At 40.0% G+C, this 144,179-nt stretch overlaps 3 protein-coding genes and 2 long non-coding RNA genes across 9 annotated transcripts in view; 3 read left to right on the top strand and 2 right to left on the bottom strand.

Moving 5' to 3' along the window:
* LOC148116746 (uncharacterized) overlaps positions 1-3,319 on the top strand; it is a 4,391-nt gene extending 1,072 nt beyond the window's left edge. The window contains exon 2 of the long non-coding RNA XR_015731290.1: positions 801-3,319. This is a non-coding gene — a long non-coding RNA (uncharacterized LOC148116746). The remainder of the gene's footprint in view (positions 1-800) is intronic.
* A 23,487-nt stretch (positions 3,320-26,806) lies between these two features.
* LOC117674265 (uncharacterized) lies at positions 26,807-51,197 on the top strand. 2 transcript variants are annotated; one of them, XM_087882357.1, is made up of 24 exons: positions 26,807-29,148; positions 30,023-30,149; positions 30,296-30,363; positions 30,785-30,877; positions 32,118-32,245; positions 33,860-34,006; positions 34,275-34,337; positions 36,271-36,438; positions 36,535-36,631; positions 36,938-37,155; positions 37,292-37,445; positions 38,238-38,446; positions 39,321-39,438; positions 39,990-40,195; positions 41,590-41,707; positions 41,789-41,955; positions 42,045-42,145; positions 42,215-42,339; positions 42,417-42,467; positions 42,559-42,742; positions 42,827-42,947; positions 48,949-49,042; positions 49,189-49,295; positions 51,102-51,197. In XM_087882357.1, exons 2-24 carry the CDS (start codon positions 30,121-30,123, stop codon positions 51,105-51,107), a joined length of 2,772 nt encoding a protein of 923 aa, XP_087738483.1. In that variant the 5' UTR covers positions 26,807-29,148; positions 30,023-30,120; the 3' UTR covers positions 51,108-51,197. The 2 variants fall into 2 exon arrangements, with proteins under 2 accessions (XP_087738483.1, XP_087738484.1); XM_087882358.1 differs by lacking the exons at positions 48,949-49,042; positions 49,189-49,295; positions 51,102-51,197 and having other exon boundaries at positions 29,002-29,148; positions 30,056-30,149; positions 42,559-42,862.
* TTC32 (tetratricopeptide repeat domain 32) lies at positions 38,098-56,199 on the bottom strand. Of its 3 annotated transcripts, none has more exons than XM_034432167.2 (4): positions 55,938-56,199; positions 53,608-53,774; positions 51,848-52,019; positions 38,098-38,437 (listed from the first exon to the last, which is right to left on the bottom strand). In XM_034432167.2, exons 1-3 carry the CDS (start codon positions 56,072-56,074, stop codon positions 51,892-51,894), a joined length of 432 nt encoding a protein of 143 aa, XP_034288058.2. In that variant the 5' UTR covers positions 56,075-56,199; the 3' UTR covers positions 38,098-38,437; positions 51,848-51,891. The 3 variants fall into 3 exon arrangements, with proteins under 3 accessions (XP_034288058.2, XP_034288059.2, XP_087738485.1); XM_034432168.2 differs by having other exon boundaries at positions 51,869-52,019; positions 55,938-56,193; XM_087882359.1 differs by lacking the exon at positions 38,098-38,437 and adding an exon at positions 49,215-49,308.
* Positions 56,200-61,459: 5,260 nt separating this feature from the next.
* LAPTM4A (lysosomal protein transmembrane 4 alpha) lies at positions 61,460-74,410 on the bottom strand. 2 transcript variants are annotated; one of them, XM_034432169.2, is made up of 7 exons: positions 74,244-74,410; positions 66,889-67,009; positions 66,243-66,319; positions 65,982-66,149; positions 65,028-65,123; positions 64,407-64,505; positions 61,460-62,209 (listed from the first exon to the last, which is right to left on the bottom strand). In XM_034432169.2, the coding sequence occupies exons 1-7, from the start codon at positions 74,340-74,342 to the stop codon at positions 62,135-62,137; spliced, it is 735 nt and encodes a 244-aa protein (XP_034288060.1). In that variant the 5' UTR covers positions 74,343-74,410; the 3' UTR covers positions 61,460-62,134. The 2 variants fall into 2 exon arrangements, with proteins under 2 accessions (XP_034288060.1, XP_034288061.1); XM_034432170.2 differs by having other exon boundaries at positions 66,027-66,149.
* Positions 74,411-77,832: 3,422 nt separating this feature from the next.
* LOC117674137 (uncharacterized) lies at positions 77,833-101,679 on the top strand. The gene is made up of 4 exons (XR_004593701.2): positions 77,833-77,914; positions 100,440-100,537; positions 100,730-100,914; positions 101,353-101,679. It is a non-coding gene; the product is annotated as an uncharacterized LOC117674137 (long non-coding RNA).
* The last annotated feature ends 42,500 nt before the right edge of the window (positions 101,680-144,179 follow it).

Raw genomic sequence — 144,179 nt, 5'->3', positions numbered from 1 at the left:
GCAAAGTCAATTGGGAATCCAGATTCACTTAACAACTGTGTTAATAACTTAACTAATGTTTCACTTAGCAACATAAATATTGGGCTCAATTGTGGTCATACCTCGAGGACTACCTGTATATTGGTGGGGGGGGAGACAAATTGTTTTTTTTCTTATTTTCAAGCAAAGATAGAGAAGCTCTATTCACACACCAAAAATAAGAGACCGGCCCTCAGACCACAAATTCCTATTTCCCAAGTTATAATTTAAGGTAAAGAAAATAATTATCAGACACACAATCTCAGCAATATTTCATACAAAGATTTGGTAAAGGGAAATAAAATGTTTAATAGATTATATTAGATTTAATCTAACAGATTTGATAAAGAGTGCCTGAAGAACTCTTGGCTGAAATTCATAACATTATTAAAGAAGAAGCAACTCCCTCCCAAAAATCATAGCCAAAGATCAAGTTGGCCAAAGGAAGGCAGAGAGCACAGAGGGAAAAGAAGGAAATTTGCCTAACTAAACACTGAGTTCCAAAGAAGAGAAGAACCAGAGAAGGAAAGACAATAACAAGCAAATTGGAGCCTAGAAAATATTGCTAACGATAAAACTGGAGAATTATTAAAATCTTACAAACAATGCAGCTGAAATGCTACAAGTGGTTTGTAAGCAGGTATGGAAAATAAAGCAGTATTTTGCTGAACTGCAGATCAATTTATTTTCCATTGCCAAAACAGCAGTACTAGGGAATGCTTAAACTACTGAAAATTGTGTTTATCTCACATGTTAGTTAAGATATGCTCATGTTTTTACAGTCCAGAGTTCAATAATAGGAGGAATAAGAACTGCCAGATGTACAAACTGGATTCAGAAGAGGCACAAGCACCAAGAATCACATTGGTAACATCTGGTGGTTAATGGAAAAAGCAAAGACGTTCCAAAAATATGTCTATTTATGCTTTATTAATTATACAAAGGCTCTTGACTATGTAAACCATAACAAACTGTGGATAACTCTTAAAAACATAGCTATATTTGGCACTTCATCTATCTATTGATGACCAGTAAGGAAAAATTAGGAAAGGTGGAGCAGCTAAATAATTCAAAACTGAGAAAAGATGATACTATGGTTATACTGTATACGCCATCTTATTCCATTAATTTATCTGCAGAATATATTGTGATAAATACTAGACTAGGAGAAGTTGGAATTAAAATTATTAGGAGAATCATTAACAATGTTAAAAATACTGATTGTACCATTTTGGGTAAGGAAGTAATATGGAATCTTAAAGCAAATAGTCAGGGTAGTTAGAGTAAGGGGTCCCTGGTGCTATGTGAGCTTGATTGTTTTCTTGCAGACATTTCATTATCCAAATTAAGTAACATCATCAGTGCTAACATATTACTAGATGTTACCTAGTTTGAGTAATGAAACATCTGCAAAAAAAACCAACCAAGCTCACAGAGCAAGCTCATTTCAACCCTGAGCTACAAATATTCTCCTTTATAAATTGGAGTAAAAACAGATCTTATCTTCATGGTGTAAAAATTCACAAGGGAGGTGATTGTTAAAATAAAGACTACAATTTCTTGAACGACTAGACTGATTTATACAAAGTATTAAAAAGCAGAGACAACTTATTAACAAAATATATACACATTTTCAAGGCTATAATTTTCCCACTTGTAAAATATGGCTTAGAAAGATGGAGGATCAGAAGACTGAACAGAAAACTTTTGATATTTTGGAATTATAGTGCCAAAGAATATTGTGGAGAATATCTTGAACTGTCAGAACCATCCTTCAATGCTAAATGTAGCAAAACCAAATTGCTCACTAAAATGAACATAAATCTTAATTATTTGTAGAGCAAAAGTCATTGGAGGAAACCATAATACATAGAAATATTGAAGGCAATTGAAAGAGGCTAATAGAAGATAAGGTGGTTAAATATGATCTCTAGGACAATAGCAGAAACTAATTACAAGAACTCCATGAAGTAATTACTATTAGAGTATCCTAGTAAAATTGTATGCATTAAGACACAGAGTCAGAAGCAAATGAATGACTGAACAACAATTTCAATACTGTAGAAGGTAATAGTATTCTGTGTACCTCAATATTATATATTCATGCCAGCCATATGACTACAGAAACTTCTTCAGATAACACTGGCTCCCTCAGCTAGGAACACTGCTCTCTAGAGTTGGACACAACCGGGCAGGGGAAACCTTTACCTTTTTACGAGATTTAAATGTATGTTTAATCCTCGACTATTGAAATCTTTAATCCTTAAAATGCTGGATCATGCTTTATAAGATTTGAAAAACTGATTTAGGAGGAGATCTTCCTTCACACTGAATTTTTGGATTCTACCCCCCCCCCCCAAATTATAACTAGAAAAAAGTGTAATGTTTTAACAGAAAAACACTGCTGCAAAGGTTGTTGAAATAAAGGCACTAAGCAGACTTTTAATGCCAGCCCAGGTTCATCACATCCTAATGTTCTTCATGATATACATAACTTTGTATGGAATTATTATATGTAGTGAAATGCAACTATGAGAAAAATGTTCTGTTATTTAAAAGTCCAATATGGCTTCATGATAATATTCTATATATGATATTTATCTGAATAATTTACCTGTACAGTCCAATTTTGTAGTCTCCATATATTTCCTATGCTTCATTTGTAAGGTTTTGCACATCCAAATTAAGACTCAAGCCTTTTCATTTTACAGCTGTTTATTCCTGTTGAAAGAGTTGCACATTAGGTTAAGTCTTCACACATTTATCTTGAAGAGATATTATACTGAGAAATAAATTGATCTAAAATATATTTTAACAAGCACTTTGTTAAAAAAGTTAGGCAATAACTTCCAAAGAGAGTATTCTCCAATGCCCAATATCTTTTCTTAATTTTTATATCTGTATTTTGAAGTATATTTATACTATTGTCAAACAACGATAATGTGTGTGTGTCTGTGTGTGTATTTTTGTTGAAGTGGTGTATTCATTTCATTATGTTCAGATATGCATCTCTTAATCACAATATGGGGAAAACTGCCTCTATCTGAGGCAAAACAGAATATTCTGGCATGGGAAATAAAGAAAAGAGAGATAAGCTTGTCCAATGTTTCTATAAATCAACATTATTCCCACTTGAGGAGGCTTTTGCAGTATTTGGGGGAAATTCCAACCATTGTAGACTTGGTCAATGGTAAACTATTAGTGTTTATATCATTTTATTATGGTGTTGTAAACCACCTAAAGTTGGGTGAGATGAGCGCTATAGAAATTTAATAATTAATAAATGAAATAATAAAATAAATCTGTGTGTCTTGTGACACTTATTAAAAAGATTCATATATGGCCTTTCTTATAAGACCTCAGTATGTTAAAGAGTCAATCCAATGATCATGTTTTCCCATATTTTTCAGATTGGCTAAGGAGTTTTTCATCTTTCCTGAGCTACTGAGATGTACACATCTTATGATAGCAACAAATCTGAGTAGAAGAGAAGAAAAATGGAATTAAGGTCCATATCAAATGATATCAAGAGAGCTAGTTTGGTATAGTGGTTAAGGCACCAGGTTAGAAACTGGGAGATGGTGAGTTGTAGTCCATCCTTAAGTACAGTGCCAGCTGGGTGATCTTGGGCCAGTCACTGAACCCTAAGGAGGAGGCAATAGCAAACCATTTATTGGCAAAAAATCTGCAAGTGCCAGGAGTCAGCACTAATTTAAAGGCACACACACACACACACACACACACACACACACACACATGAAATAAATGGAAGCCATGAAAAGTTGTTAGCAAATGAGATTCACATTATACTAGCAACATCTAGTATAATCCAGCCCAGAGCTCAATCAAAATAGGGCATTCAGTCTTCAGCCAGGCTATGAAGAAATGTATTATGGACAACTACAGGTGAGTAAGATAAAGCAATAATGGGATAATTGACACAAACATGCCCTTGCTAAGACTAGGGAAATTACATATTTAGAAAAGTGTCCAATTTGTAACTGTTCTTTCTCCATGATTGCAAGTATTCTTTCTGTTTGAAGCCAAAGCAAGCTGTGCGTTACAAATGAAATGTCAGGGGACCACTTCCCATTTCTAATCAAGAGCTATTTGTTGACTTCTAAAAAAAAAAAAAACTGAAATGAATGTTCAATTGAATTAGCACAAAGTTCTCCCACCCCAGCAACTGTTCCATTTGCTACAATAATTTCAATACATTTGAAAAACGCAGACACTTCTCCATACTGTCCTTGGCAGACTGGAAATGTATTCAACATGATCTTGCCTATATGCTTGCAAATCTATAGCTCTCAAACAGCATCTTCAGCCAACCATTGCTGAGCCTGAGCTAACCTAGCTGAGCACCAAGAATGCCATCTAATCATCACTCATTTTCTCTGAACCAAAGTTGGCTGTTTCAACATTTACAGTCCCCCACAGAATTCTAGAATTCCTTGATTTAAGAGTCATTGCCTCCTTTTTCACAAAGAGAAAAAAGAAATTTTCTAGCATTTCTCTAATGCATGCATATGCACATAAAGAGTCAGACATAATCCATGAATTTAAGATACTTTTCATGACAAGCAGCAAAATATTCTTCTTTTCTTTTTAGGATGATATGTTGGTTCTTACAAGGGATGATTGATTTTTGCAACTATTAGCAAATGGACTAAGGTTTCTTTAAAAGGCCTTCTGCGATCTATGATACTAGATGAGAACTACAGTGAAATGCATTATCCTAATTAATCCTGGAAATATTGCATGCAAGCAACTCAGAGAAAATGACATGTTATCAAACCTGTATTCAAAAGCTTTTCCCATGACACAGACTGACTGAAACATGCAATGGAAAGGAGAAGGTTTGGCAAGCACTCTTTCCATCAATAAGAAAATAGACATCACAACAAAGGATGAATTTGCTGAAAAATGAGTTTCCAGTTTTGTTGACACACAGAATGAAACAACCAAGCACCATTTTAAAAGTGATAGGGAAGCATTTTTAGGGGTATTTGCTATACCTTCACAAAGAAAAGAAAAGTGTTCTCCTTAGAAGCACGATCACCATACTTTTATTCAAATGTGTGACTATATTAGACTTGCATGGCAATTGGCACCATATAATTGTTGAAGATCATAAATATCTATGGAGATTCTCAATCATCCAGTTCATGGTTTGCCCCAAAGGTGCTTTTCCAAAAGGCAACTGGACTTTCTTGGTTTCTTCTCTGAAAACGTTTTGTTTCTCATCCAAGAAGCTTCTTCAGTTCTGACTGACTGGTTGTGATTGGAAGGATTTATGTTCTTTGCAGTCATTTGGTTGTTAGCATTCTTAAGATCAGTCATTAGCACTCTGAGAATCGTTGAGGCCACTTGGGGGTTTGCCTCAAAATCACCTGAATCAGAGTGCAAATAGGTGTGGAACCTTCTTGGGATTGCTGAAAAGACTGCTTTGTAAACAGGAGATAGGTGGTGTTATATCCCTCTCCCTTTGTTGAGGGAGGGCTATTTAGTTTTAACCTAGATGGCCTCTTTCAAACCAGTGGTCCTCTGTGTCCAGAATGTTGAAGACAGCAAAGTTCACATTCTGGACAGAGGGACAAAACAAAAGTCAGTACAAATGAGGGATACGACAAAGAATATAAATCCTTCCATTCCCCACTAGTCAGGTAGAACTGAAGAAGCTTCTTGGATGAGAAGCTAAACTTTTTCAAAGAGGAACCTAAGAAAGTCCAATTACCTTTTGAAAAAGCATCTTTGGGTTGAAGATGCATACTATAACATGACTAAGGAAAAATCACTCTACTATACATTCACAGATGCACTTTGAAAAATTATAAAGTGGTACCCCATCTGAAGTCCAGACAGGACTAGATAGTAATCTTTGATTCCTTGATTGGTACATCTGTATCACCCTCTGATTCCAGGAAGGACATAAATCAGGATAATAAAAATCATTCAAAAAGTGTTTTCAATGCTTTAACAATTTATCATTGTAATACACTTCTTTCAAATCCTTTGAAAACAGGCACTGCAGCCATAATTTCTCATGTGCATTCACCCAAGTTTCGTTGTAATCTTTAGCTTTAAAAAAAAATCTAGTAGAAAAACCACTTTGCAGCATGTAGTTATTTGAAATAACATGGTCATCCAAGTGTGCACTTTTGAGAATTGTTGGCATTATCAAAATATCCATTTTCCAGAAAGAAATAAAATGGGAAAATAGGCTCCAGTTGTCCATTTTCTTAGCCATTGATAGCAACTTATTTGAAGAAAATAAAATGAAAACGCGTTACTTCCAGAATCCTGGCTTTGTTAATGGACATTTTCAATGAATTGCCTTGATAGCTCTGCCTGTCAAGATAATTAGATAAATTATTCCTTCAATCTACATTTACAGACTCACTCTAACAGGTATAGAAAATTACCCCAGCTAAAAAGCTAAAAATCAACAATGGCATTAGTGTTCCAATCTCACATTTTTTTTCATCGACAAGATGGATAACATATTGAATAAGCTTCTGTTTCACTGTCCTTTCTATTTTGCTTTTAAATTCCCATTTCAGTTCTGTTTAAACGTAAGAGGCTGAGAATGACAGATACTATGGTTTGTTAAGATTGTGAAGTATTTCCAGATCTTAGACCTGCTTTTAGGGCAAAACTCAACTAAGTAAATAAATTGATGTTCTTAAGAAAGGATTTAATGAATCTGTTTAAACATATTAATACATCTAACAACAATCACTGTATTATTTCTAATTGTTTATTTCTAATAAACTGGAGATATATTCAGCAGCCTTAAAAAGATTAATGAAGGATACATCCTAAACAAAATGAAATAGTTTCCCCACTGTTTCAGTGGAAGATCTCTTCAACTAAAATCACTGAAAGATACAAATGCTTATTTTTTTTTCCAAAATTCTGTCTTTATTATACATCTGCATTTCATCCAAAGAACATTTGTAGCCATGTCATTCAAATGGGATTTTTGTTTCCAATTCCACAGAATGCTTGTTCTTTGTATATTGATTTTGCATCAGTTAAAAGTGGAAGAATTAATGAAGCAATACTATACTTGAGACTGACCAACTGAGGGGGCCATATGATTTGGCAGAAATTCTACTGCTCCAGCAGAATAACAGATGTATCATTATTACTACAAATGTTATCTAAGTATTATAGTCTGCCAGGAGGGATATAGTAGAAGAAAAAAACTTGCTAAAGAGCTAAAATGGTGTATGGTTATGAGTGTGGCAATTGGAAATCCTTATAACCTTTCAATCTACAGACATACCTCAATCAGCGATGCATCTTTACATTATGCATAGGGACAAATTATTTATTTTATAGATTTTAATGGAGGTGGTAAGAATAGCCACATGGATGACTGGTCTACTGATATTGATATGAACAGTATGACATAAGACATCCAACCATAGTCTATATCTCTATTAGTATATAACGCACAAAGAGAAATCCTTGCATATCCAATGTGTATTTGAAAAGCAGTTGATCAGGATATATAAGGGAAGGAAGGGAGAACCTGGGGATGGATTTAAAAGAGAGATTAGCCTGGAATCCCTACACAGCCATAAGTGAGTTAGATCTAAACCCCATCCTCCACTTGAATTCTGTGGGGTTTTATCTCATTTGAAATAGGTGCTAACCTTAGTTGAGAATATTCCTGTGCATAGGCATTTGGTCTTCTCCCAATTGTCATTCATATTCTGCAAATCCAAGATATAAGTACAGCAATTCTTTCTATTTCACTATATAAATACATCCCAGGTGAGAGAAGCAATAAGATAGAAACCTTCTTGCCATTTATTTTCCCAAATGCACCGTTGATAAAAGTTCAAGGCCACTGAGTTATGTATAGAGTAGCATATTATTTCAGTAAATGCGAGATAAACATTGCTGAATATTTTTTGTGTTTTTATTTTCAGGCATAAAATAGCAGCAGAAAGTTCTGTGGGACCCATTAACTTCTGGCATTCCAAATTGTTTGCTGGGGCTCAAAATTCCAGTATATGCCTTTTGCATCAGTGCAAAAAACAAACAAACCTAGTGGTTCTTAAAACTGTTTGACCCAGTTATCCATTTTCCTGGTCTCAAATATTGTCATTATTGTCCCCCCTCCAAAAAACAGACTCTGTTGGTTTATAGAAGCATCTCAGCAGCGAGAATCCCAAACTGGATCTTTGACTCGCAAAGACATTAAAAATTGCTCCATTACTCACAGGATATGCCAGACTACTCCCTTGGGTATAATTATTCTGAATTTAAGAACCACTGCTTCAACCAGTGGAACTTGGTATTCCATAAGAAAACAATGTAGATCTCAAGAGCCTAAAGTTTGCCTAATCTTGATTAGGAATGGAAATATTTTGGGAAGGAGAGATTACTTAGCCCTGGGAAGCTACATCAAACCTACACCCTCATTTGGTATAAGATTTATGATCAAATCTGTTACCAGGTAACATATTCATCAAGAAAAAATCAGATTAGTACTTCACTGCTCAAGCAGTGCTCTTTATCAAATCTGGTTCAGATGCAATGTGACTTCATTTGTGGCAGAACCTGCACTATTGCAAGCACTATAAAAGATCAGACTGTTTCAATTTTCAGCTGCTCTCTATTATATGGATTATCTGAAGACAAGCTTTGGTTATGAACTTCACATCTATAATTGCAGATTTATTTGTAGGACTTAAGATCCAGTATGTGTAAGTGCCATGGTTTTTCCAGTAACAATTTATGGATGTGAACGATGTACATGAAAGAAACAGGATAGAAAGAATCTCAACACAATTGAACTGTGGTGCAGGAAAAGACTTTTAAGGAAGCCATAGATAGGCAGGAAAATAAACAAATGGATTAGAATAGATAAAATAAATTAAACCATAATTTTGAATCAAAACACCAATGACTAGAGACCAACTGTCACATTGTAGATACATCATGTAAAGATCTGGTTCACTTGGGAAGTCCATAATATTTGGAAAAGGTGAAGGAAAAAGAGGAAAATGATAGCAAAGAATCCACAATTGAAGAATCTAAAAATCCAAGTTAAAGACAGGTAATTCTAGAATGAATCTATCTATCCCTATGTTGGTTAACAACTGACACTGGCTTGATGACACTTTTTTTTTTTTAATTTGATTTATATGCCGCCCTTCTCCGGAGACTCAGGGTGGTTTACAATGCGTTAAGCAATAGCCTTCATACTTTTGTATATTTATACAAAGTCAGTTTATTTCCCCCACAAACTGGGTCCTCAATTTACCTACCTTAGAAAGGATGGAAGGCTGAGTCAACCTTGAGCTAGGTGATATTCGAACTTACAGTAATTGCAGACAGCTGGTGTTAATCACAATGCTATCAGTCTGCTGAGCCACCAGGCCCTTTTTTTAGATGAAATTATACACTTAAGAATTAGTGAAATTATACACTTAAGAATTAGTGAATAATTTCAATATATATAGTTGAGGCCATTGGAGTAATTTCATTTTTATGATTTACTTTTGAGAGGGGGTGATTTTTTTTCTCTACTTTTGGGTAGCTTTAGTGTAAATTATATGTACAGTTAAATATATGCTGTTTAGTACGGGTATGTCATTAATTCCTTGGGGTATATTTTGCATGATTTGTTTTATTTGTGTTTCACTTGCAGTATATTTTGAGAGAAATGGTGTTTCTTTCCTCTGAAGTAAACAGTGTGAAATGGCTTATTCAGACAAACTACCAGACAAACATATGAAAAACTACAGAAAATAAAAAATTTTCTCTTTCTGGCAGCCAGGCCATAGATGAAAGACTTAGGCAACAGTCTGAGACTAGCTCATATCACACATAATTGTGATAGTATTATCCAAGCCTTCCAGTATTTTTCAAGATTTGAAAAACAGATTTTAATTTTCTGTGTTGCCGTTTGTCATAATATCTCATAACACTAGCAAACCAAAATAAATCACAGGCAATGAAGAAAATTCAGACATTTGCCCAAGAGAATGATTTAACTAAGAGGAAAAATATCTTTTCTTAGCCAAATCTGGATGGCATAAATATGTAATTTAAACTGCTTTAATGTCAGAGCTGAATACAGATAGCCCTAGACATGGGTGTTGTGACTAGTGGTTTTGGCTAATGATATCACAAGAATACAAACAGCAATATCCACATGGGGTCAGAGAGGGATGTGAAAGTATTTCTCCAAAGCAGCTGTCCATAGAGGAATTAAATTCGTGAGCCAGGCAACTTTATCCAGTTAGAATTTGCTTTTTAATTTTCACAGGCTCCCTGCAATCACAGATTAATGTGGCTGATAACTCCGTCGTATTCTTACAGTGGATATTTTCAGAAATTTGAAACCCTAAGTACCCATTAGAGGCCACAATGACATCTGAATGAGATGCTGTGCCTCCCGCCCTCATCAAACAGGTAGCAGATGGATGATGGCAGTGGCACTTCTACATTTCTATCCATAGTTGGAAGTTTAAGAGAGATTGAAAGAATGAAATAGGTACAAAAGCCTGAGGCAGCCATTTTGTTTCATAAAACTTCCCAAAGCATGACTGGTTGTCTTCATTCTTTAAGTTGAGGGTTAAGACTCTATGTTATAGTTTGCAAGACTTAGGATATCTATTTTGTCTCTTAAAACCTCCCAAATGACAAACCTAGGCCAAAAACAGAATGCTCCAAAACTGCCATGAAAACCCATGGTTATCCAGAAATTAGCAGGAAAGAGAGAAAAAAATTGTAGCCTACATCTGTGCTGCAGAAGATTTACTTTAAAATAAACTTCAAATAAGGAAAGGACTCTATGACAAGTCTCCAAGAATACTGCATAGCTTTAATATGCATCATGTATCTTTCTATCCAGCAATGCAAAAAACAAAACAAATTCACTGGCTTAAAGTGTGTACTATTGTCACAGAAAAGCAATTCAGCCAGTTCTTTATTTGCTTACGCTCAATAGACAGAATCTTGCCAGACTAAATCTATACTACTTTCAGCTTAACAGATATATCCTCAGAGATTTTAAGGACTGGCTCTCTTTACCCTCTTCCATTGTCTCCTACCCATCTCCCGGCTGTGCTGCTTCTTGTCTAGCTCCCCTTTCTGGAATTTGTTCCCTCCTTTCTGGAAAACTGCTGCTTCACAGTAGTCCATCATACCAGCTCCCCTTCTGCAGGCACCATCTCTCACAACTATGTATGAATGCTTTGGCTATATAACTGAAGATGTCATAAATGAAAATTACACTGATGCTTCTGATAGAAAAACATTAATATTAGGTACCTTGCCCAGTTACTATATAAAAAGGCCAGGATAGACAGGAAATTGAATTTGTATCTCACAAAATCCATGAGGTCCCAAAGGCCATTTTTATTTTGGATAGTTCATGAAATGGAGCTTTTTTTTTTTTTCATCACAGGATCAGGCCTGTGATACTTCCATAGGACACGTACAAAATCTGAGCTAAGGCCAAGTCCACCCATAGGAAGAAAGCAATGTCCAACCACTTCCATCCTCTGCCAAGAAAACTATATGTACTATAATATCACCAGGAGTTGAACTCTACTTAATAAGGTCTTTACCTTTAAAAAATTTTAAATAAGGAAAAAGATAAAAGCATCTATGAAATCACCAGCTCTACATTCCTGTTTAAAACCACTTATGTCAGCCAAAACATAAAATCTCCACCTTTATTTTAAGAACTATGACCCACTCTCACTCCCCTAATTGGAGACCTGTTATCAACAGATAAAAATGATCCAACATGATCCTTATCTCACCACAGTAATGGGGGAAGAATGGAAAGAGGATGAAGAAGTGAAGAGCTAAACTTGGCAAAGGGAAGATCTGGCAGACATAAAGGTGACTCAAGATCACTATCTTTTGGTTTGGACGGATTGCAATTTCTCTTTCTAAGTTAGCTGGACCAGATCCTGTTACATTTTCTCTGTAATCATGGCAAGAAATGGAAGAGAGCAGCTTAAAATGCTTCAAAGTTTTGGAACTCTTTCCGGCCTCTCTCTGCAGCTTGGATCATTATTCTACTCAAAACAGAAAATGACAGGCAGGTTTCCTAACAGAGCCCTGCAAGCTATTTGCCATCATGCTTAATCCACTTTATGTTTCCTTTCATGTACAGCTTCATGCCAAGGACTCACAGTTACGAAAAGGTTTTGTCTCTGAGAACAGAGAGGGTTTTGTCTCTGCACTTAAGCACAAGCCGACTTCAGTTTTTTTCTTTCAGAGGTTTTCCTTTTGTGATGGATGTAGTGATTCTGAAAGGTGCACACTTGGAAAACAATACAGGCTGTTTTAGTCAGCTCAAGTTCCCATGCCAGGAGCCAGATTGACCAAAATACAATGATCTCTTCCCACAATAATTTCTTAAGCAGGCCTTGCCTCACTCTTTCCTTCGATATGACACAGATGTATGCAGTGGCCCAGGAGGGAGGGGTGGGTAAAGAATATAGCCTTGTATTTATTGCTAAAAAAAAAAAAGGTTCTGGTTTCCATCAAGTCACAAATTTGAGGCACTAAGATCAATAGAAAATCAGAAATGGGCCCTCTGCCATGCCCATGGTGGCCAAATACAAAGAAAAATAGACCTCTTGCACTTATTTAAAAAGACAAGTTATATCTGATTGACTTAGGCAGAGCTAGTTAATTCTGTAAGGTCCTGTAATTCTGGGTTATTGCAGAACCCAGCAAGCAGCAGGTTGCTGATTAAGTCAAGGAATTACCCTCAACCCTAGAAGCTTGGGTTCCATTCAATCCTTACATCTGCTAGTGGTCACCCTTTCTGTTTCTGCCCAGGCTAGATGAGGCATGCACTCCAAGTATCCCACTGCCTGCCCACAACACTACAAAGTTCCCCATTCTTTCATTGTTTTTCACATATTTAAGATGCAGTCTAGGAATGATGCTACTTTATGTCTATGAAACTGAACGATCCACTCTTCCTGATTGCAAACATTCCATGAACCAATAGAGAAATAGAAAGAACAACCTGTTCCGTATTAGTTGGATTATTGTGGCATTACACCCACAATGGTACCACAAGAAAAGAGGGGAAAAATAAAGGCTCCATTGCAGAGAGTAAGGAAGATGACCTTGACAGATAGGGCAGATTTATTTTATTTATTATTTATTTATTTATTTATTTATTTATTTATTTATTTATTTATTTCGTCAAGCATGTATTAGATAACAGATATACAGTAAGTATAAACATAATTATGAATACATGAAATGGATACGAATAAAAGCGGACATTAGGACAGGGACGGTAGGCACGCTGGTGCGCTTATGCACGCCCCTTAAAGACCTCTTAGGAATGGAGCAGGGGTGAAATGTTCCCGGTTCGGACTGGATCACCCAATCCAGTAGCGATGGCAGCAGGTGGTTCGGAGAACTGGTAGCAAAAATCCCTGCGCCCTCCCCTCATGCCCAGCTGAGCCGCATGATCATCAGAGGCTGCTTTTTTTACTTTTAAAAGCATTTTTTCTACAACCTCTTCAGCCGAAAATATGCTTTTAAAAATTAAAAAAAAAGCCTCTGATGATTGCGTGGCTCAGCTGGGATCATCAGAGGCTTTTAAAAGCATTTTTTCTACAACCTCTTCGGCCGAAGAGGTTGTAGGAAAAAAAAATGCCTTTAAAAGCCTCTGGCGATCCCAGCTGAATTACCTGATCGTCAGAGGCTTTTAAAAGCATTTTTTTCTGCAACCTCTTCGCCCGAAGAGGTTGTAGAAAAAATGCTTTTAAAAGTAAAAAAAAAAAAGTTGGCCATGCCCACCCAGTCACATTACCCCCCCTCACACACACACACACCAAGCCACGCCCACAGAACCGGTAGTAACAAATGTTAGATTTCACCCGTGGAATGGAGTGAGGTCAACAGTAGACAGTCTAAGGTTAAAGTTTTGGAGGTTTGGGGAAGATATGATATCAAAACAATCAGAAGAAGAAAAAATAGGTTAAGTCCAAAGCCAGCATAAATTGTGCTGAGTAGTTCAGATGCCTCACTAATTCAATGGGTATAAGAAGAGGAGGAGGTACAGCATAACCAACCTTGCAAGATTGTTAGTATACCCACTCTCAATAAAAGTAGTTCTAATCTTCCCGTGGAGTTGATTCTTGGTGTGCTCTATCTGGTGGAGTTGACATCATGTTAGTGTCAAAGGAAACATGTGGAAAGGGGATTAAGACACTTATTTGTGCTAACATCTGGAAAAGCAAAGGAAAGGTAGAAGGTGAAGAAAGAAGGGAATAGTTCCTAAAAGAAAAAATCAGCTACTGATAGACTGGTCCACACAGAAGGGAGCCAACAAATCTTGCCTTCTCTGCACAGATGGGAAGGGCAAGATGGAGGAGAATGACCAACCAGGTTTTGCAGTGACCATAGTCCAGTATGAATACCTGCCTAGCCCTGCTGTCAACCTGTTGAACAGAATATCTGAAGTTGGCTTAAGAAATGACTGGGAGCAGTATAGATACAAGCAGCTTAGGTTACTGTGCAGAATCGAATGTTTATGCAGGCTTGCTGAGGAATAAATCCCACAAAATATCAGAGGACAATTTTTATATAATTCCACTTGGAGCTTTATTTAGAGGCCATGTCTTAATAAAGCAATAATTCACGATGTCATGCTTTCTTGTTTCTAGGAATGGGAAACTGTTGCCCTCCCAGGTTTTCAAGGAAGACTGTGCTGGCCATGCTGGCTGAAGTTACTGAACAATTTAGTAACTGGAAGACCACTGAATATCCCTATTCTAAGACATCATAAAAAGGTAAAGGTAAAGGTTCCCTCGCACATATGTGCTAGTCATTCCTGACCCTAGGGGGCAGTGCTCATCTCCGTTTCAAAGCCAAAGAGCCAGTGCTGTCCAAAGACGTCTCCGTGGTCATGTGGCCGGCATGACAAAATGCCAAAGGCGCACGAAACACTGTTACCTTCCCACCAAAGGTGGTCCCTATTTTTCTACTTGCATTTTTACATGCTTTTAAACTGCTAGGTTGGCAGAAGCTGGGACAAGTAACAGGAGCTCACCCTGATACGCACCACTGGGGATTCGAACTGCTGAACTGCTGACCTTTCGATTGACATGCTCAGCGTCTTAGCCACTGAGCCACCGCATCCCAAGGCAAGACATCATAATACTTATATTAAATTATTGTTTAAGTTTGTTACTTTTTTTCTAAAATTTCAGTATAAAACATGGTTTATTTTACATTCAGGTTTTAGCTTAATGACAAATTCTTGGTAGCTGGAAAAAAAATCTAAGAAAATTAAGCTATCCTAGATTTGCTTTCTAAATATCACTCTTAAGATGCACAGAATGTCTGCTTTTACCTTTAAAAGTTCCACATTCATGCTGCTTCAGAAATGTTCTTCAGAAAGTTAAATTTGACTTCAGCCTTCAACCTTCCTATTTTTTTTAAATTTAAGTATTTTCTTCACATAAGAATAAGTGTCCCTGAGGAAAGTGTTTCCTTCAAAAGTGGAGAAGGGTGACATCTAGTGGAGATTCATGACAAGGCTTGCTAATTATAAAAATGTGAGTAGAATCTCCAGATGTTAAGAAATAAAATGTAATGTAGCTTTCCTGTAGTAAAATTATTTATGACAAATTTTCGGAACCTAGTGCCCCCTCCAGCTGTTCTGTAAGACAGGGCTGTAACTCCCAGGATAAGATATCCAAATAGCATGGACTGTTAGACTGGGGGAGGGAAACTTTATAGTCCTCTTCCTACAACTCTTAGTCACAATGAAGTCCAACATACTTATAGGTCTGGAAATATGAAATTTAAAAAACCCAAACTTTCAATTGTGGAAAAAAGGAATTTCCATCCACTTTCCTCCAAAAATTCTTCATATCTCATTAGCTCTTATCCAGGGAGAGTAGTAATAAGGCTCCATGATATCTTTATCTCTTTTGTCCATCAAGGGAGTAGTGGGAGTGGCTTTGGCACTGTTTAGGATGAATATTTGGTGCTGCCTTATATCCCTTGGTGGAATGTTCTGTAACAAAGAAACTCTCTTAATCTCCAGGATTTCTTTTTCTTGGAGAGTTAGATATTTTATGCAAGGTAAACCCATTTAACTGGGTTTAGGTTTTGCCATGAGAAAACTGACTGGATAGAATTAATTAAACTTTGTGCAAGACTGAATCTGTCTCAGACTAACTGGGAATTGTTTCACTGGGTCAATTAATTTCCCTTTAGTGTTTCCATAACATACAAACCCTTTGATTCTCCCAATTAAGAGAACACAGGCTAACCTTAAATTAGTGCCAAATATTGCTGTTAAAATTTGGATTGGGGTTACTTTGTGGGTTATGCTTACTTATCTGATAGATGAGCTAAAATAATCTATTTTATATCTCCAGATTATTCAAGATAGCAGTTGATGTTGAAAACTTTCAAAGGGTTTATACTTCCTTTAAAACACCTAAAGCTCTCCAACATCACATAAATCAGTATTTTTCAAAATTGGCAACTTTACAATGTGTGGACTCCAATTCTCAGAATCCCCCAGACTACACATTCTGAGATTTGACATCCACATATCCTAAAGTTGCCAAATTTAAAAAACATTGATCTAAAGACTTCTGTTGCTCCTGCTGCTTTCTGAACCCAGTTAGTGCTTCACAGTGAGAGGGCCTTTAGTAGACAATACTCATTCTAAGGATCATATATCACAGTTCCCACAGTTAGGCATTTGCACAATGTGTGCAGCCAACCATTGGAGTTGGGAACAATGGTTTGTGGTTTATTGTTCTGTGGAAACTCTTGCATACTGTAATAAACATAGTTTAGCCTATGCATTCAGTCAATCTGTAGAACTTCCTTCAATGGCTCCCATCCAAATTCCAGAGAATACTTCTCTTTTCTACACTATTTCTCCACTTTAGGGTTTAAATCCACCTTTTCCAATCTAGCAGGAAATATGATGGGAATTTTAATGAAAGTATTCAGAGTTATCTGGCTGCTTGTATCTTATTGTCCCAAAGGTGCTTTTTCTTTCTGGTTTACCAGAAAGTCCGTTGCCTCTTGAAAAATCACCTTTGGGACAACCATGACCTGGATGACTGAGAATCTCCATAGACTTGTATCTTATTCTATTCTATGCCCCATGCTGTCCACAGAGGTCAATGCCACCCTCTTAGGGAGGAACAAACTTCAGCCATTAATCATTGGACAATCCTGACCTGAGATCCTGCAGATTTTCTGTTACGCCAAGACTTGGACCGATGGGATTCAAGGGAAAGATGAACAGCATTTCCACTGTTTTTCTCCTTCCGTAATCCCGGTTTCTGGGTGTCAGGCTTTAAAGTAGCAGAGCTCCAGTGCTCTGTCAGAAAAGCAGATGCCCATGTCCAGAAATACCACCATAGCGGTAACCTGCGGATTTGGGCCACTGACTAAACCAGACCTCCTAAGCTTCTCCTTACCCTCATTCATCTTTCTTCACCACACATTATAGCACTATCTCATTATCTCAATCTTGGCAATATTAAGACGTGAGGACTCCCAGAATTCACCTCAGAGATTTAAAAAAAAAAAAAAACACAACCTCAGGGATTCAATTATTTTAATTTTATTTTTTTTTAGCCCTTTTTCTTGTAAGCCAACCATAGTAACCGTGTTAGTGAGACGGGTGGCATAGAAATTTAATAAATAAAAATAAAGATCTATTTCCCAACTGAAAGATTTTTCCTGCTTAAGTGAAAATGAAAATTGGGTAGGGGGAAATATGAACGATCGAGAGAAGGACTGGATGTTTTCTTTCCTTCCAAGTTTAACTCTTGATATCCATCACCGATGGCACTCCTTGCCTTCTGCAGTGACATCACTTTTGATCATCAGCTTCTGCTCTGAAAATTCTCTTTGCCTTTCTCTCAGAATCTCCGGGTTACCATAGGAACAGTGAGAAACACTTTCAAATGATTCAAGCTCTACTGGCCACTCTTTAATGGTCGCTCATCTAGTTAGGAGGCTAGCATCAGTTTCCCCCAGTTTCTCAAGATATATTTGAAATATATCTTCTTCTCTATCATGGCAGATAGGGATTGCTCTTTGAAGGAATCCCTTGTTTCTCCAGAAGACTCACTCAGAGGCAAATTGGTGCATTGGAGAGGCATCGCTTGGGAAGGGATAAGCTTTGGGGATGGGCTAAAAAAGAGAAAGAAATGATAGAAAGTATGTCAGGTGGGGAAAAAAACCCTAATGAGGTGAGCCACTTCTAAAACCCAATTTTGGGAAAGTATTCTTTTGGTTGGAGGCATTTGTATTTTTGATATTTTATGCAATGAAGTTTTCTATCTGCTGCCAATAGATAGTTCCCAAAGAATTCTTTATAGAAATAGATTTTCAATTCTATTTCATCATCAAATCAAATGTTTAGCAGGGAGAGTGATGGTAGAGAGGGGTGAAAAGAAATACAAGTCACAAAGCAGGAAAACAAATATCCTGCTGAACTGCCTTGCTTTATTTCTCTGTGGCCAAAGGAGATGAGATTTCGGTGGCCTTTTAAAATTTTAGGAGGAATATCAACTTTATGGGGCCTTTACTCTTGCTCAACTGTTTTTATTTGGAAGAAGCCCCCAATCAGCAAGGTGTAGGGATGGGTACATATCTCAAGTGTCTTATGACTGATGGCTAAACTACATTATACATACAGTGCCTCCCTCCCCCATATACTTCCAAGGACATGGTAAAAAGAAAGAAAGTGTTTTCTTACCAACCAAATTTTCTTTCTTTTTCATTCTGCAACATGTATGTTGGGGAGAATGGTTTTTTGCCTAAGGGAGTAATAGGTATTTAGCCTCTCCTAATCCATTTCATGATTAGGACCTAGATCCAATCCTTCTTAAATCTCTTCATCCAGAGTTGTGCAACCTGAGTCCTCTAAAAGTTATAATCAAATGGTAATGCTTTAACATGAGATAAAACATAAGTTTTTTAATTAATATGTGAAGAGTGACTGCATTAGCAGAAAGACCTCCAGACAGAAGATGAACAAGCTGTTGGAGCTTCCAAAATCCTGTTGAGGTCCTCAGGGTGAACCATCTTCTACAGTATGATCAAAGAAGCAAAGTCACCCCTACTGGATTCAGTGAGAAGTTGAGGAAGAAGGGGGAGATCTGGTCTTAATTGTTCAGGTATTCTAGAGATTCATACTTCAGAATGGGAACATTCCAGCAGAAATCTTGAATAATGTAGAAAGTACCTGTCTGAATCTCTACCACTCTCTTCCAGCTTCCAAACAGTTGTCCTGGTTTTCCGTACACAATTTTTGCATGGTGTATTGAAATTCTGAATGCAAATAACACCAACTAAGTATTTTAATAGTATATTAATAGGGCTGATCAGGAGATAAATGATAATGCAGTGGTGAAATTTGAACCGGTTTACTACTGGTTCGCTGGCTGCCCATGCGCAGTGCACACCACGCACCAAATGCTAGGCACGCCAAAAGGAGGCATGTGGTAAGAAGAACCGTGCGAGGGGGGGGTGATCAGCTGTGGCGCGCAATCTTTTTTTTTACTTTTAAAAGCATTGCTCTTTGACCGAAGAGGTTGTAGAAAAAATGCTTTTAAAAGTAAAAAAAAAAAAAACAGCCTCTGATGATTGCACAGCTCAGATGGGTGGGGCGGGGGGGGGGCAGGGATTTTTGCTACCGGTTCTCCGAACCACCCGCTGCCATCGCTACTGGATTGGGTGATCTGGTCCGAACCAGGAGCATTTTACCCCTGGATTAATGGCATTGATTTTTTGCACATGTGTTTTACAGATCTGTGCATAACACACAGACACCAGAAAATCTGATTCTTCAGACTCTATGTTGCCCGATAGTGATAGCCTTATCTGCTCTAAGAGGAAATCCTCATAATGTCTCTCATGAGCATATCATCTCTGGAACACCAGTTCTAAGCAATCTTTGGATCTAGCCTCCTATTATTTGCTCATTTGACTCCAGGCAAATACTAGCATCCAAAGCTACCTGCCTCCAGGAGTTTCACACCTCCAAAATATCCATGATATTTTGCAGCTTCCCAACTTGGCAGTTTATACATGACTGCCACCTCAGTATGGAAAAAAAAAATATTTTTAACAAAGCCTTCTTGGGAACAGAGGCTTTGCAAATATTAAGAAAATTACAGAAGCTGTCAATGTTGCAGTGACTGACCAGGAGAGGGAGCCAGAAAATCATTTCTCTTCCTGCCTTCCTGTGAGCTAGTGTGCAAAAGCAACCTTTGAATTTTGGCAGTTGGAAGCACATCTTTCAATGTCTAAATTAGGATTGGGTGCTAGTTATAGAGAGAGCCAACTGGGGAATTCTGGAAACTGAAATCTGGATGCTGAGGCTATCTGCAGAGGGTCCATTAATCTATTTCAAAATATGCTTGTGTCTGAGGGATTTTGAATGTCCTTTTCAGGGCATCTCAATGGGGAAAGGATGTTTTGGTTTCTCAAGCGATGGGAACCTGATTGTCCACCTTCTCCAAAGTTCTGAAGCTAAATAATGCCCAATGAAACAGATCAGGATCAGTACAGAGTGCTACAAATGGCATAAATTCTGCTTAGATCTTAGAGACAAGCCTATTTAATCTGTGAACTGTATAAATTCTATTCAGTTTACAGCTAAGCATGTTTGGGAAAAAAGGATCTTGGTTGGCCAAGATATTGATGTACAGAAATTTTGATTTTTGATAGCTGATTTTGGCAGTTAGTCAAAACGTCCAGCAATTGTAATGCAGCTAGGCAAAGAGGCAAAAAGTTAATACAGCCTTTGAACATATCCCTTTTATGTCCATTCTCAGGACTCTAGCTTGCTTAAGGAAATGCTTAAAAAGATCCTAATCCTAGGCCTCCATCTTCAGGTCCAGGTCTAAAAGATGTCCAGAGAATGATGTAATCCACTAAAGGGCCCTTCTAACAGGAATGTATGCACTGCAAAATTCTATCCATATTCCATAACACCATCCTTACACAATGAGCCATTTTCCTGGGCAGACAGAGCTGCTTTGATTTCATAATCAAAATGTACCCTTGGGACAGGGATGAAATCCAGCAGGTTCTGACAGGTTCTGGAGAACCAGTAGCAGATATTTTGAGTAGTATGGAGAACCAGTAGCGGAAATTTTAAGTAGTTCAGAGAACTGGCAAATACCACCTCTGGCTGGCCCCAGAGAGGGGTGGGAATGGAGATTTTGCAATATCCTTCCCCTGGAGTGGGGTGGGAATGGAGATTTTGAAGTATCTTTCCCCTGCCATGCCCACCAAGCCACGCCCACAGAACCAATAGTAAAAAAAAATTGAATTTCACCACTGCCTTGGGATCTTGTGGTGGTCTTCCACCCATCCCTCAGGAGCCAGGTCTGGCTCTTTATGCTTCGAGATCAGATCCCGAGTTAAACATGAGCCAGCAGTGTGCTGCCAGTTATTAAAAGCGCAAATACTATCTTGGGATGCATTGCAGGAAAATTTAATTCAGATCATGGGTTAAATGATTGGCTTGCATCTAGGCCAGGGGTTCTATAGAACCGGTGCGAACCGGGGGCAATCCACCACTGGTCTATGCCAATGTTTCTAAACCTTGGTTTTGAGATTTCAGTTCCCAGAATTCCCCAGCTGACTCACTGTTGTGACTCCGACCCCCGAGCCTGTCTAATCGGAGGGAGAAGACTCTGAAAGTGAAGGAGAAGAGTTGGCAAGGCCACCCTCTCCAGGACCCTCCCCTCTGGCAATGCCTCAGGTGTCTTCCGAAGGAGAAGAGATAGGCCAGGAGCCAGGCACTTCCGAGCAGCCGCAGTTAGACAGCGACGGAGATAAGTCTTGGCTGGATCCCTGATAGCGTCGGAAAGACAAGCGCGCACAGCAGAGAAGGAGGCATGCCAGAGATTAAGCTGAGTCACTGGATCACACCCTACAGGGGATAAAAGGGGGTGTGGTGGCCATTCAGGCTTTGTGACGGACAAAACTGTACAGCTAGCAAGTAATACTGCGTTTCTGGAACTTCTATGCTTTCCTTGGATTTATTATGGACTGTTATATGCCTTCCTTGGATTTATTATGGACTGGACTTGAAAATTCTTTGGCTTTGTGAACTTATTTTGGTTTATCTGACGGAGGAGGAAAACCTCCCTTTGTGAGTAAAGTTTTTGGCAGGCAGCTACTGGGTTGCTGTTATCTCAAAGAAATTCCTGACTGCTAGTTTTATTAACTCCTGGCTGACTGTTTGTGTGCGTGTGTGAGACAGGGACAGAACACTCACTCTATAATTCTACAGTGAACCACAATGATACATGTCATGACATTATCACACAAAAGATCTCAGGAGGGCAAAAAAAATCTCATGTGTTTAATAGTGATGGCAGCAAATACATCTTCCTTTCTGGCACTATTACATTTTTCCAAGACAGTGTTTCACAACCTTAGCAACATTCAGACCTCAGCAATGTAGACCTCAACTCCCCAAATTCCCCAACTGGCCATCTTAGAGTTGCTAAGATTGAAAAACGCTCTCCAATGAGTGATAACTTTCATGTCTCTGGGCCTAGATATGAGGCATTTGGAGGAAAACACCAATCATATCCCCTCAATTTAGGGGCTGTCCTTTGAGGGAAAAGTTGGTAGCCATTTTTAAGAATCAGGCACTTTTTCTAAACATTATTAAGCCCACACTTCACTTTGTCTCATTTTCGAAGGCAGAAAGGGAGCCCAGAATCAGTAGTGATATTCAAGAAATGTGAAATGGAAAACATTTCCTTGAAAGAAATGGAAAACCATGTTTTTTTTATATCTTCTGGGTCTAGCTTTGATCCTGGATGCCAGAATTCCTGGATGCCAATCTCTTAGGAGTGGCCAAGAGCCCCAGGATTTAATTAAAAACTAAATACACCCATTCTTGTAGATCTGGCCTAAAGGGAACTTTACCCCAGGCCATAACCCAGTGATGGTGAACCTTTTGGGTTCGTGTCTCAAAAAAATGGAAAAATGCCTAACTTGATTCTGATGGCATGTCACGCCCTCCCCGCTCCCAAACAAAACAGAAACAATTCTCCATCTTCCCCCCCCTCCCCATCTAGGTCACCCTGAACAGTAGCACTAGGCAGTAGCTCTGAGGCTAGCCTGAAATAGAGGCCTTGACTTCAGCCCTAACACCACTGCTGCCATGCAAAGGGCAACCTGGTACCATTAGGGAAAGACATGATTGCCCCCCCATGTCCTAGGGCTCCTCAGGATCTGCCATGTGCCACTTTTCTTCAAGCACTGTTCTTTTTATGTTGATAGGCGTCTGTGGCCTATCCACTACCTTTGCAGTGATGAGCTGTAAGATCTTAAAGACAAGGTTTTGCATATGATGGTTTTACAGTCCTGGGGAAATGTAAATGCAGCTGGTTTCTGTCTCAGTTGAGGAGAGGCAGAACTGACTTTAAAGATAAGCTGCCCTACCTGTGCTCTAAAATCTCACCTTCAGATTTTTCCTTATGGGACACTACATTTTTCTTAAGAATTATCTATGAGCTGGGATTGTTAGATCAAAGCCAAATATAACTCATGTTCTAGTTCATGAGTTTTGCATATTTTAATTTGCATATTCCTGAGTTGCTAAGTGAGTCAGTTTCTTCCAGAAGGAGCCTAGATTAGTATAGAGAGAAAAGGATATTGTAGTAATAACAAATGACAGAACCATTCCAGAAGAGGATTGAAAAAGGTCAAGATGGCAGCATAATGACATGATTGACGCCTCACTCCTTTTAATTTGTGTCCCAGTGGAGTGCATACACTAAATATCATTGTACTGAAATAACATACTTATTGTACTAAAATGGAACAACAGAAGGACTATATAATTAAAGTTATATGTTAAAAGGATTGAGCTAGTTTTATATTAACATTTTATGGATATACTTTTAGTTTCAATAAACATTATTCACTTATTCATTATATATTTTTCTGATTTTCTTAGAGACAGCTTATTCACAAGACTTTCTCACCTGTAGTACCCATACAGAATATCAGTAATCCTTCTTCAGCCCTTAGTCAGAGCAAGGAGGGACATGGGCAAATCCTTCTGGGAAAATGACGCTATACATGAGGGCATGCAAACCTGATGTAGGGTTAAAATATGACATTGTAGGTTGGAGAAGTAGAGAAGAATTATAGGGAAGACCTGGACACCCACTGGAAGAGACTAATCAACTGTGGATCTAGCACAGGATCCATTCCTCTCAATTATAGCATCTGATTCTTTCTCTTCAGCATAAGAACTGCAAGTAGACATTTCCCCACTAGCATGGGAATGTCTTTCTCAGCCATAGGCTGAATCATCTCTGCCTGGAGCAAGATTAGTCCTTCTATTAATTATCTTCTATAGACACAAATATTTCTGTTCCAATGCTGGTTTCAGGACACCTACATTGTGAGACGATCAAATGCCATCCTGGATTTTTGCTGTGAAGTAAAAACCCTCATCTATCAGAGAGATGGAGGATTTGTCCTAGAAATATTGACTCTGGGCTTAAATGTCCCTGTAGGGTCATCTGTTGACTCTGTAGTTTAGCTAAAGTGTCATGGAAGACTGGGACAGCATGTGGGGCATTTACAGGGGAGGTATCAAAAATTCAAGAAGACAATCATAATTATACAATCAAAGCCTTTGACTTTCTTTGAAACTGTCTCATCAGGGGTGAAATGTCACCGGTTTGCTCCGGTTCGGGCGAACCGGTAGCCACCATGGCACGTGGTTTGGCAAACCGGTAGCAGCGGCAGCATGAGGCTCCGCCCACCTGCCCAGATGTCATTACTTCCTGGTTTTAACCAGGTAGTAACCTGTTTTTGACTCTCTGTGCATGCACAGGCTTTGCGCATGCGCAGAGGGTCTAAAATCGGACATCAAGATGATGCACGTGCACTTCCGAACTGGTAGGGAAAGTAAGTAGATTTCATCCCTGTGTCTCACCCTGGCAGATGTCCTAGACAGAATGGTCTGGTTTATATATTCCACTAAACCATGATTTGCTTAACCATAGACACTTTAGGTGCTTCAAAAGCTTTGCTTAAACCCTCATGGCAGGAAAGCATCTATAGTTTGCTTGGAATGTAGGAAATCCCATCTTGTCCTCTAGCATTAGGACCAAAGATTCCAAAGGAGAACCTCTGAAGAATGTTCATCTCTCCCTTCTGGTGAACACTCCTTCCTTTCTTTCTTTCTTTCTTCCTCCCTCTGTCTTTCCCTTCCTTTGATTTATGTGATGCTCCAAAGTGGTCAAGTAGGAAGGGCTGCGATTCAAAAGATATGCTGATCTTGCCTTCTCAAAGCTCCATGGTGACAGAACCTTTCCAGATATCTTAGTAACTTTATATGGTTTTGGGAAGTGACTTTACTTGACCCATATCTAGCTTAGAGAGGAAAACAAGCAAAAGTTTGTGAAATTTGAAGAACTACCTGTCCAAGCTCCACAAGCTTTCCAGTACATTCCAAGACATGAGTGTCCTCCTAGTCCCCAGCTTCAAGAGGAACACACTGGTTTATAAACATATTGTCATAAATCTTAGCTTGTAGGATGGATGGATATTTCCTCCTCACTTCTCCCCAACATGCACCGCACCAGCTTTGCTATTCTGCTGAAAGCACTTGAAGCATTCAATGGCAACTGATCATAGTAATCACTTGAACACAGTTACTTATGCTGGACATGGACCTTACCAACTTGGGCAGATCTTGGAAGACCCCTGGATTGCTTGCTTTTGGATCCATGTAACAGAAAATACATTTCTTCATTGTGGCCCAAATTTAGTTGCCCAACTGTGAGCACCTGCAACAGTTGTAAGTTTAGCCTTCAAAAGACTTAGTATATGATAGCACTTTAAATATCTGAAAGGAAGACACATTGAAGATTAATCCCCTTCCATCTTATTCCAAAATGCATAATATATGACTGTGGATTTAATATACAGAAAGGGAAATTTCACTTGAATGTTAGAACCTTTTTCTCCTAACAATGAGAACATTTTAATGGTAGAAGTAGTTCCCAGAAAAACAATTGGTTCCCATTCACAGAATGTGTTGAAATAGAGGCCAGATAGCCATCTACTAGAAATGCTTTTAAATTCCTGCTCTGAGCAGGAAGTTAGGCCCCAGGGCTAAGATCACTCTTGCAAATCTATAAAATGTTGTAATAGTTATATTCCAGGAAAGGGAAATAGAGTGAGTCCACTTTTTAAACCCCAGATTAACGAAGTTCTTCATCTGAATTTATACAGGTAGTCCTCGATTTATGACCACAATGAAGCCCAACATTTATTTATTTATTATTTATTTATTATTGCGATTTATATGCCGCCTTTCTCCCTTGGGGACTTAAGGTGGCTTACAAAATGACAAATTCCAATACAAATCACAATGAAATAAAATTAAAATCAGCAACTATATTAAAACAGTTTAAAATTATGACAGTGTACCCCCAAACGGATCAGTTGAGCTGACGGAAGAGCCACGTCTTCAGCTCGCGACGGAAGGAAAGAAGGTCACGGGCTGTCCTGAGCTCGCTGGGCAATCCATTCCAGAGGGTCGGGGCTCCCACAGCACCCTGAGGAGGCCGACTCTGTGAGAATGCACAGGACGGTGGGAGAGCGGCTGAAGATGGTCCTGCAAGTACCCCGGGCCTAAGCCATAAAGGGCTTTATGGTAAGCACCAGCACCTTGAAATGTATCCGGAGCACCACCGGCAGCCAGTGCAGCTCACACAGGAGAGATGTTACACGGGAGCATCTAGACCCCCCCGTAACTACCCGTGCGGCTGCGTTCTGGACTAGCTGGAGTCTCCAGACACATCCCAAGGGCAGCCCCATGTAGAGGGTGTTACAGTAGTCCAACCTAGAGGTAACGAGGGCATGAGTGACCGTGGCGAGGGCATCCCGGTCTAGAAAAGGGCGCAACTGGCGCACAAGACGCACCTGTGCGAAGGCCCCCCTGGTTACGGCCGTCAGATGGTCCTCTAAGGACAGCTGAGAATCCAGGAGGACACCTAAGTTGCGGACCCTATCGGAGGGAGCAAGAGTTTCTCCCCCGATCATTAAAGATGGAACCTCCAGATCCCGGGATGCCGGCATCCACAGCCACTCAGTCTTGGAAGGGTTGAGTCTAAGTCTGTTCCTCCCCATCCAAACCCACACCACTTCCAGACAGTGGGACATCACAGAAAGGGCATCCCTAGGGTGGTCAGGGGTGGAGATGTAAAGCTGGGTATCATCAGCATATTGATGATACCTCACCCCAAAACCACGAATGATCCCACCCAGCGGTTTCATGTAGATGTTAAAGAGCAGAGGGGAGAGAACCGATCCCTGAGGCACCCCACAAGTGAGAGGCCTCTGGGAGGATCCCTGACCCCCCACCCAAACAGACTGCAGGCGACCAGAGAGATAGGAGGAGAACTACTGTAAAACAGTGCCTCCTAACCCCATCCCCCTGAGCCGCTGCAGCAGGATACCATGGTCGATGGTATCGAAAGCCGCTGAGAGGTCAAGAAGAACCAGGATGGAGGAACAACCCCCATCCCTGGTCCGCCAGAGATCATTTACTAGGGCAACCAATGCCGTTTCCATGCTGTGGCCACGCCTGAAACCAGATTGGTAAGGATCAAGATAGTCTTGCTAACTGAGAATTTTTTTAACTGAATTATGCCCCCTTTTACAGCTTTTCTCGCCACATTTGTTAATTGAATCATTGCAGTTATTAAATTAGTTATGCGGTTGTTTAGCGAACCAGGTTTCCCCATTGATTTTGCTTGTCAGAAGGTCGCAAAGGGGACCACAAGACACAGGAACACTGCCACCATGATAAATGTGAGTCACTTGTCAAGCATCTGAATGTAAATCACATGACTATGGGCATGCTGCAATGGTCATAAGCGTAAAAAAATGGTCATAACTCACTTTTTTCAGTGCCATTGTAACTTCGAATGGTCACTGAATGAACTGTTAAGCCGAGGACTACCTGTATCATACATAGTTATCCTTCACGTTGGGAGAATATTCTGTACTTCTATAGAAGTAAGCATCGCTATCTGTAGCAATTACTTGGGTGGATTTGCACATTATAGAAGGCTAAATAAACTGGTTGGTCTCAGTTTATTATGTTAAGCAAACACAGCGAGTGGGAAAGAAAGTGCGCCAGCCAAAAACCTAATCTCACTCTTTGTCCCTGTTTAAATACATGTGAAGGATTGTTTCCTCAGAATTTAACAATGTTCCTAAATGACCTATATAAAGTTATTCATCAACTATAAAAGGATGAATTAGTCCCAGGTCATATGTACAGCCAATCTGGTTTCTTGTAGCTATTTTTAGAAACAGTATTTATATTGTAATTCTATAACCTATCAAAACCAAATAGCAAAAGCTGTCTTTAAAAACTAAACTTAATATCTAATTTTAACTGCAAAATAACTTCTAGCTAGTCCAAATGTTTGAAGGAAACATCTACGTGGATATTATTTGCATGATGAATATTGAATATTGTCTTTATAAATCTGATATTTTTATTTGCTGCTTCTAAGCAATTAAATGCATCATCATGCTACTTGTTTGATATTGTTCTAGATTAAAGAAAGCCTTTCCCATATTTAAGAAGTATTGATTATATACATAACACTGTCAGTTCATTGAAAACACCACCTTATTTTTTAATGAAGCAACTCTCCATTTTTTTAAAAAAAAAATGTTTTATTTGAAAATGGATTAATAAAAACGGTATGGTAAGAAAATAAAACATTTTTAAAATGTTTTCATTATCACATAAAGCTTATATTTAGGAGGAAAAAGCATTGTTCAGTGAAATGATTATAAACATTAAAGATCCAAGCAAATAAGAGCACATTTATTTAAAAAAAAAATACCCAGAATTGTATTACTGTACTGTATTTATCTATGGCTTCTTTTCTCTCACTCCTCAAACAGAGGCCTGTAAATAGCATCTTCTCCATCAGGCCAAAGGTCTATGCAACATGTTACCTAACTGCCACGTGTTACCATCCCAAGTAAAGCTTCACTAAAGAGAAAATAAAGTTCTCCCAGGCAGATCTGGATGAAGAAAGGCAGAAGGTATAGGTATTTACATCCCAGTTTTAATACTATGATGCAGATTACAGGGCACTTAATAGGAGATTTACCTCCTTGTATGTGTATTTAGGTTTGCAGAAATACGGTGGAGCTTATTCAAACTCCACATCATTAAATTGAACATCATTAAATTGAAAATAAAATTTCAATCCAAGCCAGAGAACAAGCTTCCTCTGACTAAGATTACTTCAAAATAAATGTTCATAGAAAAGGCTGTAATAGCTGTATTAAAACCTAATCCTTTATATATTTATCAGGGACTAAAGCCTTATAACTCACATTGTTCCTTTCAATATTATCAAATTGCTATTGTGTAGGCCAAGGGGGAACCGCGGTACCTTGTCACATGATCCACCCATATTTAACTCTTACATGACTTTTTATGAAATCTGACCAACAGCCTTTCTTTAGGGCTCAGTGGAAGCACTTGCAACAGCTTATTCAGCTGCTCCTGTTCATTTAAGAGTAGCTTCGGAGTAAACCATTTAACTTATTAAGCTCTTGGGGTTGAGAGGATAATTAATTGATGGATGTTAACTGTTTAATTTTGTTTGTTGGGAGTGTTAAAGGAATAGGAAAGATTATCTTTATGAAAGACAGAAAAGAGAATCATTGTATTAAAATAATAAATCTGTGATCCAAACTACAATTGTGGAGTAGATTATCAATGGGTCTTTCACACTAGGAAGTATTCCAAGACTTTTGGTCGAAAAAGCCCACAGGCGATTCAAGCAAGCAGCCTTTCTTTCTAATGATTAGCAAACGGCTGCAAGAACACCTGTCTCCAATTTACAGATGTGCCAAACCTTTTTTCTTCTTCGTGATAAAAGGGGATGCTTTCTTTATTTCCCTCCAGCTTGTCTCTTTGCCATTGTCTGTTTTGTGCTAGGAAGGAGCTGTGCTGTTAAAAAGAATTTAGAGGTGTCCTTTTCTTGACCGGGATCCTGTGAAAATATGGGGACAGTAGAGAAGGTGTTCTGCAGGTAAAGTGGATTTAGCAGAAAAGTTTTATTTTTTCTCCTTTTTTCCTTTTATTTGATCATAGATTGTGTCTGAATATGCGTGTTGGGCTATAACTATATGTGTGTGTGTGCACACACAAACATGCATTCTTTTTTCCCTCATGTAGAATTTTGCTGACGCTTCTTTTACTGCAGTGTGAAATAGGTTGGATGCAAGAAGCAGTAAATTCTCCAGGTTGGTGAACTCCAAGTAGTGTCTGAGGTTTCCTAATTTAAATCAGGGGCAGGGCTAATACTAGTCAGCATGAGGCACTTGGCAATATTCAGGGACACAAGGGCAAATCTTCATCCCCCCACCCCTATATTTTTCCTGAGACCTTCCCCAGCTATTCTCTTTTGCTAGAGGAGAGAACTATGAGTTGCATGTACAATCATTCATGTCCCTGAACAGTCTGCAGCCCCTAGAATTGGTAAAGAGCACTCTACTCTGTTCCCAATTGAAACCGCATTCAATCCTGTCAAGAATTTGAGACATAGGATGTGGCCTTACGCAACTATATCTTTTAGCCAACTTTTTAGAACTTTAGAAACTGGAGAATTTAACGTTGTGACCAGATTATGACTTTTATAACGAAGTTTCCTCAACCCCTTTCTAGTTTTTATAGAAAGTACCTGTCTCTCCAGCATATTTTGGATGAAGCTAGACAAGTCTTTTCTTCAGGAGAAGTTTTTCACACTAGAAGTAATTGGTGAGCTACCTGAGATGTTAAACAGAATATTGCTTGTGCTTGCAACTTGAGCTTGAACTTAATATTTTCACATTAAAGTTTTATTGCAATGAAGGTTATGGTGAAAATGTGCTTAGCATTCCAATTCAGATAGATCAGTCATGTTAATTTGAGAGGTCTCTTGAGGTCATAAATATGGGAGAAGTGGCTGGAAAAGATTTAATGTAAATACTGTGACTTATGTCCTTGGGTCACATGCTGGGACACTAGTCTAAACCTGGGACTTGTACATTGACATCACTGCATGCTTACTATCATTCTCCATTGCAGGAATTATTAATTATGCCATGAGGTTACAGAGCTCTGGAATTAACATGTTCAAACTCTAAACTGGTAGCGAATAGTGAAACACATAGAAATATAATCTGTGATCTTAAAACATAGATTAATGTTTGCCTTATATGGTGACCAAACAGCAATAAAATAGGAACTAAGGGTGTTTAAAGTAAATCCCCACTTACCATCAATAATTGGGAACAGCAACTCCATTGCTAAACAAAATATCACATGGCTGTGCTGAGCTACAATGGCAGTTGCAGCAGTTCTGATTGCTTGCCGGTTGTTAAGTGAATTCCATGCGGTTAAATACAATATCATATGATTGCCATTTGTGACCTTCTGCCAGCTTTTCCATTGACTTTGCTTGTTGGAAGCACACAACAAGGTTGCAAATGGTGATCGCATGACAACAGGATGTGGCAAACATTGTAATTGCAAGTTGGTTTCCAAGCACACAAAACATGATCACATGACTGTGGGGATGTTGCAATGATTGCAGCTACAAGGACTGGTTGTAAATCTTGTTCAGTAGTAATTTTGACATTTGCTGAATGGGTGGTCATTAAACAAGGACTTACCTATAATACCTTAGGAGAGAAAAATAAAACCAGAGCATATTGATAAGCATTGTATTTTAAACCAGTATTTAAAGAATATCATGAAACTAAGGAATACATAGTTCATCAAGTTCCATAAAGCACCTATAAGAAGACTATAAATCTGAGTGGTGTTCCTGAACGTATATCTCCCAATGAATCATAATGATCAATGGTGGGAGATATTGAGACTTATTGTTCTGTACCATCTGGAGAACTATTTTTTTTCTTCTATCCATTGGGGGGAAAATACTGTTTCTTGTCTTGTTGGTTAAGCTGGCTGCTATTTTAGCTTGACTATAAGATATTCTTTTCTATGCTTCCAGACCCATCTGGTGTTCCATTTTTGGTGGACCAGATGTTGGGAGCACGTTGTGGTTATACTCTGTCAAAGGATGTGTGGGGAAACCCCATCTTCCGGGCTTCTTTCCTTGGATGTCATGTTATAAATGAGGTGAGCTCAGGTAACCCCCAGAATAGAAAAACCTAACACTTTCATATGCATAAAGAAAGCAATGGTCTGTGATCTTAAAACATAGATTTATTTTTTGGAAACTGCTTGCCTTATATGGTAACCAAAACAGAGAATAGCAACTCTTTTGATTGTTTTTTATACAAAATTATTTTAAAAATAATCTCTTACTTTAAACTGAGATATCTGCTTTTGACATGGACAATGTCAGGATCTCTAGCACTGAAGGGAGCTAGAAAAGGAAACATAGAGGCTGAATTTAATTTAATACAGTTAAATGGAGCAGAGACCCAAACTAGTTATCTGCAACTCAAGATGAGACATAGCATCTGTGGTTTTTATTCTTGGCTTTCTTACCTCCTGCTATTTTAAGAATATGAGGCCCCCTTGGATCGTCAAATGGCAAGTATCTTGCAGAGAGACAACTTCTGTTGTATCAGAGCCCAACACTGACATATAGATAGGAAAATTAAACTTATGGATGTGATTAACAGCTTTATCATTTTTGTGCATTCCTATCTCAAAGACAAGAGTCAGTTGGGTATAGTAGTTAAGGCATCAGGCTAGAATCCAGGAGACCATGGATTTGAATTGCATCTTAGGCACAAAGCCAGTTAGGTGACCTTGACCCAACCAGTCACTTTCAGCTCAAGGGCAAATGACTTTTGAAAAAAACTTGCCAAGAAACCTGAAGAAACTTGCTCAGGCAGTCTCTGAGAATCACACACAATTGAACAACAACAAAAAAACAACAATCCTAAATACAGTACATTCTAGAGATATGTTTGCTGATCTACATGTGATATATACACTGGGGGTGGGGGGGAATCAAGTGTGCCAGGCCTGCATAGGATCTGTTGGGAGTTTCTGTTTTTATGAAAAGATGTTAATATATTTTAAGTTGTTTTAATTTTTGTGCTTAGTCACCTTAATCACTAGTGGAAGCGGGGTGGGAAGCTGAAAACAGTCACAGGCTTGAAAACATGCTTTAAAAAAGCCATTGTTAGACGCATTTTGCAAGAGAACACAAAGCATTGTGCTACAGTGGAGGATCAGTAGCTGCTGATTGTGACAAATTTGTTTAAAGGTTGCATATCAGTCCCCTCATGCATGAAGAGGCAGACTACAATAACCAAAGCAATCTAAAATGCAGTGGGTTCAGTCCAACTAGCTAGAGTAAACTACTATTCATTCAACAGAACTTCCCTTTTATATTTCAGTCCTAGAATTTTTTGAGCAGTCCCATAGATTTGAAGGGGGGGAGGCTGCAATATGAGGGATATTTCCCCCACACACCTTATTACCTTATTAATAAGGTAATTAGATGGGTACAAGCTAATAAGCCTATAAATAAATCAGGAGTATCCAACCTTGACAACATTAAGATCTGTGGACTTCAACTCCCAGAATTCCCTAGCCAGAATGGCTGGCTGGGGAATTCTGGGAGTTGAAATCCAGGGTCATAAAGTTGCCAATGTTGGATACCCCTGATCTAAATGCTAGCTTTCTCAAGAACTTTGTGACAGGAAGCATTCCCTATTGTTAAATACGGTACTCCCACCAGTGACAATACAGATGTTTTTTCAATGATTGCAGAAAGATGAACAGTTCTCTCTTACTGTAAATATCAAAGTATCGTTATTTGAAGACCTGAAGGCAGCTACAGTTTACCAGCATCCCATGCACTGCTCCTATTTCTCATGGGCTCCAAGGGAAATTCTGTGTGAAGAGAATTACATGGAGGTAAGACCTGGGTCATATGCCCATTAAGAGTATAGGCAATTTGTTGAAAACAAAATGTCACTGTGACAATGATTCCCTGGCTCTGGTTTTGCTAGCGATAGTCTTATATCGAATGGTTGGGCAGATAGGTATTATTGTCTTTCTACTTAAATATGAATAGGAAAAGATTCCTCATTTTAATTTCTCTAAAACCACAAGAATTAGAACAAGTTTGGATTTTGTAATAACTGTTGGATTCTATATTGAAAATGCCTCATTCCATTTCAAGGTGTCAGTGAAGACTGATGTCCCGGGAATTTCAGATGCTGAATTGATGTCGGCACTACCAGAGGTACAGTAGGAAAATTATTTAATTAAATACCTTCCTCAATCGGTAGATAATTTATAAACAAAAAAACAAACTGATTCCTTTAATTTCATTTAAAAGGCTTCTAAATTGTATTCCCCGCCCTCATTTTTTGACTAGATTAGGAGTACTGCAGTTTCCTGTCAAGGTTGCATAGAAACCCTATGCTGTCCATGCTTATGGGACTCAGAATAACATACAAATATTAATAGTAATAATTATAACATATGTCGTAAAATATAGTTGGGAATTACAGTAGTTTTGTACAAAAAATGAAAGGTCTTATTTATTTAGCAGGTTATTTAAAGTTAAAATATTAAGATTTTCTAATAAGAGAAATCCAATTTTTGTATATGACACAAGCTCCTATGTAGAATTATTCAACAGTGGCTTCCAATTTGACTTAAATTCTATTGTCAGATTTATTTTTGAACTACAAATTTATTGTGGGCATCACAATATAATCCCACAATTTAATTACCCATTTTTCTGCAGAATCAACTTTACATACTTTCCAAACAAAGCTTTGCATTTACCATGTTCAAAGCTTCTTCAGTATAGCTTGTGGAAGTATAAAACTTAGTAATTTTTTAAAAAGATGGGAATAGAAAGCTTTTAGAATTTGTTTCATTGTATATCATTTCCCAAAATTGTTGAGTTTTACACCATTGCTACCAAATATGGAAAATGATCAAACTTGCTCATTATTTTTGCAATGATTTCTAGAAAATGAACTCTCCATTTTAGCAATCAATATTTGGAGTAAAGTACCCGTAGAAAAACATTTTTATACCAATTTTCTCTAAATATTTAATGTGAATTTAATATTACTTATTCCATTGAAATTCTCAATGTGACATATTAATTATATCTAAATTCTGTCTCAGTTGAAACCTATAGTCTTTAATTTTACCAGTTTCTGAATCATATTTTAACAAGTGTTTATAAATAAAGCCTACCAAATGCTCCAAATATTGTGTTACAATGTTTTGAAATCTAATTAAGTCTTCCAGTATTCTCCTTGCCTTTATAATTCTTTTAAAATTATACTGTCTATCTGAAGATACTAAAGCCATCAGATAGTTCTTGCTTTCCAAAGAGGAAGTGTCAAGCACCCAGGAAATCAAGAGATTCAGGCAGTTCAAATTGAGTATAAAAATGTATTGCAAGCTTAATCTCTCTACAAGAATCTGGCCAACTGACCATTAAGGGAAATGCAGGAAAGATAAGAGAGACATTCAAGACGGGCTGGACTTAGATCTCTTGTGGGCGTGCAGGGACTCGTGACTTATGACATGTTTGACCCCTCCATTGGGCTAAGCCTGATCATCTCCTACAGGAAGTCTTAGAAGATTTTGTCTTTTAGATACTGTAAATTGATTGGAGAACAAAGACAGGGAAACATCTAATTAGCTTAGACTTTTGGGGATTTCAGTACCAATGCATTGAGTCACAAATTGGATCTAATACAAGATATTAGGGCTAAAAAGAAGAACTTGCTAAATCCCTTTAATTTCTGAAATGGTATGTGAAAATGACCTTGAGAGACAGGAGGAAGAGCCGCAGATTAGACGATGATCAGATAAGAGGTGGTTTAGCTTGCAGAAGCAATGGGGGCGTGGCAGACATCTCAGAAGGGACCCTTCCTAGCTTCTTGAACGGTAAAGGCAAGTGGGAAGAGATGTACTTTCAGGCTTGCAAGATTCTATTAATCTAACCTTACAATAAAGCTGTACAATAGAGCTAGTATTTCTGAGTGGGCATCTTGATATCTACACCATCTCACAAAACTGACAACTTTTAAGCCTTATTGAAAATGCAGAATTTTGCATGCTTGTCGAATAATCTTTTTGCCATTCTGCAGTTTGAAAATTCTTATTGTCTTTGATTTTTTTTTTTCTCTCTCTCTCTCTACTAGGCACAAAAAGTTATGTATCAAATGTGGAACTTGATGTTCTACTCTTCATCAGGGATCAAAACAACAGGAGTAAGAGATGCTGACAAATTAGGCTACAGCTTCAATAATACACTGGCAAGAGTGTTCCTTCGCTCCCCATACTTTACCAATGAAACTCAGAATACAGTGGTAATGTGTTCCTGCTTCCACCCAAAAGAGAGATGTTATAAGCTATCTCATTCTCCAACTGGTCAAGTAAAACTTTCACCATGATTTTTTTCACAGGTTAATGGGGTCACAATGAGCACAATCAGCTCCACGTCCAGGTACAGACAAAGATGGTTACTTCTGCTGATTGACACAACTGTATCATGCCCAGTTGGCAAGTATTTTTCTCCTCCTACCATGAAAATTCATGGCTTATTTGGGGAAGGAAGGGTATTGAAAGTTCATACAACCAAGACCTACTAGCAAGCAATGCTTTCTGCCAATTATACTTGCAAGTGCGCCAAAAAGCACTTGTACATTGAAATAATAAATCTTAAAATGAGATCCTGGCAGCTTGTGTACAAGGAGCCTGGCACGGTGGTTCACAAATGTTATAATATTGCCTGCTAGCAGTAATATGCAAAGTCATGATTTATTGTTTAGCAATGATTTGAAACTGACAAGTGCTATAAATCAACAGATGGCACCAGCTTCACAGATGCTTCTCTGATATGGACTATACCAATGATTAACCCTAGACTGGTCCTTCAAGAATCCACTTTCAGATCCCTTAAAGTAACAATGGGAATTAATGGGAAAAAAATAGAGAACCCTGAGAAGTTCAACTACACATTGGAACATAACATTACACACATTGGAGTAACTATCCCAATTGGAGCCCCTAGAGGCAGACTTCAGGTAAATATAAGCTCTACTATCAGGGAAAGTGTGTGATATGTAAGGTAACATATTGGAACACAATGTGAACCTATTACAACAAAACCAATGTCTATATGCAACACTATTTAATAGTTCTAATTTGTCTTTTTCTCAGAGCACAGTATCGAACGGTGTCTATGGAGTGACCTATAGTATTGATCTATTGATGGAACATTCTTGGACAGATAGTGATTGGCAGCTCACCAAGTACCTTGTGATTAAACCAATTACTATATCCTTCCTGCCTCGAATACCAATAGTAATAAATAGTAAGTGTTTGTGGTTACATATAAAATCAGACAAGGAGTCTGCTTGTCGGTCTAAAGAGGTGCTGATGTTGTTACTCTAATGAACGTATAGAGTTTGTTGCCCCATAAAGAACAGATTGTGTGTCTCCCTTTAGAAAGCTAGCAAAGCCATTAAAATAATTAAAGGAATTGGTTAAATAAAGGCAAAGGTTTCCCCTTTCCAGTTGAATTCAAATCGAGGAGATGGTGCTCATCTCCGTTTCCTAGCTGAGGCAGCCAATGTTGCTAAGCACATTTCTGTAGTCATGTGGCGAGCATGACTATAACCGAGGGAAGCACTGTAACCTTCCCACCAAAGTTTTATTTATTCTATTTATTTACTCCCATTTGCAAGCTTTTGAACTGTTAGGTGGACAGGAGCTGGAGCAAGGACGGGAGCTGCTCACCCCTTCATGCGGTGCTTGGGTTCTCGAACTCCAACTGTCAACTTTCCAGCTGACAAACTCAGCGTCTTTAACTACTGAGTCATTCTGCCCCGTTAGTTAAATATGCAGGTCTAATTTTGACTTTAATAGTTTATAGAGTGCTTATAGCCTTTGAGTTTCAGTACTAAAGAATGAATAGGCTGAGAGGAATTGGGTGCTTTTTCAATGCATTCCAAAAAGAAGGAACATTAGTAGCAAACACTTTATTCAGCTCTACTTTCAAAGGATAGATTATTACAAAAACAGTATTTCCAGGGAACAACCAAGTTCTTATGCTTATAATTCTGTTATAATTTTTCCAATAACAAATTCCTTCTTGTTTACATAGATACAGTTCCAGAAACACGGATATTTGATGTATTCTTGGGTGTCTTCCTTCCTGATGTCAATCTGGTGACTCTTACAATTGGAGATATGACTTTCTCTCTCAAGGAAGCAGAGCAAAAAGGTTACAGGATCTCGGTTATTTCTTTCCCCAATGGAACAAGAGGTTTTGAACTAGAAGTGCCTTTTGATGATCCCAATGTCCTAAAAGAAGTAAGATACTGTGTCAGAGTGTGTGTATGTGGTGTCTCCTCAGTGGAGGAAGCACTGAACAAACATTGATACTAGCAAGTAAAAAAAAAAATTCTTAAAAACCCCATTCTGTTTAATATCACATCTATGCATCCTGGTTGCTGTAGCATAAAGATGCCCCATATAGTTTGCTGAGGACATGATCTCACTCTGTAACCTCCATAATTGTTACTAGCCCTTTGCTCAATCCAACTGAAACTGAACTGCCTTGGTTGAAAGTAGTGTTTCCCCAGCTATTTTGGCAGATGCTCTAGTGTGTGTGGAAAAGGAGCCTCTAGGACAGGGGTGGGCAAATGTGGCCCTTTTATAACCTGTGGACTTCAACTCCCAGAATTCCTGAGACAGCTTGGCTTTCTCAGGAATTCTGGGAGTTGAAGTCCACAGATTGTAAAAGGGCCACATTTGCCCACCCCTGCTAGGAGACTGGCACCCTGCAGGGCTCCGGTTGACTTGTTGCAAGATAAACACTTCCCCTCTAACTAGAGGCCATTGCCTCGATGGCCATTTTTGTAGTGGCTTCTAGAGGAGCCAAATAGCTCCTGGTGAAGCCTCTTGTTTTCCCTTTTGGAGGGGGCTTGGGCATGAGAATATCAACCTTATAATCACATCAAAAGCAGATCTGCTAGGTGGTAGACATTCCCATTCCTGAATAAAAATATTTAGGAAGAGAAAATCTGTATTTTATCCCATTAGCCACATAACCCTAGTTAGGAGCATGTGTAAAGATTAGAGGGCAAGCCTGGGTAATTAATAGGTTGTGTCCTAAACATGGTTTCTGTTAAAAGGATGTTGCCAAATATTGTTGGATTTCATTGTTTAAATTTGTTGTTTTAAGTATATGAACATAAATGAAACTCGATATCACCTCCAAGTAATCTACACTCTGACCGTGGGTCCTGAAGAGAAGCTGTATCATCATCCTGCAGACGTCGAATGCATAATGGCAGATGTCCGTAAGTTGACTGATAGTATTGACCCATCAGTGGCTTTTTAGATAGTTGGCTTAACTTTTAGCCATAATGGACAGAAGGCTATTTCAAGAATTAAACCATTGGGAGCAATGAAATCTGTATGGAGACTGTTTAAATGAGAACATGAAAAAGATTGCCTAAGCTTTGTTTTGTTTTGAAATGACAAGCAAATAGCAATTTAATTGCAACGTTTGGGCAAAATGTTCAAACTATATAATAACGGTCTCTAGTACTACGATCTATCAAACTTGGAACTACAATATTCAGCCTACTTCTAACTTTCTATGTGGATGTCTTCATTTTGCCTCTGGTTCTTTAACAACCACAGTGCCTCTTGTCTCAGTGCAATGGAGAGTTTGATCATGAACTAAACTATTAGCTAAAGACCAAATTATTCAAAACTTTTATCAGCTTACCAGTTATAAAATATAGTACAACCATATTTTTAACACTTAATTTTAAAAGAAAATATGTTAAAGGGACATTTGTAAAGGTTATTTTAATGTGACTTAATTTTTTATTTTTTTCTACAGAATTACCAGAAGGCATTGGGTATTGTGACAAAGAGAATATATATTTATATGTTACAACTGCAGGCCTATTTCAATACTGGATTCTATATATAGGCAATAGTCCTTTGAATTATATCACTGCACATACAAATAGATATCGTATCACTACAAATGATACTCATCTACTATTGCAAGTGCCTTTCTTTGCTCCTGGGATAATATATGAGGTATATATTACAAGTGAGCCCTGGTAGCACCTAGCTTGCTTTGCTCATCCAAAAACTTAAGCAGGGTTAAACATGGTCAGCATCGGGACAGGAAGCTATCAGGAAATTCCAGGAAAGTAGAAATAAAAAAATCCTAGAAGGAAAAATGAAATAACTTCTATGTTGTTATCAAGAAAACTCCATGGACGTGTCCATGAAGTCATGAGTCCAGCTTAAATTCATTCATTCATTCATTCATTCATTCATTCATTCATTCATTCATTCATTCATTCATTCACACATTCATTCATTCTTGTATATTAACCCTGGTCAATTTAATAGATTTGGTTCTCTTAACTTGCCCAGATTGATTAGATAGATGGATCGATAGATCGATAGATATTGAAAGTCACTCATTTTTTGTCCTCCTGTACTGAGTGACACGAAGTTTTTTTTAAGTAAATGTCTGTGCCAAGATATAGAACTGACAGTATGATATTTCTAGTGTCATACAATTGCAGAAAAAAATAATTGATTATAAGGGTTTCTGTTAGTTATATTTATGTTAATTTGCATTTAATAAACTTTAGTGGAAAACACCATATTGGTATTTTAAGCATTCTTTTCCATTAATGGAAGTGTCCTCTTAACTGGCAGCCAAGTTGAATGAATTCTTTAAAACCACAACACAAATTGATGCCACAAGCTAAGAAGAATACAGAAAATGACCATTCACTTTCCATAGAAATAGCTGTGCCTGAATTCAGGGAAGGGAGAGCTTTAGGCCATTTTAGCAAAAACTAAGAGTAGAAATAGACGTGTTAAGCCACTACAAAGCAACATTTGAGGCACAGTGGCACAGTGGTTAGAATGCAGTACTGCAGGCTACTTCTGCTGACTGCCAGCTGACTACAATTTGGCAGTTCGAATCTCACCAGGGTCAATGTTGATTTGGCCTTCATCCTTCCATGATCCGTAAAATGAGGATTCAGATTGTTGGGGGCAATATGCTGACACTGTGAACCACTTAGAGAGGGCTATAAAGCACTGTGAAGTGGTATATAAGTCTAAATGCTAGTGCTACTGTGTTTATTTATTTCTGTCTTTAAATCCTCTGGCCTTTCCTCCCCAAAGCCAAATAGTGTCTGTCCATCTAGCCAGTTACATTCTTTTCATTTTTCAAATTTGTATGCTGGCCAACTCCCAATAACATCACTGCATTCCTGGACAAGCACCTTGTTTTCCCCTAAAGTGAAATAAATGAAATGAAATGCAGCCCTCATCCAAGAAAACTCTGCCCACATCTTTCTAAAATACGTTGTCATTTAGTAATTTCAAAACAAAGCAATTTCAATTAAACAATTTCAAAACAAACAATATCCTTAAAATATGCTTGTCTATTTTTTTTTTTTAAGGAAGTGTCCTTTGAGAGAATCCAAGCTAGATTTGATCTGGACTTGAAGAAAATGGCCACTCTAGAGACCCTGAATACCTTTTCTGTTAGATGTAATTTTCAGTCCTCAGAATTCATAGGTAAGGTCTATTTTTAGCGGAGAATAGTCTCTTTGAGGGAGATGTTTTGTGATCTAATTCACTGCCTCTTATTTTTTTCAGTGTGCTATCCTAATGGAACTGTAACTGTATTGGCTCACATGAAGACAGTTCCATCCATTGACATGGGCAAAACAAGACTGAAGGATAAGATTTGTAAGCCTCGAGAATATACAAAGAACCAAGCTTTATTTCAATTTCAAGTTTCTACTTGTGGCACTTCCTTAATGGTAAGGAACTGAGAAAAAGCTGCCCAGAATAAAAAAACCAGAGGCGATCTTTTCATCAAGTATTTGATAATTTTTTTTCTCTGATATAGTTTAATGATGAACACCTTATTTATGAAAATGAAATATCCTTTGAAAAAGAAACTCTTCCAATACAGAATCGACCAATTATCACAAGAGATCCAGGATACAGGTAAAACTTAACTCAGTCACAGCTGATTTCATTTTAAGTTCAGGAATTTAAAATATATTTTTATTGCAGACTGACAATCTTGTGCTACTATCCAATCAAAGACACCTTGATGCAAAGTGCTATGTTGTATGGTTCCTCATCCAGAACTTTGCCTTTTGGTTCGGGTACAATGATGTCTTGGCCTAATAGCGAAGGTAGGTAATTTTTTTAAATGTACAACTTTATGAATATCTGTCTGCAGTCATGACAGCCATTATAATTTGTCCCACAGGCCTTATAAGGACAAGACAAGTTCTAAATATCCAGGCAAATATATTCAAAGGTAAGATTCTTCTAAACATGAAAATCATAAGCCTAAAATTATGTATTGTTTCAAAAATCAATCACTGCCTTCCTTTTTTTCTTCATCCCAGATGAATCATTCACAGAAGCCTATAAATCTCATTCATTAGTTTTCAAGAGTTCGTGGGAACCTCTATTTTTTGAAGTAGAATTAAAAGATGAAGCCCCTAATGTTGAACTATTTTTGGAAAACTGCTGGATGACACAATCTGAAGAAATCAACAGCATTCCTCACTGGAACTTTATTGTAGATGGGCAAGTAACATTCCAGAATTATTTGTAATTATTTAGATTAAATCTATAGTCTAACAATGGGGATTTTCTCATCCTACCAAATAGATGTGAAAACAAAAGCTATGGATCTGTGATCTTCTCTCCAGTAACCACAAGCAATCCAATAAAATATCCTAATCACTTCAAAAGAATGAAGATACAGAATCTGACTCTTCCTCTGACAGAGGTACTGTTAAGTTGGGTGAATGAGGACTCAGCAAGCCAGGCATTGAGTGACAACAGCTCTTTATTGTAGGGTGAGAACCCAGCGACTGACCAGGAGAAACAGCTCCCTTTATATAACTTGCAGCTGTGGTGGTCAGCCAATCAGCTGACGGTCAGTTAATTCAAACTGCCCACCCAAAATCTACATACACAACACTCCTCCCCTCCCAGAAGTCACTTGGGGTGGACATTAGCATACCTAGTGTCCACACCCTAGTTGACCTGCGCAGTTCAGTCGGAGATGTGGTGTCGAGCAGGTCGGAGGAACTCCCTGTTTCTCCCTGCTCCGCCAATGGAACCTCTGAGAATTCATTGTGGGCAGCGACTTCTTCGGCTGACCGATCTTCTGCAATGGGGCAGCGCTTGATCTCGGGGCCGACAGCTAAGTTCTCTGCTTGACTCGGGCTTGAGTTAGGTCTGGAGTTCGGTTGGTAGTTAGGGACCGGATCGTCGATGGTGTCTTCTGTGTCGACGGTTAATGTTGTGGCTCCGTTGCCTGAGCCTGGGCTATCGACAGATACAGACTCTGAGAGTGAGAGAGAGAAGTTGGCAAGGCCTCCCTCTCCAGGACCCTCCTCTCTGGCAATGCCTCTGGAGGACATTGAAGGCCAAGAGATAGGCCCAGAGCCAAGCACATCCCTGCAGCCACAGGTGGACAGCGACGAAGGAGATAAGTGCTGGCTTGATCCTCGGCAGCGGCGCAGGGAGAAGCGTGTGCAGCAGAGGGGAAGGCGTGCCAGAGATTAGCTGAGTCACTGGACCACACCCCACAGGGTATAAATGTGGGTGTGGTGGCCGGTTCAGTTTGTGACGAGCAAAAACTAGAAATAATCCATGATCTCTGTGTTACTGGACTTCTGCCTGCCTTGTTGGACTGCATTTGGACTAATCCTTGTATTGCTGAAACTTTGCCTGCTTTATCGGAATGCTTGCAGTCTAATCTTTGTTTTGTATGAGTAAAGTCTGAATTGGCAGCTAGCCATTAGGTTGCTGCCAGCTTTATCTTCAAAGACTTTGTCGTGTGGCTTATTAACTCCGGGCCGTCTGTGGGGGTGCGTGTGTGGGACGGGGACAGAACAGTTAAACGCTTCCATAATTGATCAATGTTCCGCCACCAAATCCTCCCATCTCTACCCTATAAGACTTGGGCCCGGTGACCTCCGTGATTGTTCCGGTTTCCCAGAGGGGCCCGTTCCCATAATTTCTAGCGAACACTGGCATCCCTACTGTAAACTCCCTAAGCCTTTTCTCTGCTTCTCTGAAATTATCCAGGGAATAACTGGGGTGTAGCCTGTCTAGGACTCCTCGGAGCTTTCTTCCCATTAAGAGTTCCGCCGGGCTTCTGCCTGTGGCGGTGCATGGCGTGACGTGTTGGGCCGTTAAGAATTTGTCTATCCGTTCCTGCCAGTCCCCTGGGCCTAGGCGTGAGATAGCTTCCTTAGCTGTTCTCACAAATCTCTCCACCAATCCATTGCTAGCCAGATGAAACAGGGCTGATAGTACGTGTCTGATCCCCAACTCTGCTAGGTACCCCTCAAACTGCATGGCTGTGAACTGGGACCCGTTGTCTGAGACTAAGGTGTCCGGTAGGCCATGGGTGGTGAACAATTGCCTTAGCTCTCTAATGATGGCGTCGGTGGTAGTAGTTTTCATGAGTCTGATCTCCAACCACTTTGAGAAAGCGTCCACGACGACCATGAATACCTACCCATGGAATGGGCCAGCGAAATCTATATGGATCCTGGACCAGGGACCCTGGGGCCATTCCCATTCCCTGACCGGTGCTGTGGGGGGGGGGTCTGGCCTAGACTCCTGGCAGGGCTGGCACTTCCCTATCCACTCAGTGATGTCCTTATCCTTTAGGGGCCACCAGACGTAACTCCTAGCTAACCCCTTCATCCTACGATCCCGGGGTGCCCCTCATGCAACAGATTCAAAACTTTTTCCCTTAGGCACAAGGGAACAATGACCCGATCGCCCCACAATAGACAACCCCCTTGCATAGTCAGTTCGCCCTTTTTGTTAGCGAAATGTTTGAATTCCCCGCCCTCAGTCTTTTCCGGCCACCCCCTCGTGACCCAACTCGTGACTCCTAATCATGTGGTCTCTGGTTGAAGCCCTCGCCACCTCTGCTGAAGTGATGGGCCCCGAGTCCAAGACGTCAATCAGCAGGACTGGAACTCTGGGTGTGGGGTCCTCGATCCTGTCCGGTAACGGGCAATGGCTGAGGGCGTCAGCATTGCCCATGCTCACCCCTGGTCGATGGAGCAGGCGATAGAAGTAGGCTGCCAGGAAGATGGCCCAGTGTGTCATCCTGGGAGACAGGGCTACCGGTGTGGGTCGGTCCCCTGCGATGAGACCCAGGAGGGGGCGATGGTCTGTGATGAGTTCGAAGTCTCTACCAAACAGGTATTCGTGGAACTTCTTGACTCCTGAGACCGCTGCCAGGGCCTCCTTGTCAAGTTGACCGTAGTTCCGGCGCTCGAAAGAGTCCGAGAGTAGTAGGCGATGGGTGCCTCTAGACCATTTGGTAGTCTATGGCTCAGGACGGCCCCAATGCTGAAGGGGGACGTGTCACAGACTAGCACTAGGGGAAGCGTAGAGTTGTACTGAATTAGAAAACTCTCGGCCGACAGGAGTTTCTTTATGGCAGCAAACACGGTAGCCTCAGCCTTCCCCCAAACCCATTTGGACTTTTTGGCCAACAGTCTGTGCAGGGGCTCCGCTACTGTTGCCTTGTCCCTTAGAAAAATTGCGTAAAAGTTCAATAGTCCCAGGAACGCTTGTAGTTCCGCCTTGTCTTTGGGGTTGGGGGCCTCTTGGATCACCCTAATCTTGCTCTCGGTAGGGTGTATGCCGGTCCCGTCTACCCGATACCCCAAGAACTCCATAGAAGGGACTGCAATCATGCACTTGTTGCGTTTGACCCTGAGTCCTGCACTTCTGAATTTCTCTAGTACGTGTCTCAGCCTCTCCCCTAGTTGCTGTTCGTCTTCTGCGGTGACGAGCACGTCATCAAAATACAGGACCACCCCGGGGATCCCCTGTAACAGTCACTCCATGGTGCTCTGGAACAGTCCTGGGGCTATGCTGACTCCGAATTGGAGTCTGGTGCACTTGAAGGCACCTCTATGTGTTACTATAGTCTGTGCCTCTGCAGTAGCGCCATCTACCAGCAACTGCTGATACGCCTGCGCAAGATCGAGTTTAGCAAAGATCTTGCCTGGCCCTAGGGAATGCAGCAGATGGTGTACGATTGGAACTGGGTAAGCGCTCTGTTGCAGGGCCTTATTGATCGTACACTTATAGTCTGCGCAGATGTGCACAGACCCGTCCGGCTTAATGGGGGTCACAATTGGGGTCTCCCATCAGGCATGATAGACTGGCACTAACACCCCCTGCTTGATTAATTTGTCCAGTTCCACATCGATCGGGCTTTAGGGCGAAAGGGACCCTCCTGGGTTTCAGTCGGATGGGGGTAATATTGGGGTTGAGGTTGAATGAAATAAGGGTCCCTACATACTTGCCGAGCTGCTCATCGAACACGTCCTGGAACTCCTGCATCAGGTTGTCCTTCAGGGTGCTTCACATGTTGCGGACTCCGGTGAATCCCATGCCCAGGGCTCTGAACCAGTCCATGCCCAGGAGGCTTGGGAGCTTTCCGCTGACCACGGTGAGGGGAAGCTTCTCCCCGAATTCCCCGTACTCCACCTGGAACTCGCCGATTCCTTCCACGGGGATGCGGTTCCCCTGGTAATCGCGCAGTCCCAGCCGCTGGTGCCGTAGTTGCCGTCCCTGGATGCTAGGGACGGCCTTCTTCAGCTTGTTCCAGGACATGATGGTAATTGGGGATCCGGTGTCAATCTCCATTACGCACTCATGCCCCTCGATGTCGACCGTCAGGTAGGTCTTCTCCCCGGGTTTGCAGGTCCGGCCAATTTGAATGGTGCAGGCCTCGAGATCCTCGGATTTCGCGCTCTTCCTGTACCTGCCCTTCGGATTGGTTCTTGTCCACTGCGCCGTCTCTGATTGGCTAGCGTTGCTCCGTGGCTTGTGCAGGGGGTTCTGCTTGGCTCTGCAGGCTCTAGCGATGTGCCCCTTCCACTCGCATTGCCGGCAAATTGTGTCCTGGAACTTGAAGGTCTGGCGTGGATGGGGTCCCCCACAACTGGCACAGGCATCTCGATGGCCTCACCGGTCCTGCCAGTACTGTTCGGTCCAGCAGATCTCCTTGTCCGACTCTTCCTCGCTCCCCGTGCCTACGGTTTCCTGGTGAACCGGAGCCGACTTCTGTGCTGTTCTGCTCTGCGCCGACCCTTGTAGTCTCTCGGCTGCCTTGGAGGAAGATTCGTGAGCCCTCGCCTCGTCCAGTGTGATGTGTAGCGTGAGATTTGTCTTCGCGAGCAACCTTCTCTGTAAGCGAATATCTCTCACTCCGCAGATTAGTTGCTCTAGCAGCATCTCATCAAGGTCTTGGTACTCACACTGGTTTGCGGCCTTGCACAGGGCAGCGACGTACTCGCTGATTGATTCTCCCTCGTGTTGCAGCCGTTGCTGGAATTTGAAATGCTGCACGTACTTCGATGGCATTGGGGCATAGTGGTCCTTCAGCAGCATCTGAAGCGTTTGCCATGAGATGGTGTGAACCGAGTTCGGTTCCGACAGGGCCTCGGCCATATCGAACACCTTGGGTCCACAATGGCTCAGGAACAGGGCCTTCTTCCGTACGTCGGGTAGCCCCTGTAGGTCACTGGCCACCAGGAAGCATTCGAAGTGGGACATGTAGGATCCCCCCTTCTCTTCCACGGGGTTGAAAGGCGCTGGTGATACGTAGGCAGACATCGTTGGTAGATTCTCCAAGTACTCCGCTCGCTCGCCTGGCTGGATTCGGGTTTGCAGCTCTCTTGTCGGCTCGTGGCTTCAGCTCTTTCCGTGGCTTCTGGCCTCAAAATCCCACCTTCGTCGCCAATGTTAAGTTGGGTGAATGAGGACTCAGCAAGCCAGGCATTGAGTGACAACAGCTCTTTATTGTAGGGTGAGAACCCAGCGACTGACCAGGGGAAACAACTCCCTTTATATACCTTGCAACTGTGGTGGTCAGCCAATCAGCTGACGGTCAGTTAATTCAAACTGCCCGCCCAAAATCTACATACACAACAGGTACTACTGATCTAACTGTATAAAACACAGACCAAATCACATGAATCAGTTTGCAGTGGTCATTATGTTAAAATATCTATGGAAGAAATCAAATTGCTTCCTTTTATAGACACTAAGCACTAATTTGATTTTATCGGGTTTTTAAATTTTGTGTATTTATGTATTTTATTGTTGGCTGTTCACCGCCCTGAGTCCTTCGGGAGTAGGGCGGTATACAAATAAACTAAACTAAACTAAACTAAACTAAACTAAACTAAACTAAACTAAACTAAACTAAACTAAACTAAACTAAACTAAACTAAACTAAACTAAACTAAACTAAGCAATCTTAAATGTTAATAAAAACAAGTGGAAACCATTATCTATGGTGCAAATAAATTACTAATGTTCAATTAAAATAGTGAAAATGATGAAGTTAGACCTATTTTTTTTAAAAAAAGATCACTATAGATTCATACAACTGAAGCCAAATACTAAATCCTAGTTTAACACCATATGCAAATGTCTAACTATAATATCTTCCTCTGATCATCTATGTGCTAAAGAATGTCATCATCTCTTTTGCTTTTAAGTGGTAAAATGCTGGCATTTCATCCATTGCTACTCTATAGATTTAGAGGAAAATGAGGTTAAAATCCAAGCTATTCTAACTTTTCATCTTGAAGGTATTTCTTAATGTGTCAGTTACACAGAATGTAAGAGACTGGAGTTCAGCTTGCTAAATTTTGGGATTTATTCTCATAATATTATAGGACTTCTGACAAAGGTTCTGTTCCTTATGTATCTTTTTAATCCTTATTTAGATATATTTGCACTGCACAGCAACAATTGGCACTTGCCTCCATGTGCCTAGTAGCGGACTTCCCTGTAAACTATGCCCTCCTGGAACAATAATTGGTAAGTTTTCCAATGAAAGTTGGAGAGATGCCACCCATTAATAGAGTGGTTACTAATACATAGTGAGTTCATTGCATATTGTAAGTTCCTATTTGGTACCTGTTTATTCAATGGATACTTAACCAATACTTCTTACAATGTTTTAGATCAGTATTCTGAAATTTACCCTAACCATCATGGTTATGTAGTAACTGGACCAGTCTTTATCCTTCAGCCTGAGCAATTTGAAGAGTTTGACATCACAAGAAATAAGGTAGGTTTCAGGGCTGAAAATAATTATAAAAATTGAGGTGAATGCTAGTGGAATCAAGATTGCTGGACGAGACTATCATCGATGTAATTGTGTAGAATAATATTGCAGTGATCATATATATATTTAAATATTCTTAATTCTACACATAACTGTGGGGCAATGTTATTCCTGAGAGGCATCAATAATAAACCATGATTTAGGGGCTGAATAAATCAGTACAAAATTAACAATTTGAAAGGAATCCAAAATATGTCACAATCCCACCTCAAACACTTTCAAGAAATCATATTGCAGTTTTACCCTGTGTCCCAAGAAATGAAAATTGATACATTCTCAGTTTGAACAATAACATCAGTTAAAAATCAGATATTGTCAGAAAACACAGAATTCTTAGATGGAAGAACATCCTAAAATCTATGGCCAAAGTAACTTTTAAAATAAGAGCTTCCACGTTTTTGAAGGAAATAGGTAAAATAATTAGCAATCCTTATCCTATTCAGGAATAAGTGCAATATTGCCCCGTTAAAACTAGACTAAATTAAATTAAGACCAAAAGGAAAGGATTTATCTGATCAGTTTTACTATATGCCTCTAGTAAAGCAAGAGATTAAAAAACCAGGTATTTTTTCCCCAATCCACTAAAAATCATCAGTGTTAGGTGTCTTCCTTGCTTTTATAAGGCAACAATTTCATCAAGCAATAAAAATTATATAAAATTAGTAACCTAACCTATTGATAAATTTAGTATAACTCCCTTTGTCTTAAACCCATCTTTGGTTTGTGCAAAATTGCTATTATATCATTTTTGTATTTCCCAGTATCATTTCCTTACAGTAATGTGTAATAGGTATTTGAGAGTGTTAAAATATATTTCACACTATATTATGTACAATATATAATTGTTTTCTATAGGTTTTTTTTTTAAATTAGTGTTGGAAACTTCAAATATTAAGTACATATTTAATAGAATCCACAGAATAATGTCAGTGAGGAAATGATAGTGCATAAAAATATTCAATTTTCTCCTCTACAAATATAACTTGTCAATTATTGTTTCTTTTTATATGAAGCAATGCAATAATAAGATTTTAGGTTAGGAAATGCCTTAATAGTGTCCCACATAAAGACAGTGACATAAGCAAATCCCTTTTAATACAAGATCAAGCTGCTATTTCCTCTTCTGTTCAGTGAACTATTATTCAGTCAAAGGATTCATTCAAGAACAACTTAAAGAATCTATTTAAATGCTTATCAAATGAAGGACTAAACTTCACAGGAGAATGGCCTGGAATTGTAATCCCTTTGGTATCCCATGCTTTAATTTGGAGTACCAGAGAATGAGGTTTCAGGGAGTAACCTAGTCAAAGGCCATTCCTGAATGATTTGGCATTCTGTGCAACTCTTACTGATGTGGTAGAACCTTCCTTATATCCATAGATTACTTCTCAATTATGCTTGTACTTCTCAGCCCTATTCTTACTAATACCCAAGGAGGTTCCCTCGGGAAATGGGGAGGTAGAGGATATCTTGTTTAGAGCTTCCTTTAAAATGATTGCTAGCGCTGGCAAAGTTTTAAGCCACTAGTTTACAAGCAGCATTTGAAGGTCAGTACTTATCTTGAAACAGAAGTCTGAGCTAAGAGTTGCAAACTGTTGATTAAGCAATCTGTATAGCCATACATTAATCACTGAGTTTGGGAGAATAAAACTTGCACAAGGACAAACGTATAGGGCATCCATTTATTTACCTTACAAGCACTGGCATCTATAATGAACCAACTATATATTGTTTTTTTCTTTCCTACAGGTATAACCATGCAGTTACCATGGTCAGCTTTACTTGGGATTGTTAAAATATGTTTCATGCTAACTTCTTATTAATAAAAGCTTCATGAATTAAAAACAGAAGATACAAATTTTTGAGTCAGTCATATTTGGGATTTAAAATCTGCTATTACAAGGTAAAAAAAGACTTTAATTTTTAATTGAAGTATTGGGATTACACAAATAAATATATTTCATTGCACTAGATATAAGACCTCACATTTAGAGTTGGGTGTGCACATATTACATAATCCATCATCTCTCAGCCTAATTTCAGTAATGAGAACACAATGAGAACACCAATCTGTAATTGGTGTTCTGTGAGAGCAGAAATAACCAAAGCTTGATATATTGTGTAACAAATCTATTTGCTTATTAAAGTAATATATTTTTGAAACCAATCAATATTACTAGGCATTATGGGGAATCACCAATGTTAATATGTAGAAGTTCTGCACTAATTCATATCTTGGATATTGCTTATTAATGCAGTGTAATATTATTCTAATGAGGTAGCTGGTTATCAAGGAAATTTCTTTTATATACCTTGCCAGTATACATGGGGCCAAACTACTTTACAGAATAAAATAAATCTTCATGTAATTGATGTGCTGTAAATAGTCATGCCAAGTGTTTGATATTTTAAGGATTACTTTGCACGGAAATTGATCTATTCAAAACTGAGAAGTAACACCCTTACCCCACCCTCCAGGAAATTTACATCTTTACCAAATATTCCAGTCTCACAACCTGTTTCTTCTATACACTGGACTTCAATAACCTCTTCTTAACTTGTTTTCTTTGTCAAGGAGAGTCTGCCTTAAACTCAAAGACGCATCTTCAAATTTAGGATTTAGTTCTAACACCTTCCTGAAATCCTTCAAGGCTTCATCAAAGAATCCTGCACATGAAAGGGAAACAAGGGATGATTTTATGTTATTTTATATATAAAAAGAATAAAACAAACTGTTTTATTAAATTATTCAGGCTAACACACTTTAGATTTACTAAAAAGATCCATTGAGCAGAGCACAATTTCTGATTAAACATAGCAAAAAAATCAGATAAGTCCTGATTTTTTTGTCTCCAGCAATTTTCCTGAAAAATGGATCAGATTATTGAAGGTGTGTATACTTTTCTAACACTTAAAAGAATTGTGAAGTCTACATTTCACATTTCTTTTAACATAGATTATTATCTTAATCTCTTCATGACTGTGCATGCATGGAAGAAGTTTTATATGTGCAAAGTCAAAGAATAAACAAATACAAATTCTTATAGACATCTGTTATTTTTCTAACATAGTAGTGTTTTTATTTCCAAAGCAGTACTTATCTGCTCACCAACTTGTATACAACTTTCCTGTAATACAGATAACTAATTTCTTTGCTCGTCATGAACTTGTTTGCCAAGCAACAATTCCTCTAACACATCTAAAATCTATTCACATTCCATGAAAATGAAATACGAATTTTAGGGTTAGGCTAATTGCAATTTCTATATAATATTGTACTTATGAAAGAGAAGGAAGTAAATGTTAAACATGATTGCAGTATAATAGTAAATATTTAATAGTAAATCTTTTCATTAGGAAATTTCTATCCTTCATTTATTTTTAAATTTATTGCTATAATTTCTCATTTTGCAAATACTCTCTTAGACCTTGGGCTTTTACGTTTTTGGACAAAAACATTGCATTAAGTTTATTTCAATAAAGCATCTCCATAAAAATAGAGGGCACATTCCCCCCTCCTTTATAAACAATCACATGATGCTATGCAAGTTTTGCTACTAACTTTACTATATTCTATGGAACTCTGATATTTAAGGAAAGGACAAGTAATGGCAATACGATTTCTAAAAGGATGGATTTGGTCAGTATCAATGTGCATTCACACAACTCAAACATTAAGCTTGAAGACAATGGATATCTACAGTAATATAGATCACTTCAGTGTTATTAATCTATATTATGATTAAAATCATCTAGGGAATACCAACAACAGTATCACTATTTCCAAATTATCATCATGGACTATGGACAGATGAACCACCTCCTTTTGAAATGCTGCTCTCCCATCCCCAATAATTATGCACTCCTGAAAACCTGTATTTTCACGCAGGCCTTTCCAGTATGAATATGAGAGAAAAGCTGTTTTTCTCTCTTCCATCTGCTTTTAATGAACATGTATTTTATATTAATGGTTTTAACTTAAAGTTTTTGTTACTTTTATGTACATTGCAAACTGTGAGGTATTTTATGGGAAGCATTATCTAAATGTTTTAATGTATACCATAAATAAAACACTTATATGAACAATTTCTCAAGAACTTCCCCATAATCTTAACCTGGATCTCTCAAAAAATGAAATAGGTTTCCTGAAAGGAATATATTTACAAAGTTCTATTAAAGAGAAAATAGTCAAAGCAATTACAAAGCAATTATAATAATGTGACACTTAATATTGAAGAAAAGTCTATGAACATACCTAGCCTATATAATATTAATCCTCTGTTATAATAAGGGATTTCAAAATTTGGCTGTGCTTGTATAGCTGACGTATAATCATCCATAGCTTCATAGAATTCAACTCTGAAATATTTAATTTGTCCCCTGTTGTTAAGTGCTGTTGCCAGATCATGGCAAAGATGTTTGCTTAAAGGAAAAAGAAAAAAGATTATTATACTGGTAGTCTTTGACCTACTGTACAACATTTGTTTAGTGACTGTACAAAGTTCATAAAGCATTGAAAAAAAGTGACTTGTAACTGTTTTTCACATGACCATTGCAGCATTCCCAGTCAGGAGATCAAAACTTGGACACTTGGAACTGGCACATATTTATGACAGTTGCAGTGTCCCAGGGCCATATGACCATCTTTTGCGAACTTCTGACAAGCAAAGTCAATGGGGAAGCCAGATTCACTTAATTTACTAATTTGGCAACTGCAGTGATTCGTTTAACTGTGGCAAGAAAAATCATAAAATGGAGCAAAACTCACTTAGCAACTGTCTTGCTTAGCAACAGAAATGTTGGGCTCAATTGTGATTTTAAGTCAACAACTACCTGTAATTTCATTTACAAATTTTTGCATTACCATAGAAAGCATAGTATAATATGAAATGCCCCTTGAGATAAAATCAAATAATTTCTCAGGGACACCTCAGCACAATTAATGCAACTTTTAGTAGGATTTGGGTTTGCAAGGCAGCCTCTATATTAGAAATCCTAGGTTGTGCAGAATAATATGAACATGCTTGGGATAAAATTGAGTTTTGGTTGTGTGTAATGCAAAAAGTGCAGATATTAACAAAGTCCCTATAGTCATTGCCATTACCTAGTCTACTCTTTATCCTACCAAAAAGCTTTGTATGAAAGTGATGGCGCAGTGGTTAGAATGCAGTATTGCAGGCTAATTCTGCTGACTGCCAGCAGTTCGATTCTCACTGGCACAAGGTTGATTCAATCTTCCATCCTTCCCAGTTTGGTAAAATGAGGACCCAGATCGTTGGGGGCAATATGCTGACTCTGTAAAGTGCTTAAACTGTAAAGCGCTATGAAGGGGTATATACGTTTTAAGTGCTATTGCTACTGCTATTAAAGTTAACACTCAAGAAAATAAATTTTGTTTCTCTGAGAAGATGCTACCATAGGACTCCTCGTTTGGGATAGCCTACACTCACAAGCTAAGCTTCCTACAATTTCTCAGCCAGCCAGGAGGCCATGGAGGGAATGCAACCGGAGGGACAGTGGCTAGTAAAACACTGTAAAGCATGGATGTTCAATCTTTTGGCTTGCCTGGGCCACAGTGAGTGAAGAGGAATCATCTTGGGCTGCATATAAAACATATGATATAGTTTCATAAAATCACTTAATGTTAAAAGTTGACGATCTTGTGGGACCACGTTATTAGCTGGCCAAGGTCACAAGCAACCTAAGGGTCGGGCACACCTGTGGTAAAAGCGTTACATCCAGCACCTGGTTGCTGTTTGGTTCTGCCCTCCCCCCCAAATCTCCATCCATCTCCACTAATTGAGGATTCCCGTTTCAGAATACACTTGTGACTGCATGTCTGTAATTTTGTTGCTTGTATCCTTGTGATTTATATTGATATTGTTTCCTAGTATGATTTGATTGCTTATTGTACTGTATGACTGTCGCTGGGTGTTGTGCCCTGTGATTCTTGACGAGTGTATCTTGTCTTTTTATGTACACTGACAGCATATGCACCAAAGACAAATTCCTTGTGTGTCCAATCACACTTGGCCAATAAAGAATTCTATTCTATTCTATTCTATTCTATTCTATTCTATTCTATTCTATTCTATTCTATTCTATTCTATTCTATTCTATTCTATTCTATTCTATTCTATTCGCTCATCCATATTCCATCTTTTCATACATTGCTGTTTGGCTTTCTCAGCTCTCTTCTATAGAAAGCCCCTGCCGTTCTGGCAAAAGGACCAAGGCTCCAAATTATCCTACTTCAGACCCAGCTGTCTGGAAAAGGCTCAGATGCTGAGAAAGACGGAAGGAAAGAAGCGAAGAAGAGGAACCACCCACAAGCTGGGTGGGCTCGATTATTGCACTCAAAACGACGAATTGCAACCCTGTCGGTAGACCTGAAAGAACAGGTCAAGGCCATAGATCGCCATGGAGATCTATGTACGTGGGTCGCTAAGAGTCGAAAACGATTCCGGGGCTTGTAATCAACCAATTACACCACCACCGCCTCCCCGTGCCCCAGACCCTCCCCCCGCCGCCCTCGGGCTCAGCCTTGGGATCCCATAGCCGCGTGTTATCCCGGCACGGAATCACCTCACGACGGAGCATGCGCAGTGATGGATGTATCGGCTGTAGAGCTCCTCCGCCCTCTCGTGCTGCCGCGCTTCGAAGTGCTGGTGGGCTGCAGCTAGCAAGTCTCCGGCGCTTTCGACCCTCGAGTCTCCCGCCATGCATCCTCAGCTTGCCCGTTCCTGTGCCTCCGCTTCCGTCCCTACCCAAATCTAAAAGCGAGACTACACATAGAAATCTGCCTTCTCTTCCTGGCCGGGGCAGCCCTGCCTACCGTGGGAAAGACACGTGACGCCCGCAAGCTCCGGTTGATAGATTTATTCAGAGGAAAGGTCGCCTTGGAGATGTTCAGACGAGGCGTCGGGCGGGTGCTTAGATAACGCGGGTGCTTCAGCACAAGCACGAAGTATCTTTGAGGTCAACAGCCTGTATACATCTGGGCTATTGTGCGTGGAGGAAAACTGAAAACCAATAACGGGCTGCCGTGATTTGAGGAGAAAAAAAATGGAACAGATTGGATACCCGAATAGGTGTTTTTTTTTTTTTAAATACTAGGATTATATGCATATCTACAGACCCCTCACATCCTGGACATAAATTGTTTCAACTTCTACCCTCAAAACGACACTATAGGGCACTGCACACCAGAACAACTAGACATAAGGACAGTTCCCCCCACCCCATGCCATCACTCTGCTAAACAACTAATTCCCACAACACTGTCAAATTATTTATTTAGGCTGTATTACTATCATTCTTCTCATCTTTCCTATTGCCCATCTCCTTTTCTACTTATGACTATAACTTTGTTGCTTGTATGTTTACGATTTACATTGTTTTAGTTTCCTAGTATGATTTATGTTGATTGCTTTTATAGTATCCTATGACTATCACTAAGTGTTGTATCTTATGATTTGATGAATGTATTTTTATGATGACTATGATCATGATTTATCACTTATAGCTTTTATGTACAGAGAGCTTATGCACCGAAGACAAATTCCTTGTATGTCCAATCACACTTGGCCAATAAAGAATTCTATTCTATTCTATACTTCGCAGATGAGGCATGACTTGCAATGCACATAGTCCTCGACTTACAACAGTTCGTTTAGTGACTGTTCGAAGTTACCACGGCCCCGGAAAAAGGGACTTATGACCGTTTTTCACACCGATGACCACTATAGCATTCCCGTGGTCATGGGATCAAAATTCATATGCTTGGCAACTGACCCGACGGTTGCGATGCTCTTTTGTGACCTTCTGACAAGTCAATGGGGAAACCAGAGTCACTTAACCATTACTAATTTTAACAACTGTAGTGATTCACTTAACCACTGTGGCAGGAAAGGTCGTAAAAGGGAGCAAAATTCACTTAACAAATTTCCCACTTAACCACATAAATTTTGGGCTCAATTATGGTCGTAAATCAAGGACTACCTGTATGCTTAACCCTAACTCTGAGTTTACAAAAATATAACATGCAAAAATCTGTTGTTTTGTCTCTGTCTCTGTCTCTCTCTCACTCACACACCCACACCACACAAAATAAAGTTTCTCTTCAGTCCAGTTCAATTCCTGGTGACTTCCTGAACATAGCCTTGCAGATTTCTTGGCAGCAATTCAGGAGCTGTTTGCCATTATCTTTGGTGATATCTTTGGACTTCTTAGCCTAGTCTACAGCTGTAAAATTCCCTGGAGATACTCCCACCTACATAACTTCCAAGTCTAAACAAGTTCAACCTGATACTGTACTACTATCTATCAACTAAAGCCCACAAAGAAAAAAATTAATGCAAGCGTTATCTATTTACATGTGTAGACATGTGATAAACATTTTACAAACTAGGTATCCATATTTAGTATTTATATTCAAAATTAAATTTGTATAATCTTAGAAAAAATATTATAAGGGAACCACAATTGACATGAACAGCTTTTCATTACAGATTTTTTCCCCAAAATTTGTTGTTTTAATTTTATAGACAAACAGTCCCACATTTTTAAATATGAGTGCAAGACGAACTTGGTCAGTCAGAGTGAACTTGGCAGCTAACAATAAAAAATGGAATTACCATATACTGCATTATGGTACATCGATGTAAAGGTATTAGTCAAAAATATTCAACAAATTACAATTAAGTAACATTTATTAGTTGAAAAATGTGCTACCGGACTTTTTTGCCAATGTAAATTAAGATGGCTCTCTTCCTACAATATCAAAAAATACAGGAATATGTAATCTTAAGGATTTCCGTTTGATAAGTGCGATTATTATTCATTAGTGGGTTTTCAATAAAGTTTAAAAAGACTCTAAAGATAGACAATTCAGAGCATTAGGGGATCACATCTGGTCATTTACAAATCTTAAATCTGTTCTTGATATTCAAATTTACTGAGTTCAAATTATTATGCTGGTTTATTGAGTTGTATTTTTTAAAAAAAATTAGTCCTCTACAATTACAGGTAGGCCTCACTTCCAATGATAACTGAGATTGGAATCTCCAATCATGTGTGACATCATATGACCATGACAACTTACAATGGCAGTTCCAGCAATCCAAGCTCCCATTGCTAGCAATTTCTGCGCAGTCAAAAACATCCCTCAGTCATGAGATCACCATTTGAAATCTCCTGCTGGCTTTCCGATTGACTTTGCTTGTTGGAAGCCAGCAGTGAAGTCCTAGTTCAACAACCACTCCTTCAGCAATCTTTCGAAGTTACAGCAGTGCTGAATGAGGACTTACAACGTGCTCTTGTTAAGACCATTGCAGCATCCCCGCATTCATGAGGTTGCAATTTAGGTGTTTGGCAACTGGACTGCGTTCGCATTGCATCCTATAGTCACATGAAAACCATTTGCGATATTCTAACAAGCAAAGTTAATGGGAAAGCCAGCAGGACATGTAACCATGAGACACGGCAAGAGATTCACCTAACAGTGATTTACTGGGTTGCTGCAACTGCGGTCACAAATCTGTGTGGACACGTGACGTTGTGACACCTAGTGCCATTCTAGCCAGTCCCAATTACCATTGAGGGCTGCTTCTATAAAGATATGTGAAAGCAAGAGCAACTGTTATTTTGTCCAGTCAAGCAAAATGCTCTGTATTTGTTACCCTGAGTCTGGAAAATAAACATTAGCTGAACATGGGTTCCCAAGAACCATCGGTCCAACATTTGTGCTCAAGTATTGAAAACAATTGTACTGAAGAGATGGTATTGTTGTCATGGCAAAACCTGGAGCTATGTCGTATCACCTATATAGATAGTCCTCAAATTATGATAATTGAGCTCAAAATTTTATGTTGCTAAGTGACAGTTATGACCACTCATAGTTGTTAAGTGAATCACGGCAGTTAAGTTAGTAACATGATTATTAAGTGAATCTGGCTTCCCCATTGACTTTGCTTCTCAGAAGGTCGCAAAAGGTGATTACTTGATCCTGGGATGCTGCAATTGTCATAAATATGAACCAGTTGCCAAGCATCCGAATTTTGATCACGTGATCGTGGGATGCTGCAATGGTCATCTGAAAAAGTTAAGTCACTTTTTTCAGTGCCATTGTAACTTTCAACGGTCATTAAATGAATGGTTGTAAGTCAAGAACTATCTGTATGTCAAAAACACAAAGATAGGTAATACAGGAATTGCACATAAGAGTGTGAATGCTATTTTCAATTGTAGTCATTATCTCCCAAAATATATTATTTCATAGCATGCCGACGACTTTGGAAATCATTGTATTTGATGTATAGTGCAGATAAAAACAAGACACATTTTTGTGAAAGTAGTTTTTTTAAAAAAACTCTGAAATCATGTGTACCAAGAATTCACTTACCAAACTGTATTTGTCAATGAATTCAAATTTCCATTTTTATAGAGATTGAGAAAACTGTTTTGATGCCCATTACTTCCTTTGTCTTAGTAAACTTCCAAGCAGTACAGATGTTTTGCCAAGTATGTCAGTATGGGCCAATATATATGTATCCTTGGACTTCCGAGCTATAGAAAATAACGGAAGTAGTAGTTCATGTTTTCCTGGGCTTATAGAACCATCACTGAGCATCAGTGACATGTTTGTCTATAAACATGCCTGACCCTTCCTTTATCCTCTTGTCAAAAAGATTTTAAAATTCCTAATATTACACAATGGCCTTTGCTCCCACCTCCTAGTTTCCCCAAAACAACTCTGTGGGGTAAGTAAATGGCCCTAAATCACCCAGCTGGCTTCAATTGATAAAAAAAATAATTGTCATTTAACTGACAGATTTGTACCTGTATGCACACATGTACACATACAAAATCAACAACTTGGTGGCGCAGTGGACTAAAGTGCTGTTAAGTAGCACTTAGCTGCCAGCTGCCTGCAATTACTGCAAGTTCAAATCTCACCAGGCTCAAGGTTGACTCAGCCTTCCATCTTTCCGAGGTAGGTAAAATGAGGACCCAGATTGTGGGGGCAATAAGCTGACTTTGTATAAAAAGAACACGGCTTGGGGGGGCCAAAAGCCCTACTAAGCAGGTATATACAAAAGTATGAAGGCTATTGCTTAACACATTGTAAGCCGCCCTGAGTCTCCGGAGAAGGGCGGCATATAAATCGAACCAATAAATAAATAAATAAATAATAAATAAATAAACTTGTTGCATTAAGAGCCAAAGCACTCCAGTGGATTTCCTTAAAATCCAATGTATCAATTCTTAATAGCAATCCAACCAAACCAAAGCTTGAAGTGAGAACCATCTCTAGTTTATCCTCCTGGGTAATAATGACATCTAGTTAAAGTATATTTAACTAGAACCAGTGGTGGGTTTCAAAATTTATTACTATCGGTTCTGTGGGCGTGGCATGGCTTGGTAAGCGTGGCAGGGAAAGGATACTGTAAAATCTCATTCCCTCCCCACTCCAGGGGAAGGTTACTGCAAAATCCCCATTTCCTCCTGATCAGCTGGGACTCGGGAGGCAGAGAATAGATGGGGACGGGGCCAGTCAGAGATGTTATTTACCGGTTCTCCAAACTACTCAAAATTTCCGCTACCGGTTCTTCAGAACTAGTCAGAACTTGCTGAAACCCACCTCTGACTAGAACCATAGATCCATAGGGTTGGAATGGATCTTGGAGGTCTTCTAAACTGTCTACCCATAGCAGGAATCCTCAAACCATCTGGACAAATAACTGTCCAGTCTTTTCTTGAAAACCTTGATGCAACATTAATAATGTAAGAGCAATTCCTTGTTTAATATTTTCTGAGAATAATTGTTCCTTAGCAATACTGCTTCAGCATTTGATAGGTATTTAGCCTGTTTTGATTTGTTACCTTCTTATCTATTCTTAAAGTGCCACCATTATTGTTAATGTTACTGCAGTTTAACTAAACTGAAATTGGGGGAAGAAGAAAAAAGAAAAGTCAGTTCACTAAGTTTTATCATTGTATTTCAGATCTTGACTGAACTGTTAGGCCTTCTGCTGAACTATTTCAACAAAAATGTAAAACTAATTAACCTAAATGACTATAGTAAATACCATAAACAGTCCCTCAAATTATTTTCTTAAAGATTTATTAAAGCATCATTTATAAACAAAGATGAAAATACAGTTTTGAAGCAAGCAAATGACAAAAGTAGTGTCCTTTTCTGGCATTCATATCATATGACAAAAAGTGTCAAACCATTAATTCCAACTTCAGGCTTTAAAAAATATTGTTTCAAGGCATAGGGATAACACAGTAAAAACTAATATAACACAAAAAGTTTCAGGTAAATACATATATGCAACAGTGCACCACATAGGAACTAATTTTCCCACACTAAAAAAAGAAAGAAAAAATCTTGCCATTGATATGATTGTTCTTCAGAACTAATCTATATTTGCAAGATGCTTGATTTTCTAAATGTGTAGTATCCAGAACTTGCTTAACTTAATAAATGTGTTTCTTGAAGCAAAATGAAATTACAAATCCATAGAATTGGAGTTGTATGCAGAAGCTGAAATTACAAAATAAAGCCTCACAGCAAGAATTACTGAAGAGATTTAAGGAGATCAATAAAATTAAAGCTAGCAAGAAGGAGAAAAATCACTCCCTTATGAATTATGTTTAGTAAGGTTATCAAATGCCACTTAACCTCGTATGGTTGCTCCTAAAACCCTGAATATTTAAGCAATCTTACAATATAAAAAATGAAGCTATACAGTTATTTTGCTAGAAACATAGCTGCTTCAGGCAGGAATGTAAGGAGGTGGCGGTTCCTTTTCTGGCATTTTCACTGCCATTTCATAAGATGGCAAAACATACTGTAGGAGAAAAAACAGATTGTTAGTTATTTTATTAACTGCCTGACCATTCTAAGACACAATATACCATTAACTAAAATATTCGTAATAGTAATAAACCATTCTCATGAAATCTCATAAAAAGTCTTTCCTCAATGGCAAATTGCCTCCAGAAATTAAATTGAAACTAATAAACTACTGAATGAACCGCTTCATTATTCCAAATCAGTGGTTTTATGTACCGTGTTAATAAGACCCTGTCTTTTTTTTTGAACCCCGAAATAAGCGCTTGGCCTTATTTTCAGGGAGGACTTTGGGGCACGTGGAGCAAGATGGGGCTCCTCTTGCCATCTTACCCGATTTCCAGCTCTGCGTTTAAATATTTTTGGGGAGGGATTATTTTCAGGGGATGTCTTATTTTCAGGGAAACAGGGTATACACATTATGAGTTAGAACCCAAGTGGTTTCTATTGTCAACAATTGTCTTATCTGAGTAGTGGTAAGCACAGATTACATTTGAAATAGCTCTCAAACTGTACGGAATGCAAAGAACTTCATATCATTGGTGAATTTCAAAGAAATGCATTCCTCTGCAGTATATGTATATTTCAACTGCACTTCTAAACATTTTTTGAAAGAGATGCCTTGATGTCTATCTCTTGTAGCAAATGTAGCTTCCTCGCCAATTAACAAGCTCAAACATTTACAGCACACTCCCTCTATGCTGATTACAGGCTTAGACAGAACACATACGCCCTTGAGTGAGATATGCCTTTGCGTCACATGCAGAGTTAATTACTCCAGCCCTTCCTCTGCTGAAGATATAAAAAAACCATGGTCATTTTAAAAGCAGGGGAAACTGGAGAACGTGGGGAAAAAAAGACGGAATAAAGGACAGGTGCTTCCATTGCTCTAAGAGCTTCTGAGGAAAGCAATTCAGGAGCTCCCAAGAAGCAGGAGCAACCGGGTTATCTTGAAGCAGAAAACTGTTTCTTCTTCAGTTTCATTAAAAATAGATAAAGGTTGACCCAGAAATTTGGGTTAAGTTTCCCAATTCATTTATTATTTTCTCTGGGGAAAAAAAAAAACCCTTGGAACTGTATTTGCAATTGCAGCTTTGTATCCATCTGAAAATAATCCCATTTTCTTGTAAACTTTAATATGAATTTGAAATATCTATGAATATCTTTTTACCAGATTTTGAGGTAAAGGACAAGCCATTTGTAGCAGACTTCTGACACCTTGTGCTCTGCCTAGTTTGCTGCTTTTCTTTTTATATGGTTCTCTCAAGAAGCTGTTTTGCAGCACTGAACTGCTCTAGAATTTATCCTCTTTATCTTTTTTTTCTACTTAAAGGTTTTTAAATGTTCTTTATATTTCATCTTTATTTCAAACTAAAGTTGTTGTTTATCTGCAGCAAGATTGGTCTATCTCCTAAGGAGGGAAAGAAAGACTGATTCTTCTGGTCACACAGAGGCTAAGCTATGTAAACTATGTCATATGATTGAAATTACTACACTTTTTGAACTTTTCTTTTTATAGTTAGAACATATGAGTATCCTCTCTCACAGACATATTGCTATTAGCAGTGAGGATGTTAGATGAAGAAGATAGATACTAGCAGTGTGAACCAAGCTGCTCCCCCAAAGCAGGAGACCAAGATGTGAAGATCCACAACATTTCTGGGAGAGGTAGTTTGAGACCTTTTAACCTGCCATCTTACAGGCTGAACCATTCTACTAAATTTGAATTAATAATCCTGCTCTGGTTACTTGTATGTAAATAAAGCTCTAAATAAAGAGCAGATGCTAAGTTACTGGGCCTAATTAGGACTTGGATAGAAGACAACTAGGAAATACATGGGATACATGCTAAACTAGAAAGTCAAAAAACCCAACAATTGTAAACCGCCTTTATATATATCCAATTAAATATGTCAAGTCACCCAAGATTGAATTCAAACTAAGGAAGTCTATGTGAAAATATCCAACTGGTAGCTTTAATGGATAAATTTGCATTTATCCATTAAAGGATAAATGCATAAAATGCATAAATGCATTTATTTATTCATTCAATTTGTATGAGTCCCCATCTCATCTATGCAACTCTTTGAGTGTGTATTAGAAATGGATGTAACAAGATGGAACACATATCCATAATCACAGCCCTAGTGCTTCAAATTAGAAATCAGCTTAGTTTAATTTCATAAATCATTTACCTGTGGGGGTGCTTCAAATGCTGGATAGACAGCTATCTCAGGCACATTTCTATTGCAAATGTATTTATAACAGTTCCAGACACAATTAATTAGATAGGCCTGCAAGAGGAAAAAAGAACACTATCTGAACATACCATAAAAGTAGAATTGTGAATTACAGCACCTTCAGAAGCACAAAATATATAACTATTTGACAACATATTAAATACACTTTTCTATTCAAATCAGTTGCATTGCTCTCTAATAAACTAAGCCAGCTACAGCTATAACTACAGCACCTCTCTAAATTGGTGATAGTTCAAGATCCTCCAATATATCAGAATATATGTTAATACCTTCAGTTTAGCTGAAAAGAATGCCAGCATTGGCAAAATGTGTATGCAAAAGACAAAACAGTGCATATAAATAAAATAAATATGTGATAAGAGGGAACAGAAATATTTAACCAATCATAACTGAACTCTCATTACAGTTAAAGAACTACAGGGAAGAATCACTCAAACAAATAACAGGAATGACAGCTAAGAAGCTCAGATCATATGCTTTAATTTTAATTACTAAGACATGAATGAGAAATTCATATCTCTTAAAAGGTACATTTTAAAGTATCCAAAAACTGACCTTTAAAATAATGATCCAAACAAAGAACAATAGGACAATGAACAGAAGACAGCTTGAATCAAGAGCAAGGAGGTCATCTTTGTACGGGAATTCTGGCTAGAAAAAGAAACAGTAATACAGTTATTACAAACAGATCAAGTTCCACTATCAGGTTTTTTGGTATCCAGAAAAACCTACTCCAGACCTGTGAGTCCAAAACAAAAGACACTGATTGTTTAGTTTAAAAAAAAACACACTATTTTTTTTTATAAACCAAAGCAGATGGAGTCAGTGGAACATTTTTGCACACTATCCTTACAGCTTGCAACTGTTACAAGAAATCCTTATCTTTAAACCACAGAAGGAAGATTTAACTGAGGTCACAGAGCTCGATATGGCACAACCTCCTTTAGAAAGAGGAAGGGAAGAACAGCGATTTCGGTAGCATTGAAGCAGAGGCCACGAACTATATATGAGGATCCAAAAATGTTTGTATCAGTTAAAGAAACTGATATTCATCTCAGATTTCAAGACACAATTTATATAGACAGAGGTTTTCTTAAGTGTGGACATTTTGTTAAAAGAGTTTTAATTATGCAGCAGACATGCATTCTTCAACAGCAAAAAAAAAAGATCCTCCATTTTGAAGACCTCATATTTCCCAGAAATCTCAGGCATACTGGTAGAACATTCCACGGGTGCATATCTACTACCATAATTGGTAATTTCTGCCAGGAATAGATGTCACCCGTATAGAGAAAAGCTTGCTCTGGAGGTCTCTACTTTCTAAATGAGTGCAGACTGGATCTGCCAGCCTGGAGTTAGGACAACTAATTCTCCTTGCCAGTTTCAAAAAGAAGAAATTCTAAAAATGTAAGATGTACTGGGATTAAGAACTAAGAATGCCATATATCCTTTATCTCATCCAGTTCATGTGATTTTGCTAAGCTTATGAATTGTGCATGATTCACTTACATTGCCTCCCATCCCTCGATTAAGATTGTTGTCATGGACACTTACTAGTTGATCCAGGTACTCTTTTATTCTTGGCAAATAAGTCAGAGAACTTATAGCCATGAGACAGCCAAGAACAAAGTCAAAGAGTTGGTAACAAAAGAATGGAATCAGCCAACTGACACGATGCTAAAAATGCAAAATGAAAATAATGTGTTATTCTTGAAGAGAAAAAGAAAACCATCAATGATGAGAAATTAGAATCATTCAAGTAAAACTTACGGTAATTGCTCCATACACCAACATAGCACTGATTGTAAACATGAGGAGTGAGATGGCAAAGAGAACACAAGCGTTTTCTGGTGGGGGAAAAATATTAAGAATTCCTTTAACAATAAAAACAAATTAAAACAAACCACCTGCACTACATGTTAGCGGAATATATCTGACTGATACATCTAATTCAGCAATTAAATGAACTAGAATTAGAACCAGAGACGGTAAGAATTTGGTGCACTGGTATTGGGATGTAGTTAAAGATTGATTTTTGCTGCAACGGCCTTCACTTCAGGGACCTGTGATAACTATCATTCATTCAGTGCCATCATAACTTCAAAAAGTCATTGAACATAGTCATTAAACGAGAACCACCTGTATCTCTAATTTGTATAGGAGTTGGCATTGTAGAAATTATTTCAATTTTTGCATTTTTATCAGGCATTGGAAATGACATTTTCTACTACCAAGCAATGGTTCAATGACAAACTCAAATTATGGTTTTCCCACTAAGCCAAACCACAAACCAAGATGTTTCATTCTTATCTCTGTACCTCAGAAATGTAAAAATTGCTGGAATATTTTAAGAACTTTTTTCTGATACATACATCCTGAAATATTCAAATGTTATTCCTTTAAAACGTATACCTACCAGCAACCCTCTCAGAGGAATAATAGTTTCCAATAACCTCATACTGGATATCTACAGATGATACAGTATTGGGATGAGTCACTTCAACTGTCAGTAAAATACCCATCAACAAATTCACCACCTGCAAGATATATACATATATATAAATCCTTTATATTTATAAATAAAACAAACTTGCTAGTTTAAGACAGTTCAATGTTTAAAATAGTTCAGAATTCCAGTCTACCTATATCCTTTTATAGCATAGTTCAAACTTCAATATTCCATTGATTGCAAGAGTATACATGCATTATCAAATGATGCATGTATTAACTTTTCTATATCTACACAGACTGGGGTAGAAAGCACAGAGGCTCTTTTTCAGAGACCAGAGTAAATTTAGCCTTTGCTGAAGGTGGGGGGGAAAACCTTATTCGTAGAAAGGAATGTATGTTGCTTTCACATTACCCTTATTTCCAAAGCAAAAACATTAATAGGACATTATTGCAGGCATATTTCCAAGACCTTTCAAAGACAAAGCAACAAGCATGCCTAAAAATATTAGTGGATTTGCTTATTCAAACTGGTGGAGGGAGGGAGGGAGGAAGAAAAGGCTAAGGCAGTATCAACTCAGAGGCTGTCTGGTGCAGCAGTTAAGGGATCATGATAGAAACTAGGAGACAGAGAGTTCTAATCCTGCCTTAGGCACAAAGCCAGCTAAATCAGGGGTCCCCAACCTTTTGGACCTCAGGGACCACCAAGTTCATAATTTTAAATCCCGTGGACCACTAATACGAATCCAGCACGCCGCTTGTTGAAGCGCCTGGACTTCCAGTGACGGGATGGGTTCCTTCAGGCTCAGGCTCAGGTTCTCTCTCTCCCTCTCTCTCTCTCCTCTCTCCCATGTCTCTTTATCTCTCTCTCTGTCTCATTCTGATTCTCTCATTCTCTCATTCTCTCTCTCTCTCTCTTTCTCTTATTCTCTCTCTCTCTCATTCTCTTTCTCTCTCTCATCTCATGGACCAGCCAGTGTCTTGGGGCTGAGAGGAAGTCAAGCATCTCCCTGAGAGACCGAGGTGCGCAGAGCACCAACAAGGGCCGGAAGAAGTGCGGGAGCGAAGCACTACTTGAACTTGCACAACATCAGCATTCCGCCTTGGTATATTTGCGCCAGCCGGTGGCACAAATGAGCCCTCGTCTCCTGCTGCTTGGGACTCGGAGCGGTAAATGGCGACTGGTCCAGGGAGCAGCCAGATTTTGCTCTCCATTGCGGATGCCAGATCGGCCCCCTGCAAGCTCTCATCTCTCGAGGAGCCCGGCCGAAGTTTCCTGTGCCGCTTCAGTGAGCGCTCGAGAGATGAAAGCTTGCAGAGGACTGATCTGGCATCTGCAATGGAAAGCAAAATCCAGCTGCTGGATTTTTATATAAACAATAAATTAAATGCTGGATTTTTATATAAACAATAAAGACACCCAAAACAACAAAAGATAATATCAGGACTGATAACTTCCAACATATTAATGTGTATTATCTGTATAATATGGGAAAGGACAGGAAGTCTCTATTCCAGATCATGTGTTCTTCCTGTTTTCACCTGTTCCTCCTCATTAAAAAGTCAAGATAATCTACTTCTTTTCTTTGTTACTATTTCAATCAAGCAATGAAAACCATAAGGTCTAATGATTTCTTATTGGGGATCACCTAGAAGAGGGTATTTATTGAGATTTTAAATCACCATGCCATGTATATTTAAAATAACATCATATTGTATTAAATATTTTAAAAAATATCTGAAATGTGATTAATATTTAGTGCCTAAATTCCACAGTGGCATTGGCAAAGATCAGACTGGAATTGCTGCAAATCAATAACACAATTATTTACAATTCTGCAAAAAGAAATTCATGGAAACTGAAGAGGAATCCCTCAATAATCCTAAATATACTTTAAAAATTAAAAAAAACCTAAAATTTCATTCAATAAACACAGGGTAAAAAAAAAATAAGAAAACCCATTGCCCATCTGTGGGTACAACCTCTGTCTATGTTAGCTTCTCCCCCTGCCTGTAAATTTCAATTATTTTAAAATTAAAGGTAAGCTTTCAAAAGTCAATATGGATAATTTTTAAAAACATATTCCATAGAAAACTCAAAGGAACATGGAACAACAGTTTAGGCCACATCTACAGAATACAGTATATTCCAGAAAACCAACTGTGATGATAAAGCCAAATTTTTCAGAACATATAATTGCAAAGCGATTACATAAAGACGTGACTCATGGTTTTATAATAGTCTACAGGATTCTTTTACATCATTTAATAAAGATTGTTATATTTATTTAGTTTAAAGAGTTTATTTTAATCTGTAACACAAACAAAACAAAAATGCCCCATGAATGGCATTATGTGATAGGTATTACAAGCAATCAATGAACTCTTCTCCACATTTTATGCATCAGAGACCAGGGTGGATTTGATTTAAATCGAGTTGATTTAAATCACAATTTAAATCATGATTTAAATCACTAGTAAAAAGGCTTGATTTAAATCAACTCGATTTAAATCATAATTTTTAAAGAGCAACTGTCATCTCTGCTACTCCTTTGACCCACTGTTGACTCACCGATAGTCCCAGTGTTGCAGAATATACAGCCTCATGCTACATAACTAAGCTCCATTTCATGCTGAATAAACTAAATTATTTATGTATCTTAAATAGAAAACTATCTTACGATAGATTTTTACCCCAAAGTTTTTTATTAAAATAAATTCGATAAAAATCAAAAAAATCTGATTTAAATCAAAAAAATCCAATTTAAATTTTAAAAAAACCATTTTTTTGATTTTTTTTTAAAAAAAATCATTGATTTTTATCCACCCTGTCAGAGACACATCTCTCATTTGATATTACAACTTTCCAGATCAAAACAGAAAATCATAGATTAATTTTTTTCCCATTTTTTCAGCTGCCACTATAAGGCTATATAATAAGGACTATTTTGTCCTGCGGGGGAAGGCTAATAGCTTTGAAATGCTCTTTCTCTTTCTTCCTTGTTTATTATATAACTATCACTGAATTTTATTACATTAGGATTGTAAGCAAAGGTCTTCAGGAAACGTTCAAAAATTGTTAAAGAGATACAATCCCAATAATTATCAAGTATTAACACATTCATTTAAACAACTGTAATTAAACCAGTTACATAAAACCTGCAAACATCTTTATAGCCAACACTATTACATAACAGAATCATTGAATCTCCACATTGGAAAAGAAATCTAAATAAAAAATTTTATATTACAAAACTTCTATTTAGTATAACCTTATTTGCAGTGATTCAAACTATATTAAATACAAAATCAGACTAAGTTTTTCTGAAACAAAGTTTAGAGAAAAGCTTTAAAATTTAATTATATTTACAATTTTTGATACTGCAGTATTTTAGAACTGCACGTTTTCCTATAAACAGGAAATATCTATTGTTCAGGATTGAAATTCTAGACAGTATGTTATCTAAAGTTTGTATTCATAGCAATTAAATGTACCTTTAGTTAATTTAGTAATCTACAAGAATGGCACACGCCAGTAATATCAGTATTTTATTCTTGCCTAAACAGAATACAAAGCTTTACCTACACAGATTCAAATTTGGACAATAAAAATTCTTCTCCCAATGTAAAATTGACCACCAAACTGAAGTCAACTTTTGTTCTCATTCTTTTTTTAACTGTCCTACAGCTATTTCATCCTTGTGGGAAGCTATCAGTTTACCAAAAGTTTTACAGGTAAATAACTCATTTTAGATCAGATGTCTTCAATATATTGGGCGTAGTAATATCCATCTCTGACAGGATAAGACTACTAATTTTAAAAGAATATATGGTAGTTCTTTACATATCTATTTAATCTATAGAGCTGAAATCAGTTTTTTATTTTCCTTCTAGTCTAAAAATTATTTCAAGGATTCTTCAGATTCTGTTATCAATAGGGCTGAAATGGAACAGCTGATGAAGGATAGATCTCTGAAGCAGCACCAATTTCCAGGGTCTCTTGGTCTCTGTTGCATTAAATTCAAAAGAGCAGCAAGGACTGTGTGGATCTCAAAGGAAATAGTCAATAGATTAAACATTTAGGAATTATTAGATGGTTAGGGGCTGTAGTACTATTTTATCTTTCAGATATACTAACTAAAGAAACACAAAAGGAATTCGGTAATCTACTGCATGGGAACTGTTCCACTGCCTAAATAGCTCCTCCCAGTCAGTATGAAAATCCAATCCCTTAAAGGAAAGGGAACACAAAGTATTAAGCTGAATTCAGGCCAACACTAACTTGCATATCAACAATACAAAGCTTCTAAATTGTTCCTATGAAGGAAAAGTAATTATATTGAAAATTGACTCCACTTCCTTTCATTAAACCTCCTCCCAGAACTGTAAATCTGTTCGTCAGTCCACAGAAGTATAAATCTGTTCTTGTGTGTTCACAGAAGTATAAATCATGATTATAAACTGTATAATTACATTAAAATTCATTATAAAATTACATTTATCTCTCTCATGCCCTATATACTTTTTAAAAAGCAAGCTTAAAAGCATTTTTTCCTCAGATAAACTGGAATAAAATCAATGCATAATCTTGACTCATGGTAACATCATGAATAATATCCATGAAGTTTTGTCAACTAAACTCTGTCTTCTGCCTAGTTGTTTTTTTTTTAACTTCCCAATCTAGCCTACCATATTGTATTTATCAATAATCTCTCATCCAAGTATTAAGCAAGCCTGAATCTGGTTAACATCTGAGCCCAAATATGATCAGCCAAGTGCTCCCACCTAAAGTTTCATAAATCAGAATTAGAGCTGCTACTTCAGTCCTGAAGTACATTAGTTAGTGAATATGTTACCAATATGTTTTCCTTTATTTCAGGCCCATTTTAAAAACCGTTTTATTCTTTATTTGCCTCTTAATTTTTGTTTACAAAAAGCATCTAAGCACATACTTAAATATTAACCTAATTGTTAACTGCACCCTAATAGGTAGCAATACAAAGTCAATATCTATGGAGATTCTCAGTCATCCAGGTCATGGTTATCCCAAAGGTGCTTTTTTAAAAGGCAACTGAACTTTGTTTTTCCTTGAAGAAAAATTTCCTTCATTTCTCACCCAAGAAGTTTCTTCAGTTCTGTCAGACTTGAAGAAGCTTCTTGGGTGAGAAGCAAAATGACTTCAAGGAAAAACAAAGTCCAGCTCCTTTTTGAAAAAGCATCCTTGGGACTACAAAGTCAATACCGAAGCAGGCAGGGGGTCGCCAATAGTAATCACATGACTGCAAGATATCCTGACCACATGTTGCCTAACAATATTTACTGGGACTGCCAGAACTGATGCCATAATTCGATGCAGTCACGTGACCTTGTGCCTTACAATGGTATTTAGTGGAAGAATTCCTGGTCTCAATTACCACTAGTAAGCAAGAACTGCCTGTATGGATTCTGTTTATACATATTTTCATTAAAGCTGACCTCCCACTCATTAACAGAACAAGGTCATCCATGCAAGTAACCAGCAACAGAATCCACAGACAAGCCCCCTCCCCCCTTTTTAATATATTCCTATGGAGCAGTGGTGGGTTCCTCCCAGTTCGGCCCGGTTCCGCTGAGCTGGTAGCAGTGACGATATGACGTCACTGAACCGGTTCTGCCCCCCCCGCATTATTCTTATATTTTATTTGGCCCCACCCCCAATCTATTGCTGCCTCCTGAGTTCCAGCTGATGGGCTATAAGGAAAAACTGTTTAAAGTCTTGCCGCGGGGCTTCAAAGGGCCGCCCTACAGCTGATCAGTGGTAAAAGGCAGTTTGGTGGTAGACCGGTGCCTGCAAAAATAAATGGGTAGACCGGGGCCTACAAAAATAAATGAGTAGACCGGTACAACTCTGCAAGCAGTTAAAAGCCTGGTAGACCAGTGCCTCTGCTAAATCCTAAAGAATTGTCACATTACCATCAAGCCATGCCCACAAAATAAGCCATGCCCACAGAACTGGTAGTAAAAAAATTTAGAAACCACTCCTGCTATGGAGGTAGGTAATTTCTGCAGCAAGAAGTGGCAAGGAGCCATAAGCAAAATGTTAAAAAGGAGGCAAACTAATTTTTGTAAGCGTCTACTAAAAACCACCTGGGATATTAAGATTCAGAGATAGCCATGCCACTAAATATGAATTGTTGGGAAGCAACAGAGGAGGAGGGCTGTTCACTTCCTGCCTACAGGTTTTCTAGAAGCATTTAGTTAACCTGACTGGGAAACCAAATATTGAACTAAGTGAAGTTTTCATCACAGCTCTTTATATCATCCAGCACTTGAAAGCAAGCAGCTTTAAGATAGGGGCAAGAGATACTCTAAAATTGGTGATCAATGAGGTTCAAGAAGCAAGAAATGGCATACTGGAGTTCAAGTGTTTTCTTCATACACACACACACACAATTCTTGCTGCATCTCCCTCTGCAAGCCACACACACAATTCACCTTTCCCCTCTTCTCTTGAGAGGAAGTTCATACAGAGTTGAAACTTTACTGCCACTGTCCAATTAGGTCTGCAATCCCATGCCCTTCTCTCTGAAGCAGGGTGGATAAAAATCAATGATTTTTTTTAAAAAAATCAAAAAAATCAGATTTTTTTTATTTAAATCGGATTTTTTTTATTTAAATCGAATTTATTTTAATAAAAAACTTTTGGGGTAAAATCTTTCGTAAGATAGTTTTCTATTTAAGATACATAAATAATTTAGTTTATTCAGCATGAAATGGAGTTTAGTTATGTAGCATGAGGCTGTATATTCTGCAACACTGGGACTATCGGTGAGTCAACAGTGGGTCAAAAGGAGTAGCAGAGATGACAGTTGCTCTTTAAAAATTATGATTTAAATCGAGTTGATTTAAATCAAGCCTTTTTACTAGTGATTTAAATCATGATTTAAATTGTGATTTAAATCAACTCGATTTAAATCAAATCCACCCTGCTCTGAAGTATTGCAGCATCTGAATGTAATACTGTAAGATGATTAACAGGTTACTGGAAATTTGACATAGGAATTCTTCAGCATCAACTTTAAGGAAACCCGCTTCCCTCCATTTGTAAGAACTTGACAGAAACTCTGGAATTTCTCTGAAAATCCCGGAATACGCGCAAAAAAACCCAAAAAAAAACCCAAAGAGGAAGCGCATGCGCCCTAGGAAACACAGTTCAGCGACTCACCCCTCAATCCACTCTTCTCTCCCTTTAGCCCTATTTTCGCCCGCGCATGCGCAAAAAGCACAAGCGATCTTTTTTTCCCCCCCCTCCCCTTCCTCTCTCTCCTGTTATATTACTCTTACCATATACCAGGTCCCCAAAATGATAGTCCCGGTGCGGACATGACAACAACCACAGCAGCGAGTACTGTAAAAACGGTCTCGGCTCCGCTTGAACGTCATTGTTCTATTGGCGGCGGCGGCGGCGGCGAGGCCTCCTCTTCCTCTTCAAACGGAACGCCGAATGAGACGATTTCCCCCCCTCCGCAGTTAGCGCGAGGGCCGCGGCGGCGCCTGCGTCTCACAGAAATTCTAACCAATCAACCGACGCCGAAGGAAGCACGGAGGAGGGGGGGGGAAGTTCCCTCTCAACTTGCAGGGCGGGACAAACGGTTATTGTCACCGTAGCCGGCCAATGAAAAAGCACTGATCTGTTTTCGTCCCCCCACTGTGCTTCCACCCCTCGCGAAAGGGGGCGCTAATCCTGGGACGTGGCTGTAGTGATCTACTTCGTTGTCTCTGCGTGATGAGCATCTTTGTAGGTTCCCTGAAAATAAAAGCCGTTGCTTTGGCTTGCGCGGGGGAGTGCAAGTGCACTTTTTTATCTGTCTGTTTTAGGGCCACCAAATCTCAGCTGCAATCTGGGAGTTGTTACCATTGTGAATACGCCAGCCTTTATCTGGTGACGCTGCAAAGACCGCTACCGGAAATTATGCAATTTGATGGATTTAATCAAATCAAGAGCTTCCCAAAGCTGGGCAAATTACCCAAAATTTGGTAATTTCTCCTTTACAGTAAAGGAGATCTCTCCCCCCGCCTTTGGATAACAACATAAAAGCCCAATCACAAACGGGATATCTAAATTGAGACTGAAAGCGGTTTTGGGTAATGAAGGAAAAAGTCTAGGGAAGCACTAGTTTAAATTGTGGGTTTCGTTTTCTGCTGGTGGGCGTATCTTACTAACATAATTTATGATTTAAGTTTCTCTTTTCCACATCTTTTTCATATGGCAGAATTGCTTAACTTGCTACTCCTGCAAAAACTAAAACGTTATTGGAAGTGGGGGTTATGCTTAAAAATTCAGATCATTTTATAACATGGACTTGTTTTAATTGTGAGCTCCTTATCAGAAGACCAATGTCTTAGCAAATATTTCCGGCTCTGTTTAACTATAGCAGATTTTTATATATATATGTGTGTGTGTGTGTGTGTGTGTGTGTGTGTGTGTGTGTGTGTGTATGTATATGTATATGTATATGTATATATATATATATGTATATATATATATATATGTATATATATATATGTATATATATATATGTATATATATATATGTGTGTGTATATATATATATATGTATATGTATATATATATATATATGTATATATATATATATGTATATATATATATGTATATATATATGTGTGTGTATGTATATATATATATGTGTGTATATATATATATATGTGTGTGTATATATATATATGTGTGTATGTATATATATATGTGTATGTATATATATATATATATATATATATATATATATATATATATATATATATATATATATATATATATATATATATATATATATTAATCTTTTTGCAGCTGCTGCACTTTTCCAACTGCAAAGAGAAAGTTGATGTGGATCTACAGCGTCCCCTGGGGACAATAGGCTGAGAAGACTGAATAAATCAAACCATCTCTTCATTCCTAATACAGTAGTATCTTGGTACTTATTGTTGATTAGTTCTGGGAGGCCCAATGAGTACCAAAACCAATGAGTACCAGACAATTTTTTCCCCACAAGGAATAATGTAGTGAGTGACAAGGCAGAAGCCTCAACAAGTTCTAGCGTGTGCATTGAGTGCCAAATAAACTATGAGTATCGGAACAAATTCTTTGCCTCAAAATACCCCCAAGTACCAAATTTGATGAGTTTAAAAGCAGTTGAGTACCAAGGTACCACTGTATAGGTATCACACATCATCTGCTTTCACACAATCCTATCCAACTAGAGAGTCAGCTTCCTAAATCTTCAGTCAAATCATTGGTTTTATTTTTTAATACTCTGAAAAGGAAAAACAGCCAGGAGAGGGCAGCCGCAGGTCCACTTGGCATTAAAGCAGGAAAGCAAGGGGATCTCTCCTACCATTTTTATCCTGCTTTATTATTTTTTATCAGTTAGGCTGAGAGAAATTGGTCCAAAGTCACTCAGCTGGCTTTCATGCCTAAAGTGGGACTAGAACTCATCTCCTGGTTTCAAGCTTGGTGCCAAACTGGCTTTCTTTTTTTCTGCAAATATTATTTATTTATTTATTTTATTTTATTCAATTTATATCCCGCCCTTCTCCTAGTGGACTCAGGGTGGTGCACAGCCAGAACTAAAACACATACCAATACAAAATTTAAAATTATTAAAAGAATTATATAACTATAATTATATAATTATATGACTACATTCGTTCCGAAAACCAAGGATTTATTCAAATGGGTGACATATGTTTCATTTTGAATTATGAGTTTAATTGTTGCCTTTCCCTGTACTTTGTTGTTTTTTTCTTTTCCCAAAGTAATTCTATAGCATTTTTATATTGTTCTCAAAGGGAAAAAAAGTCATTAAAATCTTGTGTGCAAGTTTGCATGGTCGCCCATATACCCTTTATGCTCTCAAGTTTATGGTTTTGTGAAAGCTTTGGAGATATATTTCAGGAAGCTATTAAATTGCTCTAGACACTCTGGAGAAGAACCAGGGAGCTGCATCTACTTGAAATCTTGGTGGAACCACTTGAGGGGCTCTGATATTGTCTCAGCAGGCATGTGCAGAAGTAGACTCTTCCGAACATTTTACCATTGAAGGGAAGTGGGAGAGGAATGGGGAGAAAATAAGCACAAGATCCAATGTTAATGGATCACTTACACTTGGACTGGTTTAGCTCAAAGTCTGCAGCCATTTACTTATTTGTCATTAAACTAAAGGGATTTGGGGATCAGTAATTTTTAATCAAAATAGATTATTTGTGCTTTTCACTTTAGCATTTTTGCAACAGCAATTCTAGTAAAGATACCCTATTCACTTCAAAAGTTATCTCGAATTTATAACAGATAAGCCCATGGGAGTTTCATAGGCAGTGTCTTGAAATTCAAGACCAGCTTTTTAAAACCTTGGCCTGACTGTCAGAGGTTTGGAATGTTCTGTGGAATGATACACAATTTGCAAAGTTCAGAAAACTCTCAGCAGCTGTGTTTATTACAGAAAAAAGCATGCAAAAGCAGACAGTGCATTGATTCCAAATGTACAACAACACAAATGTCATAAGATACCAGCAGCAGTTCCCTTTGAAAGGCATTTGAGCATAGCATATGTGGCAGCTACAGTTGCAGATGCTCTTAATCTTGAGTAAATTTACACTAGAGTTAACCATCTGCTTCAGCTGTCCCTATCCTGATCAGGATGCTGCTCACCAGCCAGAAAACTACTGTAGACCCTGTCACTCAAACTTCAGAATTTCTTTCCTCCGCTTTACTGTGCTTTTAGATGACCCTAACAACAGCTGGTGGCTGATCCAATGGATTGGGAAAAGAGGAGCCTTTAGGCTTCCTATTCATTTCCTCATTGGATCACTTTCAAGAACTACATTACCCACACTCCCATTTTTCCTTTAAAGGGAAAGCAATGAGGCCTTAGGTCCAGGCAGACATTTCTCCTATGTTGGTGGAATGGATCCCATCAATCTCTACCTCTACTCTGACAGGTTAGAAACTGAAAATTATTTTCCTGCTCTGAATGAATATGTATTATATGTCACAGAGCCGTGATGGCGAACCTCTGGCATGTGTGCCAGAGGTGGCACGCAGCACCCTCTCTCTGGGCATGCAAGCCACTGCCCCAGTTCAGCACTGCCATGCATGCGTGCACACCTCCCACCAACCAGCTGGTCTTTGGGTCTCTGCTGTGCAGGGCACATGCACAGGGGCCACGTGCAAATTGCATTTTGGTGGTTCGGGTGCACGCTTTGGGCACTCGGTCCGGAAAAGGTTAGCCATCACTGCCCTATGCAATGCTGATGCTATGTTTCATCTTATCAGCTTCGGTACCTGTGTAAGAGTGTTAATCAACTATAATTGATAAAAATAAACTTAATACTTTATAAAGTTGGCTTGTTTCCACTTATTGCAGTCAAAATTACTCAGCTAAATTGTTTAAAGAAAAAATAGACCCCCCCCCATCTTCTCAAATCTACTCTAAGGTAGCTCAGTTACTCTAGGACGGTGATGGTTAACCTCTTTTGGTGCCAAATGCACTACAAATGAAAGTGTGCATGCCCGAACCCCAAAATGCAATGCGAGCACCTCCCACACATGTGCCCTGCCCCCATGCATGTGTATGCGTCCCCGCGCATGCACCCCGCCCCCTCCGTGCATGCGCCCCCCCTCCCGGTGCCGTTTTGACTTCCAAGTTGGTGCGGCCCCCCCGTGCCCTGTTTGGAGCCTGGAAAGCCTGCATCAACCTGGAAGCCAAAACGGCATGGGGATCCTTCATGAGCCCCCCCCCTGCCATGCCCAGTGTTGGGCCTGGAAAGCCGCCTGCACCCCTGTACATGTGCCCCGTTCTCCCCCCCCCCCCATGCATGCATGGCAGAGACCCGAAAATCACTAGGCTGGCAGGAGGCGCATGCGTATGCACAGACCTGAGCTGGGGCGATGGCTGGCGTGCCCGCAGAGCGGGCTCTGTGCCAGCTGTGGCACGCGTCCCATAGGTTCGCCATCACGGCTCTAGGGGGATTTCTAGATCCAGTCTTGTAAAATTAAGCTGCACCTTAATATACATACTAGATGTAGCCAATGAATATTATATGATTTGTTTCTTCTTTTCTCAGTTGTACCCCTAATTTAGCTAGCAAAGTCTAGTCACAAATTTTTTTTCCAATTTGAGGAAGATACTTTTGGGAGACCCCTCAGTGCTACTCTGCCTAGGCAACTGTAGTAATTAGAGATTATATTAAAAGGGACCCAAGGATAACCTTTCCAAACTAACTTTGTGCAAGCATCCCCCCTGTTCCCATTTGTACGATTAAATGCTGGCTCCTGGTGAATTAATAGAAGATTTATCAAGATGACATTCTCAGAGCCATAAATTCTTCCTCAGCCCTTGTTTTTGTTAATCAAAGCAATTAGCACCAGCTTGACAGTGATTCATCTGCTCATGCTAGAAACTTCCTTGTCAATCAAAAAGAATCTGGAAATAACCTTCATTGCCTTTATATATATATATATTCCCCCAAGATATAATTAGCTGAATTAATAAGACTGTAATTGTAGGACAGAAACCTCTTAGCAGATGAGAAGGAAAATCTCTAACTTGAGTTTGCTCTTGGTCTGCCCTGATGCACTTTTCTCATCACTATCCATAATGAAATTCAATCAAAAGAAATCCAGAGAGCCTTTTTTCTCCCTTATTGGTCTTATGGTTTTTCTAGAAACTTCTTTAACCTCCCTAAAGGCTGTCTCCTCCCCTCCCCACTGGACTTGAGCCCCACCAGGGTGATCTCATGCAGAAAACAGCCTGTCGGGGCACACCATTGAGCTGGAGATGTAATATAACCCCAAGTAACTCAACTTTGTGGGCTTTCCACAAATGAATGAAATCCATGAGGTGCATTGGCTTCTTGGACTTTAGAAGCACAGTTTTGCATATAATTCCTGAAGCAGCTCTGCTGATTTGGGTTTCATAGGCTGGAAGAGCCAGCTAACTTCACCTGAGTAGTTGGATCCAGAATCAGACAAAGCAGCAGTTTCTTTAATACTCACCCATTGAACTAATCTGAGTCCCCAGCAAAAGGAAAGCCAAGGAACTCACTGAGTAAATGCAGCTGGAGAGCACTAGTGAAGCAGCTGTTCCTCTGACACTTTATCTTTCTTCCCTTTGGAGTATAAGGGGGATTCATTTAATACTGACCTTTAAGGGCTGAACATGGTGCATAAGCTGCCAAGGAAAGATGTCCCCTATCCCTATCACAATATTTCTTGTCTCCAGAAACATTCAGTCATATTCCCTATTTCTGTATTGGTTTTGCATACCATTATCTGTCAACGTTAAGTTACCACAATTCACTCTGTCCACCTGTTGTTCAATTCTGAGACATACAAGTGACTCTTGTGTTTTTAAAAATTGCAAATTCATCCAAAGAAAATGTAGGTGGTTTATTTTCCCCATGCTCCTTTCTTTCCCTAAAAGGTCCAGATTACTTTAAATAATGCCACCTGGTGGGCATCTGAAGACAAAAATGGGCATGGAGAAAATTTATGCTTTGTCACTGGTATCAAAACCAAGAGATCCCAGGGGATCTGGGCAGGGCGGAGCCCCCACCACCACCACCACAGTGGAGCAATTAAGTCCAGCACATTGACCACCTCCATATTCTACAGAATAACCAGATACGAGTCAGAACTGCCTGCTAAATTGTCATCTGGATTTGTTAGACACCAGGGGCCAATCTAATCGATCCACTGTCCTTGAGGAGGTCTAGGCTACAAGATCCATTACCTGATGAGGAAACAAACTGACCATGGCAAAAAATAAAAGTTAATATCCTCTACCTTCAGATTGCATTTCATCTGCTGTAAAATAAAAGCCAGTTCAAGTCTATACGCTCCCCTCATTTATTGGAACTAAATTACTTATGGCAAATCCATGCATCACCATAGAGGTCATAAACTCCTCTATTAAGGAAGAGGAATCCTCTACTGAGTTGAAGTCACACAAAAGTAAACGATTTGGAAAATCCAATAACAATCCCAAGAGAAGATACAGGAACTTATTGTTGGGCCAGGTCTGCCAGAAAACAGAAGTGGTTCTCTGTTTCAGAAGCTGTAGAATGAAGCAAATGAAATGAGTATCACTAAAAAAGAGGGGGAAACACTGAAAATACATTTTAGGTGTCTTCTTCCTCGCAACATTCATTTTGCACAACATCCTGTAATATGGTCTGATTTGTCTTGAGAATTCATTTGTATAGTACAGGTTTGATTTCAGAGACCTGCATTTCAAGGAGATGTTTGCAGTACATATTTTCACGACCTTACTTCACAGTGCCACGATTAGTAAAAAATTATATACTTTGAAAACCCTAAAGGAAAGTCTATTCCATAAAGAATAAAATTGCTCTTTTTTTTTCTACTACCAAAGGAAACAGGGTACTTAGATTTAACAATCTTAATTAAGAAAACCTTTATGATGTAGGCAATTATGCAGTTCCTCTAAATCTGTTTCATACATTTATGGCACAGAAATTAGTATGTAAGCTGGCCTAAATTGCTGCTAGTAAGTCTTAAGTCACTATATAATGAAGCCCCTTTTGGAGACAATTTGGATTTGTCTTTGAAGTCTTCATGAGAATCTTTTCTCAAGAATGTACAGGTAGTTCTCAATTTACAATCACAACTGAGCCCAAAATTTATGTTGTTAAATGAGAAAATTAGTTAAGTGAGTCTTGCCCCAACTTACGACTTTTCTTGCCATAGTAGTTCTTAAATTAGTAGCATGGTTGTTAAGTAAATCTGGTTTCCCCATTGACTTTGCTGGTCAGAAGGTTGGAGAAAGTGATCCCATGACTCTGGGATACTGCAACAGTCATAAATGTGAATCAGTTGTCAAGCATCCAAATGTAAATCTTGTGACCATGGGGATGCTGCAATGGTCGTAAGTGTAAAAAAATGGCCATAAACAACTTTTTCAGTGCCATTGTAACTTCGAATGGTCACTAAGCGAACTGTTGTAAGTTGAGGATTACCTGTATTGTAAACATCTGTCTGCATTGTGTTATCTATGAACCACAGAAAATCCTGTTCATCCTCCAAAGTGGAAGAATCGTAGCTTGGCCCTCAGCAGGAAAAATAATAATACCCATGTTTCGCCAAAAATAAGACCCTGTCTTATATATATATATATATATATTGCCACCAGAAAAGGCACCAGGTCTTATTTTCAGGGGTGGATGTCGTCCACTGACTCGCCTCACTTGCGTGTGTCGCCCCCAGACTCTTTTTCACTATCAGAGGCCTTCAGGAACAGGCAAGGCCGGCAAGGCTTTCCTGAAGGCCTCTTCAGCTAATAACAGAGCTCCGGATTGAGCTGTAAAAGAAATGGACTGACTGCAACTATCCTAAGGTAAGTAGTGGGGCAGCTCCACCACCACCCATCCCCACCCTAGCTTAATTTTTACCTGTGCACCCTGGAGTGGGTGGGGTCTTAATTAGGGCTTATTTGGGGGGGTAGGGCTTATATTGGGCTCAAGTGTAAAAATCAAGCTAGGATTTACTTTCTGAGTAGGTCGTATTTTCGGGAAAACATGGTACTCTTTAAAAGTACAGGCATTGGCTGTAAACCTTTGCCTGTTATAATGTATAGATAGTGTGTATTGAAATCTGTGAAATAAGTACAGTACACAATTTAACTTGTGAAATGATGATGTAGTCAGAGGGGTATCAATCACTTTCAGTGTGTGACTTCTTGCATTGAGGATTGGTCCCAATGTTCTTTTTAGTACCTTCATTTACTTCCATGTGATTGTTGTGAAACTCTACAATTTGTCAGCATAAAAATACAGATAATGGTGTGCATAGTCTTTTGAAGCAATTGGAATTCAAAACATTCTGTTTCAAGAATGGAATGCCCATAATTAATAGAATAGAATAGAATAGAATAGAATAGAATAGAATAGAATAGAATAGAATAGAATAGAATAGAATAGAATAGAATAGAACAGAACAGAACAGAACAGAACAGAACAGAACAGAACAGAATAGAATTCTTTATTGGCCAAGTGTGATTGGACACGCAAGGAATTTGTCTTGGTGCATACGCTCTCAGAGTACATAAAAGAAAAGATACACTCGTCAAGAATCATAAGGTAGAACGCTTAATGATAGTCATAGGGAAACAGTCAATATAAATCTTAAGGATACCAGCAACAAGGTTACAGTCATAAAGTCATAAGTGGGAGGAGATGGGTGATAGGAACTATGAGAAGATTAATAGTAATGCAGACTTAGTAACTAGTTTGACAGTTGAGGGAATTATTTGTTTAGCAGAGTGATGGCATTTAGGTAAAAACTGTTCTTGTGTCTAGTTGCAGTGTGCAGTGCTCTATAGAGTCGTTTTGAGGGTAGGAGTTGAAATAGTTTATGTCCAGGATGCGAGGGGTCTGTAAATATTTTCACAGCCCTCTTTTTGACTCATGCAGTATACAAGTCCTCAATGGAAGACAGGTTGGTAGCAATTGTTTTTTCTGCAGTTCTAATTATCCTCTGAAGTCTGTGTCTGTCTTGTTGGGTTGCGGAACCAAACCAGACAGTTATAGAAGTGCAGATGACAGACTCAATAATTCCTCTGTAGAACTCTATCAGCAGCTCTTTCGGCTGTTTGAGCTTTCTGAGTTGGCGCAGAAAGAACATTCTTTGTTATGCTTTTTTATGACCTTTTTGATGTTGGGTGTCCATTTTAGGTCATGAGATATTGTAGAACCTAGAAATTTGAAGGTCTCTACTTTTTATTCTGTGTTGTTTAGTATTGTAAGCGGTGGTAGTATGGGAGGGTTTCTCCTAAAGTCCACCACCATTTCCACGGTTTTGAGTGTGTTCAGTTCCAGATTGTTCTGGTCGCACCACGAGGCTAGTTGTTCAATCTCCCGTCTGTATGCGGATTCATTATTGTCTCGAATGAGACCGATCACTGTTGTGTCATCTGTGAACTTCAGTAGTTTAACAGATGGGTCGTTTGAGATGCAGTCATTGGTGTATAGAGAGAAGAGAAGTGGAGAGAGCACACAGCCTTGTGGGGCCCCTGTGCTAATTGTACAGGTATCTGATGTGATTCTGCTTAGCTTCACCTGCTGCTTCCTGTCTATTAGGAAACTTATGATCCATTTACAAGTGTGTTCAGGTACCGCTAGCTGGTTTAGCCTAGTTAGAAGAATGTCTGGAATGCACTCAAAACAGCTGTTTTAAATACCAAGTGAGGGGTTCTGCATTCAAACCAGTTTGTTTTGGGTTTGAAATAACCCTACCAACACCAATGAGATGATCTGGAATCATTTTGAATTTTGTGTTTCTTAAAAGTAGGCTCCTGCTATTAAACAAGGACATATTGTGAACAATAATTGAATTCCCAATGCAGTAAGAACCTCATTTTACTTCACGTTATTTTTATTTTTCTTACAGCATAATTCCAATTGTGTTGACAGAGGACTTGATGTGCCATTTTAAATCAAATGGCAGCAAGCCCAAAACAAATAATTGGATAAGTATCATAGGATGGAGTTTCACAAACATGATGCTTCAAAATAAGCTATCACTCATTTCACACTTATCTGGAAGCTGCGGCAAAACCTTGATTTACAACCACAATTGGGACCAGAATTTCTGGTTGCCAAGCACCCAAATTTTGATCACATGACCATTTGCAAGGATTGGTTGTAATTCATCTTTTTTAGTGCCGCTGTAACTTCAAACAGTGGAAATCAGCATCTCACTACACTTTGGATGCTTCTGGATTGAAAGAATTTGCCAGCTGGTCCCTGAAGATACTAACAATGACATGAAGTCCTCAGTTTACGACCACAATTGAGCCCAACATTTCTGTTGCTAAATGAGACATTTGTTAAGGGAATTTTGCCCCATTTTATGACATTTCTTGCCATGGTTGTTGAGTGAATCACTGCGGTTGCTAAGATACTAACATGGTTGTTAAGTGAATCTGGTTTCCCCATTGACTTTGCTTGTCAGAAGTTTGCAAAAGGTGATCACATGACCCCCGGGGACACTGCAATTGTCATAAATATGAGTCAATCGCCAAATGTCTGAATTTTGATCACATGACCCTGGGGAGGCTACAACTTTTTTTCACTGAGGTTGTAACTTCGAACAGCCACTAAATGAACTGTTGTAAATCAAGGACTATCAGTACAAGCATGCTGATGATCGAGCAATGACTGTTCAGGAAAAAACATTTGAAGAGGTTGAACTGAAGTCCTGGTAGAGCTGGATCAATACTATTGTGATAACCAGTTAAGACCAAATCCAGCAAAAACTCAGGTCTGTGCCTTCCATCTTCACAATAAGCAAGCTGCTAGGAAGCTGCATATTATATGGAAAGGGATGTTATTGGAGCATTGCCATAGCCCTAAATATTTAAGGGTCACTCTAGACTCTACACAGGGGCCCTAACATATAGGCAGCACAGTACCAACACTAAACTGAAGGTCAGTGGATGAAATAACATCCTCAGGAAATTAGTGAGCTCTACCTGGGATGCCTAATGCTGGGAAAGACTGAGGGCAAAAGAAGAAGGGGACGACAGAGAATGAGGTGGCTGGATGGAGTCACTGATGCAGTCGGTGTGGGCTTAAATGGACTCTAGAGAATGGTAGAGGACAGGAAGGCCTGGAGGAACGTTGTCCATGGTGTCGCGATGGGTCAGACACAACTTCACAATTAACAACAACAACCTGGGATGCTTAATCCAAGGGTCTTTAAGACAACAGCTCTAGCTCTTTGCTACTCAGCAGGCGAATATGCCTGCCTAATCTGGTATAAATCAGCACATGCTGAGAAAATAGTTGTTACTCTGAATGAAGCTAGCAGAATTATTACTGGATGAGTTAAAGCTATCCCTCTAGATAGATCTTCCACCTAACCAGCATCACCCCGCCTGCTGTTTGCAGAGAAACAGCAGCATACACAGAGAAACTCAAATCATCACTATCTAGACAACACCCTCTCTGTGGCCTACAATCATCTCAGCATAGACTAAAATCCAGGAAAAGCTTCCTTAGGTCGACAGAAGATCTGAAGAATTTGAAAGTAGAGTGGACCTATGGAAAGCTACAAAGAAGCAATACTGGATGGAGCCAGCAGAGGAGCTGGCACCTTTGGTCTGACGAAAGCTGGGAAGTATGGAAATTATTGCATAGCCTATGCATAAGTACAACTAAAAGTCAGAGACACTCTGAACAAATGGGGCTATCTGGTGGCTTCTGTTCTTCACAATTGCGGTGACATGCAGACAACAACACATATTTATACTGCCCTTTGTGCTGTAGTAGGTTTCAATTTAGTTTGCTACCGGTGTGCTTGTGTGTGCGCACTCACACACACGTGCAAAGCGTCTGTGCATGCGCAGAAGCGTCCGGGTGGGTGGGCGGAGCCTCCCGCTGCCACCACTACTGCCACTACCGGTTTGCCCAATCCAGGGCGAACCGATAGCAACCCGGTAGCAACCTGCCTTTGTGTCCCGATCAGTGTATACTTGAGGATCTCATGGCAGCGCGACAGAACACAACATAGCTATATTCTAGGCAAGATTTGTTTAATTTGTACATATTTTAATCTAGTACTTTATATTTTAAATTTTATGCCATATAGTATGTCTTATTTTAATTGTGATACTTCTGACATGAATAAACAAACTTCAAATGGTGATTAAGTGAACGGTTGTAAGTTGGAGACCACCTATATAGCGCCCACTTCAACACAGTAATATGTTTTGTGTAATTGCATCATAAAAGAATGTAGTATTACAAAGCTGAAAGGGTTTAGCTCGTCGCTTGAGTCTGGCCCCTTGCTCTGTGGAGGAACCATAATGGATTTTTTTAATCACAATGTTTAATCACAAGACATTATAGAGATAAACTAATGCAAATTACAAAAAAATAAAAGTGCAAAATGATAAAGGAAAAAAGAAAAAGGGAAAGAAAAAAGAAAAAAACCCTTTCGACCCCAGCAAACATATTTACCATTAACAGCTTATCACCATTTCTTAAAACATACCCAACTATCTCTTCATCCTATCTCTATATCACACCCCATTCTCTATGAACAAATATTGAAAAGCTCATCACTCTATCTTGATCAGCAAAAGTCCATTAAGGGTTAAGAACATAACAATTGCAAATTCTATTTAATAAACCTACTTCGAACCTTACCTTTTACAATCAACAAATTCCCCCCAACTCATTTCTTTAAATAAACAAAACCTTTTAAACTTCATCATCTAGGTCAGTATTGGTGAATTTTTCGGCACTGAATGCCAAAACGGGAGCACGCAGCGCACATGGGAGAGTACCGGATACCGGAAGAGCAGCTCCCCGGTGCACATGTGCAAACTGGAAGAGCAGTTCCCTGGCACACATATGCGCACTGGGAAACTGAGCTTGCGGTTTCTGGTGTGCACATGTGTGCTGGTCATCTGGTCTTCCGGTTTCTGGCACAGATGCACATGCAAAGACCAGCTGGTCGGTGCACATGTGCACGCCAGAACCCAGAAGAGCAACGGGTGACAGCTGGCATGCCTGGAGAGATGGTTCTGCATGCCACTTCTGGCACGTGTGCCATAACTTCACCATCACGGATCTAGGTCAAGTCCACATATAGCCATTATGCATTGCCAGAAATGGCAATCCATCTATTTTAATCTTGATCAAGTAAACTAATTCTGTATTTTCCCCCTTTCTCAGGACAATCTAGTCTCCTCAGATAGTATCCAAACTTTTCTTTTTATGCTCTTTTTGTTTTCTCTCGCAAAATCTTTGGCAACTTTAAGAAGCCCCTTTTGTAGATCCAGTATGGAGAGGTTATCCATGTCACTTTTCCTATTTTCATAGTCTCTTTTCCCCAAATCATTAAAAGCTTTATCAAATCCCTTTGCAAATAGAAAGTTATTCTCATCAATCTTCTGGTTTAGAATTTGTATATTTGCATATCCCTGATTAAAACATCAGCCAATTTGACTTGTATATCCAACAGTTCATCTTTTTGTGTATCATCTTTTTCTATCTGCTTATTTATTTTTAAATTCACATTTAGATCAATTTCAGCTTTATTTGGTAAAATTTTGTTTCTCTTCCATAACATCATCCAGTTTATCTATTATGGCATATAACTTTCTAATTATATTTTGTGCCTCAAAACCATAGATAAATCTCTGTCGATCCATTGATGCATTCATTTTCTTCTGGTGCCCTCTAGTGATGAACTTTCAAAGTTACTTCGTCAGTTATTTAAATGTAAACATAGAAAGTATCCCATGAGAAGAATTTTTAATTAACTTCAAAGTTTTAATTCAAGTCTATCTAAACCCTTAATACATTTAAAACTTTCTAAAATTAACATTGGAACCATTTTTGCTGTATATTCCCAAAAACATTCCTTTAAAAACACTTAAACTTGTAATGTTTTCTTTCTTAAAGGATTAAAGAAAAAAACACAACCAATGAATACAATAAAACTTGCAATACTAAAGGTTTCCAATCTTTAAAAAGAAATTGAGAATTAAGGAAAAGGAAAATCCAAAGTGATTAAGAAGTGAGATTTGCTTGAATCTTCGATCCATGAAGGCTATGTTAATGATGCATGATGAAATCCTAAAATCCTAAAATTCCCAGCCACAAAAACCCTGCTATCTGTTCACATAAAGTATGTATGGAATATATGTAGTTTTCAGAAGTTCTCTCCTTTCTCCAGAGAGATTTCAGGAATCTAGATCCAGCATCTAGCTGCCATTTTCTTCCATTGTTTCTCACTGATCTGTGCAATGTTAATTCTCCATTTTCTCATCAGAAACGCAGTGGAGGAACCCTCATTAAAGAATCTCCAAACAAATAGCTACCTAATCCCATTTATATTCATCCAGTTGCCGAATACATCAGCACAGGGGTGAAATCCAGCAGGTTCTGACAGGTTCTGAACCAGTAGCGGAAATTTTGAGCAGTTTGGAGAACCAGTAATGGAAATTTTGAGTAGTTCGGAGAACTGGAAAATACCACCTCTGGCTGGCCCCAGAGTGGGGTGGGAATGGGGATTTTGCAGTATCCTTCCCCTGGAGTGGGGTGGGAATGGAGATTTTGCAGTATCCTTTCCCTGCCATGCCCACCAAGCCACGCCAACCAAGCCATGCCCACCAGGAGTGGGTTCTACTTACCTTTACTACTGGTTTGCATCGTGCTTGTGCATGCTCTTCTGCGCATGCGCAGATCACTTATGATGACGTCCGGGTCAGTGGGTGGAGCCTCCCGCTAGTTTTACTACCGGTTCTATAGAACCGGTCCGAACCGGGGGCAACCCACCACTGATGCCCACAGAAGTGGTAGTAAAAAAATTTGGATTTCACCACTGCATCAGCCCCTTTTCATCACAATCTTTTTAATAGTGCAGAAGAGGCAGATGAGATGGTATTTTACACACACACACACACACACACACACACACGTCTCTACCCTGCTATATGTATGAAAGGGTTAAGCTGGAATAGCCAAAAATACTCCCTTTGGAACAGTGGTGGGTTTCACTTACCTTTGCTACCAGTTCGCTCGCACGCGCATGCTCACTTTGCTCATGCATTACTACTTCTGTGCATGCGCAGAGCATATTTGATGATGTCCGGGCAGGTGGGCGGAGCCTCCCATCACCGCTACTACCAGGTTGCTTGAAACAGGGCGAACCAGTAGCAACCCACCACTACTTTGGAACTGTTTATGCTAATTACTCATCATATTATTCCAGTGGCCCAGGAAAGCTTTGTGGCTTTTCCTTTACCAATCTAGCTATATAAACCATGTACATTATTGCCTATTGCTTATGTCTTACTCTTTCACTGCTATTGCCTTTTATCCTATTTTGCCAGTTAACCCTTTTGTTGATTGTTGATGTTGTTGCTACCTGAACTGAGTGCTTTTGCTCTCATCTTGTTATAGGGATTGACTGGGAGTGTATTGAGTGCAAACTAATATCGGAATTAGAATAATTTTTTCACAGCAGTAAAGGAGGAAAAAAGAAATCTGTGTGATAGGATAAAGAAGAATTGAAGAAAAATCAAACCCCATGACAATGTTTTATTGAATTAAAGATCAAAACTGTTAGAAGTAAAAGGAAGGAATATAAAGTTGGTTTATCTGATCAAGTTTAAAATAAGACTTTTTTTTCTTTTGCAATGTTCTGGAATTTTATACTGACACTAGGATTGAAAATTTGATGTTTTATTTATTTGCTTATATATAGGGAATGGAATATGGGATGAAGAGATATCTGTTTAACCTTGTGGTGGTTGAAGAGTTATTAAATTTGTTTATGCTTGTGATTAGGGTTGAAAGTCATTTCTTTACATATTTTTCTTTTTCTTTATTATATTGTTTTCTTTCTTTTTTTCCTGCATTTTTATTTTTTCCATCTCTTCTTTTTCCATGTTAAATTTATATTAGATTTTTACTATTGTAATTAAAAATTCTTAATTTTTTAAAATTGAAACATATACGTAAAACATATACTTCAAACAAGGATTTCACTTTTTTGTTTTTCAATTACAGTTGAAAAAAATTACGGTTCAATTACAGAGAAATACTGATGATCACTGTAATTATGAAGAGAGTAAAACTGACACCAGGCAGAGCCTATAAATACAATATTACTATTTCCTAGGGCCTGTTTAATGTCATTTTCCAGAATGTCTGGCTCTACTTAGTAATCAGATATTCATCATGAATCTGGGAATATTTTTGTTCAGTGTTTTTTATATTCACACTGTTAAATTGGGTGAATGAGGACGCAGCAAGCCAGAGTAGCTCGTGACAACAGCTCTTTATTATATGATGAGACTTCAGCGACTAAACCTGGGAGCCAGCTCCCTTTATATACCTTACAACAGTAGTGGTCAGCCAATCAGCTGAGGGTCAGTTATTTCGAACTTCCCGCCAAAACAAACCTATTTACATAACACTCCTCCCCTCCCAGAAGTCACTTGGGGTGTTATTTACATACAAAGTCTCTCAGGTGACTAGGGTGTGTACGAGTCCTAGTTGACCTGCGCAGTTCAGTCGGAGGGGCGGCGTCGAGCAGGTCGGAGGGACTTTCTGTTTCTCCCTGCTCCGCCAATGAGGCCTCCGGGACCTCCTCATGGGCGGCGACTTCTCCGGCTGTTTGGACTACCCCGATGGGGCGGCGCTGGATACCAGAATCCTCAGCTAAGTCCTCCGCTCTACTCGGGCTTGTGTTTTGTGCTTCTGGCTGGTAGTCATGGTCAGAGGTGGGGTCGTCTAACTTGTCGTCGGTGTCTGTGGTTACCCGTTTTCTTAGTTGGTCAATGTGTCTGCGCCACACTCTCCCGTCCCCCATATCTATCCTGTACGATTTGGGCCCCGTGATTTCTGTGATTGTCCCGGCTTCCCAGAGTGGGCCCTGTCCATAGTTTCTAGCGTGAACCGGTGTTCCTATGGTGAATTCTCTAAGCTTCCTCTCCCCCCCCCTTGAAAACCTCTGGAGAGTAATTGGGGTTGAGCCTATCTAATATTCCTCGGAGTTTCCGTCCCATTAATAGTTCTGCTGGGCTTCGGCCTGTGGCTGTACAGGGTGTGGAGTGCTGCGCCATTAGAAACTTGTCTATCCTTTCCTGCCAGTCTCCAGGGCTTAAACGTGAAAGGGCCTCCTTTGCTGACCTTACAAATCTCTCCGCCTGTCCGTTACTAGCCGGATGAAACGGGGCTGAAAGGACATGTCTGATCCCTAGTCCTGCTAAGTAGCCCTCGAATTGTGTCGCGGTGAATTGTGGCCCGTTATCTGACACTAGGATGTCCGGTAACCCATGGGTGGCGAATAACTGTCTTAGCTCCCTGATGGTTGCGTCGGTGGTAGTGGCCTTCATTAGCTTGATCTCCACCCACTTGGAGAATGCGTCTACAACGACCATGAAGGTCTGCCCGTGAAATGGGCCTGCAAAGTCAATGTGTATCCTGGACCAGGGTCCCTGGGGCCTTTCCCACTCCCTCACGGGTGCCGTTGGTGGATCTGATCTGGACTCTTGGCAGGGCTGGCATCTCCCCACCCACTCGGTAATGTCTGTATCCATGCTGGGCCACCAGACGTAGCTCCTGGCTAGTCCCTTCATTCTTACAATCCCAGGGTGCCCCTCATGCAACAATGTTAAAACTTTTTCCCGTAAACGTAAAGGAATAACAACCCGATTGCCCCATAGCAAGCACCCCCCTTGCATTGTCAGTTCGTCCCATTTTCCCGCGAACGGTTTAAATTCCCCGCTCCCAATCTTTTCCGGCCACCCCCTCATGACCCAACTTGCGACTGTCCGGATCACGTGGTCTTTGGTTGAGGCTCTCGCAACCTTGGCTGATGTTATGGGCCCAGAGTCCAAAACGTCTATCAGCAGGATGGGGATGCCGGGTGTGGGGTCTTCTAGGCAGTCAGGTAGTGGGCATCGGCTGAGAGCGTCCGCGTTGCCCATGTCCACCCCTGGTCGATGTACCAGGCGATAGGAGTATGCTGCGAGGAAGATGACCCAGCGTGTCATCCTGGGCGACAGTGCTGCCGGGGTTGGTCGGTCTCCCGCGAGGAGACCCAGGAGCGGTCGATGGTCGGTGATTAGTTCAAAGTCCCTCCCGAACAAGTACTCGTGGAATTTCTTTACTCCCGAAACGGCGGCGAGGGCCTCCTTGTCGAGCTGGCTATAATTTCGCTCGGCGCTTGATAGAGTCCGGGAGTAGTATGCAATGGGCGCTTCTAGGCCATTCGGGAGTCTGTGGCTCAGGACGGCTCCCACCCCGAACGGGGACGCGTCACATGCTAGAACAAGGGGAAGCGTTGCATTGTATTGTATTAAGAAGCTTTCAGCTGATAACAGTTTTTTGATGCCGGCGAATGCCCTGTCTTCAGCCTTCCCCCATTTCCAAATGGCTTTCTTGGTTAACAGTCTATGTAGGGGTTCTGCCACTGTTGCCTTGTCTTTAAGGAAGATGGCGTAAAAGTTTAATAGTCCCAGGAAGGCCTGTAACTCTGCCTTGTCTTTGGGGGTGGGTGCTTCTCTGATTGCCCTGATCTTGCTTTCTGTGGGGTGTATGCCGGTGCCATCTACCCTGTACCCTAGGAATTCAACTGAGGGGACTGCGATCATGCATTTATTTCGTTTTACTCTGAGTCCTGCGTCCCTGAATTTCCTTAGGACTCCCCTCAGTCTTTCTCTTAATTGCTGCACATTATCGGCGGTAATGAGCATGTCATCAAAATAGGGCACCACCCCGGGGATCCCTTGTAGTAGCCGCTCCATGGTACTCTGGAAAAGTCCGGGGGCTACGCTTACTCCGAATTGCAAGCGGGTGCACTTAAAGGCCCCTCTGTGGGTTACGATAGTCTGTGCCTCTGCGGTAGCGCCATCTACCGGCAGTTGCTGGTACGCCTGCGCAAGATCGAGTTTTGCGAAGATCTTGCTGGGGCCCAGGGAATGCAACAAATGGTGAACGATGGGCACTGGATAGGCGCTCTGCTGCAGGGCCTTATTAATTGTGCATTTATAATCAGCGCATATGCACACTGATCCGTCCGGCTTTACCGGCGTAACAATTGGGGTCTCCCATTTGGCGTGGTCGACTGGAACGAGCACCCCTTGTTTGATTAATTTGTCCAGTTCAATGTCAATTTTGGGCTTCAGGGCGAACGGTACCCGCCTAGGCTTTAAGCGGATGGGTGCAATATTGGGGTTGAGGTTAAACGAAATCGGGGTCCCCACATACTTGCCCAGCCTTTCGTCGAACACGTCCTGGAACTCCTGCATCAGGTCTTCCTTCAGGGTGCTTCTAACGTTTCTCACTCCGGTGAATCCCATGCCTAGGGCTCTAAACCAGTCCATGCCCTGGAGGCTTGGGAGGTTGTCGCTGACTATGGTGAGGGGCAGTTTCTCGGTAAACTCCCCGTACTTTACTTGGAACTCGCCTTTTCCTTCGACGGGTATGCGGTTCCCCTGGTAGTCCTTCAGTCTGCATTGCTGTGGCTGGAGCTGTCGCTTGCGTGCGCTGGGGATGACTTTCTTTAGGTTTTCCCAAGACATGATGGATATCGGTGATCCCGTGTCGATCTCCATCTGGCACTCCCGTCCCTCGATCTCGACCGTGGTGTAGGCCTTTTCTCCGGGCGAGGTGCAGGTCTGTTCGATGCGTATGGTGTAGGCCCCAGCGTCTTCAAATTTCGCGCCCTTCCGGTTTCCGCCATCTCTGTTGGGCCTTCGGTGTGGTGCCAGCTCTGATTGGAAGGGTTGGCCATGTGGTTTGTAGCTCTGGTGTGCCTTGGATCTGCAGACCCGAGCGATGTGTCCCCTTTTTTCACAGGAACGGCAAATGGCGTCCTTGAACTTACAGTTTTGTCGTGAGTGGGGCCCTCTGCAGCTGGCGCATCCGTCTCTGGGCTCCCTGCGGGCTGTGCGGGACTGCTCGGTGCGGTAGACCTCTTCTTCAGACTCCCCTTCGCTCGCGGTGCTCGTGGCCTCTCGGTGCACTGGTGCCATCTTTTGCGTTGTTCTGGTTAAATGGGAGCTCTTTAGTCTCTCTGCAGCCTTTGTTGACGACTCTTGCGCCCTGGCCTCGTCTAGCGCGATGAGTAGGGTCAGGTTTGACCTCGCAAGCAGCCTTCTCTGGAGTCGGCTATCCCTCACTCCGCAAATTAGTTGCTCTAGGAGCATCTCATCCAGGTCTCGGTACTCACATTGGGTTGCGGCCTTACGCAGGGCAGCGATGTATTCACTGATCGATTCGCCCTCCTGCTGTAGCCGTTGCCGGAAATCATAGCGTTGGATGTACTTCGATGGCGTTGGTGCATAGTGGTCTTTCAGCAGGGTCTGTAGCGTCGACCAGGAAATGTTGTGGACCGAATTCGGCTCCGACAATGCTTCGGCTGTGTCGAAGACCCTTGGCCCGCAGTGGCTCAGGAACAGGGCTTTCTTCCGCACGTCCGGTAGCCCTTGCATGTCGTTTGCCACCATGAAGCACTCGAACCGAGACATGTAGGATCCCCACTTCTCTTCCTTGGGGTCGAAAGGCGCTGGCGGGGTGTAGGCAGACATAGTTTCGGGATTCTCCTGTGCTCCGCTCGCTCGCCTGGCTGGATTCGGTTGCGGTCTCCGGTCCCCTCTCTGAACGTGGCTTCAGCTCTTTTCTTGAGTGTGGCTTCAGCTCTCCTCTGCTTCTGGCCTCAAAATCCCACCTTCTTCGCCAATGTTAAGTTGGGTGAATGAGGACGCAGCAAGCCAGAGTAGCTCGTGACAACAGCTCTTTATTATATGATGAGACTTCAGCGACTAAACCTGGGAGCCAGCTCCCTTTATATACCTTACAACAGTAGTGGTCAGCCAATCAGCTGAGGGTCAGTTATTTCGAACTTCCCGCCAAAACAAACCTATTTACATAACACACACCATGTCTATCTTCTCTCCCCGTTAGAACATTGCCTTCTTGGTTTTTGATCATGGCCATTTTTCAGTCCAGAGTTCCTCGGGCATGCTATTTATCAGATCTAATCCATTAATTCTATTCTTTACCGTCACTGAATTATAAAACGAGGCCGTGCCTGTTAGTCTGCAAGTTTCATTTATGTTCTTATTTGATGTTCTAATTTTGCAAGAAAGAATTTGTGGTCTGAGTCACCATCAGCACCTGGCTTTTTTGTTTTTGCTGATTGAAATAAAAAAAGCTTATTCATCGTTGCTTGCAGAGGAAATCAGTTTGATTTCAGGGTTGTCCCCCTGGTGATGCTCATCTGTAGAGTCATCTATTAGTGGTGTATTGAGGAAAGCCAAATGTAACGCCTCTTTCAAGTCAAGTTCAACATCTATGTTGTGTTCCTGGCAATAAAGCAGAAGAGGTTTGTCACTGGGAAGTTTTGTGGAAAGTCTGTTTTGGCTTCTTAGTCTACCTAACCTATAGCCTTGGGATTTCCTGGTTTTCTCCCATCTAGATACTTAATGGGCCCCACCAGCTTAGGTTTCTAGGTCAGATGAAATCAGCTGGCTGCTGGCACCAAGATATTATAAATTTTAGATCTCCACCCTTTGTCACATCTGTTGCTTATAAAAATGCCTTTCTAAGTCATACTGACTGGGAGTGACTATAGTTACTTTATTGTGAAAACATTTTAATACCCTTTAAACTTTTTTTTAAAAAAATCAATAGTATAACACTGAAAAAGACAACATGACGGGTAAGAACAGATTTAAAACATCACATTGGTCTTCTTAATGCACATTCTAGAAACAGAAAGTTATAACTCTAAAGGAATTCTGTATCCTCTTTTGGGACACAGGAGAAAGCCTTTTTCTTTATTTACATTGTCATTTTTTTATTGTGCCACATCATCCTCTTACCTCTTTTAAACCAATTCTTGATTATGCTACATAGTCCCATTGTGCTTTGTAGATATGTATAATATGAATTTGGCACAAAATCTGGGCAAGAGCATCAACTAAGCAACAAATTTATGTAGTATACTTTAGAAGGATATCCTCAGCCTGGATTCCCAGCTGGGGGTATCTAAAAAATTGCAATTTTTAACAGCATTTATGTCTTCACCAAGTTTGACTACATCAGCAGTCCTGTTGTGGCCCTTCAGCGGCCTGTGCAGCTAGTAGCTGATTCCGACAGCGAGGAGGCTGGTGTGGTGATGCGCCAGTAGCCTGTGCAGCTGGCACTCGAGTCAGACAATGAGGAGGCTGGAGAAGGTGTGGTGCCAGAGGCGGGGATTCAGCCAGGGCCTTTAGAACCTCCAAAAGCTCCCATGGAGAGGAAGAAGAGGAGGAGCCTCTTCTTGATGCACGAGCGCGCAGAGCTGCCAAAAGGCAGGAGTGGCTCCTCAGGAGGAGGTCTCCTCGAGAGTAAGGCTTGGGGCTAATTGGCCACTCCCCTAGCCTATTTAAGGAAGGTCAACGACTGAGGCAATTTGCAGGAAACAACTTCGTTCATATTCTTTTGCGTCTTGATTCCAGAAACGTCTGATCAGCTCTTGCTTCTTTCTTGTCAGTTTTCCTGCAAATTGCTTCTGGGCATTCTGCCAACCACAGTAAGATTATGGTTATCTGAAATACTGTGCTTCAGAATTGAGTTATTATTCTTTGGATTCTTGTCAGCTGTTAATGAAGTTAAATTAACAGCCCTTGTTCAGAAAAGACTGATTTAAACTGTCCTTGTGTTCGAACAACTACTAAGAAAACTCATTAATAGTCCTTAATTAGTAAACTAAGGTTTGTACGGACTTTGTGTGTGCTGCGTTCTCAGGGGTCCGTAGCTGGGGCAGAACAGGTCCCCATCTTTTCTGGCTTTGTGGACCGTTGGGAGGGAAAGGGGGATGGTTCCATATGAATGGGTGAGTGTACAAGCGCAGGTCCTTTTACGTGAGCAGTGGTTACCCGCTGCTCATGCAAATGGAGCTGCACGCACACTCGCCTGCTGTTTCCATGGCCCAGTTCTGAACGGGCTACAGCCTGGTACTGGGCCATGGCCCAGGAGGTGGGGACCCCGGCCTGCACTACATGTTAGGCACTGGCACAACTGAAATTCCTACTTCTCCACACAACAGTGTCACAGTCTCTCTCTCTCCCGCTCCCTTCATCCCTCTCTCTCTCCCTCTCTCTGACAAACATGTGCATGCAAACATACTTTAGAGTTTTGATTCACAGCCTTTTGTTCCTGTTTTTCTGAATCAACAGATATTTGGCTGGTTGTTTTTTTCCCCCCCTGGTTTTGAGAGGCACACAGTCTATGGTGACCTAATATTGATAGCCTCCAAACTACAGGTTCCTGCCTCACCCAATTCATTCCTTACACTTTAATAGCTTCAGTGCGGTATCTTGCAACCCACAACACATTTGAAATCTGACCCTTTTTAGAAAAAGGGCTGCACATCATTAGTATCAGGAAAATATATTTCTCAGGTTTTGTGCCCTCATGGAATCCAGAAAGGGATCACCTCCTTAGAACTAATGAACTACAGCTTGTTGTTCTCTATTTCTGCAATATTTAAAGTATTAGTTGACAATGAAGCAGGAATAAAATTCACCAAAGAAGTATCACCGCTGGCTATACAACTTATAAAAGCCAGGAGATCTTTTTATTATATTATATTATTATACAAGGATTGGATTTTTTTGTTTGTTTGGAAGTGATACTGTAAGATATATTATGTTCATTGAGCAACAGGGGGCCTGGTGGCTCAGCTGAAAGCATTGTGATTAACACCAGCTGTCTGCAATTACTGTAAGTTCAAATCTCACCAGGCTCAAGGTTGACTCAGCCTTCCATCCTTTCTAAGGTAGGTAAATTGAGGACTCAGTTTGTGGGGGCAATAAACTGACTTTGTATAAATATACAAAAAGTATGAAGGCTATTGCTTAACGCATTGTAAGCCGCCCTGAGTCTCCGGAAAAGGGCGGCATATAAATCAAATTAAAAAAAAAAAAACAGAACATCAGAAAGCAACAGCTATATAAAATTAAAGCAGAACCTTTTCTGTGCAAACAGATTTTAAAAAAAGATAGATGGAAGAAAGGGTGAACAATGGAACAATAACATGGAGACAAAAAAAATTCATAGGGGGATAATTACAGGAAAGCATTCCTGACTGCAGTTTAGGATTATATTGTGTTTAAAGTGTACTTGGAGAATAACGAGTCAATGCTACAGGAAGGGCTACTAAAATAAAAACCAGATGTAATTACTTTGTGCACATGAAAATAAATTGATCTGCAGTGCTAGCAGAATGAACAGTATTATTACCATCTTCCACTTTCTTCAATTTATATTCCTCCCTCTGCAGCTATAAAGTTTTTGAACTTCCACTGTTGAACATATGAACTTCTAAAAAAATCTCTTTCCAGAGGCCTAGAAAGACCGAGTAAGGAAAAGCTTTCCTAAATTAATAAGCATAAATTTTCCCTTTATGAACATGCATTCCAGAGCGCTAGGTATTACATCTTTTGAACTGTAAAATAATTCCCAAATCAGATTTATTCTAAGGATTGTATCCTGTCTTTCAATTCTTACACTTCTTTCTGAATCAGATTATCTTCAAAGTGTTTTATATGCAAACTGCACCACCAAAAGTTAATAGGCACAGTTTATTTTTCTGTTCCTGAGATGTTGATAAGGGCAATGGAAAACATTTAAAACATATGCATGCAATATAAAGCTATTTTTGCTAGTGTTTTGCAGACGTTTGAATGCAGGCCTAAGCCACAACTTGGGGTACTTCCAAGTCTGCCACTGGCTGCAACTGCCCCCAACTTGGGGCATTATAGTTACATGAAATGTTTCTTTAACTTAGAGCAGAGGTGAAAAATATTCACCCTTTTTCAAAAGTAGAATCCTTGTCATCACTTAGAACAGGTTTGCAATACCATCTTGTGACTAAGTTTGATTTATTAGATCCTTTCATTGTGAGGTAAAGATAGCAAAATAGCTGTCAATAAAATGGAAAGAAGTAGTGTATAATATGTGACAAAAGGAATGAGTGAGATAAGTACAAATTCTCCTAATTGCTCCAGCATGCTGAGAATACATTGAAGTGCAGTGAATATCAACCAGAATGGGTCATGTTAGGCCAGCATTCTAACCATAGAACCATATCCATGCATTCCCATAAGCATTAAAAAAAAAATATTTCCAAGATCATTTGTCATCTGTAAAAAAATAATGCCCAAAGATGCTATAGTACTTTCCAATGTTTGTTTTTCTGTAATGCTTATTGATTTTTCAGATATCATGCTCAATTTTTCCTCCAGGAGCAACATTTATTCACTTCTTAAACATTTCCTTACAGTAATAATTGCGTGCAGTAAGTTGGGCTGAGGGATGATGACTGGTCAAAAGTCATCCAGCGAGCTTCCTTGGCTGAGGTGGATTTAAAGAAAGGGGAATCTGGCAGTGCAAAAATTTAATAATTTAATAATTTAGTCAGTAGTGGGTTTCAAATCCTGGTGCTACCAGTTCGCTATTGGGAGCGCATGCTGCTTCTGCACATGCACAGAGCATTTTTTATGATGTCTGGGCAGATGGGCGGAGCCTCCCGCCACCACCGCTACCGGGGCGAACCAGTAGCAACCCACCCAGTGGTGGGTTTCAAATTTTTTTACTACCGGTTCTGTGGGTGTGGCTTGGGGTGTGTGGCCTGGCTTGGTGGGTGTGGCCTGGTGGGCATGGCAGTGGAAGGATACTGTAAAATCTCCATTCCCATCCCAGTCCAGGGGAAAGTTACTACAAAATCCCCATTTCCTTCTGATCAGCTGGGACTCGGGAGGCAGAGAATAGATGGGGGCGGGGCCAGTCAGAATTTTTACTACCAGTTCTCCGAACTACTCAAAATTTCCGCTACCAGTTCTCTAGAACTGGTCAGAACCTGCTGAAACCTACCTCTGAACCCACCACTGTTCCTAGTCCACGATACTTATGTTCATCTTTCTTTGATCTATAGTGGGGATGTGCCTACAGAGAAGTTGCTAAACTACAATGCCATACAATCTTCACCATTGATCATGATATTTGGGAGTTGCATTTCACCACTGTGTCAAGGTAAGTTGCCCTAATACTATCCTTCTCCCATACCCATAGCCATCTGTTTTTTATGTCTATGCATTGAGAGTGGAGAGAATCAGAATTACAGGAGTTACACTAGAAATATGCAGTCGGGTTGTTCAAAACCGTCAGTAACTATCAAGAGGGCCTTCTCTTAAACCTAAACATCTGTGTGCTTGGAAATTACAGATGGTGTCAACTCAAGGTAAACTTGCCAAGGTACAACAATCCCAGCATGAGACTATCTGGAGCCCTCTCTGCTTTAGGGTAACCCTAAAGACTAGAGTTGAAAACTCAGAAAGGAAAAGAAGAACCTTTGACAGAATTATTTCATTTGGAGCAACATCAAACCAAAGGGTTTATTTCCCCTCAACGTAAGTATCAGCTTAGTGTTGGTTTATCACCTCTTATCTTTAATGTCTTTTCATCAGGACAGGTTGAGCCCGGAGTCGTGGGGTTTTCTTTTAATGTCCTGCCAATCAGTCTGAAGCAGATTTTATCAGAGGAACATGAAATTTTGAACACAGATGATATTTCATCTCCTGAGCGATGATGAGACTCAAACCTTTTTTGCAATATTATTTGACAAGTGAAATGCATCTCTTTGGTAACAAGGGCTCTGAAAGAGTGACTGATAGCTAAAGAAAGATGGATTTCATGAAGGACCATAGCTACAACTTTTAAAGTTGCTTCCCATTCATTATTAGCTGCTAGATATTTAGTCTGAACTTCACAACAGACACCTCATAAAGTCTGTCAACTCCAATTTCAACTTGCAAGATTGTCTTCTTTCTGATGCTTCTTCCCTTTAGGTCATCAGAGTGATAAAGAACCTGGCATTGTCCAATGGAGAGCTGGCCATCTTTTTCCCCTCCCTTAAAAACAGCTAAATATTTGGATGGAGAACTCAAATCATTTGCCTCTTAGACTTTTTCTTCACTCTCTGGATTTCAATGTCTTATGAAAGAATTTTGTTTCCTTTCATGAGTTGACAATGCAGCTTGGCTATCATGGAAAAAAAAATAAACTCTGTATTCTGGGAAACATCTCCGCTGCATTTTACAACTTTCTTTAGAAAGTCATAATCTTTGGCATTTTGTCACCTAAGGGTTTAAGCAGGTTAGCACTAAAAAGTTGGGTCAGGTCAAAACAGTTAAATTAATAGAACTAATGACTTCTCCTTAGGCATTCAATTGTTTTTAACTTCTGTCATTCTTTTTTTAAATCAGCAATAACTTTTGGATAGGCTTCCAGGCTTTGGGAAGGAACATGAGGACTTGGAACTTCACATTGGGCATTTCTTTTCTACAGGATAGGTCTTTGCCTCTATTGTGTGCAGGGGTGGGCTGCTGGGGGTTCAGGAGAACCTCTAGCTAAGATTCTGTGCAGTTCAGAGAACCCCCAAATCCCAATCCTGACTGGCCCCCCCGCCCCCCCACCAAGAGTCCCCATGCGGCCTGTTTTGGATGCAGGTAAGTGCCGGGCGCGCACGGAGACTCGGGGAGGGCAAAAATGGGCCTACCAAAAGTTTGGGAAGGTCGGAAGCGGGCCTGTTTCTGGCCTCCAGAGGGTCTCTGGAGCCTGGGGAGGCCATTTTCACCCTCCCGGAGGCTCGAAAAAAGCCTTCGGAGCCCAGGGAGGGCAAAAATGCCACACACACACCGCCATGGTGCAGGAGGCTGACTAGGCCATGCCCACCATGGCTACGCCCACCCAGCAACCGGGCAAAGAAACCCTTGCTAAAATTTTTGAAGCCCACCCCAGTTGTATGTCTCTTTAACCTGTAGGCTAAACATATCCAGTTTGTTCAAGCATTCCTCTGAGGGTTTGGTTTGAACAAACGTTGATCAATAATGCATGTGGTCACTTTTTCCTGCACCTAATAACTCATAAGCGGGAACATAATAGCAATTCCCACAGGAAAAAAGGAGCAAAAAACTAGGGCTGTACTGGGTTAATTAGTAAAGTGCCTCCTAGTCTAACACAGGATTGCTGACATGGCCCAAAGGGGTAATTACCGGCAAAGTCAATTTATTGTAAAATTATAAAACATGTCTCCTCCCTCTAACTGGAGAAGAAAATGTGTAAGAAAGCAAGCTATTCAGAAAATTTTAATAGCACGATACACTGTATAAGAGGAGTATATAGAATTGTGTAGTGAATGGAGAAAGTAAGCAACAATATGCATTCACAGATTTGCAACAGAGATTTATCTATGCAATAACACTTTATTACCTGTGTTAGATTTTAACTGACTAAGCTGAAACGATATAGACCCCAGGGCATGTAAATGTATCTCAATATTTTTTTTTAGCCCAAAAGCTGCCTTAAAAGCCCGTGAGTTTAAGCAAAGAACAAGTGGTTATGTAATAACTTCCCCACTGGAAAAAAATCTACTTAATTTTTTTTTTCATTCTAATTTTATCCAGTAGACTACACTACTATATTCTAAAGTAGTACAGGAGGACTTGTTTTCTGAATATGAAGCTTAGAACTGAATTATAACCAGAATCGACAACAAAGTTTCTGGATATAGAAGTTTATAGAATTTTTTCTAGTGCATTAGAAAAAAAAAATGACAATTTATGCACATCCTCCCTGAATTGGGAAAAATAATCTTTTCAAAATCAGACATCTGAACTTTATTTGCATTTACACTCAAGGATAAACAGGGTGTTTTTTTTGTCTTTTGATTTGCCAACGCACCTGAATGCTAGAGGCAGTAAATCTCTGGCCTTTCTTTGTTAACTTGAGATGGCTGATTTCATTTAATTTCTGCTGAAACCAGACTTATGGCATTTTCTAGACCAGGGATGGGAAAACTGTGGCCCTCTAGATGTTGCTGAGATACAACCCCCATTATCCCTTATTAGTTAGTGATTAGTTAGCCACACTAACTGGAAGTATTAAAGGATTAGCGTTCCCCACCCGAGATAAATATATGGTCTAGTCTTAAGGCAAACTATGTTTCTGGCAAATTATAATAACTGTGAATGTGGACCAGCTGCAAATGCGGTTTTTTTTAATAAAAGTCTTGAAAAAATAGTGATAGATCAGGTTTAGGCATTATGGGATGAAAAAGATTATCGGGAACTGTTTCATCCCAGGATTAGGTTTGAGATTTGATTGAAAAACTTTGCTCTGATGGACAAAGAACCAGGAAAGTGCAGCACTGTTAATGGAGCATGACAATGTAAGTTAAAACTTACATTACACCCATTAAATGGTTTGCCTACACGATGGCTGTCAAGGTTTTGGAGACGATGCAGGAGGTTCCATAAAATAAGTTGTGAACTACTTTTTATAACCATGTCATCCTTCCCTTCTTTAATGAACTCTATCGAAGAATACAGTAGGACTGTAGTATCTGGTTATATTTTAACAAGATGATTCTGACATGAAATCTGAGAATGAAATTCTGAGGATAGCATAATTATCCTATGGTTGTTTTCATCTCCATGAAAACAGTGATGCTATTCCTGATTGCAAATGCATTGTAGCAATAAAACATTTGATTCAGGTTTCCCAAATCTGGTCCTGGTAAAATATTTTTAGACACTGTAAAAATCTTAATATTTTCGGCTAGCACAACGCCTAGCTATGCTTGCTGAAGATAGTACCTTGTTTTCCCGAAAATAAGACCTCTCCAGCAGGGGTAGGTTCTACTTACCTTTACTACCGGTTCGCAATGGGACCGCGCGCAGAAGCATTTTCATGATGTCAGGGTCAGTGGGCGGGGCCTCCTGCCAGTTTTACTACCGGTTCTATGGAACCGGTGCGAACCGGGGGCAACCTACCACTGCCCTCCGGATAATAAACCCAATCGGGCTTTTGAGCACATGCGCTAAAATAAGCCCCCCCTCCCAAAAATAAGCCCTCCCCAAAAATATTTAAATGCTTGGGCAGCCGGTTCCCGCCATTTCCTCTGCTTAGGGTTAGGGAGACAGAGCTGGAAATCAGGTAAGATGACAAGAGGATCCCTGTCTTGCTCCACATGCCCAAAAATAATAAGACCTCCTCAAAAATAAGGCCAAGTGCTTATTTCGGGGTTCAAAAAAATATAAGACAGGGTCTTATTTTCAGGGAAACACGATATTATTATGTATTCATCTCTGTCATTGACAGAATTTTATTAGAAGTCTAGATCTTCTTCCCTTTATGTGACTCATCCTCATGATGGAGGGATTCCCACTGTTTCTTACTCTTTTCGTACTGCAGATAAAAGAAAGCGGGGGAAGGGAGAACCCTAACTGGAAGATATTTTTTTACTTGACTTTATAATAAATTTATTTACATCCAAAGGGCCCAAATATAATCTAAATTTTGGCATTAGATAAAGCAGTCTAACCAGTAAAAACAGTTGATAAATATTACACAAAATGTTTTTTTAAAATGCTATTGATTGTGTAACCAAAGACTTTGTTTTTATACCCACAGATAAAAATCTGGTTGTTGCCTCTATAATTTTAGAATTTTCATCTTTGAGCAAAATCTTAACATGCTGAAAAGCATCTCTTCTTTTTCACTTGATAAAAGTAAGACCACCTGATTAGGAAGCACACTATATTGAGAAAGGCTGATTTAATTTGTTGATAAATGAGATATTCTCTGTGTTTTCTCCAATTCAACAGCAGATGGCAGAATTTGAAAACAAAGAAATGAATGTTTCGCCACTGATCTTAGCTATATGAAAAGAATGTCTAGAAATCTTTCTGAAATACATATCCTGTTTCCCGCAAACTAAGACATCCCCTGATAATAAGCCCAATAGGGCTTTTGAGCGCATGGCGATAAGACCAAGCGTTTATTTCAGGGTTCAAAAAAATAGAAAACAGGGTCTTATTTTTGGGGAAACACAGTATTTGGCAAGAAATCTTAAGGACTTGCTAATAGGTCAAGTTTGAAAGGGAAGACATATCCAAGACAAACAAGAATTCTGGAATTGACAAAGAAATATATTTAAAAGAGGCTTATAGAGGAATTTAGAATGTTATATCAGATGATGTAACAGGTAAAGATACTCTCAAGTCAAGCCTGACCCCTGCTGGCAACATAGATACAATAATGACATTTTTATGGTGGCAATGCAAACGTAAGTTGCCGTTGTCTTCTTCCAGAAGGTTATTTGATCTCCCAATCTAGCCATGCAGGGTTGACCAAAAGGACTGGTTAACTTCCACCATGGCAGTTGCCAAATGTCCACAACAGTGGTGGGATTCAGCCGGTTCACACCAGTTCAGGCGAACCGGTTGTTAAATCACACACACACACACACACACACACACACACACACACACACACACGCTATAAAGTGGATCCTGGGCACTGCACTGTGCTGCAATGGAGAAATGGGCAACAGAGTGGCAGGCATGAGGGAAGGAGAAGGCCGCTTTCTTCCTTCCCTCATATTGGCCGGTCCTTTTCCTGTTTCTCCATTGCAGTGCAGCACAGTGCCCAGGATCCACTTTAATAATGGGAGGGGGGATTTAACAACTGGTTTGCCCAAGGTCAGGTTGGCCATCGCGAGAGGATTGTCCCACATGTGCGGTGGAGCTGGAGGACAGGAATGAACCACACCTCCCATGACAGCCAACCTAACCTTGGGCAAACCAAATAATTAAATTATTTGAATCCCACCACTGGTCCAAATGACTGTGGGGATGCTGCAACAATGATGTTATTGCAGTCGTAATTGTGAAAATCAGTCATATGTCACTGCTGGTTGTAACTTTGAATGGTCACTAAACGAATGGTTGTAAGGCGAGGAATACCTGTATTTTGATTGGAAAAAACGATAGGAAAAGAATCCTGCAAGTCTGAGTGTGTTCCTCTTCCCTCAATCATCTTTGTGTGAATTAGGGTGGGGCTTCTCTGAGTTGTTTCTAAAATTGTTTCTTGGAATGAACTCAAGCTTCATAAATTACAAAAAAATTAATAATACAGCTAAATCGATAGACAAATATCATAGACATAAAGCCGGAATCATGACCTGACAAAGAATTCTTTTAGCATTTATTACAAAATATAGATTTCCCCATAGTGTACATGTGCTTGGGCTAACCTTATGCTACTTTATTTCTGTTTTTTCAACCATTTAACACACAGCAACTAGCTCTGCACTCAGTAGAAAACCATAGCGCAGCTTTCATTAAATAAGCCCAACGTACATCCGTTATGACTCAACGAGTTCTAGAGATAACATATGACTTTTTAAACAGATTAGGAAAAAAAATGAAACCCTTCCTAGTCGAGGTAAGAAGTCACCTGCATGGGGTTCCTGGATGTCAGATTAACTATTGTGTATGTTGAAATATCCTGAGACGTTGGTGTTCTTGCTTGAGCTCTCCTGACGAATTCCAGGGATGAGTAACAAAATATCAAGAGTCTGAGCTGCCTTGCAATATTTCCGGCTTCTTCTACTTCTTCTCTGTGCTTAGATCATCACCAGAGGTGGGTTTCACATATTTTTACTACCGGTTCGCCCTGCGCACACACACTCGCTTTGCACCTTCTGCACATGCACCCGGCCTTCAGCGCGTGCACTTTGCTCACACACGTGCCTTCCGCGCATGCGCCTAACCTCGAAAACGTGGCTAAATAGGACAGCATAGCGCCGGGACGGGTAGGTGGGTCCACTCGCGATCTCCGCTACTGGTTCGCTTGAACTGATCCGAACCGGCTGAATCTCATCACTTGTCGTCACAGACAATTGTGTGATGGTTTAGAGCCCAAAAGGTTTTCCAGTTCTTGGTTCAGATTCTCAGAAAAGTACATACCCTGTTCTTCTCAGAGAGTTCAGGGCAGTTTATAATTGGATTTTTCTATCCCCAGGCAGCAAGCAGAGAGTGGACCCATGCTAGCTTAATTTTGATGAGGGACTAGTCATCAGAGCTTTCCGTTCCCCACATATCTCTTCACCTCCTGGGCAAGTCAAAGGCAAGCCTCTCCAAATGTTTTGTCTAGACATTACAGTCTGGAAGATTTCAAAATCCTTTCAAGTGAGCAAGGATGACTTATTGAGACCAAACTATTAATGATACGTCTAGAAAGTTCTTGCAAAATTCAGAATCTTCCAGAATCAGAATTTAAAATGTAATAAACTATTCCTTTACTTTTTAAGCTACAATCCTGGACTATTTCAAGAGTCAGTCTTAATAAAGTCAGTCCCAAACATCCAAGGCCTAGCTGTGAGACCTTGACAAAATTACCTTTCTCCAGCTTCGACTCAGCCCGATTCAAACACTGCATTGGAGATACAGGGCACTTTGAGGGCACTTCCACATGTGGGTTCTGATTCAGTTTCAAAACCATTCATTAACTTCTCTTCCTCTTAATTCCCAGAAAAATTTCCCTTGCTTTAGTGATATCACTGCACGGGGTTCCTGGATGTCAGATTAACTGTTGTGTATGTTGAAATATCTTGAGACGTTGGTGTTCTTGCTTGAGCTCTTCTGATGAATTCCAGGGATGAGTAACTGACTCATATTCATGACAGTTGCTGTGTCCCAGGATCAGGTAACCTTTTTTTTTTTTTGTACCTTCGGTCAAGCAAAGCCAATGGGGAAGCCAGATTCACTTAACAACCGTGCTACTAACTGAATAACTGCAGTGATTTCGCTTAACAATTGTGGCAAGAAAAGTCATAAAGTGGGGCAAAACTCACTCAGCAACTGTCTCGCTTAAATATTGGGTTCAATTGTGGCCGTAAGATGAGGACTACCTATATTGATTTTACAGTAAGAAAGTTAGCATTTGATCTCATTGTAAGATTCATGAATTGGGTTAACTGGGAAAAGTCCAGTGATGGGATTCAGCCAGTTCACACCACTTTGGGAGAACCGGTTGTTAATTTTCTGAGCAGTTTGGCAAACTGGTTGTTGGAAGAAATTATTAGGGCAGAGAACCGGTTGTTAAATTACTTGAATCCCACCACTGGAAAAGTCTCCTTAGGCGGTCAGATTCAGCAGGAAATGCCATGGCCATTTGGTGTGATCGGGCCGGGATCGATCAGCTGGGTAGCACGGCCGCTGTGGCAGGCTGCCGGGACCGATCAGCTGGGCAGCGCAGAGTTGGCTGGGATCAATCAACTGGGCAGTGCAGATTCAGTAGGAAATGCTGCAGCCATTTGGCATCATCGGGCCAGGACTGATCAGCTGGGTGGCACAGATTCGGCTAGGATCGATCAGCTGGGCAGCGCAGGGTAGGTGGGGAGCGCCATGGCTGTTTGGTGTCATGAGATGTGGGGCCGCTGAACTGCCACCTCTCTCGTCGCTCCCGCTGCATCTCCCCCAGGTATGGCGAGTCCCGGGTTGGGGCCCACAGGTGGTAATTTTCAGCTCCTGTCTCTCCCTGTTCTTGTCACCTGGAAAATCTGCACTAGAGTTTTTGTCTTTTTTCAGTCAATAGGAATGGCTTTCAAGGATGTTCTTGACATGGGAATAAAATTACCGATCCAGCCCATTGTAGCAAAGGAACATTTGGAAACTCCACCACCAGAGGCTGGATTAACCGTCATGCAAAGACAATTTAGGAAGCAGATGTTCAAGGTTAATGTAAAGAATGTGAAAGGAAGATTAGAGAAATTAAACTTGGCAGAGTAGGAGAGAGATATGCCCTGAATCTATCATGGGAGATAGCATCTAGTAGCAGGCTCCTGCAGGTAAATCCAAATGTACATTTACATCAATCACAGTTCTTAATCAGCCATCATTGGACTGCCTGGATGTGACCTCTGGAGCAAATCAGGTCTTCCTTAGTAGAGTAAGGTCAGCCAGAGTATAAAGTGAAAGACAGAAGTCAGGATGAGATCTGATGAATCAGTGATGAGCCTTGCAAAATCTTGTGGTTGCTAGTTTGGAGAAGTATTGTAGGATCTGTTCTGCATTTTTTTTCAGAGACGTTAGAAACCAGGAGACTGTTGAGTTTTAGTCCTGCCATAAATACAAAGCCAGCTGGGTGACCTTGAACCAGTCCATCTCTCTCTCAGCCCTAGGAAGGAGGCAATGGCAAATCACTTCCAAAGATCTTGCCAAGAAAACAACAGGGGATTAATCCAGATAGTCTCCAGGAGTCAACACTGATTTAAAAGCATGCAGACACACACACATGCATGCACACATTCAAATCTAATAGTCAAAAGCTGAAAAATAATGGCTGAATTTGTGGCCCTAGATGGGAGTTAAAGGTAAAGATAATGGTTTTCCTTGTCTCATCATGTCGAACTCTAGGGGGCGGTGCTCATCTCCATTTCTTAGCCAAGGGAGCCAACATTCTCCAAAGACAATTCTGTGACCATGTAGCCAGCATAACTGCACAAAGGTGCATGGAATGCTGTTACCTTTCCCACTGAAGTGGTACCTATTTATCTACTTGCACTTGCATGCTTTTGAACTGCTAGGTGGGCAGGAGCTGAGGCAAGTAACAGGAACTCACCAGAGATGGGTTCTACTTACCTTTACTACCGGACTGTAATGGGACCGCGCGCGCGCTTCTGCGCATGCACAGAAGCTTCCTGATCACATTGGGGTTGGTGGACGGAGCGTCCCGCTGGTTTTACTACTGGTTCTATAGAACCAGTCTGAACCGGGGGCAACCCACCAATGGAGCTCACCCCATTGCACAGAGCTGGGATCTCGAACCCAGACTATCAGCTTTCCAGCTGACAAGCTCTTTAACCACTGAGCGATTGTGTCCCCTCAGATGGGAGTTAGCATTCATTCATTTATCTATTTGTCAGAAAAATTTATATGATCTCCCAACTCACTCTCAGTGACCCCAGGCAACTTACAAAGTTAAATCCCTAATACAGAAATCAATAACTCCCCACCCCACCCCCCTTATGACAACAACCCTGACCCCATTCCCAGGGATAGTAGATCGAAGTCTCTCAGAACTACAATATAAGTTTGGGGAGCTCCACTGCCAGCCCTATGGTGAGGTCCAAGAGCCCGGGTATGGAAGCTGCTGCACAGCAGGGAGATTGGTATAGCAGCAGCAATCCCACCTGATCCCTCGAGCCCCACCTAAGGAAAAGGTCTCACAACTGGGGACTTATGGAGCTATGCCCCTGGATGTTGGCAGATATTCTGTGATCACAATAGCCATACCCCCTCTCTCCCTCTGTACTCTGTAGGCTAGTGCCATGCTCGATAACCAAATTACCTTTAATAGTGAAAGGCTATACTTTGCATTCTTATAAGAGCATGGTTGGAATTGATGGCCAAATGACTCCTCCCAATTCTATAATTGTACTCCATCCTTCTGTTTTTCCCCATCTCATTCTGTTGTATTTGTAGACTAGACTAGAGTGATGAAACAGCAAGTGATAATGAGTTATCAAGTGATATACACATGAATCAACCCTTGGGATGATGTTGTTTAAGATATCTACAATCTAGATATTTATAGTTTTTTGGGTTTTTTTTAACAGATTTGGGAACCAAAGTATCTTACAACAGTAAGCATATAAGAGGGCTGAAGCTATTGTTTTGAATGACACTTTGTTTTCATGCTTAACTTGGAGCTAAAATTCTGAGTTTGCAATGGACAACCTTTTCTTGCTTTTCTGTCACACAGATACAATAGAATTTCTTCTAACCTGATTCCTGCTGCATTCAACAAATATAGTTTGAATATCTTGCCTCATTAGAATCATTTTGCAATTTGCCAAAATCCATTATGCTTCCTTATGCCAATCCCTTCTGAGTCAGAAACCTCAAATCTATTAAACTCGATCCTATTTGTATTGAGGCAACTATGAGCTTTCCCTGACTGATGACAAATTTTATCCAAGTGTTCTAATTACCTCTTGATTCTCACACTTATAAAGATGCATTAATTTATATCTCTCTTAATTCCGCCCCATCCCAAAAACATGGAATTATCTCGTCCTGTCAACTGATAAGCCTATGTATGTTACCACAAATACATATACAAGTAGTCCACAACTTACAACTGTTTGTTTAGATGCATTCAAAGGTGCAAGACACTGAAAAAAAATGACTTATGACTGTTTTTCACACTTATGACCTGTGCAGCATTCTCATAGTCATGTGATCAAAATTTGGATGCTAGATAAAGGTAAAGGTTCCCCTCGCACATATGTGCTAGTCGTTCCTGACTCTAGGGGGCGGTGCTCATCTCCGTTTCAAAGCTGAAGAGCCAGCATTGTCCGAAGACATCTCCGTGGTCATGTGGCCGGCATGACTAAATGTCAAAGGCGCACGGAACGCTGTTACCTTCCCACCAAAGGTGGTCCCTATTTTTCTACTTGCATTGTTTACGTGTTTTCGAACTGCTACGTTGGCAGAAGCTGGGACAAGTAACGGGAGCTCACCCCGTTATGCGGCACTAGGGATTCAAATTGCTGAACTGCCGACCTTTCAATTGACAAACTCAGCTTCTTAGCCACTTAGCCACCGCGTCCCTGCTGGATGCTAGATACCTGGTTCATATTTATGATAGTTGCAGTGTCCTGGGGTTATGTGTTCACCTTTTGCGACCTTGAGAGAAGCCAAGTCCACAGGGAAGCCAGATTCATTTTACAGCTGTGTTACTAACTTAACAACTGCAGTGATTCACTTAACAACTGTGGCAAGAAATAGATTGCTGTACGTACCTGAAAGGCTTTCCCTCCCCCTCCAATAATTTCCCCACAGAAATCCTAGATATATTCTTAGAAAATGAAAATATTCCAGGGCTGCAGCTTAGTATTTCATTTAAAAGTATTTTCTAGCCAAGAAAGAAGATAAACTTAAGCTGGAATGCTTAAGAAGCATCTTGGAAAGCTAGTGATCTATCTTGTTAGTGAGATGAGCGCCATATAAATTTAATAAAAAATTGTTTTCTTGGCACCTTTCCTGGTAATAAGGTGTTTTTATGATCATACCCACGAGAACAGGCATTTTGTGCCATGTTTAGAGCAGCCATTTTGAAAGGATCTCAAAATTCCAGATATTCTCAGCAGTCCCAGAAGTTTGCCTAAAACTGATATAAAATGATAGCAGGATTGCTGATGTCTCCCCGTCTTATATTTAGTTCAATGTATGATTATTAATCAGTGACTGTTTGAAAACCTAAGTGGAGATTGATCTTCATCTTCAGCCAAGAAAGACATTTTTTTTTATGTATTTCCATAACTTGTATAATTTACAACAATTACCAAGTCTTAGCCTGAAGAGATAAGAATTCAGGCCTAAAAATTTCACATCCAAAGAAAGATAGGCTTTTTATTCTTGGGTTTGCTTTTCTCTCCTTAAGAATCACGAAAATATGCCCACTCAGTCTTCTAGCACATAACCAAGATTAAAACAAAAAATAAACCCCAATTTACAATTTGCTACATTTATTTATTTAATTAGTATACCACCTGACTCCAAGCACCTCTCGGAGGTTCACAAGTATTTGGCAGAGAGAAGTTACAAATAGTCAATTGTAATTTAAATGAAACATTTCTAACAGGTGCTCCTCATTTAATGACCACTAATTCAATGACTGTTCAAACTTACATACTATGCTGAATGAGTGGTAGTTCCAATTGTTTTTCATACTTACAGCTGTCACAGCATCCCATGGTCACATGATTGTGATCTGCCAATTTCCAGAAATGAAATAAATGGGGAAACAAGCAGGATATCACAAGTCACAGATACATGAGGTCCTCACTTAACAACTTGTGTGGTCCTCACTTAATGACAGCAACTGACTTAGTTGCTATCACTAAGCAGCCTGATCATGTGGATTTGTGATTTACAATTTAACTTGTCACTTAACAGAATTTCAGGTCCCAGATATTGTTAAACAAAGACTACCTATAGTTTATTACGGTAACCAAAAATTATTGCACTTGCTTGGATTCCTAACATAACAAGGAACCTTCATCTTGGATTAATATTTGCAGGCTGATTCCCTGGGACTCCCTAGTACTGTCTGATCTCTACTCTTTGCCAGCTTCTTGAAGATTAACTAAGCTGATGGTTTTCTAAGAGTGGGGGGCAAGAGAGGAATAGCATCCAAGGAGGAAAAAAGTTAAATGGACTAATCCGTGTTTTAGATTGCCTCATCAGGCATCTTCCAGTATAGAGGTATAAAGCAGAGTCATAAGAAAATCAAGAGTCATAGGGAATCAGAGTCATAGGGAAGTGAATTTAGTGAGATTTGGATCAGAGCATGCCTGGACATGTCCGGGTGTGTCCTTTGTGCTCAGAAATGGCCTTGCAAAAGCAGAGGGAAGTTTGGATTCATCACAGGTTGTCTCTCTAAACATTACACTAAACATTACTTCATTGTGGGAATTATTCATTGCACAGAACATGCATCCTGTTTTATTGCTGTGAGGCCTAAAAGAGAAAGGCCTAAATTTGGGCCGGAAGAGTCAGTTTGGTGTAGTGGTTAAAGGTACCAGCTAGTAACCAGGAGGCCAAGAATTCTAGTTCTAGTCCTTCCTTAAACCAGGTGCGTGACTTCAGGCTAATCCCTCTCTCTCTCTCTCTCTGGGAAGAAGACAATGGTAAATTACTTCCTGGTTGTCTACTTGACAAGAAAAAGGAACTCTGAAAAATGGAACAGCAAAGATGTTGAAGGCGGGAAATCCTAGGGATCTAATGTGCTGAGTTTGATTTTGTGAAATATTTAGTTTTCCCCTCTGTAAAAAGGAAGTTTGCAGGAGTTCATGAAAAGAAAGCTCTTTGGAAACGGCCATGTTTGCAAAATGCTGAGCTGAGAAAATAATTTGTTTGGAGCCTGAATGACTTGGATCCTCTGTGAGCTGAGAAGCAGAAAGTGCTAAACAGGAGGCTTGGATGGTTATAAATAGAGAGAGAGATAAAGCAAAGGAATGAAGTGTGATATTATTTGGGAATTTAACCATGTGTTTGATGAGATTTCTGAATATTGTTCTGGCTCGGGCTGGGTACTCATCTTCCTGTTTCCTAGCAACCATTGGGTAAAGTCAGAGAGCCCTTGAGAGGAAGAAGACACTAACATTCAAACTTAACATTGTGGACCATGAGCTTAATAGCATGCAAAATGGAGGAGGAGGAGGAGGAGGAGAGGAGAGGAGGAGGAGGAATAGAATTGTACTCCAAAATATATTTCAACAATCAAGCTAAACTTACATTAAATTTAAATACGTAACTAATAGAATATTTGTAGCTCAAGATTGAACTGTGGAGTTTGGTTGTTTTCTGGCAGATGTTTTATTACCCAACTAGGTAGCATCATCAGTGCTAGAATGGGGTTTGTTCCCTACCTATATACAGTAACTTGCACTGTCAGAGTTAGCGCAAATGTGCTTTTTTTTCCTTGGTAGAACCTTAAGCTCGGTTTTGGTTCAATATATATCTTTTGAATACATATAGCTCTTCTAAAGTAGATATAAGTGTTAGATCGAGCGAGTGAAGAGACAGGAGCCAGGTCAAAGTGAACAACAATTCTTTAATACCCAGTGGGAATCCAGCAAATTTACAGTAGAACAGCTCTCCTTATATAGCTACTTGCCAAGTGTATTAGCCAATGATCATCGAGCTTTTTCCCGCTCTAATTTTCCCTCCAAAATTAGATACATAACAATAAGGGTAGACAGTCAACAGATATGGGGGACATCCATGGTATACTGCATTGAGGGTCGCATATAGAAATGCTGGACAGAGATTGTATATATATGTGTGTGTGTATTGATTGTACGCATGTATTAAGTGTAAGGAATTCCTAGCACTCAGGGAAGAAGTACAATCCCTTGAAGCCAATGGAGAGGCAGAAAGAGGTGAATGGGGTCCTTAGGGACTTAATAATAGAGTCCCACTCACAGAATAACAACTTGTGGCTATTACAGAAATTGACAGTCCCGAGGAAGGAATACATCGTATCAATCTTAGGAATTATCCCATAGAAGGGACCCATTCTTTAGAGCAGGGGTCACCAACCTTTCGGACCCCAGGGACCACTAAATTCATAATTTTAAATCCCGCGGACCACTAATATGATCTGCCTAATGAATGGCTGGGTGGGCGTGGCAAGGTGATCATGGGACTTGGTGGGCGTGGTCAACTCAATGTCACTCACATCAAGGGGCACTTTACTAGCCTCTACTTGCCACTCCTCGCCTGCCCACCTGGGCTCCTTAGGGCCCCAACAGGAAGCAGTTGCTGGAGCATGAGAAACAGTTGGCAAAACAGCTGGCTCAGTTCAAATTGGATCTGACCAAGAAGAAGGCTCAGCAGAAGCACCTGACTGAGGACTATGAGCATAGGCTTTCCAAGCAGAGGAAAGACCTGCAGGAGTGCAAGGCCAGGTGCCAGCGCCTGGAGGCTCAGGGGCCGAATTGGTCAGCCAGTTCCAGACCATGATGCAGTCCCACTGGAACAAGCTCCTCTGGCTCTTTGCCACCAGCGGCACTTCCCTCCAGCTTTCGCCCAAAGCCCCGCACCAGGAGGCTGAAGCAGACTCCAAGTCGGAACTTCTGCCCCCCTCCAACCCACACAAAAAGACCCAGAAGGGGGAGACTCTCTGCAGCAACACAAACATTCATTGCACGTATCTGGCCCAGGGGCCGTAGTTTGAGGATCCCTGATTTAGTCCAATATAAAAAATGCAAATAATTTTTCTGAGGACCACCAAAATTTTCTCACGGACCACCAGTGGTCCACGGACCACCGGTTAGTGACCGCTGCTTTAGAGGTCAAAAAGGTTTCTTCTCTCACTTAGGCTTCTCCTCCTAGAGGTATAAGGCTTCTAGTGGTAGGTGATTTGATCATTAGGAAAGTAGAGAGTTGGAGTTCTGGTGGACGTGCTTACTGCATGGTGACTTGCCTGCCTGGTGTAAGGCCTGTGGATGTCACATGCCATCTGGATAAGAGCCAGTTTGGTCTAGTGGTTAAGGCACAAGGCTAGAAAGCAGGAGACCGTGAGTTGCCTTGGGGCAGTCACTATCTCTCAGCCCAACTCATCTCACAGGGTTGTCGTTGTTGGGGGAATAAGATACATACATACATACATACATACATACATACATACATACATACATATATACCATGTTTCCCCGAAAATAAGACAGGGTCTTATTTTCTTTTGACCCTCAAAATATGGCCTTGGCCTTATTATCAGGAGGTTTTATCCTTAAACCTCAGCCCTGGAGCACCAACCAGCTGCTTCGCCGGTGCCACTCAGGCCACTGCCTCCAGCAATCATGGCAGCTTTTTCATTGCTTCCCATCCAAACAGCACAAGGTGAGGCGGCTCGCAGCCTGCGTGGGGACGAAGGGCCCGCTTGGCAGGCATGGTAGTCTGGAATGGAGGCCGTTTCCTGGAAAGGCGATGCAAGAGAGAGATGGGACAAATGCTCCCAATCAGAGTTCCAGGTCCAAGGGCCCCGGTGAAAGCCTGCCGCAGAGGCAGGGGCTCACGCCATGCAAGAAAACACTTCCAGCGAGGGGATTCGAAAGTTAAAGTCATGGCACCTTTGCAAGAACAGAGTTCCCCTTGTAGAAAGAAAAGTCTGGGTCTTTTGGCGGGAAGACAAATTCGATATGTTCCTCTGCATGTGGCGGAGGCAGCCAAAGTTAAGGCAGTGGAGAGCAGTATGACCATGTTCTGTTCACAGTGCACTTTATATGAAAAAAAGAAAAAAAGTAGAATCCTACTGAAGACACACTAAACTGGTCGCACACTTCATCGGACCATATGCAGAAAGAGGAGTGCCAAAACACACCATTCCATTTCCTTTCTACCCCTCCTCACCTGCCACTTCCCCTTGCCGGCAGAGATAGGCAAGCCAGATTTGGGGAGCTGAACACGCTGCCACCGCCCGGGAGAATAAGAAGGTCAGAAATGGGCTCTCTCGCAGCGCCTCCTTTCTCTCTTCTTCTCCCGAGTGACAGCGGTGCATCTGGATCAACGAAAAGGCCATTCTGCATGGATGGCAGGTGCGTGTGGGATGCGTGGGGCATGTTCCCCCTCCCTTTCCCCCCTCTCCAGCCTCGCCTTCTCATATCGTGTTGTTTGCGCGGCAGCTGCACATGCGTCTAAGTATTGGGGGACTTATTTTCAGGGGGAGCTTATTTACCACATGCATTCAAAAGCCCAATTGGGCTTATTATCTGGACATGTCTTAGTTTCAGGGAAACACAGTACATACATAGGCTGTTAAAGAGTGTTGGGGAACAAGACAGCTGTTGTGGTGCATGTGGACACCAGTGTCATCCTTAAATGTAGTCCAGAAGTCCTTGAAGTCACATTCAGGTTGCTAGTCAGGAATATCTAAGTTGATATTTCCAGGGTATTTCCCCCCCCCCAAAAAATTCTATTTTTTATATGAGCAGGACCAGCTAAATATGCAGTTGAAATGTTTGAAGGGGTGAATGAGACATTGATGCTGAGAGAGGGGCTTCCTATTTATTGGGCATGGAAGAATGTTTTGGGAAAAGCTAGATCTGTTCAGGAGGGATGAGCTCTACCTGAATCAAAGTGGAGCTAAACTTCTGGCACTTAAGCTTAAAAATATGGAAGAGCAGCTGTTAAAATGAGGGTGAGGGGAAAGCTTCCAAGAGCCGAGGAGCAATTCAGAAGCAATAATTACTTAGGGAAGAAATAGGAGAAGACGATGTAATCAGACCCAATGACTGTTCAACAAGACTGAATGAAATAAGCGACACAGTGCAAACAGAAGAATATGATGAAAGATGCTATATATCTGTTTGTATACAAGCGCTAGGAGCCTACAGGCCAAAATAGATGATGAAATAGATGAACTGGAATGCCTGGTCATAGAAGATAGTGTAGATATAGTAGGTGGAACTGAAACCTGGTGACTAAGAAAAACCAGCAAGCCATGATTACTCCCAGTTACAAATTCTATAGGAAACTCGGGGAAGGGCATAGTGTAGAGCAGGGCTGTCAAACTGACGGCCCGCGAGCCAAATGCATCATGCACAGGCCACACCTACCTGCTCTGCGAATGGGGAAAAATCTCAAAACATCACGTGATGGTAACGTGACGTGGCAAGTTTGACACCTGTAGTGTAGAGCCTTGTATGTAAGAGATACCATTGAATTAAGTTATCTGGACATCCCCAGAGGAGCAGATCATTTGACATAATTACTCTGGGTGGAAATATCAGGACATAATGGCAGGTTAATACTGAGGATATACTACAGTGGTGGGTTTCAAATTTTTTTATTACCAGTTCTGTGGGCGTGGCTTGGTAGCATGGTGTGGCTTGGTAGTGTGGCTTGGTGGGCATGGCAGGGGAAGGATACTGTAAAATCTCCATTCCCACCCCACTCTAGGGGAAGGATACTGTAAAATCTCCATTTCCTTCCCAATCCAGGGGAAGGTTACTGCAAAATCCCCATTTCCTCCCTATCAGCTGGGACTTGGGAGGCAGAGAATGGATGGGGGCAGGGTCAGTCAGAATTTTTACTACTAGTTCTCTGAACTACTCAAAATTTCCACTACCGGTTCTCCAGAACTGGTCAGAACCTGCTGAAATCCACCTCTGGTATACTATTATCATTGTCTTAACCAAGATGCTCAAAGAGATCTGGAAATGGAGAGATAATTAGAATGGCATCCAAAAAAGGAAGTATTGTATTATGGGAGATGTTATTACCTATGCATTGACCAAGGGCATGTATATTTGAACCATGATAGAGATGTAAAATGCATAGGTATTATAAATGACTCTGTATTGGAAGGGGCAATACTAGAGTCTACTCGTAAGTAGGGATCAGAACTTAGTTAGACAAACGTGTGTAGTCGTATTGATTAGGAATAGTGAACATAATGCAAAAAAAAAAAATCCAACATTCAAAGAAACAATAACCTGCTCAGCAAGTCTCACATAATCATATCTGCCTTCTAAAAGGAGGATTTCTTGAAAGCCTGATGAAAAGGAAACTCAAAGGGAAGGTTAAAAGGACAAGCTTGACCCAGAAAGCTTGGCTGTTTTTTAAAACCACAATAATAGAGCCTCTGACACACAATGTATTCCTAAAATAAGGAAAATGGCCCCAAAATCCAAGAAAAGGTCTGCATTGTTGATTAGCTTTGTAAAGTTATTAGAGCCAATAAAATATTTAGATAGTGGAAAAACTAATGAAGAAAAAAAAAGAGCATAAACCCAGCAAAAGAAGTGCAAAGAATCAATAAAGGAGGCAAAAAGAAAACTTGAGCATAAAACTTGCTAAAATTGAAGACAGATAATAATAAAAAAAAAATTCCCCAAAATGCATCAGAAGCAGAAAGCCAGCCAGGGAGATTCTTGGTCTTGTGAATGAAGAAGGAGTCAAAGTTGTGCTGAGAGGAGAAACAGGAAACTGCAGAGAAGCTAATAGATTCCTTGCTTTCATCTTCACGGGAGAAAAAAAAATGGGGCAGAACTGTTCTCAGGAAGGGAATCAGATGAACTGAGCCATATAGTGCTGACAAAAGAAGAAATGCTAGGCCTTACTGACAAATTGCACATCAATAAATCACCAGGCTCCAGTGGCAACCACCGAGAGTTATTGTGGGAATTAAAGCTGAGGCTGTGGACCTTCAAATATGCACTGCAACATGTGTCTACTCTGCTTCTGTAGATGAGGAGTGGAAAGTGGTCAGTATAATACTAATTTTTAAGAAAGATTCAGAGAGGGAGAGGGAGAGGGAGAGAGAAAGAGAATGCACACAAGCACATGTGAATGATCAGTCTTGGGGCCCTTGGGGCCCACTTGGGACTCACTCAAAATGTAATGCTGAGGCTATGCAAGCATTTGAAATAGGTTGGTCAGGGATCTATTTCCAGGAAGAAAGTTGACTCAGCCTTCCATCCTTTCTAAGGTAGGTGAAATGAGGACCCAGATTGTGGGGGCAATAAGCTGACTTTGTATAAATATACAAAAGTATGAAGGCTATTGCTTAACACATTGTAAGCCTCCCTGAGTCTCCGGAGAAGGGCGGCATATAAATCAAATTAAAAAAAAAAAGTAGAAACTTCTTTAAAGATGAAATTATGAAACATTTGAAGACAAAGACCTTACTCAAGGATATCCAATGCAGCTTTACTAAGAAGAATACTATCTAACTAATATTTTAGATGTTTTTAGGGTATTAACAAATATGTGACTAAGGCAAGACAATAGACAACATCAACTTAAGATTTTCAAAAAGCTTTTGATAACATTCCTCATCAAAACTAAGCCAAACAACCATGGAATAAAAAGTTGTGGGTAAGCAATTTGGCTAAGGAATAGAAAACATAAAATAGGAATAAATGGATATTTTTCACATGGAGGGATGGAACTATTGAAGTCTTCCAAAATTCTGCCTTAGGACTGGTGCTTTTTAGTAGATTTATACATTATAATTGGTCAAGACTAGTCAAGTTGCTGATGCCACTAAATTGTTCAGTGTGATAGAAATGGTAAGAGATTGTGAAGAACTCCAAAGGGGTTTCTGCACATTAGTGACGTGGGTATCAGAATGGCAGATTTTTTTCAACATGAAGAAGTGCAAAAAAATAATAATTGTAACTTCTTATCCAAAGTAATGGGTTCAGAACCAGCAGTGATGAATGAAGAAAGAGATTTTGGAATAATAGTAAACAGTTTAATGTTCATCAGCTGTAAAAAAAAAAAATGCCAGGATGTCATGGACAATAAAAAATAATACTGAAAGTAGAAAAGTCAATATCATAACGACCTTATAGAAATTAATGGTATGACCACATCTGGGATATTGTGTGAAGTTCTGATTGCTACACCTGAAAAAGGATATAGTGTAACTAGAGAAGGTTCGGAGGAAGGCAGGTTAAAGGATTGGAACAGCTTCCCTATGAGGAAAAGTTGTGAAAGTTGGGGCTTTTTAGCCTAGAAAGGAGGCAAACAAGAGGAGACATAATCGAGATGTACAGAATTACACAAGGTGTAGATAGAGTGGACAAGGAGAAGCTATTTTCTCTTTCTAAAAAGAGTAGGACCAGAAACCACCCAATGAAATTGAATACTGGAAGTATTGGGTCAGACAAAAGGAATTTTTTTTATACAACACATAATTAAACTTTGGAAAGGTTACAAGATGTTGTGCTAACTACCAGTTTGGCTGAGTTCAAAGGGTTGGACCAATCCATGTGCAATAAGTCATGGGATCAACAGCTATGAGCCTTGACGGCAGTGTGAAAGCCTTTGAGGGGTCTTGGCTGAGTGACCAATGGCTTCCCTGTGCGGGCTGATCTAGCAAAGCATTGCTTATGTTTTTATGAGTAAGTACTCATACTCCATACTCCAGACATAGAAAATTATGGGCCAAATTGCCATCTTCCATGCATTCTTTAACCCCAAACTACATAGCAATGAAGGGATTAAGACAACTACATTTCGGCGCAGAGCAAAATACATATGCAGGGATATAAAGGAAGACTGCTTACGTATTTTAATATAAATGTTTGATGTTTTGTGGCCCTAGATTAGAAGCCCAGTAGTTAACTGCATATCAGTGAGATGGATTTGATTTCTGATGACTGCGTGGGCAAATATTATCATCTTGATCTTCTTTAATATTAACTTAGAGCACTTTAATCTCGTCTACCTACCTTATCTATATCTTCCCTTCTTTTATTTGCCATTTTGCCAAGTATAATTATGTTTTCTTATCCAAACAACAATTCAAAAATTCTATTATATGGTTTGCAGAGTTCCATCCTATATTGGTAAACTGGCATGTTATTGGGGTTTGTATGGACTGTTTTAATTATTTTTATTTCAAAACAGTAGTATTTGCTACAGTATTACTGACAATAATACCGGTAATAATAATAATAATACAAGGAACTGACAATAATAAATTCTGTTTCTATTTAAACATCTAAAATATTATTTTTTTCTGCTTATTGCTATCTACCAATTTAAACTGTACAGAATTATCTGTATGTGTCCATTATTATTCCTGTGAACTGCCAGTGTTACAGATACATAGCTAGCAAGTGGAAATATATTTGGTGTTAGCTTTCATTGCGTATTGGATTTTTATTGAAAAGTTCTTGGAATAGAATTATAGGTCATAATATTCATAGATAAATTCTTCTAAAAACCAGAGATCAAGCATAGTTTGGGTACATGTGGTCTGAAAATTGTTCTACCCAACTGATGCCCTCTAAATGTTTTGAAACCAGAATTCCTACACAGGATGAAAATTGTGGGAGTTGTGATTCCAAGGCTTCTGGTGGACCACAGTTTACAGAAGACCATCAGAGGCCATCTTCTTCAAAGATTGAAACTGGGAAGACTGTATCTTCCCCAGAAGGTGTTAGATTTCAGCTGGCTTTCAATGTGTGAAATACAGCACCAGACAGCCAACATTTCTTTCTACATTATCTCTAAAATAATTTATAAAATTTGAAATAATTATCTCCCTACCCCATGTTTGACCTGCAAACTGGAACAGCCCTGAGGATTACATTTAAAGAAAGGCCATGTTTTTGTGATACATTCAAACAGCCTTCTCCAGCTAGGAAACCTCTGGGCATATCAAGCAATAATTCTCAAGACTCAGTGTTGTCTCATGTGCTGAAGACCACACCTAGCACTGTGTACCTTATCCTCTGCCATTTTTTTTTCCTAACACAAAATAACCACTGCATTCCCCAGAAGGGGTTTTGTCCCATATATACATACTTCCCACTAACATTCCCTGCAGATCCACATTACACAGCATAATATTCAATGCTCTGTTACCAATTATTACATTACACAGATTTATTCAAGCAGAGGTTATTTTCTGGTGGATCTATCTACCACAAGGAATGCTATTTTCACACAAGAACTCCTGCTCTCTGCCCGGAAAGCATATAGCCTTGACTGTCCCAGAGTTTTTTGATTTGGTAACTTGTATTTTGACCTGAGAAGCCACTCCCAATTTGGACTGTAGGACTTGTGGTCTTTCCTTTTTTTCATTCTTCCTCTTTGCTGTTTGGGTTCCCATTTTCAGCATTGTTGATATACATGCATAGCTAGAGATAAAACTCAACAAGGCAAAGTTACTTTATTTTTTGCTTTATCAGCTTGGGCTAAATCCAATCACATAACTGCAAGCAGCTGCATGTTCCAATTTAAAGAGGAAGGGCAAAAAAAGGGCAAAAAACTCCCCAATTTCCCATTATTCTCTCTAGTGATCAAAAGAGGGGCATTGAGGTCAATGTTTAGGTTGTTCCCTGATAGGAAGAAACCGAAATTTATGAAAGCAGTTGTGTCTTTCTTTGAAGGGCAAGAAATAGCTCCATGTTCATTTTCCCCTCTGAAAACATTGTTTTACTAATTCTCTTTTTGGCTGTTTCCCCAACGCAATGCTGATGTACCATAATTGTCTTGATGCCTGGCCTAATGACTTGACTAATGCCATATCAGCTGCAGTTTGAAATCAGGTGTCTACTACCTTCCAACCCTAGCAACTACCATCCTAAAGGCTGTGCTCCATTTACACGGATGCAGACTAAGGAAAGAGGCAACTGTCAATTCTATTTCGATTTTTCTGTGGTCTGAAATATGACTGGATAGCATCACGTACTTTTTCTGATTGCTTTGAGTTCGCAGAAGCCCGTGGCCTGGTTTAGGTGGGAAGTAGGCAGTGGTGGGCTGCTGGGGGTTCGCTGGGGTTCGGGAGAACCTCTAGCTAAGATTCTGTGCAGTTCAGAGAAGCCCCAAATCTCACTCCTGGCTGGCCCCTCCCCTCCCACCTTGCCCCTCCCCTCCCAGGAGTCCCCACGTGGCCCATTTTGGATGCAGGTAAGTGGATGCATGAGCGGAGGCTCAGGGAGGGTGAAAAACAGGCCTACTGGAAGTTCGGAAAGGTCAGAAACAGGAGGGCCTCTGGAGCCTGGGGCAGCCGTTTTCGCCCTCTCAGAGGCTCGAGGAAAACCTCCGGAGCCTGGGGAGGGTAAAAATGCCCCCCCACCACGGTAGTGCAGGTGGCTGACTAGGCCTTGCCCACCATGGCCACACCCACCCAGCAACATGGCAGAGAACCCCTTGCTAAAGTTTTTGAAGCCCACCCCTGGAAGTAGGGGAGAAAATGGTTGACATATACGTTGCTACAGGTGTTTTCTGTATCATATCAAAATCATTCAAGAGGAAATGATTTTGTTGGGGGAGGTGGTCTCTCAAACACACAGCAGAAAAGAGAACAGTTTTAGGGTTCTCCGCTTTTAATCATATGCATGTGGGAAAGACTTGAGGAAATCTGGAGGCAGATTTGAATCAGTTACTTGGCAAGTCCAAACACAACAGCCGATTCTTGCCCTGATCCAAAACTCAGGCACGCAGAGATCTTTTGTTTCAAAGAGGTTTATTCATTGATATTGCAGTAGCAATCAACCATGTATCAACTTCCTCTCTTAAAAGTTGTTGGAGTAACTCTGTGGAAGAAAATGAACCATTATTGTATGTATCATCAAGAAGAACTCTGTTGTATTGAAATTATCATTGGCAGTGAATGGTACTCAAAACTCTTATTGTTTCACCTTCCTTTTTAAAGAAAGGAGCATCCTACAGAAATATTGGTACTGGGACTCCCAGAATTTTAATCCAGCATGCTTGCATTGACTTGCTTTAAATTACATAGAACACATTGAAATGTATTCTTGCCTAGGACTGAACAGTACTGTATGAGCATGTTCGTTCATATATGAAAGCATTTGAGAGGAGTCAAGGAAATAGAAGTGTAAAGGTGTTTGAATGGGTGGACATAGAAAAATGTGTGTGTGACACCTGATGACATCACCTAACTTACTTGGGCAAAGCTTAAAGCTGGTTTTGGCCTAGTTAATACTTAGAAGGATAATTACCCGATAATTTGAGGTTATAAACTAGAATGAGAAATGGAAAACCAGCCTGGAAGAAGACAGTGGCAAACTAAATCTATTATAATCATCAAGAAGATTACTTGAATACAGTCCCATAGTCATCAGGAATCAGGCTCATCATCAGAACAGTCTTCAATTATTTTGGGAGATCCACAACCCATTGTTGCATGCAGCTGATAGAAACACAAGAGTTTATTTATATTTATTTATATTTCATATTGTAGGAAGTTAGCACCCACCCCTTTCCTGGAAGAGTGAAATATTTTAGGAAATATGAAAAAGGCAGAATATTATATTTCCCTGGGATAAGCATGTTTTGAAGCAGCTCCCATCTTCCTGCCCCCACCCTTTGTCAATGAGCCATTAAGGCTTGGGCCAGTCTATTTTACATAACAAAGATCTACCTCCTTCAGGCAGAGCCATAGTAGGAACTGCCAAAGATCCAACAAAGATAGGATTAGCCCTCTACACAATAGCAGCAGAAACTCACCACATGTGACCTGGGAAGCACATGTGACCATCAGCCAGCAAGGCTAGCTAAGACCCACACCCCCTGGGAGTCTGACAACCAATCAGGATACTCTTTCTGGGCCCCAGGAAGTTCAGAGCCAGGGAGAGCATAAAAACCCAGGGACTCACTGTATCTCCCCTTTTCTGTTCAGGCCATGTGATCCTGTCCACCATTAAACCATCTTTCCAAGCAGTCTCCATGTTTCCAGTGTCTGTTTCCCCACTTGGAGCAGAACCCAGAAGGATGTTTCTTCCAACAATATTTATTAACCACCCATCTTCTTTGGAAAGTCACCTCCTTCCGCTGAATTACCTTTACAGTGAGAATTGCATTTGAATAAATCTTGCCTGAGATGTAAGCGCTATTCTTTCCCATAGCAGTAAGAGTCATTGTCTTTAGTGGCACTTATTCCTTGGTAAAATTTAATGGGGTTATACAAGTCTGAGCTTGCTCCCAGAGTAGCCGTGGGAGGCAGAAAATAAATCAGGGAGCAATATGTAAATTTAGAAATGTAATTCTTTTCCACCAGAGAACCATAAATGGATATCCTTCCATCATGAGAGTCAAAAGCGTATCTCATTTATGCTTTAAAATTTGATTAGAAAATTCAAAGGTAACAAATCCCCATAGCTAAAAAGAAAGTAATCTGCAATATTGACTGCCACTTCAGAAAGCATAAGGATTATTTCATGGATTTCAGTAAGGAACATTATCCTCTGATTAACCACATAGAAACAAAGGAATGCTTAGAAAATGCATTCACTTCTCTGGTATTTCAAATGAACTGTATCTGACATAGCAAATAAAAATCAACTATTCTACACAACTGGGTTTGTATTACATAATATCACAGCCAACTGCTTTTCTTAAATTCAAGCAATATTATTTGTTAGATTATAACTTTTCTTTTGCAAATTATAGTTGTATTCTCTGAGAAATCTACAGCTACTTTATATTTCCAAATGCAAGAAATAGAATTTTTTTTTCTACAGTTGAAGTTGACCAATCTGTACCAATATTTCCAAATGTTGCAATTTGAAGAACTATGTCTACTGCATTATAATGATTCCTGGCTCTTTCATAGGAAAATATTAAACTCTGTGACTTAAAGTCCATGTTAGGCTTTTAAAATCCAACTTGTTTTATGTGTAATGCCAAGTATCCTGAGATACAGATTTTCAGTTGGTTCCTGGTGCAAAGGTAATGCAGCCAGCCATCAGGGGCAAAGGGGAAGGTGTGTGTACAATTCACAGGGGAAAAGTGTATATGCGCTGTTACTTCTCATTTCTTTATCTTATGGATAGTCATGTTAGACCTGTCAGGAACTGCATATGTAGAGCAAAGAATAGCATAGCATAGCATAGCATAGCATAGCATAGCATAGCATAGCATAGCATAGCATAGCATAGCATAGCATAGCATAGAATATTCATTATTGGCCAAGTGTGATTGGATACACAAGGAATTTGTCTCCAATGTATATGCTCTCAGTGTACATATAAACAACAAAATGATAAATCATAAGAAAAATCATAAATCATAAGATACAAACAACAAACTGATAGATCATAAGATACCAATAGGAGAAAGTAATAGGAAATATGAGAAGGATAATAGTAATACTACTATTTACCCTACTACATGGGTAAATATCTTTAGGCAAAAGAAAGTGCTGTGGGGATTAGGTGTTTAGCAGAGTGATGGCAAGGGGATGGGGGAACTGCCTTTGTGTCTAGTTGTTTTGCCCTACAGCGGTATCCTGAGGAGAGAAGTTGAAACAGTTTATGTCCAGGATGTGAAGGGTCTGTAGGGTCTGTAGATATTTTCTCAGCCCTCTTGCTGGATTGTGCAGTATATAGGTCCTCAATGGAAGGCAGACTGTTTGCTATTGTTCTGTGCCTGTCCTGTGCCAAACCACTCAGTTATAGAAATACAAATGGCAGACTCAATAATTCTTCTGTAGAACTGTATCAGCAGCTCCTTGGGCATTCTGAGCCATAAAATTCATAAAATTATATCAGAGGTGATCGGTTGACTCTATATGCATACAAATGTCAACTATGTCTCATAATCATCATCTGAACCAGCTGTCAGTTGTGGTGGCTAGGAATTATGGCTCTTGAAATACCAAATCAGGGAAATGCTGTATAAGAATATAAATACTTCTCCTGGTTGAGGTCATACTGCTAACATGCTATATTATTTCTGTTTATGTCCTACTTTTCTATTCATGAGATACTTAAGGCAGTTCTAGATATTGTTTATAATGCATATTTCCTCAGACTAAAACAGGAGACTAAAAATATGGATAAATATAAATTTGGGCATTTTAATTTGTTTATTTAAAAAATAAATCCCATGGCGAAATTTTCAAACTGCAGAGATGCTGAAATACAATCTGAACAAAAAGAGAGAGAGAGAGAGAGAGAGAGAGAGAGAACCTGTTGGAACAAGTAAATACATGTTGATATATCTTTCTAAGGTACCAGCAATGTTTTCCTACCATGAGAGCAAAAAGTAAACAAAATCACAGCAAGTCTAACCTGTCTTTTCAAACAAAAGCCTTTTGTCTCTAAAATCTTGTTGCTACTGAATATTTAGGCGTGATAGACAAGACAGGACCTTATTCATTATAGGAACAAGTCCTATCTTCTATGTGATTATGAGGCTTGGACTTCTGATTTGAATCAAAGATGGATTAATAATTATAGAATGTCATTTTCTATCAAGTTTACTCCAGCTGAATATGATCAGAAAATATATGAACAGCGGGCTTCAAATGAAATCTTTTTAAAAAATCAAAAGCTGGTGCATTACTTTTGCAATTTGGATACTGACATTTTCAGTTACTCTTTAATGCTTTTGGCTTTACGCTTACTAGTTAAATAAATGATTGAAGTTATGCAAAATATACTGCAACTATTACAGATTTGTAAAAGTCAAAGATTGGTTTTAAATATATAATTGAATAATATCCACATTCTTCAGTGAGATTACACCAAGTAATATTGAGATATTCTGTACATTATACCTGGGATATGATAAAGAAATAAAGGGCAGAAATATAGAGATGGCTAGCAGTGTGAAAATTACGTGTTTGTACTAGAGAACTCCTGAAAAATAACTTGCTCTTTCTAAACAGTTTAAACCAGAGTTCATTGCTCATCAATCTTCTTAGGAATGTTTCTAAAAGTTTAAGTTAAAAAAATGATAAATAGGAATTTAGCCTACTTGATCAAAGAAGTCATAAAATATTCACTAGGATTAGCTGCCAGCTAAATCTGAAGAGGATTATTCCAGGTTCTGAATTATTAGTGTTAAGCACCTCAAATAATGACTTTTATGTTTGATATTCTATGAACCTGTATGGTGGCTCACTACATCTTAATCTGGTTCAGTTTACGATATGAGTTCTTCTACCATGTTTCCCTGAAAATAAGACCCTATCTTATATTTTTTGAACCCCGAAATAAGCACTTGGCCTTATTTTCGGGGAGGTCTTATTATTTTGGGGCACATGGAGCAAGATGGGGCTCCTCTTGCCATCTTACCTATTTCCAGCTCTGTGTTTAAATATTTTTGGGGAGGGCTTATTTTCGGGGGGAGGCTTATTTTAGCGCATGCACTCAAAAGCCTGATTGGGCTTATTATCAGGGGATGTCTTATTTTGGGGGAAGCAGGGTAGTTGTACTCAGAATTAGCACACAAGTAATGGACATCCCTAGGATCATGGTAGGCATTTATTTTTGCTTTATCCCACCATTCTGTTACAGCTGGTTTAACAACCATCACAGTCCCAACAGCCTTGGAATGAGTCCTTTATGGCCCATAAAGCACTTCCAGCCACCATAAAACTTTGCAGCGATGTCCCCATCACATGACTGCATTTCAGGCCCATAGCAACATTTATGACCATTTGCAAAGTGCTCTGCGATCACTTGATCACCATTTGCAAACTTCTCTGCTGACTTCTCCAGAAAGGCAATAGGGAAGCTGGCAGGGAAAGTTGCAAGCAGAGGAAATGCTGGATTTGAGGACCATTCCCCAGCACCCCAAGTGATTTTTCCTTCTCCCTCCATGCAGGAGGGAGGGAAATCCTTCTGCATCCTGGAAGAATGGATCTCAAATATGGTAAAAAATGTTAGTGAACACCAGCTTTCTGAACCTTTTAGAAACGCTGTTGTTTGCTAGTGCTGTCACCTCCGGAGGAAATCCCAGAGAGCTAGGATTGTTGTCGTTGAATGAAGTAGTTACATGGCATTTGGCTTAATGAGTACTTCATTCAATAACCAAAATTCTGGACCCGATTGTGGTAGTAAGTAGAGGACTTCCTGTAATTAAGTTCCCAGTCCAATCATGCAATTGGGCATTGGTACGTTTAGCATAGCAAACTACAACTTGTTTTCTTACAATGCCTGTATCCTATACAGCAGAAACTATTAAAGACAAAACATTAAAGACAAATCAGGCACAAAACAAAATGTTCAGTTCTGTTCAGTGTCATTCTGCCATTAAGCCTAGGAAGCCAGACATACATGTGGCTGTTTTTTGTTTGTTCGTTTGTTTCTATGCTTGTTTTTATTATTTTTATGACTCGTCATGGCTATATAAGGTGCAACTCCACTTCTCTGCCCCGTGATTTTTTTAACTTAGCCATCTACCAGTATATGTATCACTATCAAAAAAAAGCCAGATTTCATTACCACAAAAACTAAGGGTAATGTGAGTTGTTGAGTCTACTTCACTCAAACTCCCATTACCTGGAGTTTTGCTAGGTAAAATTCAATACTGAAAACAGTGACTTCCTGCACTTGCAAAACTTTTGATCATTGGGGGCTTTAGTGTAGTGACACTGTGGTTAATTGAGGATGGTTTTACACTTTTATCTATTTTCCTTATATAAAACACTTATTTTACATGCCTTTAAGTAATATGACTCCTGCTGGTTAGGCTGAGATTCTCAGGGCTTTTCGTTACTTACTTCTTTCCAGGGGTGGGTTCTAAAATTTTTTATTACTGGTTCTGTGGGCGTGGCTTACTTTGTGGGTGGGGTTGGTGGTCATGTGACAATGGGTGTGACTTGATGGCCATGTGACTGAGTAGGCGTGGCCAACTCAATGTCACTCACATCAAGCGGTGCCTCGCCTGGCCCCTCCCCTCCCAGCCATTCCTTGTCACACCCAGCCTCAACCTATCTATAGTTCTGTAAAAATGTTGTTCACCTTTTTTCAACTTTATTACCTACATACTATAGATGCACTTTCATGGACCACTGAAAGGAGGAAATGGCTCATATACTTTGCCCAAGAGTGTGATAGGCAACAGACTTTTAAGAGGCTGCCAGAAAGAAGGGGGGGGGGCAATGCATTTTCCAAAGCACCAGAAGGCAAAACAAGAAGCAGTGGATGAAAACTGAACAAAGAGAGAAGCAACCTAAAACTAAGGAGAAACTTCCTGACATTGTGAACCAATATAGGTGCAGAAATATTTCAGTCATAATTTCACATATAAAATCCCCATTCCCTCCCCACTCCAGGGGAAGGTTACTTCAAAATCCCCATTCCCTCCCCACCCCATTAACCTGCTCTGGGAAGGAATCAAACTCCCCCCTCTTCATTTCCCCAAATAAAATATTACTCATAAGAAAAGCAAGGAAAAATCAAGCTGCTAAGAAGGAACCTGCCTGATACTCATTCCACATTCCTGCCAGCTGCATAAAGGAAACTTTGTAAGAAGAAAACAGCTACAGGTGCTTAGAGATAATAGAAAGTGGAAGCTGGAAGTTCGACTCCATTTACAAGCAGGCAGAAAACTCATTCAAGACAGGATATTTCACAATGGAAATCGCCCAAACCTTTTTAGAAACACAAAGCCCATGTTGCACAAACCCCAAAACTTCAAAAACATAGAACCATATAAGAATCCCTCCTCTTATGCAGTTTGTTGTTCAGCTGACCCAGAAACGAACTGCTGAATGTCACTTTGCTTCTGCAAGCAAAAACTTCCTTCCAGCAGCTGCGTCTTGGCTTGTCAGTTTAAAAATTAAATTTTTCTCCCTTCTTCTTTGCCAAATGATCTCCTGGCTGAGAAGCGATCAGTTGAGAGGCTTGTCATTTTAAAGCGATGGTGTCTTGTTTTTTTTTTCTTTCTCAAGTGAGCCCTGATTTTTTCCTTCTAGCCGATCAGCTGGGAGTCGGGAGGCAGCGAATATATTGGGGGCAGGGCCAGGCAGAGGTGGTATTTACCGGTTCTCCAAACTACTCAAAATTTCCACTACCGGTTGCTGCGAACCGGGGAGAACAGATAGCAACCCACCACTGCTTCCTTCCTCTCTCAGTGTCTTTTCTAACGCTGATGTTACTGACTCATGTAATGGAGGAGAGTACATGACAACTTCTTAGTTATGGAGACTTATGTAAATTGACCTTTCCTATTATTATTATTATTTACTTTATTCATTAAAAATGAAACTCAGTCAACTGAACATTCAAAAATCACAAATACCATTGACTGGAGCTAATGGTTGATACGGGTTGCTGCCAGTGTCCTAGGTATCAACCAAGTACCTTCTTAAGATGTACGATGTTCCAAGTAGCACAGTTTTTTGCAGTTCCCCTGGTGTTATTGCAGGAAGTTGCAATTTCTTGATGTGTTTTGTAAAATTGTTGGACATGAAACCAAGTGCTCTGATGACAATGGGTATCACTGTTACATGTTTTATCCATAGCCGTGTAGTTTCGATGGCCAGATCGTGTTTTTTTGTGATTTTTTTTCAGTTCTTTTTCTTTGACTCTGGCATCTCCTGGTACAGTGATATTAATAAACTGTACATTTTGGCTATTATTATTATTATTATTATTATTATTATTATTATTATTATTATTTCCTCAATAAAGTTTGTCTTTATGGTCCTAGGTGCAGCATGAGTCTTATAAACATTATACTATTAATTTTAGATTATTATTTTTCTCATTCCTTTTTTGCTGTATGAGAATGATAGGTAGGTGGCATCTGTTGTCCACATCATCTAGGGTTGTTGGTTATTCCACACTAATCAGGGGAAATCTTTGCTGTATGAAAATGACATATGGGAGGAGGGAGCTGGAAAAGTCTGATTTGTGGAAAACGTGTCCATGCCTCTCAGAACTTCAAAGGAATAGGATGATTGATGAAGGCCTTAGCAAGGCATGCTTTATACACTCATTTGTTCTTTAGACTTTTCATTTAACAGGCATCTGTGTGTTTTCCATCTTCATACCACCAACATAAAAGGAGTAAAAGCATGCCGTGTACATTTGCCAACAGATTTTCCATGTTTCTTGGAAGAGAAGAGTATCGTAAATTAGATTTCATTGTTAGCCAAGTGGGTTGGAGCTACTTGTACTTCAGCAATATCTGGAAGGCCACACATAGCTTGCTCTTCTTGAGTTATTTCAAGGGAAACTCACAGAAACTTATTTCCCAGCTATCAGGGTTAGCTAAGAAGGGGCTTGCAGACAGTTTAATACGCATGTCAATCCAGAGCTTGTTTCTCAGCTGCAGAGGCCTTTCTTGAAGGCCGGGGACACCGCACGTGAGCGGCAGCAAGAAGCCACAGAAGAAGTGGGCCGGCAGTGGGCTCCTGCTGGGCGGGGCTGTCAGTGCCACCACTGCAAGGTGAGTCAGTGGAAGACCTTACCCTGAAATAAGACCTAATGCCTTTTTTGGAGAAAAAATATATAAGACCGGGTCTTATTTTCAGGGAAACATGCTAGTTGCCACAGATGCCCCTGGCTTGAAGATGCTACCCTGGTCTCCATCCCAGCCTCATAACTCTTCACTTGGTTTTTTGAGGGATTTGATTTGCATTTTACATAGCTTGCTTGAGTAATTGCACTAATATTTTCATCCAACTTGTACTTCATTCATTAAGCCAAGTGATCCAAATGAGTCATACAGCATTAAGCAACATGCTAAAAGTAATCCTCAGGTCTGGGCAGGACTAAGATTTGGGAGCTGCCTCTTTCTCTTGATGACAACCTGCAACTCTGCAGAAGTGGCTTGATCTGTAGTTCTCAAGCATAGCATTCTGCAGGAGACAGATCTAGTTAAGTTCCAGAAAGAAATGGATGGTAAACTCACTTTAGCAGGTAGAAAAAAGCTGTTGGCGGTTGTTACTTCAGTCATATCTTGACACTTGTTAATGTACTTTTGGTCTTTTCTTTTTGTGCCTGGCTGTGACCGTGTCTCCTTATAGTTGGTTTATTACTCAGAAAGGAAAGGAAAGGAAAGGAAAGGAAAGGAAGGAAAGGAAAGAAGGAAAGGAAAATGACAAATATTTTCTTGATATTTGGGGATTCTGATGGACTTGCCATCACCTCAGACTGAATCCTTTTATGGCAGAGAGTGGCTCCAGAGAGTGTCAGTGTAGTATATATTCCAGAGGCTTCAAGATTTTCAGGACATTTACAATGACATCATTTCTTCATTGCCTGCAATATTCAGATATATCACCTACAGTGACAACTTTCTCAGATGGTCCATTGCACACCTTCTACATTAGTCCCTTCAATGCTGTAATCAATGCTCTTCAAAAACCGAGGTATCTGATTCTACCCAATCTCTTTCGCACCAATCCCTTCATTGGCTATCCAATAATTATTGTAAAAGTAAGTTCTAGCTCACTTATAAGTGATGCGGTGGCTCAGTGGCTAAGATGCTGAGCTTGTCGATCGAAAGGTCGGCAGTTCAGTTCGAATCCCTAGTGCCGCGTAATGGAGTGAGCTCCCCGTTACTTGTCCCAGCTTCTGCCAACCTAGCAATTCGAAAGCACGTAAAAAATGCAAGTAGAAAAAAGGGACTACCTTTGGTGGGAAGATAACAGCGTTCCGTGCACCTTTGGCATTTAGTCATGCCAGCCACATGACCACGGAGAAATCTTCGGACAGCACTGGCTCTTCTGCTTTGAAACAGAGATGAGCACCGCCGCCTAGAGTCGGGAATGACTGGCACATATGTGCAAGGGGAACCTTTACCTTTACCTTAGCTCATTTATATTTCACTATTATTTCTTGTAAGCTTTTTTCAGAACAACTGTTCTTGTGTTATCATGCAGTATAAACCAGGAGTACATTGTTAAGCCTTTAAAATGTTTACCAGTGAAAATAACCCTTATACTTTTAAAATAGAAAAGAGCCAGCAGCATAATAGTTGTTATTACAGGACTTGAATGCACTACAAAGCCAGTGTTTATGTTCGCTGAGTTCTTGAAAGCACTTTCCAGTTTCCTTTAGTTAATTGTCCTCTTCTCTTTAAAGGAAGCTGAATTTCCTTTTGCTTAAACAGATGGTGCTAGGTAAAGGAATGTGATCATCTGTGATTTGGATGCAAATGTCCTTGCAGTAATATACTTGCCATTACATATACCTCAGTGCACAAATAAAATGTTATGTGCATGAGGAATATGTAACTATTCTGGTTACAGGATGGTCATAAGGACAGGTGATAATAGTATTAATCTGTGGGAAAACTGGATATGGTTTGTTCCCAGACATAATAGGTATTCATTCTCTCTGTCTCTGTCTTTTCTGTGAAAAACAACACAAACAAAAGTTGTTCAGAGTTCTCTAATTTGGCAAGGTATCGCCATTCTAACCTTTGTGACCCAATATGTGTTCCTTCCTGTAGGAAAAATGTCTTGCTGTTTGTTCACCACTTTACAATTATCACTGCCAGAGGCCTCTGAGCATAACGTCAGGTACAATTAAAAAAATTACAAGAGAGAGAGAGAGAGGGAGAGAGAGGGAGGAGGAGAGAGAGAGAGAGGGAGGGAGAGAGGGAGAAAGAGAGAGAAAGAGAGAGAGAGAGAGAGAGAGAGAGAGAGAGAGAGAGAATATCTTTGCAGGTCCAGCTTTCTCCCAGTTGTGGACTTTGAAAGACCAGTGTAATATACCTGCAGTGCAAATTGTAATTTTGGTTCATCTGTACAACTTAACTTTACAGGTGAGGCCAGCTGCCTGCCTTTAAACAATAATTAATTAAACAAAGAAGTGTAGGGGTGTGTGTGTATCTTTCTGTGGGCGTGAATGTTTGTGTAGGGGTGAGTTTTACCAATCACAAACAGAAATTCCCTTCTTTCCCACTGCAAAACTGCTATGGGCATTGAAAGTGATGGTGTTCTAGACAGCAGCCACAAGTGGCTTGCACTTCAACCTTGAAAAGCCAGATCTGCCTGAATTAGAAAAGAGAAATATTTTTTTTTGTGTGCTGAACACAGTGAGATTCTCTGTTTCAGATGATACCTATGTTGCCTGTAGTTAGGTGACAGGTAGAATTCATTATCAATTGCTATGGCAGGCTTTTGTTTATAAATAACAAAAGTTAGTGCAGCAAAGCAATCAGAAAAAAATATATTTCTATGTTCTCTATCAGCATTTCTCAACTTGGCAGCTTTAAGAATTGTGGAATTCAATTCTCAGAATTCCCCAGCCAATATGCAGAAGACATCCACACATCTTAAAATTTGGTTGAGAAACAGCATTCTAAATATTTGAAGTAAATCCATCAGTTTCGTAAGCCAATCTGATTAATAGCAATAGCAATAACACTTAGACCAGGCCTGTCAAACTGACTGCCTGCAGCCTGCAAAGACAAAAAAAAAAAAAAAAAAAACCCATTGTGATATGTCACTACACATCATGTGACATGATTGAGTTTGACACACGTGACTTGGACTTACATACCACCCCATTACACTTTACAGCACTCTCTAAGTGGTTTATAACATTAGCATATTGCCCCCCAACAATCTGGGCCCTCCTTTTACCAACCTCGAAAGGATGAAAGGCAGAGTCAACTTTGAGCCGGTCAGGATCGAACTCCTGACTGTGGGCAGAGTTAGCCTGCAATATTGCATTCTAACTACTTTGCCACCAGGGCTTTTAAACAGATTAAACCATTAGTCCAGGCCAAGGAAGTCCAAGTAAAAGTCTTTCTATTACACTGGTCTTCAGGTATTGGTAAAATCTCTATCTGTTTTTGTTTACAGTAATAATAGAACAAAATTTCAAGAATTTAATACAGGCAGTCCTTGTTTAGTAAGTGCCTCATTTAGGAGCTATTCACACTTATCATTATGATGAAAAAGTAACTTTGCAACCAGTCCTTGCATTTATAAGCTTTGCAGGTCTGCAAAGAAAATGAAAGCTGAAGTAAGATAATAAGCACATTCACAGTTTCACTTAACGACTGCTTTGCTTAATGACCTAATTGAGAGTCCCAATTGTGATAGTTGAATAAAGACTAGCTGTATAATAAATATCCCTAGCATTAGCAGAAATATACAGCTGCACAATAAAAAATAACAACTAGAAACATCCCTTTCTGAAGCGTACATAACCAAAACAGAGATGGGAAACATGCACATTTAACAGAATTTACTTGGATATATTTTATCACATGTTTCACTTTATTTGTCACAACTTTTATTATCTAATAGGAGGAATATAATATAACCTTACAATGGCAAATTTTGACTCAGATCAGAGGAGAAAAAAAACCCAAGGAATTATTAAAATGACATAAATGATCATTTAACCACGTTATGCTTATGATAGCAGAGCACCAACAGATGCTTTGGGTGAATATTTTAGTTCGTAGGTTGTTCTTTAGAGTAATTTTCTGCTATTTTATTGCTCTTTCATCCATCACAACATGGTCTTTGCTTCTTTTATTTCTTTCATCTGGGAGATGAAAATCAACTTGCATTGTATCAAATGTACAATACTTGAATAATTCTGTTTTCATGTTCCCTTAATAAAATATTTGCAACCCATGTTAGATGTTTTCCTATTGTTCAGAAGAAAGACGTTCCAAGGTGTTCAGAGCCAAGGAGATTTTACAACTGCTCTCTGTTAGCTTGGCAGAGTGACAAAAAGCTACCTTGTGGTTTTTTGACACTTGACTGTCAATGCAGCCTTTTTTATAACGATCCAAATGTGTGGAAGTGGAGAGACTAGGTGAGCAGGATGAAAGCAGTGGATTTTTTTTTCCTGCCCAGCTCAGGACTCACAGGTTTAGTCAGTCTCCTGGCTTGTTCTTACATCATATTTGAATAGTTCCCCCTTTGGGAAACACCAGCATTTAATTGGCATAACAGCTGTTGACAGGTCTTCCTCTGGGATATCCATACCAGGGCAGACAAGATCGTCCTGCTAATGGGAGGGCATCGCATGGAGGACATTAGCTTACCTCAATTTCTGTGTCATGAGAAGAAGTGCCTGTTGCATTCCGAAAATCCTGTGCACTATAAAACTCTCCCCTCTCAGGCACCTCCATTTTGGTTTTCAAGGGATCCCTTTTTTTTTCCCTCTCCCAATACAGGTCGTCCTCGACTTTTTAAGTTAGCAACAAGGTTGTTAAGTGAATCTGGCTTCCCCATTGATTTGGCTTGTCAGAAGGTCACAAATGGGGATCATGTGACACACACACACACACACACACACACCGGGACACTCTCATAAATATGAGTCAGTTGCAAGCTCTTGAATGTTGATCACTTCCCTGCGAGAATGCTGCAATGGACGTAAGTGTGAAAAACGGTCATGAGTCACTTTTTTCAGTGTAACTTCCAATGGTCACAAAATGAATTGCTGTAAGTCAAGGACTATTCGTATAAATGAAGATATATAAAATCTCCCTGACATATTTCAATTCCAGGCATTTTTTGTGTGTGTGTGTGTGTGCATCCAATTATATTTTAGCATTGCTTAGTATGAGCCATGGTGGCGCAGTGGTTAGAATGCAATACTGCAGGCTAATTCTCCTGACTGCCGGCTGCCAGCAGTTTGGCAGTTCGATCCTGACCGGCTCAAGGTTGACTCCATCCTTCCGAGATGGGTAAAATGAGGACCCAGATTGTTGGGGGCAATAGGCTGACTCTGTAAACCTCTTAGAGAGGGCTGTAAAAGCAGTATATAAGTCTAAGTGCTATTGCTATTGCTTAGGATCAGAGCAAGATTATGGTCGGCAGGAAGGAATATAGGATTTTTTTTTCTCCTTACAGTACTGCATTTAGTACTAAACTTGAAAGCACAAAAGGGCATTTCATCTGTTCAGCCCCAGAATTTTTTTTTAAAAAAAACGAAACATGCTGAGTTGGGATGCCCTTTGTACCCCTTGTTTATTAATTTATATTTATTATATTTATATTATAACCCCCTTTCTTCTTAGCTCAAAGCAGCTCAAGGCAGCACATGGCTGTAACCTTGGGCAGAGGTTGTAAGTCCCTTTGTGTTCAGCACTGTCGTAATTTTGAATGGATTGCTGAATGAATAAGTCGAGGACTACCAGTATGTACGTGTACATATGCCATATTGCAAAAGTACCTAGTGAGATACATATACACTTTCTCCCACACATATATTGCACATCACTCAACCCTTCTTTGCATGGGATCAGGTTTAAAGAAACCTTAATCCATTTGACATGGATGACACTTGACACCGAACAAACAAACCAACAAACACTAGTTGATTATTGCAAAATCTAAATTTTCACAATCAGAGTAAAGTAAAAGAGTTAGCTGCTTTCCTTCTGCTGTGTATATTGCTGAAGTATCCAGAAACCTCACTGAACAATCTACTGTATCAATGATAAGCAAAGTAATAAATGCTGGTATTTCCCAAGGAATGTGGTGTAAGAACAAGTCAGGAGACTAAGCTTGCGAGTCCTGACCAAAAAAAAAATCATTAATAATTCTTAATTTGGAAAAAAAAAAAAACTCTTGTGTGGTAGGATCCTAGAAATTAATTAAGGAAGAAAATTAAAAAAAAGATTGCTTCATTATATATACCTTAACTTTTATTTAGTGCTTAAAGGTAAAGGTAAAGGTTCCCCTCACACATATGTGCTAGTCGTTCCTTACTCTAAGGGGCGGTGCTCATCTCCATTTCAAAGCCAAAGAGCCAGCGCTGTCTGAAGATGTCTCTGTGGTCATGTGGCTGGCATGACTAAACGGCACAGGCGCACAGAATGCTGTTACCTTCCCACTAAAGGTGGTTCCTATTTTTCTACTTGCATTTTTTACATGCTTTCAAACTGCTAGGTTGGCAGAAGCTGGGACAAGTAATGGGAACTCACCCCATTACGTGGGACTAGGGATTCGAACCGCTGAACTGCCGACCTTTCAATCGACAAGCTCAGCGTCTTAGCCTTAACTTTTATTCAGTGCTTACAGCCCAGGAAATCTTTCCCCCCCCAAAAAATATGGGGTTTGTTCTATTCTTATTCTTATTTTTATTCTTCTTATTATTATTATTATTAGTCCAATTTATATGCCGCCCTTCTCCGTAGACTCAGGGCGGCTTACAATGCATTATAGCAATAGCCTGCATACTTTTATGTATATACCTGCTTATTAGGGCTTTCGGGGCTCCCTAAGCGGTATTGTTCTATACAAAGCTGGCTTATTGCCCCCACAATCCGGGTCCTCAATTTACCTACCTCGAAAGGATGGAAGGCTGTCAACCTTGAGCCTGGTGAGATTTGAACTCGCACTAATTGCAGGCAGCTGGCAGCTAAGTGCTAGCACTTAACAGCACTTAGTCCGCTGCACCACCTAGGCTCTTGATAGGAATGCATCAGAACAAAATACGGATTTCCAGTGCCTGCCCATGTTTGGATCCTCATCATATTGTAAACATTTGAAGAAGTAACTCAAAGATCAACTGAACTGCAATAGCTGGAAAATCCCTGTAGGATCCATGTCGGACTGCAACAGTTCATGGAGTTTATTTCAGCAGCCCAGAAATATGTGTTTATGCATCAACTTAAGACAAGAGGAAAAAAAATCTGTTTTGGCCTACCGCCTACAAACCCTATTCTCTTCTCACACACCCTCTTATCATTTGGCACTCAGCTGGGACACAAATGCACCATGCTGACGACACGTAAAATACAGGAGTATTAACTGCATTAACTCAGAATGACACTTAGATCCGCCAACAGGTTTTGTGTGGCTGGTTGCCAAAGATATTACAAGCACATGCACATCAAATAAGATGCTGTAGTGCAGGGTTATCCCAACCTTGGCACCAGGGGTGGGTTCTACTTACCTTTACTACTGGTTCACAACAGGGCTGCGCGTGCATGCGCGCATGGGGATGCGCAGATCATCATTTATGACATCCGGGTAAGTGGGCGGAGCCTCTTGCCGATTTTACTACCGGTTCTATAGAACCGGACAGAACTGGGAGCAACCCACCACTGCTTGGCACCTTTGAGATACATGGACTTCAACTCCCAGAATTCCCCTTCCAACATGGCTGGCTAGGGATGTCTGGGAATTGAAGTTCACACGTTTTAAAGGTGCCAAGATTGGAAAAAACTCTGCTGTAATGGACTACAGCTCCAACCCAAAGTTGTTAAAAAAAACATCTTTTAACTGAATAAAAAATCAGTTGCAATATGAACAGGAATGTTTGGAAATGGGACTTCCTTCAGGCTTCTTTACATTCAATTCAGGTTCTCTTTGAATGCTGATGTAAACTTAACATGTAAATCTAGGCGCAATAGCTATCAGTGTGCAAATCTGCCCACAGTTTCACTTCACAGCAACAGTTGTAAAAGAGATTTATCAGCAGAGCTTGAAGAATAATTGGCTATTTATTCAGTTACTTCTTTCAGCAAGGTAAATTGCAACTGATCACAAGATAAAGAAGGAATTTGCCTTTTTAAAACAACAAACACACAAAGAATTCTCAGAGCAGACCAAATAGAAGCGAGCACTGGAAAAAAGCCCATGCAAAATAGATTCACCTTTCTAGTTATGGTGAGGAGGTAGTCTGTACTAATCCCAGGTCAAGGAAGAAACATACCTGCTGACACCCACGTTCTCCCCCTACCCAGGGGTGAAATCCAGCAGGTTCTGACAGGTTCTGGAGAACTGGTAGTGGAAATTTTGAGCAGTTCGGAGAACCAGTAGCAAAATTTTAAGTAGTTTGGAGAACCGGCAAATACCACCTCTGGCTGGCCCCAGAGTGGGGTGGGAATGGAGATTTTGCAATATCCTTCCCCCAGGATTGGGGAGGGAATGGGGATTTTGCAGTATCCTTCCCCTGCCATACCCACCAAGTCACACCACACCACGCCCACCAAGCCACGCCCACAGAACCGGTAGTAAAAAAAAAAATGGATTTCACCACTGCCCCTACCCCTATCCCTCCCTGTTCCATTCCCCCTCCCAGGAGCCACATACTCATTTGGAGAATAATGTCAAGTTTCATGAGTCATGGTTTCCTCAGAGAAAGTTTACCAAATATTTGTTCTGGTTTGTTATGCTTAAAAAAAGAAAAACTAAATGTAACAGGCTTTTTCTGGAAGCTTAAACTAACTTTTGCATGGCAAGAGACCAGCAAATTAAATCTTACGGATGAAGATTTCAGTGTCAAAGTTAGGACTGCCAGATCCGGGGTGCAAACATCTGGATGACCCCTGGATGTCAGCAACTGGACATGGAAAAGAAAGCTGGATCTTTGCTGACTTTGATTTTGTACCATAGCTCTAGTCAAAGTCCAGTTGTCACAAATGGTTCTCAGTATTGTAAGTTCAAGGCTGTAATTGTTCAACAATTTTGTGTGTGTGTGTGTTTGTGTGTGTGTGTGTGTGTGTGTGTGTGTGTGTGTGTGTGTACAAGTGCCATGATCAGGAAAGCTGAGCGATTATCCTCTTTCCTGATGGGAAATTGAACTTATGGGACTGCTGGAGGATGGGATGATCTAAGCCTCCTATCTCCCATTGAGCTAATAAGAGGGCAGGTTCTCACATGGCTGCAGGTAAACAGCCTGATAGCAGATCAATCTGATACTAAAACAAGAGGAGAGGATAGCTTCTAGCCCTTTACAATGCACAGGTGGGAGAAAATAATCGGATTTCCAGTAATCTCAAATGAAACAAATCTTCATCATTGTTTGATTGTGACCTGTACAAAGGGAGGTGTGTCCATTGAAGGTACTGCCAACTTGGCTCCTAAATACACTGCCAGCATGCCTGCTTCTTGCCCCAAAAGTGAACTCTGGACTCTTGTAGCGTAAATATAACTACAAAAACTTCGCAGGTGTTAAATGCATGTTGGAAGAAGATCAGAGCAAATCCACGCTCACATCTCCAATAATGCACAAAGCTTCTACAGTGAACTCTAGCCGTTTCCAGGCAGGCCAATCAACTTTGCTGTATTGTTGGGGGTGGGGGTGGGGGGGACACCAGAAGTGGGAAAGAAACATTTCTTCCTCAAGGGAACAGTAAAATAAGCGATGCAATAGATACAATAAATGAAAGTAATCATGAAAACTGCAGCTATGAAGACCAGCTTAACTTTCAGAAACTCTGGAGCAAGTGGGAACTCTTTAGCTAGGGTTCAATGAGATCCACATGTATGATCGATCATCTGATGTGTCCACTCCTTCTTTCTCAAATAGTGGGGCAAATTGGAAATATTTAGCTCTGGAACCAGTGACCTTATGGAATGTTCCCCTTTAGATGGCTGTATATCTTGTTGTTGTTGTTGTTGTTAGTCGCAAAGTCGTGTCCGACCCATCACGACCCCATGGACAACGTTCCTCCAGTCCTTCCTGTCCCCTACCATCCTCTGGAGTCCATTTAAGCTCACGCCTACTGCTTCAGGGACTCCATCCAGCCACCTCGTCCTCTGTCGTCCCTTCTTCTTTTGCCCTCAATCTTTCCCAGCTCTTCTCCAGGGAATCCTTCCTTCTCATTAGGTGGCCAAAGTATTTGAGTTTCATTTTCAGGATCTGGCCTTCTAAAGAGCAGTCCGGGTTGATCTCCTCTAGGACTGACTGGTTTGATCGCTTTGCAGTCCAAGGGACTCGCAAGAGTCTTCTCCAGCATCATGTATATCTTACTTGAGAGTAAACCCCATTCTATTGCAAAAAAACAAACAAACATAGTTTTGAAATATGAATAATAAAATGGTTTTATCTGACCATTCCCTGACTATATAATGAAAAGATTTTATAGCGAACACTATCCGCCCCAGATGGTTTCAAGATGTCCATATCAGCTCTTTGATTGACATTAGGTTTCTTTGCCACTAGCACTCTCAACCAGGCCTGTCCAACTGGCAGCCCATGGGCCAGATACATCACATGCAGGCCACGCCCACCCTGGCTCCGCAAAGGCAAATAAGTCATGATACGTCACGATCTGGCGCGTGACGTGATCAAGTTTGACACCCATGCTCTAAACCAATCATTCTTTGAGATTCATTGGAGATTCTTGGTTGGTAGGACAGCTCTAGACACATGCCC

Source organism: Pantherophis guttatus, chromosome 1 (genome assembly GCF_059756535.1).
Source record: "Pantherophis guttatus breed Tessera chromosome 1, ASM5975653v1, whole genome shotgun sequence".
Taxonomy (NCBI): domain Eukaryota; kingdom Metazoa; phylum Chordata; class Lepidosauria; order Squamata; family Colubridae; genus Pantherophis; species Pantherophis guttatus.
The sequence above is the reverse complement of the archived record's forward strand: the minus strand, read 5'-3'. Positions and strand labels throughout refer to the sequence as shown.

Excerpts from the sequence above, each read along its gene's own strand:
- LOC117674265 (XM_087882357.1), top strand. The coding sequence starts at position 30,121 with ATGGGGACAGTAGAGAAGGTGTTCTGCAG. Across the intron at positions 30,150-30,295 it reads GTAGAGAAGGTGTTCTGCAG|AATTTTGCTGACGCTTCTTT; the intron begins GTAAAGTGGATT and ends TCCCTCATGTAG. Across the intron at positions 34,007-34,274 it reads GTGAAGAGAATTACATGGAG|GTGTCAGTGAAGACTGATGT; the intron begins GTAAGACCTGGG and ends TTCCATTTCAAG.
- TTC32 (XM_034432167.2), bottom strand. The coding sequence starts at position 56,074 with ATGGCGGGAGACTCGAGGGTCGAAAGCGCCGGAGACTTGCTAGCTGCA. Across the intron at positions 53,775-55,937 it reads TGCGCATGCTCCGTCGTGAG|CAAACATCTTTGCCATGATC; the intron begins GTGATTCCGTGC and ends TTTTCCTTTAAG. Across the intron at positions 52,020-53,607 it reads ATTAATATTATATAGGCTAG|GATTCTTTGATGAAGCCTTG; the intron begins GTATGTTCATAG and ends TTTCATGTGCAG.
- LAPTM4A (XM_034432169.2), bottom strand. The coding sequence starts at position 74,342 with ATGACGTTCAAGCGGAGCCGAGACCGTTTTTACAGTACTCGCTGCTGT. Across the intron at positions 66,150-66,242 it reads TGGTGTATGGAGCAATTACC|CATCGTGTCAGTTGGCTGAT; the intron begins GTAAGTTTTACT and ends TTGCATTTTTAG. Across the intron at positions 65,124-65,981 it reads ATCGAGGGATGGGAGGCAAT|CCAGAATTCCCGTACAAAGA; the intron begins GTAAGTGAATCA and ends TTCTTTTTCTAG.